The 144,179-nt window shown below is 39.6% G+C and overlaps 2 protein-coding genes across 2 annotated transcripts; both read right to left on the bottom strand.

Annotated features, from left to right (window-relative positions):
- Positions 1–66,925: 66,925 nt before the first annotated feature.
- GOLPH3 (golgi phosphoprotein 3) lies at positions 66,926–97,881 on the bottom strand. The gene is made up of 4 exons (XM_026715502.2): positions 97,377–97,881; positions 85,087–85,218; positions 78,824–78,938; positions 66,926–69,069 (listed from the first exon to the last, which is right to left on the bottom strand). The coding sequence occupies exons 1-4, from the start codon at positions 97,611–97,613 to the stop codon at positions 68,645–68,647; spliced, it is 909 nt and encodes a 302-aa protein (XP_026571287.1). The 5' UTR covers positions 97,614–97,881; the 3' UTR covers positions 66,926–68,644.
- Positions 97,882–105,951: 8,070 nt separating this feature from the next.
- MTMR12 (myotubularin related protein 12) lies at positions 105,952–139,940 on the bottom strand. The gene is made up of 16 exons (XM_026715494.2): positions 139,543–139,940; positions 132,336–132,390; positions 131,641–131,777; positions 131,067–131,139; positions 129,481–129,611; positions 128,009–128,102; positions 127,405–127,528; positions 126,389–126,464; positions 124,363–124,469; positions 122,373–122,497; positions 121,965–122,043; positions 121,437–121,507; positions 117,844–118,016; positions 112,591–112,758; positions 108,871–109,032; positions 105,952–108,560 (listed from the first exon to the last, which is right to left on the bottom strand). The coding sequence occupies exons 1-16, from the start codon at positions 139,873–139,875 to the stop codon at positions 107,988–107,990; spliced, it is 2,481 nt and encodes an 826-aa protein (XP_026571279.2). The 5' UTR covers positions 139,876–139,940; the 3' UTR covers positions 105,952–107,987.
- Between the last annotated feature and the right edge of the window lie 4,239 nt (positions 139,941–144,179).

Genomic DNA, 144,179 nt, shown 5'->3' with positions numbered 1-144,179 from the left:
TATGCAAAAGAGTGTGGAAGGCTCGTCGATTTGATTGACGCATGAGTGTCTCTGCTGAAGCAGGAAGACAGGGACTACGAAAAACGAAAGGAGAAAAAGCATATTCAAGAAACACAACTAAGTCGTGCCTTTGTGACTTGGAGCCCTTCAGTTCCGTTGGGACCACAACTCAGAATTCTCAACCAGCACAAGCTGGAAACAGACTCAACGACAGGTAGTCCTTGACTTACAGCGGTTTTTTTAGTGACTGTTCAAAGCAGTGGTGGGATTCAAAAAAAATTACTACCAGTTCTGTGGGCGTGGCTTGGTGGGCGTGGCAGGGGAAGGATACTGTAAAATCTCCGTTTCCTCCTCACTAACCTGCTTTCCAGCTCCATTCTCCTGTGTAGGGCAACAAAAGGAAGACCCAGCCAATCAGTTGGGACTCGGGAGGTGGAGAATAGATGGGGGTGGGGCCAGTCAGAGGTGGGATTTGCCGGTTCTCTGAACTACTCAAAATTTCCACTACTGGTACTCCAGAACTGGTCAGAACCTGCTGAATACCATCTCTACTTCAAAGTTACAACGGCAATATAAAAAGTGACTGTTTTACAACCATTGCAGGATACCCATGATTATATGATCAAAATTCAGACACTTGACAACTGACTCACATTTATAAACAGTTGCTGTTTTGCATGTGATCTCCTTTTGTGACCTTCTGAGAAGCAGAGTCAGTGGGGAAGCCAGATTCATTTATCTACTATGTTACTAACTTAACAACTGCAGTGATTCACTTAACAACTGTCAAGAAAGATCATAATATGGGGCAAAAATCATTTAACAAATGTTTCACTTAGCAACAAAAATATTGGCCTCAATTGTGGTCGTACGTCAAGGACTACATATAATGGGCGCCACATTACCGAAGCAGCAGCAACAGAAAGTTGTGCGGAAAGTCAGTGTGACTTTCAAACTCTCATTCCTAAACACATTAAATACATCGCAACAGGCATGGCATAATTTCAATATACCTCCTGGATGGGTTGATGATGAGCGATGGAGAAAGGCAACTATATCTGTAACAAAGGTAGCTTATTTAATTGAAACACGAAATTATTAAGCTTCTTATGTGACATTAATCATGTACGTTGCCAAAAGAGAATGTCTGGCTAAGGCGGTCACAGCCGAGCTTGACAGCACAACACTTCAGGGGAGGAGGAAAGGAACCGACATGAAACAAACAGCAAAGTTCACCTGTAATTACCAGGTTCACTTTTCCAGCGGGGGGAAAAAAAAGATGTAATTCTTCAAACTAACGCCTGAACTTCATTAATAAGTTCAGCTTGACTGCACTCATATTTACTGGGTGGAGATGGAAAGAGAAGGAGAGAGAGAGAGACGGAGGGAGACGGAGACGGAGAGAGAAGTAACAGTGAGTCCATTGAAATCAAGATGCTCTTTGAAACAGGTTTGAATGAATGAATATCTAACTATATAAACTAGGTCCATAGCCACAGATGACCCCAAATCCTCATTCATGCCTTCAGATACTTCTCTAACCAGGATGTAAAATTGACCTTGTTCCTTGGAAACCTTGCCTCATAAAGGAGCCGTGTCCAGAAGGCTGAAACAGCCGTGAGACCAATGTGCAGACAAGCACTCTCGGAAACAGGGTGGAAATTTAGCAACCGGTTCGCCGAGGGTCAAGTCGGCTGTCGCAGGGGACTTGTCCCGCATGTGCAGTAGAGGACGGGGATGGGCCTATCCCTCCCATGACAGCCAACCTGACCTTTGCACCAGCCGCTCCGTTGCCCGTTTCTCCGTTGCAGATCAGCACAGCACCCAGGATCCACTTTGATAGCAGAGAGGGGTAATTTAACAACCGGTTCACCCAAACCAGGGTGAACTGGCTGAATCCCACCACTGGTCACATGACCACATTCTGCGCTCTTGGCAACTGGCCCACAATCCTGGGATCGCAATTTATATAATGTTTTTGCTGAATTAAACTGGTGTTTAGTTCTGGTTTTCGGCAAAAACTCCCTGCAACAAAACTACCACAGCATTCACTTAACAACCACATTCACTTAATGACCGTGGTGATTTGCTCAGCAACCATCACAAAAAAAGTAGTAAAATTTAAAATGGACAAGCAAGGATTATCTATATTCCATTATAGAAAGTTCACAGAGACTATATTTGTATGAAGAGTGTGTCTCTCGCCAGATGAATCCCTCAAAGATAAAAGACCCACCTGCTGTTAAACAATGAGGCACTATATAAAAATACAGTCTTTTCAAGAGAAAAAGCAATAGGGAAGCCAGATTCACTTAACAACTGTGTTACTAACTTATCAACTGCAGCGATTCATTTAACAACTGTGGCAAAAAGGTCGTAATATGGGGCAAAACTCAACAAATGTCTCACTTAACAACAGAAATTTTGGGCTCAGTCGTGGTTGTAAATCAAAGGCTACCTGTACTTAGCTTGGCAATAATACTTGTGAAAAGTTTCTGAGCTTCCTTGTAGACCACAAATAAAACATGAGCCAGCAGTGTAGTGCAGCTGCCAAAGAAAGCTAATGCCATGTTGTGTTGCATCAATTATCACAAAAGGTTATAGTAATACTGTAAATTGTATTGGTTCATCTGAGGCTGTTCTGAGAGTACAGAGGAGAGTAACCAAGATACTAAAGCTTATGAAGAAGAGAGTATGTGTTCTGACCCAAACCTTGTTCCAAGGAAACAGACACAAAACAGAGGTAACAGCAAAACTTTTAATGATTCTTTATGAATTCCGTTCCTTCACAGTTAAAAGGCTGTTTCAAATTAATTATCTCTGATAAGAACGAGCCTTGCCAAGCTTGTGCAAGGCTGCCAAGAACAGTAGATAAAGTGATTAAGAAATATTTCAAACACAAAGAGTCTCCAAACACCAACCAAGATATTCCAAACGTCCACAAGGCTTGAGTGCAAAAACTTCTTTGCTTCCTGCAAAGAATTCCAGTTTCTCAGCTGGCTTTTATCTTCCCAGGGAGGGCCTTACTCCCGAGTCGCCCATGCTGCTGCAGCTGCTCTTTCCTTTGAGCAGCCCTGCATGCATGCGCACTGGGCACAGGCTCCTCGGGGACCTCTTCATCACTGCTGCCAGCCTCCACAATCTCCGAAGGCAGCATTCCACTCTCTGATGGTCCTGGCCCCATCTCTGCATCACACGTAGGCTCCTCATCTGAGTCCTCGCTCTCTGAGACCTTAGCCATCCCCACCTGCGGCCGGCGAACCACTACAGTATGTCTTGGCTAAAAAAGGGAAGTCTGGGGGAGACGTGATGGCACTCTTCTAATACTTGAAAGTCTGTCACAGGGAAAAGGTGGAGAATCTCTTCTCCATAGAGGTAGCCCTCGACAGTTTTAGTGACAGCAGTTACAACAGCACTGAAAACAGTGACTTATGGCTGTCACAGCATCCCCATGATCTTGTGATCAAAATTTAGATGCTTGGCAATTGACTCATACTTATGACGGTTGCGCTGTCCTGGGGTCACATGATCACCTTTTGTGACCTTCTGACAAGCAAAGTCAGTGGGGAAGTTAGATTCCTTTAACAGCCGTGTTACTAATTTAACAGCTGCAGTGATTTACTTAGCGACTGTGACAAAAAAGTTGTAAAATGGGGCAAAACCCACTTAGCAAATGTCTCCAAGGTGCTTTTCCAAGGGCAACTGGACTTTCTTGTTTTACTTTGAAGACATTTCGCTTCTCTTCCAAGAAGCTTCTTCAGCTCTGACTGGATGGTGAATGGAAGGATTTACACTCGTTGAAGACAACTGGTCCTTTGCATTCTTTTAGAGAGACGTTGAGGCCACTTGGAGGTTTATCTGTGTCCTCAGATATAAATCTTTCCATTCCCCACCAATCAGAGCTGAAGAAGCTTTTTGGACAAGAAGCAAAACATCTTCAAAGAAAACCAGAAAGTCCAGTTGCCTCTTGTAAAAAGCACCTTTGGGACAATTATCACCTGGATGACTGAGAATCTCCACAGTCACTTAACAAATGTTTTGCTTAGCAACAGAAATTTTGGGCTCAGTTGTGGTTATAAGTGGAGGACCACCTATAGGACCTGAAGATAGGAAAGAATCATTGGATTCAAATGAGAAATAAGGAGGAATTTCCTGACCATGAGATTACTAAATATCGTAACTGTCTGCCTCCCACCATCTGTGCTATCATGGAAAGATTTTCAAGCGAAGATTGAACAGCCATTTGTCTAGGATATTATGAGGATTTTCCCCCAGGGCAGGAGACTGCATTAGAAGACCTCCAAAATCCTTTCCAACCTTCTAATTCTAGAAATCTATAAAACAAATAGTTTAAACTTTTGCATTTAGCCCTATTGTACTTTCCTACAGTTACTTTACATAAAATGAGGTTAGTTTGTTTGCAGGAATTTTTAATAGGATATTAGACTAATTTAAGAATATCTTTGGCACAAGAAACGCCAGCTGACCTACACAAAGAGCCGTTCTGTTCAGCAGGCAAACATAAATATGCTTAATCCTTTAATCCACATTACAAAAGCCCACAACTGAGCCACACACACAAAAAATGCTTTAAAACTATTGATCAAAATGATGGGCAACACAGGAAAATTAATTTTGTGGGTACGCATGGATTTCTAATTCTTTAAAGACAGAATTGTCGGTCACCTGATAGTTCTGAAAGCAAGATCAAGATTTAACCACTGAACTTCTTAATGTAATGTATACAGTAGTCTTTATATACAGCAGCACAAGCTTTATCCAAAAAGAAGGCACAAAAATTTCATTGGGGAATTTGTTATTTGGGCTAATCCTTATCTTACGACCACGATTGCAACTGGAATTTCTAGGGTAAGTCCTTGCGGTCATAAGTCAGCAGACCCCTATTTTACAACCATTTTTACAGCAGTCATTAAGCAAATCCAGCTTTCCTAGTGGGCATTTTTTAGCTAGAAATTGACACAAAAAAAGATCTCAAATCACCATCATGACTGCAGGACACTGCAACCAGTTGTAAATGCAAACCTGGTTGCCTAGCACCCAAACTGCAATCACATAACAGTGAGGGTGATGCAACAATTGTAAGTGCAAGTACAGGTTATAAATCACTTTTTCCAAGGCCTTTGTAACTTTGAACTGTCATTAAACAAATGGTCATAAGTCAAGGATTGCCTGTAACCAGCAAGATCACAGCAGCTGTGGTCTAGAAACATTACAAATCTGGAATATTAGAAATATCCCAATTTTGTAATGTATAAAGATGAAAATAAGTCCTCTTTCTCCTAGCTGTTTTTTTTTTAAGCAGACTGCTGCCAATGTCTAACTGAAAAGCAGGTCCATCCATAAATGGTCACTGCAATAGACAACCTAGTTCAGAACTTTCTTGGATGAGAAATGAAACATCTTCAAGCAAAAACAAGGAAAGTCCAGTTGCCTTTTGAAAAAGCACCTTTGAGATTGCTTCTGTCTTGCCTATTCCGCCCCTCCTTCTTGTAAATAATTAGATAATCTTTAAAGAAAATGGAAGGGAAAATCTTTTGAGGAAAGGAGAACACCACATTTTGCCTTTTGAATGGAGGGTCAAAAGCCTTCCTCCTGAGCCGAAACAAAAGCTAAGTTTCTTTTAATTTAAATCAGAATGTAATTAAAGTATTGATATCTAAGAAAATATCCAAACTCATTTGACCTACATATAGGGAGGAAGTAATCAGCAAAATTAAAGTCAAGATCACAAAGACAACAAAAATCATTAATCTGTGTGGCAGAGTTAATCCACTGAAAACATTTTTTAAGATTCCATTTTAACCATTTTTACAGAAAGAAAAAAGAAAAAAAGGTAAATTCCTTCTCTGGAAGAAATTGTATGAGGTTATATGAAGCTGATGTCTCGGAACTGAGGGAACATCACATAATTAATAAAATTATTCTCCATCATTTTAATTATCTTCCCCTTCTGTCACATTAAAATTCTCAGCTTGATAACAATTATGGAAAGGCTTTTCAGAGTTGTATCCAAGATAACAATAATACTTAGACTTATATACTGTTTTACAGTGCTTTACAGCCCTCTCTAAGCGGTTTACAGAGTCAGCCTATTGCCCCCAACAATCTGGGTCCTCATTTTACCCACCTCAGAAGGATGGAAGGCTGAGCCAACCTTGAGCCTGGTGAGATTCCAACTGCCAAATTGCAGGCAGTCAGCAGAAGTAGCCTGCAGCACTGCACTCTACCCTCTGCGCCACCGTGGCTCAAGATTCTGAGTTTCCATACACAACCTTAGAGGATGAGGTCTTACAGATAGACCTTGCCTTACAGCATTTCATTTAGTGACCAATCAAAGTTACAATGGCACTGGAAAAAAAGTGACTTACAACTGGTCTTCATACTTAGGGCCACCGCAGCATCCCCACAGTCATATGATCCAAGTTTGGGTGCCTGGTAACCAGCATGTATGCGCAATACTGCAGCATCCTGGCGTCACGGGGTCGCCATTTGTGCTGTTCCTAGCCAGCCTTATAAAAGCAAAGTCGACGGAGGGGGTGTGACTTGGATTTAATTAACAATCACATAATTCACTTAACTGCAGTGAGTCACTCAACAACCATGGCAAAATAGATTGTTAATGTTGGAAGGTCATGATTTGCAATTGCAATGGCACACATTCCTATCGTATAAGGAAAGTAAAACACATGGGTATTTTAGAAGGCACTATATTCAAGATGCATTATTGCTAAGAAAATAAGAAAATAAGAAAATATTATATAAAAATACCAGTTTGATTATCAACTATAGAGGCATTTGCATATTCAATTGTTTTCAAAATGGAACACATAGTTAGAGACAGTGAAATATTAAATGAAAAGGGTGAACTCAAAACAAAACAAGAACTAGATGAACAAGAGATAAAGATGAATTGGTATTCATATGTACAAATACATTCTAGATATGACAAAGATAGAAAGACAGAAGGGTTTTACAATGAACTTACCGAATTAGATAAAATCTTAACTGATGAGAGAATGATTAAAAAATTATATGGTTATTTATTTGGAGTGAAATTAGAAGAACAAATTAAAGAAACAATTATTGCTTGGGGAAAATTTTTGGATATGGGATAGATTTAGAAAAATGGCAGAAACTATGGTCTCAAAACTATAAATTAACAATGTTGACAGCATATAAAGAGAATTTGTATAAGATGTTTTACAGGTGGCACCTACCCCCAGCAAGAATAGCAAGGATGTTCAAGGATAAATCAACGAAATGTTGGAAATGTCATCAGATACCTGAATCATACTACCATATGTGATGGATGTGTGTGGAAGCCAAACATACTGGACTAAAATCCATATATGGCTAGAAAAAATGACAAAAGAACATAGAGACTTGAAACCAGAGATATTTTTATTGGGTATCTTACCTGAAAGATACAACAGAGAATTGACATATTTGATTATTAACATGTTAACTGCAGCTAGGATTGTATTTGCCCAAAACTGGAAAAATGAAAAAATTCTGATAGAGGAGGAGTGATAAAAGAAAATAATGGAATGTGCTGAGATAAATCGTAAGGATACAAGCAACAAAGTTACAGTCCTACAATCACAAGTGGGAGGGGATGGGTGATAAGGAGTGATGAGAAAATTAACAGTAATAGTAGTGTACACTTTGTTAATAGTTGAACAGTGTTGAGGGAATTATTTGTTTAGCAGAGTGGTGGCGTTTGGGGAAAAACTGTCCTTGTGTCTAGTTGTTCTGATGTGCAGTGCTCTATAGCGTCATTTTGAGGGTAGGAGTTAAAACAGTTTATGTCCAGGATGTGAGGGATCTGTAAATATTTTCACAGCCCTTTTGTTGACTCGTGCTGTATACAGGTCCTCGATTGAAGGCAGTTTGGTAGTAATGGTTTTTTCTGCAGTCCTAATTATCCTCTGAAGTCTGTGTGTGTCTTGTTGGGTTGCAGAACAAACCAGATAGTTATAGAGGTGCAGATGATAGACTCAATAATTCCTCTGTAGAACTGGATCAGCAGCTCCTTGGGCAGATTGAGCTTTCTGAGTTGGCGCAGAAAGAACATTCTTTGTTGTGCTTTTTTGATGATGTTTTTGATGTTAGGTGTCCATTTATATTGACTGTTTCCTAGTATGATTTGATTGCTGATTGTACCCTATGACTATCATTAAGTGTTGTACGTTATGATTCTTGATTCTTAACAAATGTACCTTTTCTTTATGTATACTGAGAGTATTTACACCAAGAAAAATTCCTTGTGTGTCCAATCACACTTGACCAATAAAGTATTCTATTCTATCTATTCTATTGATCAGAGAGCAAGAAGAAAAATAATATTATAAAATATGGGATTTATTTTATCAAGATAGATAGAAAAATAGGAAAATGAAATATAGTACACTAAATATAATACAATAGTAAATATAAAATAATGGTAATAATATGTTTTAATTGATTATTATTAATGAAGGAAGTATAATACAAGTTAGGATTTGTAAAAAGTTGAGATTTGCTCGAAAAGGATAATGTGAATATGTAACTAAAGTCTAATGATGATGTAATAATAACATAACATGACATGGAAAGTTGATTAATATAATATGATTATAAATTTAAATCTAAGAGGGAAGATGATAGACATTGTGCACAAGAAATATGTACCAACCGACACACTGTAGAACTGAAAGAAGGTTTTATTTGTTGCTTTGTGTTTATGTTTGTTTATGTTTGTTGTCAAAAAATAAAAAAAACCTTTTTAAATAAAAAAAACAACCATGACAAAAATGGTCCAAAAATCAAGTACAACTCAATTGTGGTCATGAGCCAAGGAGTGCCAATATATCTTTGCTCCAAAGTGCAAGGAAAACTACTGACCCTAGGTTGTTTTATTGCCACAGTAATAATGTAGCTACCTCTTTAGAATTGTTTTATTATGAGGTATGGTCTCACTTTTAATCTCATTTAAATGTCTTATTTCTTAATCCAACATTTTGAGCCATGAACCACTTCCAAATGTCTGCATTCACATACAATGAATCTAACACAAAACCAAACAAATCTCATTATATCTCAATAAGAGATATGAACCAAATCCTACATCTGGTTACTTAGGCAAAGAGCTTTGTTTTTCCTTTCTTACTTACATAGTTCAAACATACCTCACCTCCTAAACAACAGAAGTACCTCTGGATATAAAACACTAAGTCTTAACACAAAAAGACTTGCCAGGCAGAAATGATTTAATGATTATAATCACCAAGGCGGCCTCGATGGTAATGAAAATGAATACCAACCCTTCCAGGGAAAGGAAAACCTGCCCTTTCCAATAAGACTGAGATTTATTTGGGGTAGGCAGGCATGTCAATGGAGAAGTAAAGGAACATTTAAGAAACAGACAATGGTGAGTGAATTTAAAAGCCTTATTAATTTGATGGATCACTAAAGGCTCTTACGGCACACAATTGTTGGGCATCATTTTTTTACCCAGTCTACTAGCTTCGAATGCCAAGGTGATTGCAAAGGGAGACAGTGCTCAGTCCAAAAATAATTTGGAAGAAATACTTTGGACCTCATGCAAGGAAAGCAACTCCCTACAAGTCACTAAAGCAGACTGTTTTTTTTTTAAAGCATCCGCCACATAACTGAAAAACACGGAATCTGGTTTAACCGTGGGTGCTTGAAATCAGGAACTTTTTTTCAGGTTTTTGCAAAACTCAGGCACTTTCCATTCACAATAGACACCAAACTAATTTTTTCTATTGTGTCTGAAGCCTATTTCACGCGATTGCCTAATTTGCTAAGCTACTCATGTTTGCTCAATCGAATTTGGGAGGTTTGCAGCAGTGGTGGGATTCAAAATTCTTTACTTCCAGCTCTGTGGGCATGGCTAGGTGGGTGTGGCTTTTTGGCAGCACCACCGCCCACCCCACCCCGGTTTTTTGGGCCTTCCTGGCCTCAAGGAAGCCTCCGGGGGGGCACTTTGGCTCCCAGAAGGCTCTCCTGGGGCTCCGGAAGAAAAAAAAGGAGCATAGGAGGGCCACATGGCACCCTTCCACAATCCATTTTGAGGCCTTCCTGGCCTCAGAGGAGCCTCTAAGGGGGGGCGTTTTGGCTCCCAGGAAGCTTCCCTGAGGCCCAGGAAGGCAAAAAATGGAGCGGGGCTGCACCCCCTCCCTCCATGTTTTGCCCTCCTGGGCCTCAGAGAAGTCTCCTGGGCGAAGTAGTGAGAAGCAAAGGGTTAGGGTTAGTGTTAGTCAAAAAGAGGGCTGTGAAAATATTTACAGACCCCTCACATCCCACACATAAACTGTTTCAACTCCTTCCCTCAAAACGACGCAATAGAGCACTGCACACCAGAACAACTAGACACAAGGGCAGTTTTTCCCCGAATGCCATCACTCTGCTAAACAAATAATTCCCTCAACATTGTCCAACTATTTACAAAGTCTGCACTACTATTGTTGAGGTAATTCCCCGTTAGGAGAATGAGCGCATACAGGGAGACGTATTTGAGAGTAGTGTTTGAATAATACACAAATAGCACACAGATACACTGTACATTAAATGTAGGTTTTTACTTCCAGAAAGGTTTAAAACAAAGTTCAAAAACAAGCACTCCAAAAGTCATTCACAGGTAAATCAGTCAGGTTTCAATCCAGAGGTAATCCAGTAACAAAGTCCAGTGTCAAAAACAGTTCAGTATCAGACTTACATCAAATCCATGAATATCAGTCAATTATGAGGAATGGCAATATTATCCAACAGAAGGAAACAGACTCACTCACACTCTCTTCTGAGACTAAGACAGAGACAAACCAGTTTTCTGGCTCCATCTTATGGTTGTTTGAGAAACCACACCTAATTACAGTTTTGCATTTTCTTAAAGATACAGTTTTAAAATGTTTGTCCTGGTTTATATATTGTCCAACCCAAATAACTGTTAGGTGACTTATATTCCTAACAACTATTACTATTGATCTTCTCATCACTCCTTATCACCCCTCCCCTCCCATTTATGACTGTATGACTGTAACTTTGTCACTTGTATCCTTACAATTTATATGGACTGTTTCCTAGTATGATTCGATTGCTTATGGTACCCTATGACTATCATTAAGTGTTGTACCTTATGATTCCTGACTCTTAACGAATGTATCTTTTCTTTTATGTACACTGAGAGCACCAAGACAAATTCCTTGTGTGTCCAATCACACTTGGCCAATAAAGGATTCTATTCTATTCTCTTTAATGACCTTCTTATGCATGAAGGCTGGGAAATTTATCTCCCTATTCCAAGATTCTGTATTGCCTACCGGCCCAGCAATAAATATGGTATCTGTACAGAGGTAGTCCTAAATTATAACCACAGTTGAATCCAAAATTTATGTAGCTAAGTGAGAAATTTGTTGAGTGAGCTGTGCCCCATTTCATGACTTTTCTCGCCAGATTTGTTAAGTGAATCCCGGTAGCTCTTAAATTAGTAAGACGGTAGTTAAGTGAATCTGGTTTCCGCATTAGATTTGCTTGTCATGGGGTCACAAAAGGAGACCACATCACTTTGGGACACTGCAACCGTCAGAAATGTGAGTCAGTTGTCAAGCATCCAAATGTAAATCATGTGTGACCACGGGAGGCTGCAACGGTCATAAGTGTGAAAAGCAGTTGTAAGTCACTTTCTTCGATGCCGTTGTAACTTTGAACGGTCACTAAATGAACTCTTGTAATTTGAGGACTGTCTGAAGTTCTTGCTTCCTTGATCTTGGCTAGCTGTGTGGGGCTTGTCAGGTATCTAGTTGGCAAAGTCTCCTTCAAGGAGGGCTCAACATTTGCGGTACACAGGCAATTTATTAACACAATGTTGTCTGTCACCAGAGGTGGTATTCAGACGGTTCTGATCAGTTCCGGGGAAACCAGTAGCGGTAATTTTGAGTAGTTCAGAGAACCAGCCAATCCCACCCCTGACTGGCCCCGCCCCCATCTATTCTCTGCCTCCTGAGTCCCAGCTGATCAGCTGGGTCTTTTGTTGCCCTGCACAGGAGAACAGAGCTGGAAAGCAGGTTAGTGGGGTGGAGAGGGAATGGAGATTTTGCAGTATCCTTCCCCTCCCACGCCCACCAAGCCATACCCCACCCACCATGCCACGCTCACCAAGCCACACCCACAGAACTGGTATTAAAAAAATTTGAATCCCACCACTGTCTGTCTGTCACTGCCCTCTCCCAGGGTGCCAGTCTACCCTGCTGCATTGCATCCCAACACTAGCCGGCTGATCTTACTTTGTTTAGCTTTTAGAGATTAAGGAAGCTCAGTCTGAAGTTGCATCCAGCTGGGACCCCAAATCATAATGTGGTACCAGTAGATTCAAATAGCATATTCTACTCCTTAGAAATGGAATGAAGGAGAAACTTCCTAACAGTGAGAACAATTAACCAATGGAACAGCTTTGCCTTCAGAGGTTGTGGGTGCTTCATCACCGGAGGTTTTTAAAAGACGGGACAACCACCTATCTGAAATGGTATAGTGTCTCCTGGTTAAGCAGGGGCTAGACAAGAAGACCTCCAAGGTGTCTTCCAGCTGATTGATTGAAGTCAACATTAAAGTGACATAAGAGAAATGATTCCAGCTATTCCATTGTCAACGGAGTAAATATTATTACTAATACTAATCTTGATTTTATGTGGATTATATGGATGTGTTTAGCATTTACTGCTAATCAAGAGTGAGAGGTTTTCTCATCAAACATGCCCCAGACAGCAATCACGGCCATTTGTGCCTCCAATTTGTCTCTAACTGGTCTTCTAACCATCTTGGCAAATGGTTATCCAATCATCATTTTCCACTTATATTTTCCAATAAAGTACAAATAGGTTGTGTGAACCGTGAACAGTGTATGGTGCCAACAACACTCCTTTCTCGTAACTTGAATACTTTATAGATAGAAGAAGGCTGACATATAAAAGTCCTATCTATTGCTCTTTCCTCAATTGCACGTAGTCCTTGATTTATAATAATTCATTTAGTGACCGTTCAGTTACAATAGTACTGAAAGAAGTGACTTAAGACCTTTTTTCACACTGTTGTAACAACCCCATGGTCATGTGATCAAAATTAAGATGCTTAGCAACATGTCAAGTGAAGTTAATGGGAAAGACAGATTCATTTAATGACTACATGATTTAACAACTGCAGTGAGTCGTATAAACTTGGCAAAAAAAGGTGATAAAGTAAGGCCAAACTCATTTAACATCTGTCTTGCTTAGCAACAGAAATTTTGGATTAAGTTGTGATCGTAAGTTGAGACCTACCTATCTTCTTTTCTGTATTTTTCCTTAAATAGTAGTACTTTCTATAAGTAGTGTCTTATAAAATTCATTTAAATTCTTATAAAAGATTTAGTGACCCCCCCCCCCTTTTTATTTCTAGTACAAATGTACGTATCAACATAATTTCCTGTATAAAATTTCTTTAGGTCGTTTGAAAAACCTTTCACAAACTTCATTAAGAAGATATAAGACAAAAATGGGAAAGCTTCAACATTAATAAAATGTTGAAAGGGTTAGAAGTGACTCACCGCCCCCCCTTTTCTGTACTTCCATTACCTGATGTTTATTTTAATAATTTATATAAATTCATACCTTTCACTCCCTGCCAAGTCTTTCCTCCAGAATTCAAGAATCTCCATTGCAGAGCAAATGCCTAGTAGCCCATGGAAACTTTTTCCTTATTAAAACTTTTAGAACTTTGGACGGATGAGGTTCTTTCAGAAATCAAAGCATGGAAGGAAGGAGGCATTAACCTATTTTAAATGAAGATCACTCCAGAGCTTTCTGTACCAGTGTTTCAGTGCTAATCAAAAAGGAGCCCAGACAGGGGTGCCCTTGCTTTTATTTTTATTGCGAATTAAAAAATGACATAAGAATGATTTATTTGTATATAATTCAAATACACAAAAGCAGAGGAAGTTTACAGAATGAAAAAAAAAAAGAGAGGATTGCTTCCAGGAGGGGAAAAAAACACCTCAGAAAATTAATTTCAACATGATGTCACCACTGCCATTATAAAACCACAAGAAGTTCAGACTGCAGGAAATATGCGGTGCAATGCTAGCCATATTTACTCAGATGTTCCACTAAATTCAAGTAAACTCACTCCTGAATCCATGAAATGTATTTCTGTTCTCGTGGATGGAAGCTCTATAGCACGAATGTCAAACTCACCGCATTACGTTGCTGTCACGTGACATTTTGCAACGTTTTTCCATTCGTGGAGCTGGGGTGGACGTGGCCTGCATGTGACGCATCTGGTCCGTGGATGCGAGTTTGACAGCCCTGGGCTCTATAGGTTCTCCTTGACTTATGACCAGATTTGGGACCAAAATTTCAGTTGCTAAGCAAGGTGGTGGTTAAGGGAATTGCAGTCAATTTTTTTAACTTGCTTTGCCGCCGTCTTTAAGTGAATCACTGCAATTATTAAGCAAACCATGGTTCTTAAGTGAGTTTGGCTTCTCTCTTTTTTTGGTGGAAGCCAAATAGGAAGGTTACGAATGGTGATCACATGACCCCAGGATGCTGCAACTGTTGTGTTGGTTGCCAAATTCTGATCATGTGACCCTGGGGGTACTGCGACAGTCATCAATGTGAGAACCGATAAGTCAACACCATATTATTCTCCGAAGGCAGCATTCCACTCCCTGATGGTCCTGGCCCCATCTCTGCATCACACGCAGCCTCCTCATCTGAGTCCTCGCTCTCTGAGACTTCAGCCATCCGCACCTGCTCCCGGCGAACCACAACAGTATGTCTTGGCTAAAAAGAGGGAAGGCTGGGGGAGACGTGATGGCACTCTTCTAATACTTGAAAGTCTGTCACAGGGAAAAGGTGGAGAAAGGTGGCCCAATCGCAGAGCAGAGCAGAGAACTGGTTTGGTCTCCGCTGCTCATCGTTCCTACTGGCTCTCCAGAACTGGGCCGAACCGGTCGAATACCACCACTGATCCTAGTTATAGAATAAACTAGCCAGGCTAGCGCATGCTATATGTCACAATGTACTTTCAATGATGTTTATGCAAAAGCTCACACTATGAGGGCAAGTTTACACATTTCCTTTGCTTGTACAAATAGGAAGGGAGGAACAGGCACATGCTGGAAAATAAGAATCCATGAAGGCATAAGTAACAAAAGCATTTCAACACTGAATGAAAAGAATCCTGAAACGATAAGGAGTGAAATAAGAAAATTGTAGAATTTTTCTTCCTTGGTCCGTCTTTCCTTAGGAAGGCAGATGAAACAAAAACTGTCAGGTTCAACCAGGAAGCCAAGTAGCCTGTGGACCATTCCTCAAAGATCCTGTCACGTTCCAAACTACGTTACTTTCCAAATTGCAGCTCTACTTCTGCCCTAACAATCCATGCGACGTGATTAGTCAGCAAGATTCTAGCTCCACACACCGTCCTCTCCAGCATAATGTCAACATGACTTATTCACCAATTTGAAGTTATTAATTATTTTGGACAGGTTCCTAAAGTGCTGAAGTGGTTATTTTGTCCTGCTGTGGACTTGAGCATCCCACCAGCCTTCATGCCGAGAAAGCTAAAAGTTAGCCTACCAACGTTTAACATAATTGTTCACGGGTATAATATTACACCTTTGAAGTAGACTGTAAAACAAGCTTTCTGGGATTTGATCCCATTTGTCCATGCAAAAGCCTGCTGGAGAGGCCGTAGATCAAAAAAGTCAGGATAGTTGCCACAACCACAGGATTGATACTCCACCCCTTCATGGGCAGTATGTCAGGATTCCGGCAGTTACCCCCATTTAAATCATGAGTCTTGAGCAAACTTCCAAAACTTCAAAAGGATTTATTGGGAGTTAATATGTCCGGCACTGCCTGGGTGCAGCCAACTCTGAGACACATAATTCATTGTCACCCTTGGTTTCCCCCCCGCCCCCTGGGTGTATCGTAATTCATATTCTCCAATGGGACACATCCTTAACCAAGAGTCATCAATCATACTCTCCAGTTAAAATTTTGCACGACAGAAACTTCCATCATCTAGTTACTATCTTTGAAAACATTTACGGAATGCACTTTCGGTTTGCAAGCCACCGCACTGCTCCCCCCCTCCATTTCTGTTGGTAACTCTAAAAAGACCATAGAAATATTTTATGAATTGACACGGTGAAATCCCACACATCTGGAGGATTCTTCTGAACTCTGCAGGTCCAGATTGGCAGTCTCTAGTTTCCTCATTTCCTCCACCAAAAACCCCAGGGAATTTTACTAGAATTTGCATTCAAATGAATACAGGTAATCCGCAACTTACAACAGTTCATTTAGTGACCATTCAAAGTTACAATGGCACTGAAAAAAAGTGACTTAGGACCATTTTTCACACTTATGACAATTGCAGCATCCACATGATCATGGGATTTACTTTTGAATGATTGATAACTGGTTCATCTTTATGATGGTCGCAGTGTCCTAGGATTATGTGATCCCTTTTTGTGACCTTCTGACAAGCAAAGTCAATGGGGAAGCCAGATTCACTTAACGACTGTGTTAGTAAATTAACCACTGCAGTGATTCACTTAACAAATGTTGTGGGGGGAGGAGTTGTAAAACCGGGGCAAAACTCACTTAGCAAACTTCTCAGTTAGCAACATAAATTTGGGGCACAATTGTTGTGGTTGGAATACCTCTATGTTTACAGGATCATAATGGCAGGAATTTAGACTTTCTATGCAGTGGTGGGATTCATTTTTTTTTTTTAGTACTGGTTCTGTGGGCGTGGCTTGGTGGGCGTGGCTTGGTGGGCGTGGCAGGATAAGGATACTGAAAAATCTCCAGTCAGAGGCGGTATTTGCCAATTCTCCGAACTACTCAAAATTTCCACTACCAGTTCTCCAGAACTGGTCAGAACCTACTGAATACCACCTCTGTTTCTATGGTTTATGCACTTAAAGAAAGGCAGGAAACCTTTGACATAAATGTCACGTTATAAAGTTAGGTTACAGGGCAAAAAAGGAGAAGGAGGAAGCCCGTGAAGAAGCCAAATATAACAAAAGAAAAATCTATGGAGGTTCTCACCATGATCAAATACAAGCAGACCGTCTCCTTTATGGGAAGTCTCCCAGAAAGAAATAATACCACGATACAAAGCCTTCAGAGAAGATAGCTGGATTACTGTGAGATGCAACAGATGCCCTGAGGAACCAAAGAGAGCCTGGAAAAATTCACCTTTGATTCCAAGTCATTTATCCTGACTAAGACCACTTGTCTTATTCATCCACATTCCAACACAGGAAGATCATCACCTGAAACAACAGTCCTAGGGGGGAAAAAAATCCATCCCATGAATTGGGCTAGAAATATCCAAACTGGATTGCTTTCAAGTTAACCATTTCCAAAGCGGATCTGCTTAGTATTTGCATATTAAGAGACCCAGGCATAAACTCATGCATATGTTTTTCTGCTTAAAAATTCCTGATGTGAGGATTGCTATCTTTTTAAAAAAGAAGACTTTCCAGAATCTATTTTAATGTTTAATATATGCAAGTAATTTCCACAAAGCAAGCAATAGATTAAAGATTATTCCCGGTGTGGAGAAGCTTTAATGTAAGTTGGCATTTTAAACAAGGGCACATCCACACAAACACTCATTCTCCGGCCTTCAGAGCAGTGGTGGGATTCAAGAATTTTTACTACCGGTTCTGTGGACGTGGCTTGGTGGACGTGGCAGAGGAAGGATATCGTAAAATCTCCAGTCAGAGGTGATATTTGCCGGTTCTCCGAACTACTCAAAATTTCCGCTACCGGTTCTCTAGAACTGGTTAGAACCTGCTGAATATCACCTGTGCTTCAGAGGCTCTGAAGAACACTCTGATGTGGCACAATCAACTTTCTAAATTATGGAAACCACAGAGTCAAAGAGTTGTCATCGGTTCAGAGAATAAAGCCAATCTGGCAAGACAAACCTTTCTTTTCCCCCTTCAATTTTGCTATTCTTTCTAGCCACAAAAATAGATTATGTCTCAGTATGAAATAAAAGCCAAGGGTCTTAGGCAGATACAAAGAGCTAACCTTTTCTTTAGTTGTGTTTAACAAATATCTCTGAATCATCCATGATAGAAAGGAACTCAGAACCTTGCATTCTTCTCACATGGATAGGAATGTTTTATTTTTAAGGAGCAATTTAAATGTCAAGAAATTAACAGACATCTCTGAGGGGACTATGACAATTTGCCATGACCAACTTGCTTCAGGACAAAAGTTACACTAATATTTAAAGAAACAGTGGAATAGAATCATTAAAGAAAGGATGCAAAAGGAGGGACAGAATGAAATGCCAATGGCAAAAATTAAAATATTTTTTAAATTTACTTTAAATATTTAAATAGAATTGTTAAATTGTTCCGCAATGCATTGTCCCATGATGAGTTGGCCATGGCAAGTTGCCCTGCAGCAAGTTGCCCTTGGTGAGTTGCCCTTGGTGAGTTGGCCATGGAGAGTTGGCCATAATGAGTTGCCCATGGCGGATTGGCCAATGAGTTGCCCATGGCTAGTTGGCCATGGTAAGTTGGTCATGGTGAGATGGCCATAGTGAGTTACCCATGGTGAGTTGGCCATGGTAAATTGGTCATGGTGAGATGGCCATAGTGAGTTACCCATGGTGAGTTGGCCATAGTAAGTTGGTCATGGTGAGATGGCCACAGTGAGTTGCCCATGGCAAGTTGGTTATGGTGAGTTGCCCATGGCAAGTTGGCCCATTCCATCTCTGGAGGCCTAGCTAATTCAGTTTTACTCTATCGATTGGTCAAACCATACTAAGATCATGTGTGTGGGTATTTTTGCAGACACATTTGCTGTTTTTGCAAACCCCGTCAACCCTGATTTTGCTGTTTGTGAGTTGTGCTCTGGTTTTTAAAGCAGTCTTTTTCAAACTTGACAACTTTAAGGTGTGTGGACTTCAACACCCAGAATTCCCCAGCCAATCGAAAGCTGCATATCTTAAAGTTGTCAAGTTTGAAAAACACTGGTGTAAAAAGATGTGTGAATTCTGTAAATGTGACATACCCAGATTTACAAATCGTGTTTTATAATAGGCCCTGAACCAGATCATTGCCTTTCAGAGCCTTAATATAACCTCTTCTTTCCATGGATTTCATTTAATGCATTTCAAGTTCAGAAGGCCTTATTTTGGTTTTAAATAGCAAGATGTTTTTGGTGGTGTGCTGGCAACTCATTCTTTTCCCATTCTTCTTAGGCTTACAGCCTTGTATGTCAAACGTTATAAAAGTGGGTATATTTAATAATACATTGAACAATATTTCTCCCATGAAAAAGCTGCCAGATGTTTCATGCTGTCTGATTTTATTAGCCGGCTACAGAAAGAAGTATATACGTTGTCCCTTTAAAAAAAAAGAGTTCATTTTCTCTCTGGTCACATCTCCCCAGCCTTCTCCAAGTAGAGTTGATAGTCCTGGTAGTAATTTTAAAAATTACCACCACCATTAAAAGCCAGAAAAAATTTCAAACCTGGAAAGTTTAACTTTGTCTTGGCTTGGAGAGCAGAGTCAAGCTTTAAATTGTCACCAGTCTGATCAACCGGAAAAGGAGTTCCATAACAACATCAGAGATCTATGATGAGAATATGAATGGAGAACTTGGGAAATATATGGAAACCAAGTCCTACAAGGAACGGTTAAAAGACCTAGATATATTTTAGTCTGTTGAAGAAAAGTTGAGAAAGGACATGGTAGCTGTTTTCAGATATCTGAAAGGGTAACATGGTACAGAAGGCTCAGATTTATTTAGATTTGCTCCAGAAAGTACAGGTAATCCTCGACTTCAAGATCACAACTGGGGCCAGAACTTCCATTGCTAAGAAGGCAGTTATGAAGTGCTGAATTTTACAGCCTTTTTGCCACAGTGAAGTGAATTCTTTCAGTTGCTAAGTCAGCAGTGGGATCCTACCTGTTCCACTACAGGTGATTGCACGCCCGCGCACCTAACGCCCGCATGCAGCTTTCCCCACACCAGCTGAGGCCTGCAGCACCAATCAGCTGAGAGGATAAAGAAGAGAAAAGCGCAGGGGTGGGCGAGAAGGCCAATCCTGTGCTTTCCTCTTCTTTCTCCTCTCAGCTGATCGTTGGAGGCTTTTTTTAAACTACTGGTTTAGGTGAACCGATCTGAGCCAGGAGCATACCATCACTGTGCTAAGAGAATCATGCAGTTAAGCAAATTTACTTTCCTCTGTTGCCTCTCTTGTTGGAAGTTGGCTGGGAAAGTCTCAAATAATGATCACCTCATTGTAAATACATGTTGGTTGCCAAGCACCCAAATTTTGATCATGTGATTGCGGGGATGCTGCAACAGTCATAGATGCAAAGATCAGTAGTGAGTCACTTTTTTCAAGGGATAACTTTAAATGGTCACTAAATGAATAGTGGTAGATCAAGGACTATATCTAAAACTAGCACTAATGGAGTGAGACTTCAAGGATAAAGGTAGAGATTAGACCTTAGGAAGAACCTCTTGACATCAAGAGCTGCCAATCAATGGTTACTACATGGAATGGTTCCTTCCTGTTCACTGGAAATTTTCAAACAATGGTTGGCTGAAGAATTCTGAGAGTTAAAGTCCACAAGTCTTAAAGTGGCCAAGTTTGGAAACCTGTGGTAAGTGAATCTTGCAGAGTGCTGTGAATTGGACATGATGACCCAAACTCAGGTTCCTTCTAAATCTATGGTTCGTTTGGAGTTAATTAAAGGATTGGGGAACCTATCATCCTAGTCAGTTGGATCTTTAGATTGGGCTTATGGGAGTTGGTTTTCCTCAATAGATAGAATAAAATAGAAGTTTTTATTGGCCAAGTGTGATTGGATAAACAAGGAATTTGTCTTCTGTGCATAAGTTCTCAGTATAAATAAAAGCTATAAGTGATAAATCATGATCATAGTCATCATAAAAATACATTCATCATAAATCATAAAATACAACAATGATAGGATACCAAATAAGCATTCAGCATAAATTATGCTTGAAAACTAAATAAAACAATATAAATCGTAAAGATTCAAGCAACAAAGTTATAGTCATAAGTAGAAAAGGAGATAGGTAATAGGAAAGATGAGAAGAAGAATAGTAATATAGCCTTACTAAATAGTTTGACAGTGTTGTGGTAATTAGTTGTTTAGCAGAGTGATGGCATGGGGGGGGAACTGTCCTTGTGCCTAGTTGTTCTGGTGTGCAGTGCTCTATAGTGTCATTTTGTGGGTAGAAGTTGAAGCAATTTATGTCCAGGATGTGAGGGGTCTGTAGATATTTTCACAGCCCTCTTTTTGACTCATGCAGTACAGGTGCTCAGGACCATTAATGAAGTATCATTAAACTCCCTGTGCAGAGGGAATGTAACACAGATTCACAAAAATTTCCAATCCCAATTTTTTTTTTTTTTTAAAAAGAGATATGCAAGCTTTTGGCCTCAGTGGACCAAATGAGTTAAGTTCTGAATACTGGCCTCATTAACTGAGCACATTCACAAAACCTGCTAGACTACACTCACAATCAGGTAGATTTCCAAAAACCTGGTACTGATTTCAGTTCCAGACTCTGTGCTTGAAGCTAAATTTTCCCCAGCGTCCTTATTTTTTCAAAGAACTCCTTTGCAAGCCCACCAGCCTACAATCAAGCAGAGGCTGCAAATCAGCAACATTTTGCAATTACATCTGTAGCCAACCTCATTTTCTTGAAAAACTAATAGTCGTTGCACATAAACTAGCCATTCATTAATCAGACAAAAACACGGAACCACAGTTGGACTCTGGCTTATGCCAAAGGCCTCTGAGCCACGTTCAGTCAAGACGATAAAAGTAGCAACCAAAATGGTCGGGGAGTTATGAAAGTTGCTGTTATCCAGTGTGGTTGCTGTTATCATAATTCCCAATCATGGCCTCTTAACCCTACTTCAGAATTCATGATAACTCCTCATGTGGCATGTATTTGCCACTGTGTTGCAGAAATGTCTGATATAAATAACTGCATAACTCCAAATATAAACCTGTGTGGAGCTGCACTTGTTTGGAAGAAACCTTCCTCTTAAACACAGGGGAACGAGTCAAGTCAAATGCACAATTAAAAAAGGTGGGGAAAAAAACCTTCCTGGTTTTAACTTTTCTAGGTCTTATCCTGGAGCAAGTAGTAAACAAGTTGAAAGGTATTTATTTATTTATTTGCTTCAATATTTATAAACGGAGAAAGAAGAAAAATGCATTTGGAGTCCTGCTCTAAATAAAAGCGACATTTCAGAACATCAATATAGCAAGCAATAATTACAGCCGCAGCTTAACTGATCACAGAAATGAATAGTCTACAAATGCTATCCTTGCAGCTACTGGGTATTTCAAATGAAATCGAAAAATGCTACTATCCTTCCTTTTTCCCTAGTTCTTACAGTCTCAGATCTTCAACTCACTTTGTTGTTCCATGTGTGTACACTGAGAGCTTATGCACCGGAGACAAATTCCTTGTATGTCTAACCACACTTGGCCAATAAATAATTCTGTTCTGTTCTGTTCTACTCTATTCTATTACATTCCACTCCACTCCACTCTATTAAAATTGTGAGCAAGGAAAGCAAACTATGACCACTTGCAAATTAATATATCTTGACTCTAAAAAAGTATGCATTAGTATAATGTAGGTTGTTTAAAAAAAAAGATGAAATTGTAAATTAGATGTCTCTGGCTTAAGATGGCACTAATACCATAATCCTTGATGTTGTTACCTGAAAATCCCACAGAACACATTAGTTACATTCATGCCAGTGGGGTTAGTCACTGGTTAAATGAATAAAGAGTTTACTGAATGAATCCATTTGCTTTCATATGCACCACAGAGGAAACTATACCCTATTATGATTTATACAAGCTAGTCCTAAATTCACTCTGTATTTTATTGAATCGTTAAACTGTTCACCTCTAGCAGTTGTAGTGACAGCAGCTAGTCTGGATGGTTTTTAAAAGGGCTATGCTGGATCGTGCAGAATTAGTCTATTAATGTAGACAAATAGGAATGGCTGGAATCATAAGCAGCGAGCCTTAAATAAGAAGTAAAAAATTGAAAGAGACGAGTAGGTGTCTTGCCTTGCAATAGAGCAATATTTCTCAATCGTGGAAGGTTTAAGATATGTGGACTTGCTGGTTGGGGAATTCTGGAAGCTGAAGTCCACGTGCCTTAAAGTTCCCAAGGTTGAGGAGAACTACAAAAGAGGCTTGGAAGCTTTCCATATTCAGGAAGCCTTGGGTCATTTCCCCATTAACTTCTGGCAGACTTTTCTACTTCAGTCCTTTTTATTCCAAAATAAAGACAGGATATGTATCACCTCAGCGATAGTTGGATGATACTGTGAAGATGAAATATAGAATGACAGACAGGGAAAATGACTTCATTCATAATGCTCATTCATAACGTACTCAAACAATGCAAACATTTTTAGTAGGTCAGATCGAAAAACTGTTCTGCCCTTCCTATTCCTCTGAACTCACCCAGTCAGGCAGACAGCGGAGGTTCCTGCTTCATGTTAAGCTATGGTTTGCTTTACTGTGATTTTTAAAAAAATCACAATTGGCAAGGTTTGCAGAAGAGATTAAGCTACAAACAAACAACCCTGTGAAGTTAGAACACAGCATGAACCAGGTTGTGCTGACTTATCTCTGCAGTATACACCACAGAGACATACTAGGTAGTCCTTGACTTTTGACAGGTTACTAAGCAACCATTCAAAGTTATGGCAAAAAAAAAAAACAAACCCAAGACAGCATCTTCTGACCCAGTTTTTGGTTCTAAGGTTGTTGCCCCCACCACCACAAAGCACCTGAGGGCAAGACAAGAAGTAATGGATGGAAGTTCAATAAAGAGAGATTCAACCTACAATTAAGGAGAAGTTTTCTGTGAAATTATCAGCGGATTGCCTTGCCTCCTTTGTGAGTGGCTCCATCACTGGATTTTTTTAAAGAAAAGATTTGACAGCAATTTGTTTGGAATGGAAAAAGGGTTTCCTGCTTGAGCAGGGGGTTGGACTATAAGACCTCCAAGGTCCCTTCCAACTCTGTTATTCTATATTATGTACTTTTTGAGAATCACAAATCATCACAGTCAAATTGGAGGCACTTGGCAACCAGTCTGCATTTACAGCCATTCGCAACTGCTCCCCAAGTCACATCACTGCAATTTTCAATACACCTACATTTATTTGGGTCCATAAAATTGGGTCCAGTTATGTAGTGACCTGTTTTATGACCATCACAACTGACTGCCATAATTGCCAGGCTCAATTACAGATATAACTCAAGGGCTATCTGTATAGAGTTGGAAGGAGCATTTAGGTGCGACAAGTCTATCTCCCTGTTTACTATGAAAATCCAAATTAAATCTCTTGCAGATGGCCAACAGCCTCTACCTGAACACATTTCGTGAAGCCCATTCTCTTTCTCTGGGTAACTAGTTTTATCATGAAACTCATTTACTATGTACAAAGTTTTTCTAAGTATTCATTCAGAATTTAACTTAAGTTTGTCATATTCTCTGTCTTGCATTCTGGGAGAATGTATTTTGACTTTCTGGTAAAAGTGGTTGATTGATTAATCTTTAAAATGGGGCAAAACTAATGACTGTTTCTATGGACTTGAGGGTAATACTGTAAAAGCAAGGTCAAAAGTACATCAAATGTAAAAGATATAAGTTATCCAGAGACCGGAAAATGAAATTATGTACAAGATAAGAACATCCTTGTAACTGGCGATAACAATCATTAATACTTTGCTATGCTAATCTGGCAGTTTTGATGGGAGAGCAGTTCCTTTCTGATAAAAGAAACAAGTCGGTTGATAACAATTTGTTTCAGCAAGTTTGCTACTGGCTGTCCCTCTGGGACTCTTTGCTAAAGAATCAGGTCAGGCACAGAGTGTTTGGACCTTTGAAGTATTTTCCAGACATCACATCAATAGACTGATGTCAGATTTATGTTCACCTCCTATTATTATTATTTTGCATGAAGTCTTGAGCTGTAATTTTCTCTCTTGTGCTTCTCCATTTAAGAGAGAAACACATCTGGACAGTGTTGTAACTCACCCCATTCTGTGTTGGGAAGCCTGATTAATCTGACATCAATTCCCAACTGAAGTTTTATAGTCTAGGAAGGTGAAATCACAGCATCTTTAAATATAACTGGTGCTGAACTCCTGTGAATGACCCAGTCTCAGTGGTTTTAACAGCAATTTTGATCTTTTCAAGAAGTACCAGCAGTTCTCAAGTTACAACCAGGGGTGGAATTCTACCGGTTCGGCCCGGTTCTGCCGGAGATCCGCTGAAACTCTGAAGATCATCTGTGAGCGAACCGGTTCGCTCCAACGATCAGCTGTTGGGCCCGTCTGCCCAGGCTCTATTCTGACCTTTATTCCCTGATTTTCAAGCTCAGCTGCTTTGTGTGGCAGAGCGGATTGCTGCGCGTCAGCTGTTTAACACCCAGGGAGAGTGCAGGTCAGTAGGAAAGCCTCTGTGCACATGCAAAGCATGCCCACTAAGCCACACCCACCAAACCAGTGGTAAAACAATTTGAATCCCACCACTACTTACAACAGTTCATTTAGTGATCATTCAGAGTTACACCAACATGGAAGAAAGTGAGTTATGATCCTATTTCACAGTTTCAACCTCTGCAGCATCCCCATGGTCACGTGATCAAAATTCAGGTGCTTATGATTGCTACTGTGTCCTGGGGTCATGTGTCTCCTTTTGTGACTTTTTGACAAACAAAGTCCATGACAAGCCAAATTCACTTAACAGCTAGGCTACTAACTTAACAGCTGCAGTGATTCACTTAACAGCTGTGGCTAGAAATGTCATAAAATGGGGAAAAACTCACTTAACACGTGCCTGACTTAACAACAGAAACTTGGGGCTCCATTGTGGTCATAAGTCGAGGACTACCTGCACAAAATGGGGCATACAGGGAGGGCTGCAGTATAAATTCATGCAGTGGGAACCCCATACGAAGAACATATATCTACAGGTAAATCGAAAAAGCAGTTTGGCAGTTATTATTTAGCATATGATGAGAACATGAGAGAACAGAAGCAAACATATACACACGCAATCTATGTAATTTATATACAAAACTTCTACAGGGCTATGGCAGTGGCTTCATCACCGGATGTCCCATTTGGCTTATCCAGGTGATCGTCTCCTTGTGCAGCCCTTGTAGGGCAGGGGTGTCAAACTTGATTTCACTGAGGGCCAAATCAGGGCTGTGTTTGACCTCTGGGGGGGGGGCAAGGTCAACTTGATGTCACTTGTGTCAGGGGCGCCTGTGGTGGCCCGAGCACTCTGCCAGCAAAAACAGGTTCGCAAGCTCCGTTTTTGGTTCCGACAACCTCCTGCAACCCTTTGCCAGTGAAAATGGAGCTCGGGAGGGCTGCATGTGTCCCTCATGAGCTCCATTTTCACTGGGCAGAAGCACTGTGGGCTGGTCCACTGTTTCCAGGTCGGCCCCATGAGCCAGGTCTAAGCGCCCTGCGGGCTGGATGCAGCGCGCAAGCCTGGAGTTTGACATCCCTGTTCTAAGGAACCAGAAATTGCACATTGTGGGAAATTTTGCACAATGTGTTTAATAATATGCATATCAGCACCACAACTGCAACAAGATGAGTCTTTCCATCCCTACTGAGACAGGGAAGTAAGCATGCTGTCAAGACTCCAACAAACCCACCCCCATTCAAATCATAAGCCTCTAGCTGGAGTTCTGGTTTGCAAGGCTTCGGCGGCGGCAGGAATCCACGATCGTGCACGGTTCCTGCTGCGCTCGCCACTGGAGTGCCCCCGATCCAGCCGGATTTGGGGGTTAATAGTCACCCCGTAGAGGTGACTGAAGATAGGGGTGATCCAGCAGGGGTCCAGGGAAATCGCAACCCCCCTTCTCAGCTGGCTTTATTCCCTTTTCCAAAAGCAGTGGAGCGGCGGTCAGCAATGGCCACCACAAAGAAGCTTTCATCCAGGCAAGAATGAGCAGGAGGAAGCTGAGAAAGTGAATGTTTTTGGCTGAACCGGGAAAACAAATAACATCTAAACACCCTGGAAACTGGACTTCATTAAAGATACATTGTTCCCAAAGAAGATCATAAAAAGCGGCAGAAGAAAGTTAAAAGGGAAAGTTTTTTTTTTCTCACTCTCCTTCCCTACGGAAATAGCAGATGGAAATCGGAAAAACCCGTTTTGGCATCAAGGTAATTAAATTTGAAAATTAAAGCCAAGGGGGCATTAAAGATTTCTGAACATTGGAATTAAAAAAAAATTATTATTTTTTTGCTATAAGTGGGAAGGGAGAGGCACAGAATTAATATTAAGACTTTGCTGGAGGAGGCTGCTTGGAGCTTATAAGATCAGAGTTGAACTGTAATAAGACCTCTAAAAGATATACTTTGGAACTTTACAATTGAACTGTACCCCAGGAAGAGAAAGTTTAAAAAGAAGAAAGTGCTAAATGAAACAGTTTGTGTCTATTTGGATTGCTTGATGACTTTGGGACTTTTGGAAATTATTATTTGAAAGACTAAAAACTTTTGGGTTGTTTAAAAATTTTTCACAATGGCATTATCTGTTGAAGAATTGAAAATGGAATTTAAAAAGCTAAAAGAAGAGGAACAAGAAGGGAAGGGCTCTTCTGGAACTGTTTTTCATTTTTTAGAAATGGCGATTTCTACCTATCAGAAATTACAAGAACAAGAAGGCTGGGATGAAGAAGAAGAAACCATCTTTAATGAACAAACAACTTTAGCTGGGGAAGAAAAGGGAAAGAGGGGAAAGAGAACGAAGTATTTAAGACTTAAAAAAACAACCAAAAAAGGGAAAAATAAGGTGAAAAATTGATACAATGTCAGGAAGCAACAGAAAAGAGAAATACAGAAGAGAGTAGAGATTAAGAGGGTGGAGATCAAGAGACGGGGTGGTGGTGGTAAAAAGGCTAGATCGGAGAAGAGAGGTAGGGAAAAAGGGAAGAGAAGTTATAAAAGTTTGAAACAAGGTGTAAAGATACAGGATTTTTTCAGAGATAATGGGTAAAAACATAATTAAAAAAGAGATTCTGCAAAAGTACATAAGATTGTATTGTTCTATTTGTATTTGAAACAATGTTAGAAAACTGGAACACTATAAAATATTAAAGGGAATGTGTAAAATGCTTAAGACTTAATGATAGAGTTTAATCTGCTATGGATTATTGTTTTAATTATATTGTAAACTTATCATCTTTTTATTTTAAAATGTAGTATGTAGCTTTAGAGTGTGCTAAGCAGAATCAGAATGAAAATTATATATTATTTTAAGAGTTAAATTTAGGGGAAAGATATAAAGGTGTCATACTTCAATCAGTGATTACAGGAGAAATATTGTGTTAATGAGAAAAGTAAAATAGATAATTGAAACAGAACGGACAAAAATATAAGTATAATGATTTAAATTGAGATGAAATAAATAAAATAGAATTAAGAGAGTGAAAAGAGGGGAGAAGCCATATAGAAAATATAGAATGGTAAATAAGATATGAAATGGTATATAAAGTGAGCATGAACTTGATTTATGTCTGTACCAAAAGATGTAACCCGGGACTAAGCTGCTTTCCAAAAAGAAGTTTATGTTTTCATGTTTTCTGTTTTGTTTGTGTATGTTTGTTTATTGAAAATTAATAAAATTTCTTTTTTAAAAAATCGTAAGTCTCTAGCTGCATCTCTCAGAGGAAAGAAAATTGATTTATTAGAAGTGGCCATGTTGGCATTGGCTGGATGCAACTGATATTAAAATACATCATTCATTTCCCCCTTGACCCTGGTCTTTCCCTCAACCCATGGATGTATATTCTCCAATGGGACACATCCTTAGCCAAGAGTCATCAATCATGCTCTCCAGTAATAGTCTTGCACTCCGACAGTTTTGGGCTGTCAGAGCAATTATCTAGGCACTTGAGAAATGCACTGTTTTCCACCACTCCTTTTCTGCTGGCAGTTGAAAAGACCAAAGGAGTATCTTTTTAGTTACTTTTGGCATTTTAAGCTGTAGTTTAAGGTTGCTGTTCCATACCTTGTGCTACTTCTCCACATATCCCTCCATTAAAATATGAATGCCTGAACACAAATAATTAATCAGTCAATCAAGATACATCAAGGAAACACTGTTTATGTTTGGTAACACCACTGACCAAGTCCCGTGCTCTTCTGGGCATGGCACAACTTTGTGCCTCAGCAACAAACACAAGACAACTCAGCAATCACTGCTGAAGCAGTCATATTCCACGTGCCCAGAGTCCCACCAAAGAGCTTTCCCAATCCCAGCCTTTCTCTTCTCTCTAACCAGGACAGCCACAACCAAAGTCGTTGGAAGTCGGGTGGCATTGCAAATTTGATTCATAAATAGATTTTCACACACACACACAACCCCCCCCCCCAAAAAAAGTTCCATACTGAAGCAACCAGGATCATTATCATCACCAGGGGGAAATTACAGGTTGTATTTTTGTACAGAGCCAGTTTGGTCTAGTAGTTAAGATACCCCACTAGAATGTGGGAGAGGCAGCTGCCAGAATAGACTTTGTGCAGGTATGGAAAACACCAAATACCCCTAATGAAGAACTAATAATACACAAAGTAACAGGAAGTGCTGAGATGAATATGCTAACAATGAAATTGAAAGAAAAAGACGACTCTGAATTCTTTACAATTTGGAACAATTGGTATAAATGGCTAACAAACAGAACCAAGAAGTGAGACAAAAATGTTAATTGAAACAACCCTTAAGAAAGTAAAATAAAATTTTATAAACTATATAAAGATATAAGAACAGTAACAATAGCTAAAGATATTATTTAATAGTAGATAAACGCAATATAATGCAACGTGATATTTAAATCAAAATCTTGTATGGATGCCAAGAATGTTGTTGATACCGTGATGTTTTACGATGTAAAAAAAAAAAGAAAATTAATAAAAAAAAAAAATTAAAGTGGGAGAGACAAATTTAGCCCTTCTTCTTAGCTATGAAAGCCGGTTGGGGGGACCTTCGGCCAGTCATTCTTTCTCAGCCCAATGCATCTTGCAGGGTTGTTGTTGTTGTTGGGCAGGGGTCAAACTGGATTTCTTCGAGGGCCAAATCAGCATTGGGCCATGGGCCAGCCTGGTGGGGGGGGGGGGAAGAGACAGGATGGGATGGAGCTCTCTGCCAGCCAAAACAGGGCACGGGAAGCCTCGCGTGGCCCCCTGTGCCATGTTTGCTGCCTGGATGGCCTTCTGCAACACCCTGCCAGCCAAAATGGGGTACAGGAGGCTCACATGACCCCCCTCCCATGCCCCATTTTGGTTGGCAGAGTGCTCCATCCCGTCCTGGCACCGCTTTTGCTATTTCCAGGCTGGCCCCATGAGCCAGAGTTAAGCACCCCTGTTGTAGGAAAAGCAGGGGGAGGAGGATGCATTAAATATGTTTGCCACCTTGAGTCATTTGTAAAGGCGGGATACAAATAACATAAATAAATACAATTTGTAGGATTGGCTGCCTGGCTTAGAGTGTTTGTATAATCTACTACACCACCACTTGCACCTTATGTACTCCTTAAAAGTTCACCTTAGAAGGTAGGCCAGACAGGAGACAAGAGCAGATCCGCTAATTCTACTTTATTGTAAAGTTACATTAACAGAATTTTGCAAGACCGAAGCACTTCTCTCTCTTCCCTTCTTCTTTGCAGCCCCAAAGCTAGGAGGGTCTCCTCTGAACCTCTCTCCTTACCTACATTCCTACTGCATCTGCCTTTGTTCTGATTGTTTCCTTGGTTGCATCTCCTTGCCCTGTTTCCCAAGGTCATTCTCACATACCATTGCATTAAATATGTAGTAATAACAGGGCCAATTTCAGTAGGCTGAACCTGCTTCATCGGCAGCTTGCATATAATGTGGCTTATGCTGATTCATCTGCAGCTCAGAAATAAACACATAAATGCAAAGCAACCCCCCACCACCTTGAGTGGAGGGGCGTTTCAACGTCATTGCACAACTTCCTGGGAGGCCCAGCAGGAAGGGAGCACCTCTGTTTCACAGATAATGCAATCCCTGGTTCCTGCCCCCTCCCCCCACCTCCGTTCGCTCAACAAGGACCCTGCAACTTTCTAGCTAGAAGAATAGAATAGAATAGAATTCTTTATTGGCCAAGTGTGATTGGACACACAAGGGATTTGTCTTGGTGCAAATGCTCTCAGTGTACATACAATAAAAGATACCTTCATCAAGAATCAGAAGGTACAACACTTAATGACAGTCATAGGGTACAATAAGCAAAAGAATCATACTAGGAAACAGTCAACAAAAATCCTAAGGATACAAGCAACCAGGTTACAGTCATACAGTCGGAAGTGGGGCGGGGATGGGTGATAAGGGGTGATGAGAAGGTTAATAATAATAGTAGTGCAACTTTGTAAATAGTTGTGTTGAAGGAATTATTTGTTTAGCAGAGTGATGGCGTTCGGGGAAAAACTGTCCTTGTGTCTAGTTGTTCTGGTGTGCAGTGCTCTATAGTGTTGTTTTGAGGGAAGGAGTTGAAACAGTTTATGTCTAGGATGTGAGGGGTCTTTAAATATTTTCACAGCCCTCTTTTTGACTCGTGCAGTACACAGTATACAGTATCTATATTGTAATGCAATGACAGAAAGCCAGTTTGGTCTAGTCTAGTGGTTGGAGCCATCCGGCTAAAAACAAGGAGACTGTGGGTTCTAGTCCCACCTTAGGCATGAAAGCAGGTTGGGCCAATCCTGTTCTTTCAGCCCAGGAGATTTAGCTGGATGAAAAGCTAGTTGGTCAATTCCTGTGGCATCCAATGGATCAACTCTGGGTTGATCCCCTCCCAAAAAAGCAGACCCTAAACTTGCAGAAAACATTAGGAAATGGGAGGGGAAATGTAGTTGGATGGTACTTGAGTCTCTCCTCATTTGGCCGCCCAAGTAATACCTGGTGAAGTCCTAAAACTGGACCATTTCCTGAACAGCTATGAAAGGAAAGGGGTAAACCCCCAACTGGGTTCAGAGAAGGCACATTTCGGATCATGGAGATTGAGCCTCCTACAAGAACAGCTGGACTCAAGATTTATTCAGTGCTTTTAATGAGCAGATGGGATTGTCCCCGTCTGGAATTCCAGTCCTGGCATCCCAGGGATCTTAAAAGAAGTCCCTTAAAGGGAGTGTGAGTAAAGGAGCATATTTGTAGCTCGGGGTTGAAATGAGGGGTCGTTGATGCTTACGTGTCATAAGCACTAGACACAATTAAGAATAGACTAGACTAGACTAGGAATAGACTGGACTGGACTGGACTAGAATAGAATAGAATAGAATAGAATAGAATAGAATAGAATAGAATAGAATAGAATAGAATAGAATAGAATAGAATAGCAGACTTGGGTCATCTAGTCCAACCCCCTGCTCTCTGAGCTTGGTCATTTCTTGCAAATGTTCCATTATTACCCAACTGAGTAGCATCATCAGTGCTAGAATTTAATAGAATAGAATAGAATAGAATTCTTTATTGCCCAAGTGTGATCGGACACACAAGGAATTTGTCTCAGTGCATATGCTCTCAGTGTACATAAAAGAAAAGATACATTGACAGGCATTGAAACGACTGCCAGAAAACTGCAGACTACAGGAACCATCAGCACTACTCAGGTAACCCTGAAGACACAGAAAAACCTCCAAGGGCTTCAACAACCCTCTAAAAGGATGCAAATGATCAGCTGTCTGCAAGGAATATAAATCTTTCCCTTCTCCACTATCCTGTCAGAGCTGAAGAAGCTTCTTGAATGAGAAGCGAAACGTCTTCAAAAGAAGAAGAAAAAACCCCAAGAAAGTCCAGTTGCCTCCTGAAAAAAGCATCCTTGGGACAACCAACAACCTAGGAGATGACTGAGAACCTCCACCAACTCCTGTCTGCTAGATAGAAAACAACCAAGCTCGGGGAGTGAGAGTTGCATTGGCTCAGCCCACAATCTGCTTAGAGAAGAGCAGGTTCAAATCCCCCCGTCCCGTCCCCCCCCGCCCCCGTCCCCATTAAACCGCTGCCCACCGTTCTTCCTGACGGAGCCGCCCAGCCGAAGGGCAAGCCCCCTTCCCCGCTTAACGAGGCAACCCAGTTTTTTTCCCTGGCAGCTGGCAGCCGGGTGGGCAAAGGAGGGCAAAGAGCCGCTGGCAGCTGCCGCTCTGCTGAAGGGGGTGGGAGGGAGCCAAGGCTTCGCTTCGGATCCTGACAAGCTGCAGCAGCTGCTCCTCCTTCTCCTCTCGGCCAGCACAGCCCTCGGCCTGGATGGGAGCCGAAGGGGGCGGCGGTGGGCAGCGGGCTGCCCCTTGTTTCCCCACAACTCCACGTGGCCCCTTAGATGCCCGGACTGCAATGCCCATCACTCGCAGCCGGCAGAAGTACGCCCTTTTTTCTTTTTTTAAAAATCACTTCGGCGACGCAAGCCTTGCTCCAGGCTGGGAAAGCTCTTCTGGATCAGCGCAAGCCTCTTCCCCCCATCGCCGCTGGGTCGGACCTCATCTCTCATCATCCCCAGCCAGGGCAGCCATGGGCGACGGGTTTCTGACCCCGAAAAGTTGAACGCAACCCACCCACCCCCAAACTCGGCCGGAGAAGGTGAAGGGGAGCCGCGGTTTTCTTTGAGGCAGGGATGATCCCTTTGCCCGGGATGGGACGTGAGGGGCGGGGGGGTGCGGGACTTCTCCTTTCCAACCCATCCCGGGGAAGCGGCTGCCGGGGGCCCAGAAGCGGCTGGGTCTTTTTTGGCGCGCAACTCAAAACTACTTTGAAAGAATCAAAAAAGGCAACGGCGCCGTCCCAGCCTGCCCAGCCCTCGCCGGGGCTTCACCCGCTCCCGAAATGACAGCCGGGGCAGATTCCAAGCGAGGGCGCGGAGGGGGCCCGGCCAGGACCTCCTTCCCTTCGACACCCGGGGGCGCGGGGGGCTCCAGTAATGCCAGTCCCAGCCAGGCGGTGGGAGGCGAACGACTCGGGGCCGGCCGACCAGCCAGCCAAACCGACCCGTCGCAGCCGCTTCTTCCCAACCCGAGTAGGTCCCCAGGCTTACCGGCGTCCTTGCCTCCCGTCCCGGACTCCTTCGCCGAGACCCGGCGGCCTCGCTCTCTTTCTCTCTCGCTCGCTCTCTCTCTCTCACACCTGCTCCTCACGGCCGGGTGCAGGGGGGGGAAGGAGGGGCGGGTGGAACCCGGAGATTGGCGCCTTCCGAGCCCGGGATAAGCCGCGAGACCCTCCGTCAGTTTGGCCGCCTGGCGCGCGCGTGCCCCCCCTCCCCCGGGGGAGTGAGCAGCTCTGTGTGGCGGCCGCCCAGCCTTCCCCCTCAGTCCTCCTCCTCCTCCTCCTCCTCGCAAGCGAAAGGTGGGCGAGGTGAAGGGGCAGCCCCGCTTGGGAGCGCCGGGTTCCTCCGCCTCCCGCTTCCCTCCCGCCCCCTCGCACTTCGCTTCTCTTCCCCTCGGCGTTCATTCAAGGCGAGAGCGGCCCGCCCGCCCCAGCGAAGAGGGGCGGGGCTGTCGCCGGGCGCTTACCGAGGCGGGGGGGGGGGCGGTTGAGAGAAGAGCCCTCATTGGTGGGGCGGAGAAACCTTCTTTGAGTGATAGGGCGGAGCGAGGCTTCTCCCACCGCCCGCCCGCCCGCGCGCGCCGGACACCCACTCGGGTTCCATCTCTGGAGCGGCCGAGGGATGGGCGGCTGCGGCCGGCGCTTCAGTCCAAGGCTCGCAACGCCGAACGCAGGGTTATCAGATTCGGAAGGGACCTCGGAGGTCATCTAGTCCGAGCCCCTGCTCGAGCAGGAGACCCCTCCCCACCCCTCCCATTGCAGACAAACGGCCGTGCAGTCTCTTCTGAATAAGGCTCCCCGTCGCTGGAGGTTTTAAAGACAGTCGCTTGTCTTGAGATGGTAGAGGGTCTCCTGCTTGAGCAGTGGGGCTGGACTAGAAGACCTCCAAGGTCCCTTCCGGCTCTAGTCTATATTCTAAATAAGCCTCCAGCGATGGCATTGCGCCCGCCACTTCTGAAGGCAAGGGAGGAAAAAAGTTTGGCTGCGAAAACGAGCGATCGCCGCAAGCGTAAAAGATGGCAGGGGGAGCACGCTGGGGATCTCCTCTCCCCCTTCCACCCACCCCCCAAGCAAACCCTTCTTTTAGGGGTAACAGATAACAGGTAATCAGAGTTGGAAGGGACCTTGCAGGTCATCTAGTCCAACCCCCCGCCCAAGCAGGAGACCCTACACCATTTCTGACAAATGGCAGCCCAATCTCTTCTTGAAGGTCTCAAGTGATGGCGCTCCCACAACTTCCGAGGACAAACTGTTCCATGGGTTGATTGTTCTCACTGTCAGAAAGTTTCTCCTTATTTCCAGGTTAAATCTCTCCTTGTTCAATTTCAGCCATTGTCCACAACCCCCCCAAACCCCAAATTTGCCTACTGTATTAAGCCTCCCAGACCCGTTTGATGGTGAGATATGCAAACCCCAAATTTGCCTACTGTATTAAGCCTCCCAGAGCCATTTGATGGTGACATATGCAACATATAAATTTAATAAGAAAATAAATAAACAAGGATAGACTTGTATTTCTCAAGCTTAGCAACTTTTAAGACAGGTGGACTTCAACTTCAGTATGCTGGCTGGGAATTCTGGGAGTTGAAGTCCACAGATCTTAAACTTGCCAAGGTTAGAAAATCCTGGGTCAGACTCACGTAATCAGAGGTCTGCACTAGGAATATAATTCTATATAAAGGCAGAGACCATGTCCTCAGATAACTTTGTGAAGTTTCTCTCCATCCTTGATTCTCATTTTCTAGTTTTCCAGTCCCAACAGAGATTCAGCTAATGAGGTTTTTCCCACCTGTAAAATTTATAAATTGCTGTTGTTACTGTCAGTTTGTTTTTATTTTGTCCACAGCAAGCAAGAGATCCTTGGTGGGTTACAATCATAACAATGAAATAGAATCCAATTTCATAAAGTAAACAATATCCATGGCTAAGGCTTTAAAAGTAAGGATGGCAGCCATGATGGTACAATCTTGACTTTTTGTTTACATACTTTCTGGACACCCCTTTGTATTCCTCCCAAAATTAAGCCGTGGATAAAACAAAAATTTTAAAAACCAGATTTTTTTTAATTTTAGGATTTTGTTTTGTTTTTTCATCCAGCCATCCTTTTGACTTAAGATAAGAAAATGTATGGTCTGAAAATAAGTATTTGACTTGATTATTTTATGCTATAGTAACCATACTGAGCCATGATGGAATATTTATTTGGCTTTGACTTTGCAAGCCACTCATTTATGGTTTGTAAATCATGCGCTACAGTATAGCACGAAGATGGGCAATTCTCACCCCTTCAGGGAACACTTTATTTCTTTTTAATAATAGTGGTAGTTGTAATAGTACCACGGGAGCATGGCAGTGGTGGTGATGTGGCAATGTCACTGCAAAGGAGAAGACCAAACGTTAAGCCAATTTTTTGAGGGAGTTGGGAAGGAAATGTTACCTCCAAATCCAGCACTAATATTTGGGATATTTATGGATAAAATACCCACAAATGGAGGGTATAACTAGAACTAAAGAGAGACGTGAGCAGTTATTACAGGTATTACATTTAACTTAAAAGCATTCATTTAGTGACTGTTCAACGTTACAACAGAACTGAAAAAGGTGACTTATGACCTTTTTTCACATGTATGACAGTTGCACTGTCTCTGGGGTCATGTGATCGCCTTTTGTGACCTTCTGATAAGCAAAGTCAAATGGGGAAGCCAGATTCGCTTTACAACCATCAGACTGCAGTGATTCACTTAACAGCTGTGGCAACAAAGGTCGTAAAATGGGGTAAAATCCACTTAACAACTGTCTTTCTCAGTGTTGGGCCCCATTGTGGTAAAAAGATGAGGATTACTTGTAATGCAATTTGCAAAATTGTCAAATCAGTGCCACCCAGTCAATGAACTTTTGAACATACAAAGGGGACTGGAGGCCCCAGGCCACCTAGGGATGGATGCTTCACCCCTTAAAAACATTTTGCAATTATTTGATCACCATAGTTAAGCAAATGACAGCTGAATGTGACAGGCGAGTCCTTTCGTTGTGGCACATTCAGGAGACTTTCTGTGGGATGGTTTGAGGGACATCTTCTTGACATATTCAGCAGAAATCAAGTAGAAAAACCTGTCCTAGTTTGGGCCCCTCCAAATGACAGGAAGCATTATACATATTCCATTGTTTTTTTTATAAAATAAAAACTCCCTGCACATTAAAAAAAAAACAGTATGTCTAAAAAGCTGTTGGGCCGGCTTTTTCTGCCTGGCACACCATTTCACTGGAGGCAAGGTGGAGAACATTAGAAAAGGTCTACATTCTCGACAGCAACCAGGAGAAAATGGCAAAAGAACGTTTGATTCCTTGGATACACGAACTTCAACTTGAGTCTACTGTGTTTTGCTTTGTTTGCTTCCAGGTGGCGAACCGTGATATTACCTGTCCTTCACAGCCCAGGACTTCTTTCTGTCCATCAAGGGAAGGGCTATAAACCACGGCTACCTTCTTAAGACGAAATGAGACGACTTGCTGCAGCCAACTCATCTTGGCCAGCTCACCACAGCCAACTCACCATGGTAAATTCACTGCGTGAAAATTCACTGCAGCACAATTCAGCATTGTTTTTCAATTGTTTACAATGATTTTAAAAATGATTTTTAATTTTTGTCATTCACATTTCATTCTATCCCTTCTTTTACATCCTTTACTTCATGCAAGGGTCTTCAAACTTGATAGTTTTAAGACTTGTGGACTTCAATTCCCAGAATTCCTCCTCCAGTTCAGTCATGTTAGCTCAGGAATTCTGGGAGTTGAAGTCCACAAGTCTGAAACTTTCCAAGTTTGAAGAGCCTTGATTTAATGATTCTACTTCACAATTTCTTCGATATTATGTCACGTTTGTTCCCTGGCAAGTGGCCCCACGGTGAGTTGGCCCTGGCGAATTATCCCGTATCGAGTTGGCGGTGGAGAGCTGGCTGAGATGAGTTGGCTGTGGCAAGTTATCTTATAGTCTTCTTAAGAGGTTATATTGATGTCCGTCCCAGACATTGCACAGCTTCCAGAGATTGTACAGCTCCCATCCAGAAGATGTTCAGAAAGCAACTCAAAATATGACTTTTCTTCCAGGCTTTGGAGTAGAGAAGTGATAGAGCTTCTATAGCAGGGGTCCCCAAACTTGGCAACTTTAAGACTTGTGGACTTCAACACCCAGAATTCTGTGAGTTGAAGTCCACAAGTCTTACCACGTTTGGGAATCCCTGCTCTATAGGATTGAGTTATTTTGTTGTTATATAGGTAGCCTTCGTCCCACAACCGTTCTTTTAGTGACCGTTTAAAGTTACAGCGGCGCTGAGAAAAGGGACTTGCAACCATTTTTCACAGCTACAACCTTTGCAGCATCCCTATGCTCATGTGATCAAATTTCAGATGCTTGGGAATTGGTTCCAAATTAATGAGTGTTGCTGTGTACGTGGTCACCTTTTGCAACCTTCTGACAAGCAAAGTCAATGGGGAAGCTAGAATGACAACAACCAGGTTACTAACTTATCAACTGCAGAGATGCACTTAACCACTGAGGCAAAAACGGTTGTAAAATGGGGCAAAACTCACTTAACAAATGTTTAACTTAGCAACAGAAATTTTGGGCTCAATTGCTATCGTAACCCGAGGGTTACCTATATGGAGTTTGCCTTTTGGCTGTTTATGATCTCTTTCAGTTTATTTTTATTACCTAAATTAATGTATGCCACCCAAAGTCATCTTGAGTCAAAGTCTCAAAGTATTTAAATAAAAAGTGGGTTAACATGTTATGCAAGTTATAAAACACATGTTAAATTCCACATCAATATTACAAACAGGCCTTCTTATATTTATTTAGTTACACCAATGAGTTTGTGTCAACTTAGTAACAAATTACACTTAAAATAATTGCAGTGGGAAGAATCATTTGGTGTTTAATAACTGCTCTCCAAGAAAAGACTAAGAAAGCTAAAATGTTGGGTGTATCAGTTACCACCAATGGCTTGGACTTAATTGCGGGCGGGGGGAATCAATAAGTTTATATATATATATATATATATATATATATATATATATATATATATATATATATATATATATATATATATATTTTTCTGAGGTTCTCATGGGTATTTGTATGTGGATCTTTGGTTGTTCGGGTTTTTCCGCGTAAGATTCAAAGTGTCTAGGCAACGTTTCGATGAAGTCTCATTCATCATCATCAGGCCTCTGTCTTTGGCTCTTGCTTTTCAGAGTGATGTGAGGTTGCAGCTGCTTTTTTTTCTTTCTAACTGTCAGTGGGGGTGGGATTTGAATGGGTGGGGGCTTGGCTGTGTTCTGATTGGGTGGGGGTGTCTTCTCATTGGTGGGGGGCCTGGCTGTGTTTTGATTGGTTGGGGGGTTGGCCGTGTTCTGATTGGCTGGATTTCTTGCTGCCCGGCTTCGAGTTCGAGGTCGCGCTGCATCTCCATAGTTGGTGTCGGCTTGCTTCATGTATGGCTCGGAGGGGTTTGGAGTGGGCAGTGGTGAGGTTGCAGGTATTCGTCTGTTCATGAGGGCGGGTTTCCACCTGTCATCGCAAACCTCTACATGGAACACTTTGAAACACAAGCTCTAGAAAAATACGACCACAAACCCAAACTCTGGCTCAGATACGTAGATGACACCTTCATAATCTGGCCACATGGGAAAGAAAAACTAAACAAGTTCCTCACACACCTCAACAGCCTACACCCCAAGATACAATTCACCATGGAAACAGAAACCAACAATCAACTTCCCTTCCTAGATGTCTTGGTATACAAAAGATCCAATGGCTCCCTAGGACACACCATCTACCAAAAGAAAACACATACAAACCGCTATCTACATGCACTCTCACACCACCACCCAGCACAGATCAATTCCGTAGCCAAAACACTCATCTCCAGAACAAAATGCTTAGCCGATGAACAACACCAAAAAGCCGAACTACACACCCTCACCAACGTACTTACAGCCAATGGATTCCAAAAACACAAGATTACCCACCTAATCCAAAAAGAAACCCCAACCAAAATCCAAGACAGAGAACAAGAAAACGGCAAAGCCCTCCTCCCATATATAAAAGGCACTACAGACAGAATCAGCAAGATCCTCCAAAAACACAATATTAAAACAACATTCTGCACAAACAGAAAAATATCCACCATCCTAAGAAACCCCAAAGACAGAGTCGAATTAGAAAACCAAGGAGTATACGAAATCCCCTGCACTGCCTGCCCTGCCACATACATTGGACAGACTAACAGAAGAATTAGTGCACGCATTGAAGAACATAAGAACTCAATCAAAAAAGAAGAAACGACCTCTTCCCTGGTCCAACACCTCAAAGCCACAGGACATAAAATTAACTTTAAAAATACCAGAACTATTGCCAAAACCGAACACTTCAACAGCAGAATAATCAGAGAAGCCATAGAAATAGAAAAACGCCCACACAGCATGAACAAACGAGATGACACCTCCCGCCTCCCAGCCATTTGGAAACCCGCCCTCATGAACAGACGAATACCTGCAACCTCACCACTGCCCACTCCAAACCCCTCCGAGCCATACATGAAGCAAGCCGACACCAACTATGGAGATGCAGCGCGACCTCGAACTCGAAGCCGGGCAGCAAGAAATCCAGCCAATCAGAACACGGCCAACCCCCAACCAATCAAAACACAGCCAGGCCCCCCACCAATGAGAAGACACCCCCACCCAATCAGAACACAGCCAAGCCCCCACCCATTCAAATCCCACCCCACTGACAGTTAGAAAGAAAAAAGCAGCTGCAACCTCACATCACTCTGAAAAGCAAGAGCCAAAGACAGAGGCCTGATGATGATGAATGAGACTTCATCGAAACGTTGCCTAGACACTTTGAATCTTACGCGGGAAAAAACCCGAACAACCAAAGATCCACATACAAATACCCGCGAGAACCTCAGAAAACAAATATTACACCTCTACGGGGAGGAAACCCACCATCTGATCAGGACTTATGAAAAACTTGAAGTCCAAAGAGCTTCCATTTTATGTGACCTTGCATTCCTATGCAACTGCCGAGATCAAAATTTAATTCCCACAAGCTTCCAACTGAAATTCCACACCAACACAGCAGCCACCAAACGCATCCTAAAAAGAACAGAATTGGCCCTAATCAGAAATGAACTTCACACAAAAAGGTTTCTCCTAGACCAAATCAACAAAGATCTCCTCACACTCCACCTGAAACTCAGCAACAAGATTCACCCCCTACTTTGGGACAAATCCAAACAACTTGCTGTCTGGAGAGCCGAAACACAGACCTCCCTCAAGACAAACACACACACCAACAAACTCAAGAAACTACAACAACGCCAGAAACCAACTCCTCCCCCCACAGCCACACATGAAACAAACAGTGCACAACATCTCAGACAAGATCCTCACTGAAGCTGAAACCAAGGTCCTTTCAAAAGGATTCAACTTTGCTGTCGCCCCCAAACACATCCCCACAGAAACCATCATATGTGGAGTTGAAACCAGCCTGACCAAAACCAACCCTGATGATGCTAACAAAATCAGACTTGAAATCACCAACATCCTCTGCACTAGCAAACCACCCAAAAGCAACTTATCCAAAGAAGAACAAACTGCACTACTTAACCTGAAAGAAGACACCAGCATAATAATCCTACCAGCAGACAAAGGCAACGCGACAGTGGTTATGAACACATCTGACTACCAAACCAAGTTAACCAACCTACTCCAAGACCCCGCATACAAACCCCTAAAGACAGACCCCACCACCTACCTAGAAAAAACTACCAAATCCAAAATAAAAACCTCCCCATCAGTGAAGAAATCCAGCAAAGAATCATACCCAGAGAAAAATCATCCAGATGCCCCAAGCTTTATGGTCTCCCCAAGATACACAAAGAAGGAACCCCACTCAGACCAATAGTCAGCTCCATAGGCTCACCTCTACAAAACCTGGCCAAATTTCTCGCCAAACAACTACAACCCTATGCAGAATCCATCAACTCACATGTAAGAAACTCATTCCAGTTCATCGAAATCATAAAGAAACAAAACTTACAACCCAGCGACCTACTAGTAAGCTTCGATGTCATATCCCTCTTCACCCAAATACCAATAAAAGAAGCCTTGACAGCCATCCAAAACAAATACAACCCCCAAGCACATCCTAGATCTGACCAACCACTGCCTATCCAATACATACTTCACCTACAATGGACAAAAATACAAACAAATAGAAGGAGCACCCATGGGATCACCCTCTCACCTGTCATCGCAAACCTCTACATGGAACACTTTGAAACACAAGCTCTAGAAAAATACGACCACAAACCCAAACTCTGGCTCAGATACGTAGATGACACCTTCATAATCTGGCCACATGGGAAAGAAAAACTAAACAAGTTCCTCACACACCTCAACAGCCTACACCCCAAGATACAATTCACCATGGAAACAGAAACCAACAATCAACTTCCCTTCCTAGATGTCTTGGTATACAAAAGATCCAATGGCTCCCTAGGACACACCATCTACCAAAAGAAAACACATACAAACCGCTATCTACATGCACTCTCACACCACCACCCAGCACAGATCAATTCCGTAGCCAAAACACTCATCTCCAGAACAAAATGCTTAGCCGATGAACAACACCAAAAAGCCGAACTACACACCCTCACCAACGTACTTACAGCCAATGGATTCCAAAAACACAAGATTACCCACCTAATCCAAAAAGAAACCCCAACCAAAATCCAAGACAGAGAACAAGAAAACGGCAAAGCCCTCCTCCCATATATAAAAGGCACTACAGACAGAATCAGCAAGATCCTCCAAAAACACAATATTAAAACAACATTCTGCACAAACAGAAAAATATCCACCATCCTAAGAAACCCCAAAGACAGAGTCGAATTAGAAAACCAAGGAGTATACGAAATCCCTGCACTGCCTGCCCTGCCACATACATTGGACAGACTAACAGAAGAATTAGTGCACGCATTGAAGAACATAAGAACTCAATCAAAAAGAAGAAACGACCTCTTCCCTGGTCCAACACCTCAAAGCCACAGGACATAAAATTAACTTTAAAAATACCAGAACTATTGCCAAAACCGAACACTTCAACAGCAGAATAATCAGAGAAGCCATAGAAATAGAAAAACGCCCACACAGCATGAACAAACGAGATGACACCTCCCGCCTCCCAGCCATTTGGAAACCCGCCTCATGAACAGACGAATACCTGCAACCTCACCACTGCCCACTCCAAACCCTCCGAGCCATACATGAAGCAAGCCGACACCAACTATGGAGATGCAGCGCGACCTCGAACTCAAGCCGGGCAGCAAGAAATCCAGCCAATCAGAACACGGCCAACCCCCAACCAATCAAAACACAGCCAGGCCCCCACCAATGAGAAGACACCCCCACCCAATCAGAACACAGCCAAGCCCCCACCCATTCAAATCCCACCCCCACTGACAGTTAGAAAGAAAAAAAGCTGCAACCTCACATCACTCTGAAAAGCAAGAGCCAAAGACAGAGGCCTGATGATGATGAATGAGACTTCATCGAACGCGTTGCCTAGACACTTTGAATCTTACGCGGAAAAAACCCGAACAACCAAAGATCCATATATATATATATATATATATATATATATATATATATATATATATATATATATATATATATATATATATATATATATTGTTTTCTGAGGTTCTCAGGGTATTTGTATGTGGATCTTTGGTTGTTCGGGTTTTCTCCGCGTAAGATTCGAAGTATCTAGGCAACGTTTCGATGAAGTCTCATTCATCATCTTCAGGCTTCTGTCTCCGGCTCTGTGCTTCTCAGAGTAATGTGAGATTGCAGCTGCTTCCTCCTTTTAACTGCCAGTGGGGTGGGACTTGATTGGGTGGGGGCTTGGCTGTGTTCTGATTGGGTGGGGGTGTGTCTCATTGGTAGGGGGTTTGGCTGTGTTCTGATTGGTTGGGGGTTAGCCGTGTTCTGATTGGTTGGAGGCGTGTTCTGTTCAGGTGGGGGCTTGGTTGTGCTCAGGTTAGTCTTAGTTGCTGGGGGATTTGAGCTGGTGAGTTGTGATCTTGCTGTTTGGCTTCTAGTACGTGGTCCTGCTGCATCTTCATAGTGGGTGTCGGTTTGCTTCATGTATGGCTCAGAGGGGTTTGAAGTGGGTAGTGATGCAGCTGCAGTGCAGCTTCTGGTCCATGGTCGTGTCTCATTCATCATCACTCTCATCACTCTCACACCACCACCCAGCACAGATCAATTCCGTAGCCAAGACACTCATCTCCAGAACAAAATGCTTAGCCGATGAACAACACCAAAAAACCGAACTACACACTCTCACCAACGTACTTACAGCCAATGGATTCCAAAGAAAGAAGATTACCCACCTAATCCAAAAAGAAACCCCAACCAAAATCCAAGACAGAGAACAAGAAAACGGCAAAGCCCTCCTCCCATATATAAAAGGCACTACAGACAAAATTAGCAAGATCCTCCAAAAACACAACATCAAAACAGCATTCTGCACAAACAGAAAAATATCCACCATCCTAAGAAACCCCAAAGACAAAATCGAATTAGAAAACCAAGGAGTATACGAAATCCCCTGCACTGCCTGCCCTACCACATACATTGGACAAACTAACAGAAGAATAAGTGCACGCATTGAAGAACATAAGAACTCAATCAAAAAGAAGAAACGACCTCTTCCCTGGTCCAACACCTCAAAGCCACAGGACATGAAATTGATTTTAAAAATACCAGAACTATCGCCAAAACCGAACACTTCAACAGCAGAATAATCAGAGAAGCCATAGAGATAGAAAAACGCCCACACAGCATGAACAAACGAGATGACACCTCCCGCCTTCCAGCCATTTGGAAACCCGCCTCATGAACAGACGAGTACCTAACATGAAGAAGGACACCAGACCCACACCCATGAGAGCCACACAAGATACCACCACCACACTTCCATATAGAAAACAGACTCCCACCCATTCAGAAAATGAGACACGACCATGGACCAGAAGCTGCACTGCAGCTGCATCACTACCCACTTCAAACCCCTCTGAGCCATACATGAAGCAAACCGACACCCACTATGAAGATGCAGCAGGACCACGTACTAGAAGCCAAACAGCAAGATCACAACTCACCAGCTCAAATCCCCCAGCAACTAAGACTAACCTGAGCACAACCAAGCCCCCACCTGAACAGAACACGCCTCCAACCAATCAGAACACGGCTAACCCCCCAACCAATCAGAACACAGCCAAACCCCCTACCAATGAGAACACCCCCCCACCCAATCAGAACACAGCCAAGCCCCCACCCAATCAAGTCCCACCCCACTGGCAGTTAAAAGGAGGAAGCAGCTGCAATCTCACATTACTCTGAGAAGCACAGAGCCGGAGACAGAAGCCTGAAGATGATGAATGAGACTTCATCGAAACGTTGCCTAGATACTTCGAATCTTACGCGGGAGAAAACCCGAACAACCAAAGATCCATATATATATATATATATATATATATGCACAATTAACAAGTTTAAAAAAACAAACTTAAAATAAATAGAAGAGACAACTCCAAACAAATTAAAAGTATAAATTAAGAGAAGGAAAAAAATCTATTTTTTTAATCAAGTGTCACTAGTTTACTAATAAATACAGTGCTATTATTGTAAAATATCACAAAATCTCCACCGCAGTAACCCATATTGCTGGATCCTTTGATTAGTAGAAAATATTGCCTTTTCCAAAACAGATAAATTACACATTTCTGACAATCGTTCCTTAATACCTGGAACAAGATCACATTTCCAATTTCTCATTAGGATTCTTTTAAAAGCTAAAGGTTTCCCTCACACATATGTGCTACTCGTTTCTGGCTCTAGGGGGCAGTGCTCATCTCTGTTTCAAAGCTGAAGAGCCAGCGCTGTGCAAAGATGTCTCTGTGATCATGTGGCTGGCATGACCGAAAGCCAAAGGCGCACAGAACGCTGCTACCTTCCCACCAAAGTGGTCCCTATTTTTCTACTTGCATTTTTTGTGTGCTTTTGAACTGCAAGGTTGGCAGAAGCTGGGACAAGTAACGGGAACTCACTCCGTTACGCGGCACTATGGATTCAAACCGCCAAACTGCCGACCTTTCTGATTGACAAGCTCAGCGTCTTAGCCACTGAGCCACCGCATCCCTATATTATATAAAGGATTATATTATTATATTATTATATATTATTATATTATATCAAGGATTCCCTTAGCTATCCTCTTATGCTTAACTTGACCATAATTCCTGATAAACAGTCAGAGATGAAACTTGTTGCTTCCTGATAGGAATGGAATAGGAATGATTAGAATGATGAAAGAACTTGATTTGCTTGCTATGTTTATTTTTCTTTGGAAAATAAAAGGGTAGAAACAGCCCTGCTGCAGAGAAGTAAAACTCATGTGAGTGAGAAAGCAGGTTTTTACAAGATCCTAACACTTTTTAATCAATTTATCTTTCTGGAGAAGTGCAGAGGCAGGAGACGGTTTTTCATTTTCAGATCTTCCTTCAGATCAGAGCAAAACCTCCTAAAAATCCTCATATAAACTTGATGGGTCAATCACCAATTACAACATCCCTCCCAGGCCCACCTGCTCCTTCGAGGATGCATAGAAGCCAGGATCCTGACATTTCCAGAATACTTGATGTGCTGATTGGGATTGTGTCTTTATCTTTTATTTAGGACATTTGTTTATTGCGTATTTGGAGTTGTATGCCAGGAAAAAGCATATAACACAATGCAAATGTTCAGCTGCGAGAATAGTTCCAGGAAAAGGGCAAGGAAGATCAGGAATTAGTCAACAACAGGTGAAGATGAACTGCCTGGTGTTTGATTGAAACATGTGGCTTGGTCTACTCATTGCCAAGCAGTTTAACCATGTACTTACAAGGAAGTGAAATTGAAGATTGGTTAACATCTGGCAAAACCGGCATGCTAATGAGAGAGCCAACAAAAGAGCAGTACCAGGCAGCTACAAGCCAATTACCCGCTTACCAACAATTTTTAAATTGCTAATTAGAAGGGTAGTTGAAAACAAGTTCTTTCCATCTGAGCAGAAAGGAAATCACCCAAACATCAGAGACAAAAGATCAGTTCTTCATTGACAAGTCAATTCTGGAAAACTGTTAAGAGATGGAAGGCCCACCTGAATGTAGTTTGGATTGATTACAAGAAGGCATTTGACTTCCTGCCCCATGATTTAGATAATCAAGCGCTTAGAAATAATAGGAGTCACTAGAAACATTAGCCACTTTGTGCAGGACTCTACTCTCTTGGCCTTCTGTGAAGCTTTGAAGACCTGGCTGTTCCCCTAAGCACTGGGTTAAATAATTGTGGATAATTGCACATTAGAAGGTTGGGTTGGCGCTTTGTTGTTTTAATGTTTTAATCTGTTTTGGTTTTATAGTTTTAATATGTTTTTATAAGTTGTTTTAATTATTGATTGGGAGCTGCCTAGAGTTGCTTAGAAGATGGGCATCTATATAAATGTTTTAAATAAATAAATACAATAAGTTGCTGGTCGATGGTGATAGAATGGGAAAGGTTAAGAGAGGAATCTTTCAAGGAGACTTACTATCACTGCTACCGATTGTCATTCCACCGCTCTTCTGTCAGCAATACTCAGCAAGCCAGGCCATGGCTATCAAACATCAAGAACATCTGCCAGATGAACCTACTTCCTTTACATGGACAATCTGAAGCTATATGAGAAAACGCCGCCTGAAATAGAGTACCTGCTCAACAGTGTAGATATATGTATCCAAGATATTGCAGTGGCATTTTTACTAAACAAATGTGCCACCCTCACCATCAACAGGGGGAAAACAGTGAAAACTGAAAGAATCAAGTCGATGCCCTATGGAAAGAACATGAAGAGTCTGGATGAAGATCATCACTTGAGCATCTTCAGGGACACAAGAAGAAGGTTAGTAGTGAATACATCCTAAGATTGAAGAACTTAAAGTCCAAACTCAGTAGCAGCAGGCAATTAATACTGAGCAATTCTAGTCATTAAATATATAGCTGAAATAGTAGACTGGACTCAAGCCCTGGATAGGAAAACCAGAAAAATGATGACAATGAATCATGGCCTTTATCCAACCAGTGACATTTGCAGACCTGTGAAATTGACAGACTTGGAATGTTGCAAATATACCAGAGAATTGAACAAGACACAAGAATATTAGAAGGATATCTGAAGGACAGTGAAGAATAAATGCACTGAATTTAGTATCCCATGAAGGCTTTCTGAATACCAAACACCAAACTGGCCTATAAAAAAGACCAAATGAAGAAAGGAAAAGAAACATGGCAAGGCAAAATATCCCATGGCCAGTACACAAAAACATTAGTAGGCAAAGCAGAGAGCAACAAGATCTGGCCATGGCTAAGAGCAGGAAAGTTGAAGAAAGATCCATAGGGGCTAATTCTGGCTGCACAAGATTAAGCCTTAAGAATAAATGCATACAAAGCCAGAATTGAAAAGATAGCAAAAGAAAAGCAAAGGTCATCCCTGCAAAGAAGTTGAAGAAACAGTTGGCCACCTAATCTTGCAAGAAGATCAAACAGACTGATTACAAAAAGCAGAATGACAAAGCCACAACAATGATGCAAAAATACCATTTGCTCCCAATCAAGAACTGGTGGGACCACAATACAGAAAAAGTTAATAGAAAATTGAAGAGGCTGAACTGTTTTGTGGCTTTAGAATTCAAACAGACAAGCTCCTGCCACATGACCCACCAGACTTAAACATTGTTGATAAGAAAGACCAAAAAAAAATCTGCCGAATAGACATTGCACTACCTGGAAACAGCAGAACAGAAGAGAAAGAACTGAAGAAAATTTACAACTTATAAAGAGATGCCAATAAAAGTAGAACGACTGTGGCAAAAGAAAGCAAAGTTAATACCAATAGCAATAGGAGCCTTCCAAAACACCTGGAGCTCCACTTTAATGCCATCAGCATTGACAAAATACCATCAGTCAGTTGCAAAAAATTAACTTTATTTGCACTAGTTTACGTCCTGTGATGACACCCTTTAACATTATCTAACATTTACCTATCCTGGGTTCTTTGGAAGGACTGGATAGGTGGAAAAAATGCCAAATCCAGTCTAAACATCTGACTGACAGTGTAACCAACCATAATGCTGACTCTGCAACTATGGGCAGTTCTAGTGTTCTGTGGAGAGCTGGGTCTTCCTATAATGTGTCTGAAGTAGGATAGTTTGAGTCTGGTTATTTGTGCCTTGAAGGAGAACATTGGGTTGATTTGTTCAATGACCCATTTATTGTTTTCTTGGCTGTCCACTGTATTATCAGGAGTCTTCTCCAACATCAAAGTTCAAAGGAATGAATATTCTTCTTATCCTGCTTGAAGAGTCCAACTTTCACTTCCCTTTCACTTACAGTAAACACCATGGCTTGCGTGATTCTGATTTGTGTAGGTACAGACACGTTGTTAAGAATATGAGTCACCTAACAGCTATTTGGGCTAGAAATATATAAACCAGGATAAACATTTTAAAACTGTATCTTTAAGAAAATGCAAAACTGTAATTAGGTGTGGTTTCTCAAATGGCCATAAGATGGAGCCAGAAACCTGGGTTGTTTAGTCTGAGTCTCAGAAGAGAGTGTGAGTGTATCTCTGTTTCCTTCTGTTGGAAAGTATTGCTGTTCCTCCATTTTTTCTAATTGACTGCTATTCATGGATTTAATGTAAGTTTTTTACTGAACTTTTTTGACACTGGAATTTGTTGTTGGATTATCCCTGGATTGAAAACTGACTGATCTTACCTGTGAATGACTTTGGACTGCCTATTTTGAACTTTCCTTAAATCTTTCTGGAAGTAAAAACCTACATTTACTGTACAGTGTATCTGTGTTCTGTGTGTGTATTATTCAAACACTATTCTCTATACGTCTCCCTGTATGCGCTCATTCTCCTAACGGGGAATTACCTCAACACACATTATGGCTTTTGAATATCTTTGTCAACTGTCCAACTAATGCACCCAAAACAAGCAAACGCTCTTGGGACTTTTAAATTCCCAAAAGTAAAACTTGATTGGATACACCATTTTGGTAGTGAAGAATCAAAATCAGTTCTGGTTTTCCCATGCAAATGCTTGTCTAGTTAAACAATACCTTCTCTTTCTCCCCACCCCTGGGTGATCACATTGCCCAATTATGAGACGTCCTTTTGTTATGGGAACAGTCCACCTCCTTCCTGAGCACCTACAGTTGTGACCTGGATGGTTTCCAGGCTCTCAAGGTCCGTGCACAAATTCTCAGCACTCCATTCCACCCTTCCTTCCTTCTAGTTCATTGGCAAGTTGAATAGTGATAAGGTTTGAAAGAAGCAAAGAGGTTCAATCTTGACAATCTTTTTCAAGGCCTTCATGTCTATTCTACCAAGTGGTTAAAGGATCTTTCACAGGACTTTTTTTTAATCTCTGAAGAATACTTTCATTTTGTCTGATCCATGGTAGAATAGAACAGTATCTGCTGACTCTTATAGCCTGGGTAAACAATTTGTTGTATTCCTGGTATTATTATTTTTTTACAATTCCAGCTGGCTGGGACTTTTGGAGTAGATGGGACCTCCCAAAACACATGAATGATACTTTCTTGTGAAACATTGACAGGTCTATCAGACAGGGGCTGCAAAAATCCAGATGACCACTAACTGGCATCAAATAAAGCTTTCTATACCTCACTGCCATCTATTACCATGTTTAGTGCCATGGAATTTGTAGGGGGGGGAATACTGTCCTTTATTCTTCATCTCTTGAAAGAACCTCAGATGAGCTTCTGACAAGCAATTTAAAAATTATTGCTCCAACGTAGCAACGAGGAATTCTTGGACTCTATAACGTTGGCTGGATTTTTAATTCTTGGCTTTGGCCTGGTATGTGGTCTTTGCTGATGAAATCTATAGTCTAGTAACTTTCAGAGAAGCCATCTCTTTAAAAAAATGGCATTTAACCATAGACTTATTTCATATCTTAGTAAGATTTACTATTCCCTTGACATCAGGAGATGTAAGGTGGAACACCATTAGGATTCACTTAGTCTAAATAAACATGAATTACGGAAGACTGGTTTATTATCTGGTGGAAATACAGTCAACTCTCTGATGCTGCCATATTCAAGATCTGAAAAGCTTTGACTGAAAAGATATATGGTTCTTTGTTGGCTTCAAAACAGCTGATCAATTATTAATTTGCTTCCAATTCAAAATTGCATACTAAATTTATCCCCTATGGCTTCATTTCAGGCAGTAAACTTTGGATAAATTTATATTTAACTTTCTGGAATGAAAAATAACAGCATAACTGAGATCATGCTACGAAACAAAAATGTAGGAAATTAGGAATTCTTTCATCCAACAAACGGGAGCAATTGATTTTCATTTCTTAGGTGCAAAAGAACTGTTGATCCCTGGATTAATTGCTAAATGGCAGTTCCCAATTCAGTCAATAACAAGGAATACTATGAATAGTAAGTAATATTATACTGACTACTAGTAACTGAACATATGAAGGCCGCTACTTCCACATTCCTGTCTAGGCCTTTCCTTTGGCCTAACCATGGCACAATTGTACCTGTGAACTTTTCCTGGGTGGGGCAGCAGAAGTCAGAAGAGATGGATTTCTACCTGCCAGGAGCCCAGTCCTATGACTTTGGTGTAAAGGTTCAGCCAGTATCTCCAATTCTGAAGCAGAGAAAAGAACCATCCAAAGTCTAAAATGAAGGAAAAATAATTAATTCCAAAGCTTAAATTCTAAATAATTTAAATTCTAAAATAGATAGGTAGAGATAGGAATATGTGGCTTGATTATTTTTTCTTTAATAGAATCTCCTGGGTATTATTATTTTCTGTTCATAACAATGTGAATAGCTAGTTCTTTAGCTATTAATAACGAGTCCTTTAGCTGGTGTTCCTCCTCCTCCTCCTCTTTCTTCCCTGCCTTCTTCCCCCCTTCACCCCCTCCTCCTCCTTCTTTCCTTCTTTTCTCCTCTTCCTTGTCCTTCTTCCTCCTTCTTCCATTTTCCTTCTTCCTCCTATTTTCCCCACAACCACCCTGTTGGGCTAAAAGAGAGTGACAGGCCCAAAGTCACCCAGCCAGCTTTCATGCCTCTGACTTCTTTTTCTGCCATAAAGCAACTTATCTGGCTTTGCTACACATCCTTGAAATTTCTGCTGTAGGCAAGTTTCTAAATATTGAGTCCAGTATTTGGGGTGTCAAAAGTTATTGCCATACCTGGGGTAAGAGGTGGAGCAATTTCTACCACCCCCCTAGCCATGGGACTGCAAAGTCAAGCAGGGGAATTGTTGGCCTCTTGGTATCTGCCTAAAACCAAAAACAATTCCTTTTTCCAAGATAACTCTTACATATCCCTTTTTGGCAAGATTTTAAAGAATGGTTGCAAGTATAAGAATTCCAGCAGCTAAAGTGAATTTCCTATCTGCATCAACATTTACACAACATACATTACAGGTTGTTCTCAATTTAAAACAATTCACTTAGCAACTGTTCGAAGTAACAACACTGGAAAAAAAAAGACTTACGACTGGTCTTCGCAATTAAAAGTGACACAGCATCCCCACAAGTCACATGATCAAAATTTGGGGACTTGGAAATTTTTCTGTTATTCATGACAGCTGCACGCTCCTGGAGTCATGTGACTGCCATGTGTGACCTTCCCAACTGGCCTCCACCAAGCCAAGTCAATGGGGAAAGCTGGATTTATTTAATGACAGTGTGGTTCACTTAGCAACTGCAGGGATTTACTTAATCACCATGGCAAAAAAAAATGTTGTAAAATTGGATGCAAGTCACTTAACAACTGTCTTGCTTAGTAACATCTGGCCTTAATTGTGGTTGTCCACCAAGAACTACCTGTACAGCAAAACCTTTCTTGTTTTGTTTCTTTAATGTCCCTCTATAAACCAGCAGTCATTACAAAACCATCCCCGTGGCCTTCATCAGCTTGAGAACTGAGCATTACAAAATCCCTTTTATTTCACAAAGCAGCCTCTGCTACTCCATTCATCAACTGCCTTGGTACCAGGTTTTGACACATGGTTAAGCCCGCCTGCTCTCTATTAAAATATGCTTCCTTTCCCAAGGTTAGCCTATGGGATAGAATAGAATAGAATAGAATAGAATAGAATAGAATAGAATAGAATAGAATAGAATAGAATAGAATTCTTTATTGGCTTACTGTGATTGGACACACAAGGAATTTGTCTTGGTGCAAATGCTCTCAGTGTACATAAAAAGAAAAGATACATCCGTCAAGAGTCAAGAATCATAAGGTACAACACTTAATAATAGTCATAGGGTACAATAAGCAATCAAATCATACTAGGAAACAGTCAGTATAAATCATAAGGATACAAGCCACAAAGTTACAGTCATACAGTCATAAGTGGGAGGAGATGGGTGAAAGGAAGGATGGGAGGATTAACAGTAATAGTAGTGTACACTTTGTAAATAGTTGGACAGTGTTGAGGGAATTAGTTGTTTAGCAGAGTGATGGCATTTGTGGAAAAAATTGTCCTTGTGTCTAGTTGTTCTGGTGTGCAGTGCTCTATAGCGTCGTTTTGAGGGTAGGAGTTGAAACAGTTTATGTCCAGGATGTGAGGGATCTGTATATATTTTCACAGCCCTCTTTTTGACTTGTGCAATATACAGGACCTCGATGGAAGGGGAAGTTGGTAGTAATTGTTTTTTCTGCAGTCCTAATTACTCTCTGAAGTCTGTGTCTATCCTGTTGGGTTGCAGAACCAAACCAGACAGTTATAGAGGTGCAGATGATAGACTCAATAATTCCTCTGCAGAACTGAATCAGCAGCTCCTTGGGCAGTTTGAGCTTTCTGAGTTGTTGCAGAAAGAACATTTCTTCATTGTGCTTTTTTGATAATGTTTTTGATGTTAGGTGTCCATTTTAGATCTTGTGAAACAGGCAAAAAAGGGAATACTGTAGTTCTAATAGAAGAGAATATCTATAGCTCAGACTGAACTATGGAGTCCTTGGTGCTTTCTGAGTGGGGTTGTTTGCTTGCAGACATTTCATTACCATCTAAGCAAGCAAACAACTAAGTTCAGAGATCACCAAGGACTCCAAGGGGAATAATTGTCTGTTTTACATGATCCTTAAAAGTAGAAAGCCCCTCATTGATCTGGAGATAGCATTAAAATCTACTTTAATTATTCCTCCGTTGGGAAAAGGAGAATCACTCTGTTGGTTTTTATTAAGAAAGAGGGACTAAAGCACACTGATCCAATCCATAGAAATCAATAGTACATGCTTCTAAATAAAATCCCTTAACTGAAAGTATAAAGTAAAAGATTTGTCCTCATCAAATTTGAGGACTAAAAGTGTCATATATCTCAATCACAGAATCCCAAATTATAGGTCTGTGGTTCTTTAATCAACTGCCAAAACAAGCAGTTCCAATATTCTCAGATACATTCTCATTTTCACTTGTCAAATATATATATATATATATTCTCAAGTTTTCACCGGTACTTACATGTATGGCCAGCCAATCAAGATAGAAAAAGAGCCACAAAACAGACAGAAGATATTAGAAACACCAATCAAGCAGAACACAGCAAACTCCAAGACAATAACACAGACCAAGACTTCCAACCAATCAGGATGAAGAAAAACCATTCTGGCACAGCAAGGCTGCCCCAAATTTAAATCTGAAACCACTGTAAAGTCTGACTCACGGATGAACACTATACAGAAGCCTGATGATGGCAGATGTAGCAACATTTCGGCAGAATCTCATCTGCCATCATCAGGCTTCTGTATTGTGTTCGTCTGTGAGTCAGACTTTTACAGTTGTTTCAGTTTTAAATTTGGGGCTAGCCTACTGCTGTGCCAGAATGTTTTTTTCTTCATCCTGATTGGTTGGGAGTCTTGGTCTGTGTTTATTGGTCTTGGAGTTTGCTGTGTTCTGCTTGATTGGTGTTTCTAATATCTTCTGTCTGTTTTGTGGCTTTTTTTGTCTTGGCTGGCAACATTGTGTTCCTGTATTGGAGGCTTTTAGTGCAGCTTGGCTCTGAGTAAATGGACGGCTATCATTTATTAGGAAGCTAGGTTTCATCTGGGTGCCTGGTTGGGGTGGGTTTGAGCTGGAGGTATCAGGGGGGATCTGTTTGTGCCCAGGTGTTTGCCTGGCTTGTGGTGTGGAGATTTTTTTGTTTGTGAGTGCAGGCTTCTAAATAATTGACAGTCTGGTGGAATCATCTCTTCTATTCATGCTTTCAGGTCTTTTTTCAATCTCTATGGCTTCTCTGATAATTCTGTGGCTGTGGTTTTCTATAGTGGCTAGGGTTTTGGTGCCATTGAAATTGATGCTATGACCTGTGGCTTTCATGTGTTGGACTAGTGAGGAAGTGTGTTCCAGATTTTTTACTGCATTTTTGTGTTCATCCAGGCGGGTAATTCTTTTTCTATTGGTCTGTCCAATGTATGTGGCAGGGCATGATGCACAGGGGACTTCATATATGGCTTGGTTTTCCAGGTCAATTTTATCTTTGGGGTTTCTAAGGATGGCTGCTATTTTTCTGTCTGTTTTGAAGGCAGTCTTGATGTGATGCCTGTGTAGTATCTTACTGATTTTGTCTGTAGTACTTCTTATGTAGGGCAGGACAGCTGTTCCATAGGTCTGTTCATCTTCTGGGTCTCCATTATGTCTCAGTGTGTTTTTGTGGATCAAGCTGGTGATTTTGCTTTTGTGGAAGCCATTGGCTGTCAGTACTTTAGTCAGGGTGCATAGTTCAGTCTTTATGTGTGTCTTGTCTGCCAGGCATTTGGTTCTGACGATTAGTGTTGTGGCCACGGAGTTTATCTGTGCTGGGTGGTGGTGGGATTGGGCGTTGAGGTAACGGTTGGTGTGTGTTTTCTTCTGGTATATGGTGTGTCCTAGTGTGCCATCTGTTTTTTTGTAGATTAGTACATCTAGGAATGGTAGTTGTATGTTTCCGTTTCCATGGTGAACTTGATTTTGGGGTGTGTGCTGTTTAGGTGTGTTAGGAAATTGTTTAGGTTTTCTTTTCCATGGGGCCAAATCACAAATGTGTCATCCATGTATCTTAACCATAGTTTGGGTTTGTGGGTGGCATTAGCCAGGGCTCTGGATTCGAATTCTTCCATGAACAGGTTCGCAATGACGGGTGACAGTGGTGATCCCATAGGGGCTCCTTCAATTTGTTTGTATCTTTGTCCTTTGTATATGAAATATGTGTTGGTTAAGCAGTGTTCTGTTAGTTCCATGAGGTGTTTAGCTGGTTGGTATTTATTTTTGATGATTTCAAGGGTCTCTTTTATCGGGACTTGAGTGAATAGTGAAACCACGTCAAAACTTACAAACAGATCTTCTTGTTCCACGTGTAGATCTTTGATCATTTCCAAGAAGTGATATGAGTTTTGTACATGTGAAGCTGCTGTTTCAGTATGGGGCTGTAGCTGTTTTTCTAAGTGTTTATCTAGGTTTTGTAGTGGTGCTCCTCTGGAGCTGACTATGGGTCTGAGAGGTATGCCTTCTTTGTGTATTTTTGGGAGGCCGTATAGTTTGGGGCATCTGGAAGATTTTTCTCTTGGGATGATTGTCTGTTGGATCTCTTTGCTCATGTGGCTGGTTATAATTATATATAACGAAACGTTGCTACAACTTTAAAAGCACAACTATAATGAAGTGAGAAAATACCCGAACAAAGCTGAATACAATACATACATACATACATACATACATACATACATACATGTTTATACTCTGAGAAGCACAAAGCCGAAGACACAAGCCTGAAGATGATGAATGTGATTTCGTCGAAACGTTGCCAGGATACTTCCAATTTTACGCGGGAGAAAACCCGAATAACCAAAGATCCCTCCCTATCTATCTATCTATCTATCTATCTATCTATCTATCTATCTATATAAATGAGCACTGTTGTAAATGTAACCGATCTAATTTCCTTCTCCAGGATACGAGGAAACAAATTTTGAGAATGACCTGCGTGGAAAACTCTCTACCAGGAGAACTCTACCTGGCATTCAAAGCAACCGGAACCTATGGAAATGAAGGTGTCGCATGTCATTTAATACCAGTTTAATTTCGTTCAGTGCAACCACATTTAAGATTGCATGCATTCTTTATAAGAAATACCATGCAAAGCACATACTGAGCTTTTAAGTCTATTCCTTCTCCAGTTAATGGACAAGATCTCTAATATATAGGCAGACAAGAGATCGTCAGCACATTGCATGAATAATGCATTCAATTTATGGGCTCCGACCGGGGACTTCAGTAAGCATCCAGGTGCTTATTCACAGATATCAAAGTTTTTGAGAAGTCAACATTCTTAGCTGTTTGCAATCAATACACAATGCCATCCCCATGCTATGATTAGGGTCACAGAAGGACTGAAGAGCATTAGCACAATCGACTAATGTCAGCCATGACGTTATGCTCGCTCACCTACACTAAACCCCATTCTTTGTTGAATAATTGGCCGGGTCCTTGCACCACATGAAGCCATAAAGTAAGAAATAGCCATGCTTCTGTACTTAATGTTCAGGGACAGGATCGGGCAGGGGTTAGGAGTCAGTATTGGAGGTGTTTTTTCTCTCCTTTTTAGGAGACTTATTACTTTAAACTGTGGGTGGTGCAGTGGCCCAGAGGTGGAGCTCTCGCCTCACAATTAGGAGGCTGTGAATTTGATCCTAGGTAGAGGTAGATGCTTCTCTCTCTGGGCACACTGTGAATATATCTGCTGAACAAAACTCTGCATTGGTGACAGGAAGGGCATCTGGCCAGTAAACACTCAGCTCCATTCAGTTGCCCAGAGTCCACCCCACAAGAGATTATGGGGTTGTTAAAGGATGATGATGATGATGATATTACTTCAAAATGTATTACACATATTTTGGGGTTTCCCATTTCAAAATAGAACACTTTTGGGCCAGAAAGTAACATAAATGATTTACATTGATTTTGACCAATTTTAAGATAGAACAGCGGCTTCATGAGCCATGACAATGGGGGCTTCAAGGACTCCATACATTCATCCATCCCACTAAACCATAACCAAATTATTAGGCTCACATATCGCATTCAGTCATGATATGGTTTGGTTTTGATTTAGCGGGATGTGTGAATTCTATTATGTTTTATTAAACACGCTGGAGTGATGTATTAATCAAAGGCATTGAAGTATTAATCATAGGCATTGAATATTACAATTAGTTATACCTTTGGGATGGTGTGTCTTATAACAAGCCCTCTGTATGGGCCTTCTTTTTCTCGGTTTCATAGACATCATCATACATCTGTCTCCTCTAATTATCCAACACCATCCAAATTTGTTGGGTCGCAGTCTTTCAAACTTTTTAATAAAATAAATATTATTAACCAATACCAACACTTCAACCCCAAGATTACACAAGACTCTTTTGCCCTTTCTAAGAGATATGAATTCAGAACTCTCCCACACCTTTTAAAATAGAAGCATAAAGTGTAAATATGTATGGGCAAACAACGCTTGGTGTGGAATGGAGTTATGGTTTGAAAATGTGAAGATTAAAAAGAAAAAAGAAGGCTGTTACTTCTGCTTGAGGGAAGGCAAGGACTCGTATAGAAAGCATTAAAAATTCAAAGGGCTGACAAATCACATGAATCAGTGAAGTCTTGTGGGTGCAAAAGAAAAGCACATTTGACCGCCCAAATACAGCAATACCATTTAGACTTATAATACCGCTTCATAGTGCTTTACAGCCTTCTCTAAGCAGTTTACAGAGTCAGCCTATTGCCCCCAACAATCTGGCTCTTCATTTTACTGACCTTGGAAGGATGGAAGGCTGAGCCAACCTTGAGCCTGGTGAAATTCAAACTGCCAAATTGCTGGCAATCGGCAGTCAGCAGAAGTAGCCTGCAGTACGGCACTGCGCCACCAAGGCTCATATAAACTATTATCTACTTTTAAATCCTAAATTTCTCTATTCCAAATCAAACCTGTTAAGAGTGTGGTGCCTATCCTATTACAACAGGGGTGTCAAAGAAAGGCCCAGAGGCCAGATCTGGCCCACGGGGTACTTAGATGTGGCCCGCGGGGCTGCTCTAGTAACAGCAAATGACCGCCCTGTGGTGCCTCTGCCAGCCAGCCTCCATTTTCAGTCATGACGGCCTCCTGCCGCCCTCTGCCAGCAAAAATGGAGTTTGGAGGGGCTGCGTGCGGCCCCCTGAACTCCATTTTCACTGTCAAGAGGGTGGCAGAAGGCCGTTGCTGATTCAAACGGAGCTCGGGAGCCTGTTTTCACTGGCAGAGCACTTGGACCACAAGACACCCCAGACACAAATGAGGTTAAGCTGGCCACGCCCATCCCAGCCATGCCCACCCCAGCCCCTGAGGTCAAACACAACCCCGATGCAGCCCTCAATGAAATCGAGTTTGACACCCGATTTACAATATGAAGACAACCTGTACAAAATTCCATTACGCCCGAATAAAAATAAATCCCTGTTGGCAAACCTGATGTCACGCTGCATTAAAATCAATTAGCCTCTATTTGTATTATCTTTATAATTCTTCATTAGTCGAACACCCTTTTATGTCCTCCAGGTAGATTTTTTTTATCAACATCTTTTCTTTGTTAACAATGCTCCCTTTGTGCAAGTATCAGGTAATCCAAGGATTTTTGCAATGAACCAGAACTATTTAGATGAGGTAATACAGTGTCTTGCAACAACTTTAAAAGATTTGAGAAAAGAACAGAAGTCTTTCTTCAAGTATAAAGCTTGGTCACAATAGTTGCTAAACTACTAATTATAGGAGTTGCCATTCTGAAGTTGTAATTAACAAGGCAAGGGCAGATGTAGAATTCCTAAGAAATACTCTACTGATTTAACATCCATCTCTAATTTTGATATCTGAGTTATGTGAAGAGTAATAAACAAGATTTTAAAAATCATGGTTCAACCGCATTATCTATCTTAGGGCAATGGGCAACATCAAGACATAAAGTCTGCTGAATGGGCGTCATACATTTTGTGCTGCAGAATTTAATCTTTTGTGCAAAAGATGTTTTTTTCAATCACATTGCCACAGTCACGTACCCAATTCTTAAAATGACCACTTCAGAAGTTTAAAGCCAGCCTGCCCGAAAATATGGGAACAAATGGGAGCAAACAGCAGTCATACTCATATATGCAACTGTCACTGCTGGCTTCAATCAAGGGTACATTTTCTAGATAGTGGTGGAATTCAAAATATTTTACTACCGGTTCTGTGGGTGTGTGCTTCGCTATCAGCTGATCTATAAACAAAGGAAATATAGGACAGGAAAGGGTGGGTGTGGGTGGGAAGGGGCAACTGCTGACCAGCGCTACCGGATCGCTAGAACCGGTGCGAACCAGCAGCATACCACCACTGTGTCCGGAACACGGGTCCTCACACTTCAACTGGGAGTTGAAGTCCACCAGTCTTAAAGTTGCTAAGTTTGAAGACCTCTGGTCTAGAGTTTGGAGCCCCTTTGAAAAGACAATAAGGATGGAGCTATTCTAATCTGTCAAGGGAAGACCTTTCTGAGAAGTAGGCTCAAACTGATCAAGGAGAGATTCAACCTAGAAATAAGGAGAAATTTTCTGACAGAGAGCGCCAATCAACCAATGGAACAGAAGTTGCCTTTGGACGTTGTGGGAGCCTCATTGTGGGAGGCTGCCATTTGTCAGAAATGGTGTAGGGTCTCCTGCTTGGGTGGGGGCTTGGACTAGATGGCCTACAAGGTCCCTTCCAAATCTATTGAACTGGAAATCCTTTTCTTCTTCTAGGCTTCCAAATAGGATAGAATTTAGAAGGCTTCTCTTGCTCATCAGACTAGCCAGAAGGAAATAAGAAATGAACAATCTTAATAAACACTCAAGCTTTAAATAATGATTACATCAATTCCATTTAGATTGTAGGTTGCAATGAAAGATGAGAAAGCTTAACTAGCACTGTAGGTCCAAAAGCAACATTGGTAACTGAACCCAAGCTGAACATAAGCCAGGTGTTGGATACAGCTTCTGAAAGATGAAGACGTTCTGAGCTATATTAGCAGAAGCATTGTGTCAAACCCCACCCACCCCACAGAGAATCTAAAATTTCATTTTAGTTTCCTGTTGACAGGTTGTGGCTGAGTTGTTGGTTTTAAATGTTGAAAGATGGCTAAAACAAGACCTTTGTTCCAGGAAGTGGCCAGGATAGTGTGTGGGATGGAGGCATAAATCTACATTATGTAATAAACATTAGAAACGGCTGGATGTGTTTCATCTGGAAGATAAAAGGAGATAATAATAATACTACTCTTAAACTAGCTGAAGGGCTCTTACCCAGATAATTAAAACAGGTTATGTTCCTTTAGTGGCCCAAGAACTGGAACTAAGCAGAACCCATTTGGAGAAACTTAAGAATCCAAGTTGCTGAACCATGAAACAAACATACTTTTTTTCTGGAATTAAGTCAAATATGTTTCCCTGGGTGTGTATGGTCTTGAAATCCTGGAGTTTGAGTAAGAAACAGCCTGGAAAAGTAGCTTTGCATCCAGTGTTGAAAATTATCCATTGAACAGGAAGCTGGAAGATGAAGCATCCAAGATTACAATTATATATTTTTTTCAACTACTTTATAGTTCAGGAAGTAGATTCAGGATAAGATTTATGATTCAGGTAGTCCTTGACTTACTATCATTTGTTTATAGATCATTGAAGTTACAACAGCCCTGTAAAAAATGACTTAGGACAGGTCATCACACTTATGTCATAGCTTCTCCAGTCTCACCTGATCAAAAGTCCAGGCGCTTGGAAACTGGCGTGTATTTATGGCAGCTGCAGCATCCTGGGGTTATGGGATGGCCAGTTCCAACCTTCCCAGCGAGTTTCCAACAAACAAATTGAATTGGAGAAGTTGGATTTCCTTAAGAACAGAACAGAACAGAACAGAACAGAACAGAATAGAATAGAATAGAACAGGAAAGAGCAGAACAGAGCAGAGCAGAACAGAATAGAAATCCTTTATTGGCCAAGTGGGTTCACTTAACAACTTCACTTGATTTGCTTAACAAGCATGGCAAAAAAAGGTCAGATAATCGACCCTGCTTAGCAACAGACATTTTGATCCCAACTGTGGTCTTAAGTCAAGGTCTACCTGTAATCAGGAAATTTGTTTTCATGCCACTTTCAATAGAGAAAGTCTCCAGGGCTTCCTCACTGTTTACTATGCTACTTCACTTAACCAGGGGCAAATTATGACCCATCCGATGAATATCAAAGTGCTATAAATCCTAAGTATTTCGTTCCACCCTTGTTTATTTGGAAAGGAGCCTTTCCATATCAAGTGTTGCCAATGTTTTAGTTTTGTAAAGCTTTCTTTCGTTTCAGCCGGGGGTTTGGCACTTTCTTTTCTCTCCTTCTGGGAAACATGGGATTTCCACAAAATGTAAAATTTCTTATTCGATTTTAAATTGAACAGAGAACACATACAGCCAGGGTCATCTGCAGAGGAATCAAAACAGGCAATATGGGAATCTATGTGTCACAATTAAAATTCTGCTCCTTCATATGCAAATATAATGCTATGCGACATAGAAAAAGGAGAAAACTTTTGATTGGTATGTTGCTTGTTTTGATGTCCCTTCGCAACTGCTGCTTGAAGGCGATCAGTCATTCAACAGGAACAGCAACCAACATTGCAGATTGTTCCAATGGGCCTCACCCGAGCCTGACACTAAATTTGGGGGAAATATTCAAACTCCTTGCTTAAAAAAAATTGGCCCTTCTCAATCATGGAAGGTGGAGTGACAGGAAAGGGGTTAACTTCACTCTCTTTTTTTTGTTAGAAAGGACATATTTTCTTCCATTCCCATGGGGAAAAAACCCTTTCTTTCCGTTTTTACTTCCGCCTTCCGGAAGCTGCAGAGACTCTTCTTTTTGATTCCATTGTTGGGCCAAAACCCCAACAAGATAGCAAAGATGAAGGCTTAGAATGAGGACGCCACATCAGTTTTGCTCAACAAGCCTCTCAAACACCTTTGCGGGCTGCCCCTATCGCAGGATCTCCAAGAGTCCAGGTTAAGAGTGGAGGCCTAATCTTGAGTGGCAACCACTCTTTCTCTCTCAATTTCTACGAATATGTTGGAGCTGCTCTCCCCATCAGTAGCTACTTAACAGATAACAGATAATCAGAGTTGGAAGGGACCTTATGTCATCTAGTCCAACCCCCCACCCAAGCGGGAGACCCTACACCATTTCTGACAAATGGCAGTCCAATCTCTTCTTGAAGGTCTCAAGTGATGGCGCTCCCACAACTTCCGAGGACAAACTGTTCCATGAGTTGATTGTTCTCACTACCATAAAGTTTCTCCTTATTTCCAGGTTAAATCTTTCCTTGTTCACTTTCCATCCATTATTCCTTGTCTGGCCTTTGGGTGCTTTGGAAAATAGTTTGACCCCTTCCTCTCTGTGGCAGCCCCTCAAATATTGGAAGACCGCTATCATGTCTCCCCTGGTCCTTCTCTTCACTAGACTAGCCAAGCCCAGTTCCTGCAACGGTTCTTCATTTTATGTTTTAGCCTCCAGTCCCCTAATCATCCTGGTTGCTCTTCTCTGTACTTTTTCTACAGTCTCAACATCTTTTTTATAATGTGGTGAACAAAACTGGATGCAGTACTCTAGGCGACGACTTACTAAGGCTTTATAGAGTGGCATTAGTACCTCACTTGATCTCGATTGTATCACTCTGTTAATACAATTTAGGATTGCATTAGCTTTTTTGGCTGCTGCTACACACTGCTGGCTCATATTTAGCTGGTTGTCCAAGACCCTTCTCGCAGTTACTGCTATTGAGCCTGGTTTCATCCAGTCTATATGTGTACTTTGGGTTTTTCTTGCCTAAGTGTAGGACTTTACTTTTCTCTACACTGAATTTCATTTTGTTAGAAATGGCCCAGTGTTCTTGTCTGTCAAGATCCATCTGGATCACTTCTAACTGGATCTCTGGATTGATCTATTTCCACTATCCTCTTCATGTAAACTAGTCTTGTGAGAGTCCGCCATCACTTGAAACTTTCAAGAAGAGATTGGACTACCATCTGTCAGAAATGAGGTAGGATCTCTTGCTTGAGCAGGGGGTTGGACTAGATGACCTGAAAGGTCCCTTCCAACTCTGATTATCTGTTATTTCTGCCCCAGGCTTTACTCTGTTTTTTCTTCTTCAGTACTTGCCCCTTCCTTGCTGCCTCAATGCTCCCTGAACAGGGGAAATACATAACAATTGCTCAGTTTATGGTGGATAGCTCTCTATTTGAAGGCATCCCTTCTAGTTAAAGGATTGTCCTGTCCAAATTCAGTGTAATGTTAATGGTCTTTTTCACTATGATCTATTAGCTTTTTGCATCCTAATCTGTAAAGCTTGAAGAAACCTGGTTGAGGAAGGTTAGTTTAAATTTTAAGTAATTATTTTAATTCACATTTATAAATTACAAAACATGTTTAACGTAAATATGCATCTTTCCTTGCTGATGGTTAAGGATCCAGATTTCATTCGTTCAGATTTGTGCTACAATGTAGAATAGCAGAAAAGCAAATGGTTTGTGCACAAGGAATTCCAAACTCCTCTGTGATTTATCTGACTTATTACCAAAGACAAATTGAAGAACTAGGACCAGGAAAAATGCTTCACTTGAGCAAATGGAAAGCAACACGCTTTAGAAGATCCATCAAACTTCTGCTTTACCCAAGATTTGTTTTTTCCTTATTACAAAAGCCATAACAAGAAAACTAACACAAAGGGACACGCTTTCAACTCACTTGTGGAAAATAGGACATTACTGCATCTACGTTCAGTTTAGTTCTTAATCTCCTGGAAAATATGATGCATAGTATTATTCAATGATGTACATTATGGTGGGTATCCAAGTCTTAAATCTATTCACTGAGTAAATAGGGGGTATGTGAAATCCTGAATATTCACCAGTAAATATATCGGGCTTAGCACAAGAGACCATTTCTCTATCTCAGCAACTGTCATGAACTCTCTAAGATTAGATCATTATTAGTGACACTCACAAGGTCATTCACACAGCCCACTCACCTGTTAAAATACATGTCTGAGCAGGCATTTCAACTTGCAGACAGTTCTCAAAAGTCTAGCAACCAGCCACCAATTAACAACATCTCAGCTTATCGCAAATGGGCTAAGATTTATTCAGCTGGCTTATTTCCAATGTTTAAAAATATTTTGACATGATTAAAGTATCACTAATTAACTAGAGCGTTTAGTTTTTTTAAAAAAAAACCCTGTGAAATACCTTCAAGTATTCAACAAGGGAACTGTATGAATCCTAATAATGCTGTAAATATGATTGTATGCAGGTGAGAAATCTTCTTTGCACTTACTCTATGGTGGTCATAGACATAACCTTTGCTTTAGGACTAGTTAGAGCTGCACAAAGCCAACCCTTAGAGCTGTTTTGGATAATAAAAAGATTTTCTATAGGAAAGCAAAGGATGGTGTATTTCCCGAAAGCTTATTGAAATCATTTATGCTCCCACTAAAATTTTCAGTTTGTATAATTGGATACAATAGACAAGTTTAGATACTCAGAATTACACATCCTTTGCGCACCAAAAATGCTTTTCTAGGAGAGCATGTAATTCCTCTTGGCTTCAGGAAAGCAAAAAGTATTCTGTGAATCTGAACTAGCCATTCTCGAATCCTTCCTATTGGAAATGGTTTCTTATTCTAGATGACTTTAGCAAAAAATGTTTTATTTAATCCAGTCCAACACCAATTTAACCTATATGACATTCATTGGAATTGATGATGAGGATTGTAATCCCAATTTTTATGCAATTTATCCATCGTTGTGACATCAACAATGTCATAGTTGTGACACTGGGCTTAGTCAAGTTACTCTTGTCCTTCTTGGACCAACTTCCCCGAAAAGTGACGCTGAAAATGTTCTGAACCACTTCTGTAACTTCATTATCAGCTAGAAAACATTTGGCAAAGCTGAGTAATTATTAAATGTACATATTATTCAGTTTACATGACTATGGATATGCAAAAAACCTCAAAACTGTGACATATGTAATTATGTCTCAAAACCGTAGAACAAATGAAAACATTTCACAGCATTGGATTCTAATCCCTTTTTTTTTAGATACTAGGAATTCAGTCCTATAGCACAGTCCATAACTGTCAGCTTCTTGTGCCATAATATTTTCTGAAGGAAGAGATACCATCTTCTGGTTCAATTAAAGAATCACTCCAGAAAACTTAAGATATTACTTCTTATTGTTAAGTACTGTGATAGAAAAGTTCAGATCAAAAAAAGGTTTCTATTTATCATCAAGCTGGATAGTTAGAAGAAACTGATCTAATCAGAGACAAGTTTCATCCTTGCAAGATGAAAAGCTGATGCATCCATTCTTTGTTTGCAAGAAATCCCCAGACCCTAAAGGATTACAGTAGTTTCCAATTCTACATAGGAGAAATAACTGAAAAATCAGAATTAAGAACACAAAATACAAAATTATATGCTTGCTCTGTTTCAGGCACTTTCAAGATCATAGGTTTATTTACCATAGGTAAAAAGCTAGTATACAGATTGGGAATTCCCTTTACTTTCAACTACAGTTATATCATTTAGTATTCTCCGTTTTCAGTGTTAAAGAAAAATCTCTAGATACCAGTCCCACTATTAATGTGTTCTGTTATTTGAACCAAAAAGGGGGGGAAAGCCAGTTTTTAATTTGTTCAACGCATAATATTTACAGTGTGAAGCAAGGACAAGCAACAGTAAAGAGGTAATAAACTTTAAAAAGCCAGTTTATATATTTTACAATAATGTGCTAATCAGCATAATTGTATATAAAAATTAAACATAGTAGAGTGTCCTACTACAGAACTCTTCATTGGTTTAACTGTAGTATTCACCTGCTAACAATTTACATGCAATACTTGCTAAGATTGAAAGCTGATTTTTTGAAGTGTTAAGTAGATTAATGACATGAGACATAGTACAGTTAATTAGGTTGTGAATAAACTAAAGCCGAAAACTGCACAAAGAATTTTACTGGTCACAAAGCCTCTTCTGAAAATAAGATTTAAAAAAAACCGTAATAACGTAGTTTTATCATACTACAAATACTATCAAGGCAATGCATAGGCAGATTGTACCTGGATGGCACAAAGCCCAGGCAGGTTCAAAGAATCACACATGTCCACTCACTCACTTATAGCAGGCCCAGCTTCCCAGAACAGGGCAGGGGGGAGAAGGGAAGGCAGCAGCGGAAAAAAGCAAATAAATGGAATGCCAGGCATGTCCCATCCATCGACATTTAGAATTTTACTAAAATCATTTCATGTGCTCGTGGGTTCATATACAGTTCTTACTATGTACAGGCAACATTGGAATGTATCCCATCATAAAAGCTTCTTGTGAAACAACTGGGCCTTTCTGCACTAATCTGAGATTTCAGAGTGTTGTTTTGCAGGGGAAAATTAAAAAACCCTCCAAAAGCATAAAGTTAATATAGTTTTTCATGGGCAGCAATATGCAAACGTTACTGAGCCCATCTTGGGATATTCAAGGTTTCAGAATTATTTGAACACATCCAAACTTCAATAAAGAAAGAAAAGATATTTCACCAAGTATTGCTTTGATGCTTATCTCAGATTCATTCAGCTAAGTAGGTTCTATACGAGTGTCTCACACAAGTAAGTGTCTTAACGGTGCCTGTAAAACCACTTTCTCCAGATTTCAATGTAGCTAAACTTTGGGATGTCAAAATCCTTTTATGGTTTTTAAGTCCATAATGCTCTGCTGCTGAGGCATATTATAGAGCTAAATCCGCTGGAAACTGGGTTCTTGCTTCTCTCCTGGGAAGTGGTTTCTCTTTGTACAACAGCATTCCAGAGGAAGAAAAGGAAGTACAAATAGAAATCCTAAGGTAACTTAAATTGGATATAAAACAGAATGACAATATGACAGCCCACCAGTTTAACAACAGGAAGTAGCTTTCTTGCACCAGCAGAATCCTGTAGTAGACACACATGGGGGAGCAGCAGGGGGGGCGATGTATGGGGACCCAGAACACATTACCTACCATTCTTATGAACAGGAGCCGATTTTCATCACAAAAGGGGAGGTACAGATGACAGAAAATATGAATCATCAAGAGAAGATTAACCAATTTACATGAAATGAAAGGAGGTGCGGGGGGGAAGTGTTTGAGCAGTCCGATTGTACTTATTTTGTGAAGGCTGCTACAACAGCCCAGAGAACCTCATTTGTGTTGGCCTTCGTACATTCGACTTCAGGGTCTAAATCCAGGAGCTGCCGCACCCTCTTTGTGGCAAGGTCATACTGCTCATCCAGAAGGGGGGCAAAAGCGTTCTCCAGGACGTCTGATGCGTGGGCTAAGTAAATGAGAGCCAGCAAGCGCTTGTCCATGCGGTGGGGGTCATTCACCCATCGGTCAAGCACAGCTTCTTGAACTTTCTTGATGAGGCGCTGCTTAATGTTGTTGTTGGTGAGGGGGTGCGTGGTCATGTCAAAGAGGAGAAAGTTCTGTTTCTCCGTAGTCAAAACCCCCTTTTCAACTAGGTTTTTGGCTAACCGTTCGCGGACGTTTCTTAACTGGTAATGCAATTTTAATGGATTCCATGTCTCACCTGGAGGGAAAAACAAACAGAAAAAAAAGGCTCCTAAACATTTAGCAGATATTTTGGTAACATCATCACCCCCAAAATATAACCGTGTTTTTCCCCCCTCTGATAAGAAGACTTAATGATCCACTTGATAATGATGTACTCAGCACCTCTAGATCACACAAACACCCTCTAGAACACGAGTGTCAAACTCAAGACCTGGGGGCTGGATCTGGCCTGTGGAGTGCTTAGATCTGGGCCATGGGGTGGCACTGGAAACAGCGAAGGATTGGCCCATGGTGCCTCTGCCAGTGGAAACGCAGCCCTCCCGAGCTCTGTTCTCGCTGGCAGAGGGTTGTAGGAGGCTGTCACAGCCAAAAACGGAGCTCGGGAGCCTGTTTTTGCTGGCAGAGCACTTGGGCCCCCATAGGTGCTCCCGACATGAGTGATGCTGAGCTGGCCACTCCCACCCTGGCCAGTCCCCCCCCACACAAGGTCAAACACAACCCTGATGCAGTCTTCCTGCTCTAGAAGCACAATCACACTCTCTGAACCTCTTTACAAGTGAACCTCAAAAATACTCTATGAGGCCACGTGCATTCTTTTGGGAAGGGAGGTATAAAAATACAAAACTTTCTACAAGAAGATAAACCAAATAACTGAGCAAGCCTTGTAACAAATGTTGAATAGTTAACCCTTACGCTAAAGAAAATACAGGTAGTCCTCAACTTACCACCACAATTAAGCCCAACATTTTTGTTGCTAAGTGAAACATTTGTTGTGGATTTTGTCCCATTTTACAACCTTCCTTGCCACAGTTGTTGAGTGAATCACTGCAGGTGTTAGGTTAGTAACACTGTTGTTAAGTGAGCCTGGCTTCCCCATAGACTTTGCTAGTCAGGAATGCAGGCCCAGGAATGCTGAAACGGTCATAAATAAGAGTCAGTTGCCAAGCATCTGAATTTTGGTCATGTAACCATGGAGATGCTGCAACAATCGTAAGCGTGAAAAAAGGTCATATGTCACTTTTTTCAGTGCCATTATAACTCTGAATGATCACTAAATGAACTGTTGTAAGTCAAGGACTACCTGTAAAGGCAATTGACATTTAGAATTGAGTAGGAAAAAAAGAGAAAGCCATGCCCTTCTCTTTTCAAGTATTTTGCAGATTTACTAGATTCATTTACTAGATTCTTTTTAAAAGGTTGGTTCTTGAATAACTTAAATTTTAGTTATATATTGATGCCCTTGTCTGGTTCATTACTGTTCTCAGGTATTGCCTGTATCTGCTTAAAAGTCTACTGTAGGCAAAGTCTACTGCTTGTCTTATTAATGAAATATTTACAGAACCTTCAACATATGCTGAAAACACATAGATTTCACTCTGAAGGTCTTATCAAACAAATATGAAAGCAAAAAACCCCACAACTGCTCTTCTTTTGTGGGACCATTTAATTCTATTATTTTTCTTGGTATACTGGTGACACCTTGTGACCAAACCCTCAAATTACAAGGAATTCTGAAGAAGTTAAGTTTCTTCTAAGTTGACAATTATATTGCCATGTGTTCATATATCCGAACTCTTTGCGGAGTTATGAATATTTTGCAACTTTCCTTATGAATGAGTTCACAATGCAATCAAAATAATCTGAAGTTCTGTTGTATCTTAGAATGAGGAGGATATTTTAATGCATATTTCTTTTTAAAACTATAAATGAGATGTAGTACTTCAGATTAGAAGCAGGGTCTCTTCACATGACTGAACACACAGAATACAATAATTTAAAACAAATTATTGCCCCAAACTAAAAGATTCAAGGAGGAAGCTAGGCTAAAACTCATTCAAAGGTGATACACAGAGATGTAAATCTATCACTTTGGAGGAAGTAGTATTGCATTCTATCCAAAGAATGTACTTTACATGTTATGGCTGGAAGTTTATTATATACAAAGAAATACAAATACAGTTAAGGACATCTTGTTCAGTGCCATTCAAAGTTACAGTGGCACCATATGAAAAGACTTACAGTATATCCTTGACACTGTGGCTCTTGCAGCGTCCTATGATCACTTAATCATCATATATGACTTTCATTGTCAGTTTCTGACAAGCAAAATCAATGGAGGAGCTAGAAGAAAGTTGCAAGTTGCACTTAATGACATGATGTTGCACAGATTTTGCTTAACACTATAACCAGAAATGCCACAATTGCTGATGTAAGTTGGCACACTGGTTATAGTGTTAAGCAAAATTTGTGCAACATCATGTCATTAAGTCAAACTTCATGGCTGCGTCACTTAGTAGCAGAGTTGCCAGTTCCAATTACGCTGTTAAGCGAAGGCTACCTGTAAGTTACAGGTCTATTTTGGGCATACTTGTGGAAGTGTTATACATTATACATTGTGAAACTTTGGAAGTGCAGTTTTTAAACAATGTACTTATATAAAATAGTCTCCCCCAATCTGTATCCCTCCATTTATGCTGCAAACCATGCTGACTTGGGAATTCTGGGAGTAGCCAGCAGACTAGTAGAAACCCTCTGTGTTAGAAACTATCACAACTATATATGATGCCAACAGTCATAGCTGGAGCCTTACAATCTAAGGCAATTTCCTGCTTCTTTTCCAAATTGGTTTTCTTGGCCAACAACCACCACACAAATAATAGTAATATGTTATTTTTCTACTTTCATTTACTTAATCAAAATTACATCTATATGCATATAAATAGCATTTTAATATGCTTTCTCTTAAGCATTTAATATACCTGATGAACATTAACAATCAATATTAGCCAGGTAATTCAGTCAGAAGCAGTCTTCTAATGCTTATTTTGCTTTCTAGATCCCTATGCAAAACATTTTTCTGGAAACTGAAAACATTACTATACTAGCAAGAAAAGCTCTGCATTTGCCTCATGTTCAATACTGTTTTTTTCTTCCTGTTAGCCACAGCAAGGATAAAGGAAATAATGCAGACACATGTCATTAAGATTTAAGTCTGCTACTTACAAGGGATTAACTCCCCTGGATTTCACTGGAACTATGAATAAACATTGTGAAAGATACTTAAGGTGGAGAAAGTTAATAATCAGACTGAAAGAAAAACAAAATTGGAAGCCATGTTGCATTGAACTATGAAGCAGAAGTAGATTAAAATATTCTATTATAGTGTATGACTAAACGACACATTTGGAACTCCTATAAAAAATTTTTTCAGAAATAGCAACATATTATTACTTCATAGAGAAAATACATATTAGCGCCAAGCATAATAAAGTTTTCGTTTTCAAGACGCAAAGAAAAGTATAATTTAAAACTTATAATTCAATAATGAAAATCCTTTCTTTTTATTAGAAATATACATTATCAAGAATCCTGTGTGAATGCAACAGCCTGAACAAGTTTTAGATTAAAAGAGGAAGAAATTAAGAAGAAAGAGAATCTGACCTGTATAATGACCGGTGCAGTTCTACTTTGGATTTCTTTTTTTTTTTTAAATAAACTTTATTAATTTTACTTTTTTAAAAAAAAGACAACAACACAGCTATAAATTATATACAACAAAGAGATGCACCAGTCTTGGCGTAAGCCAAGAGGGAAAGAAAGGAAAGTTTGAGAGAGGAAAGAGGGAAAGGGAAGAGAAGGGGGAAAAGTGGGGAAAACAAAGGTAGGAAAGACAATTATAATAAAACCATATTTTGTGACTGTCAGTAAGGTCTTTTCTTCTTCAAAGCTATCATGGCCTTAGTCTTCTTAGCGGTGAACTATCTTTGATTAAGCCAAATATACAAAGGATTCCAATTGCTAGAATAAATTGAAGATTCTTTATTTTTTAATGCTTGGGTTAGATTGTCCATTTCTGCACATTGTAAAATTTTCTGAATGACCATAAGTTCAGTGGGGATGGAAGGTAGTTTCCAGCACTGGGCAAATGCCAGTCTGGTCATGTTAAGATATGGATTGTAATATACTTTGATTTTTGGATATTCGTTTATCAAAAATTCCTAGAAGGAAGGACTCCGGTTTGTACTCAATCTGTTCCATGGTTATTTCCTCTAGCCAGTGCCTAATTTTTTTGCCAATACTTCTGGGTTTCCTTGCATGACCACCACATGTGGAAGAAGGTACCTTCTGTGTTTTGACATTTCCAACACTTGGGGCTTGTGTTGGGGTGCATCTTGGCCAATCTCGAAGGAGGCAGGAGCCATCTATAAAACATTTTATATAAGTTTTCTTTATAAGCTGCTGATTTTGTGATCTTAATGTTCCTGTTCCAGACCTTTTCCCATTCTGCTAGGGTAATGCTCCGACCCACATTTCTGCTCCACGCAATCATATTTCCTTGACAATTTCTTGTTCCAGTTCTGTTTCTAATAAATATTTGTAAAATTTAGATATATTTTTTTACTTGGTCCTAATAGAATTTTGTCTAGAGTCTGTAATTTATTGTAGATTCCAAATTCTTTTAATGTCTTGTTTGTATTTACTATGAATTTGAAGGTACACCCACTGATCAATTATAAATCCTCGTTCTTGTAATTCTTGTCGTGTTTTTAAGTTTCCTTGTAGGTCTAATAAATTTTCATACTTAATCATTTTGGTTATATCCAAATTATTAGGGTGTACTATCGCCCATTGGAGACAGCCAAATCGGTATTTTTAGATAAAGTTTTTACGCACTTTTTTCCAATTAGTTAATAAAGCGTCCCTAATAAGATGCCTATGGAAATATGATTGCCTGGGTTTCCTGATTCCCAGAAAGGCATGCCATCCTTTCTGCATATCGTGGCCTTCTAATACTAGTGTTCTTTTTGTTGGTTAGGTTTACCCAATCCTTTATCCATAGTAAGGTGGCTGCCGTATGGTATATTTCCAGTTTGGCAAGGCTAACCCTCCTCTGCTTTTCAAATCTTGTAGGGCTTTTACGTTAATCCTAGCTTTTTCCCTGCCAAATGAAATTCAATGTTATCTTGTTTAGTTCCATAAAAAAATTTTTATTTAGTTTGATTGGAATTGTCTGGAATAAATATAGAAATTTTGGCAGAATATTCATCTTAATCAAAGCAATCCTGCCCAATAAGGAAAGTTGTAACTTGCTCCAGAAATCCAAGTCTTTCTTAGATTGTTGAAGAAGTTTGTCATAATTATTTTCTTTTAACGATTTACTTTGTGGAGTTAGCCAAATTCCTAAGTATTTAATTTTTTTGTCACCTGTATTCCCATTGTTGTCTCTAGCTTTTTATTCTGGTCTCCTGTTAAATTTTAGTCATTAATTTTGTTTTTCCCTGTTTATTTTAAATCCCGCGACTTCTCCAAATCGCTCTAGTTCTTCTAATAAGTTGTGTCCTTTTTCTATAGGCTCCTCCAGAAAAAAACCAAATCATCAGCGAAAGCCTGTAGTTTATATTCTTCTGATTTGATCCTCAGACCTCTAATTCTCAAATTTTGCCTAATGTACGCTCAGAAGAGATTCTAGGGCTAATATGAAAAGCAGAGGGGAGAGAGGGCAACCCTGTCTTACCCCCTTTTCTATTTTTATCGGGCCAGTTTGTTCCCCCATTTATTAGAATGTTTGCCTGTTGAGTGTGGTAAATTGTTGTGATGACATTTTCAAATCTGGTGCCAAGATTCATATTATATATTTTTTGAATTAAGAAATGCCAATTTAAATTGTCGAATGCTTTTTCAGCATCCAAGAACATAAATGCAAATTGTTTTTCCGGTGGGCTTCATAGTATTCTGAAATGTCTATCACTGTTCTTAAATTATTCTTAATTTGTCGAAATGGGAGAAATCCATTTTGATCTTCATGGATATAAGTGTTTAAAACCTGTTTTAATCTATTAGCTATTATAGAAGAGAATAATTTGTAATCTGCATTCAGGAGCGAAATTGGTCTATAATTATTAATAAGTCTGTGGTCTAGGTCCTCCTTCGGGATCAGCCAAATTAAGGCTCCCCTCCACGAGTCCGGCATCTTGGCTGCTAAGAGTACCTCATTAAAAACATCCAGCATCAGTGGTCCAATTTGTTCTATGATAATTTTGTAAAGTTCTACCGGTATCCCATCCGGTCCAGGTGCTTTATTGTTACTTTGCTTCTCTATTGCTGACTTCAGTTCGGACCATGTTATTTTTTGATTTAATAATTCTATCTCTTCCTCTCCAATTGCTTTATCATTCGCTTCTCCAGGTATTTCATTATTTTATCCTCAGAGACTTCTTCTTTTTTGTATAATTTCTTGAAGTAATTAAAAGTAATCTCTTTTTTCTTCTCTATCTCCTCCTGCATATTGCCCCCTCATCCATTAATTGGTGTATCAATCTTTTTTCTTTCGTTTTCTTAAGTTTGTGGGCTAACCATCTCCCTGGTTTGTTTGCATGCTCAAATCTACTTTGGATTTCTAACCTGGTTTCTCTCACTTACTAGGAATTAATCGAGCATACATCAATATAACTGGAATATAGCGTGTCCCAGGGTTAAGTATGCCCTGGTTTAAGGATGACCCATAGTTAAGAACGTGGCCTTCGGGAAAGGGAAGGCGGTTGCAGCGGTGGTCAGAAATGGCCACCTCAAAGAAGAACTCTACCGGAAAAGAATGTGCAGGAGAAAGATAAGAAGAGAAAGTTTTGGCTGACAGAGTCAAACTGAAAAAGCAACAATATAAGGTACCCTGGAATTTGAATTATAAAGAACAACATTGCTCCCAAAGAAGACTTTGAAGCTGCGAATGAGAGAGGGAAGGGAAAGGATTTGGGTTTTTTCCTTTTCTTCCCTATATTGACAACTAAGAGATCTAAGCAAGAAACCGGCAAAAATCCACTTTGACATTAACAGGTATTTAAGCTGAAAATAAAATGTCAAAGGGATAATAAAGATTTCTGGATTCTCAAAAACTTTTAAAAAACAAAAGGGTGGAATCTGGAAAAATGGAGACCACCTGGAAGTGAAAGGAACTAACAGTGAAACTTTAACAAGATTCCTAAAAGATACATTTTAATTGAAACTTTGTAACAAGATAATAGAACCACCAGGAAGAGAAAGTGGAAAAAAGAAGCAAGAAGAAACAGCTTTGGATTATTTGGATTACTTGGTGATTTTTGGATTTTTGGCTAGAGGACTAAAGGACTAAAATTAATCAGGTGGTTGTTTAAAAGTTTTTTAAATGGTATCACTCTTGGAAGAATTGAGAATGGAACTTAAAAAACAGAAAGAAGATGCACAAGAAGGAAAAAGTTCTTTTGGCTTCATATTTCAATTTTTAGAAATGGAGATCCTGAACTATGAGAAACAACATGAAATGCCTGTAGGACAAGAAGGGCGGGACAAAGAAGAAGCCATCTTCAATGACCAAGTATTTCTATGCGGGGAAAAGAAAGGAAAGGGGGGAAAAAGAGTTAAAAATTTAAGATTTGAAAAAACAACCCCAAAAAGAATAGTTTGAAAAGTAATTATAATACTAGAAAGAAACAGAAGAGAGGATTACAGAAGAGAGAACCAGAATTAGAAAGAGAAGGGGTCAAAAAGGGAAGGGAGAAGAAGAGGGGGAAGAGGGAAAGGAAAATAAATCATAAAGGACAGAAACAGGACTTAGAGAAACAGGGAAAACATACAAGCATTAAGGGTATAAGCCTATTTAGAAGACACAGAAATAATGGGTGAAAACTCAATTGAAAAGGGGATTCTGCAAGGGTACATAAGATAGTATTGTTATATTAGAAATAGAAATGAACTTTGAAAATATGAAACAAGTGTGATTAAAATGATAGATAAAATACTCATTGTAATATAATGGAACGTTTAATAAAATAAATGAAATAAAGAGAATGGGAGAATGAAACTAGGAAAGGAGGAGAACATTTTAATTATTATTAATGTGTTATAAAATTTAAGTGAAGGGGAATATGAAAGAAATCTGAAAAAATTATGGAAATATTATAAGTGTTCCTAGAAGTGTGATATTCTATTGAAAAGAAATGTTAAAGATGTTAAAGATTATAACTAATATTAATGATAGAGCTGAATTGGAATAGAATAAGTCTTTTATTTCTTATTGTTTTATATATATACTTTCTTTTTAAGAACTTAGTGCGTATTTTAAGAATGTACCAAGCAGAATTCGACTGGAAGTTATGTGTTATATTAAATGTTATAATTGTAAAGGCATAAATTGAAGTTTAAATAAGAGTTGAATGGATAAAAAATAAAAGATGCAAAGGTGTCATACTCCAATCAGTAACTACAGGGGAAAATTTTGTTTAATGAGAAAAGAAAATATGAAATTGAAACAGGACAGACAAAAGTATAAATATAATGATTAGAAAGATATTGAAACTTAAGAAAAAGATCTATATAATTGAATTTAGAAAGGAATGAGATAATTAAAAGTAAGACTGAGAAACTTAAGGGAAGGGAAAAATTATTGAGAAAATGTTAAAATAGTAATAAGATATGGAATAGAACACAAAGATGAATATGAAATTGAATTTGTGTCTGTATGGAGAAGTGATAACCCGGGACCATGCTATTCTCAAAAAAGAAATTTTACTTGTATTATGTTTTGTGAAAACCCAAATAAAATTTATATATAAATTTATATATATATATATATATATATATATATATATATATATATATATATATATATATATATATATATATATATATATATATATATATATATATATATATATATATAATAAAGAACATGGCCTATCACAGCAAATTTCAAGTTAAATACACAATGGTTCAGGTTCATTACACAATTCTATTTATATAGTATTTTACAATAGTATTATTCCAGCTTATATACAGATTCGACTCAAGAGGACAACCTTGGGAATAGAACTTGTTCTTAAACTGGGGACTACTTTTGTACATTTTTATTTCTATTTATTCTTTTTTCTTAGTAATAAATTTATCTTTTTAAATATTTAATTTTTGTTATGTTCTCTGAACCAGGGTAGACAAAGTTAAAATATTTTTTTTCATTTTTTAACTAAAGGACAAAAACAGAAGCAGGAATCCCTCATTTCTATAATGAGTTATAGGAACTATAGGAACTGGTTCTTTCACTCCATGAAAACAGCTTGTAGTAGTAATGGGATCTTTTCTTCAAATGAACTATTAATTATTTTTCTTTACCTTGCTTTTGGGAAAATAATAATAATGAATATTGTATGTGAGCTGTATGAACAATTGTTATCAAATTCCATGATGACATTCTCAAATCTGAACTGGATTCTTATAATTCCTTTCTGAATTCTATCTCTGTACACAAAACTAAAAAAATATCAGATTCAAAAATGACCATCCTAATAGCTAGTTTCTAGGCGTTAAAAAGTGGCAATATCTCAAGGTACACAATCAAAATTGTGGAAAACAAAAAAGGAAATATAATAAGAGCATCTCCAGATTCAAATAGTTTGAAAGCCAAAAAGCGATTAACCATGTATCCAAACTGCTACAATATTAGGAACACAGAACTACGTGCATAATAGAACTCCCAGTTCCACCAAAGCAATGCATAATTTTTACTGGATTATAGTGTTGTTGGGAATTTTAAATTATTACACCCCCCACCCACCAAATCTCAGAAGATTAACACTAATGCTTTAACACTGAAAATCAGTTATAACATTGTATGGCCAGACGACTGAAATATACCAACATCACAACTTAAAAACTTGTTCTTTAAACGCTAGTATGTAATGAATGGTAGCCCCAAGAAATTTAAAAGTACTACGAAAGGTTAATTTTTCACAGAAATGTCTTACCACTAAGCAGTTCTATCCAGTTTTGCACAGTTTCTGGAGGCTGAGTCTCTTTAATGTGCTTCAAAGCTTCATCAAGTAGAACATCTCCTGTAGGAGCATCTGATTTGCAGATCACCTGATTGGAAATACAACAGATAAAATGAGCACCTCAAATTTTAATTTTTTAACATCAAGCACAGAGAACATGGCTAAACACCGTACGACATTTTACAATTAAAGGGTTAAACACAGCGGACTGGGACAAGTGTTTTTTTCACTTTTCACAATCAAAGCTCAGTATCTTCTGTGGGCTATGAAAATCATGACAAAATTCTATAGATCACTGAAGAATTTAAATGAAGAATAATTATTCCAGATTACTAGCATGTGGCATTAACAATCACAGAGAAACAGAAATCCATGTCAATGCAGAGACACCGAAAAGAATGGCTAGGATAATTAAATTCAGTATGATTTTTCCAGATGTATCTCTGTATAGATCAAATAAAAAAGGAGTCAGAAAGCAAAGCAATTAAAGCCACTGCTATTTAAAAAAAGCAGAGAAGATTAGCAATAAATGCAAAGAAACAACTGTATGGATCTTAAAGGGAATGTGTGAGTAATTGGAAAGAGAATGAAAAGTAAGTATGGATAATGGCTCTTCCTTAATCTGTTCAATGCCAAATCCACTCTCCTTTTGATATTAGACCAGTGTCAGCCCTTCGAAATAGTCCATAAAAGAAATACCAACCATGATTACCAACACCACCTTTATTAGATTACAGTAGCAGAATCTTGCAAGCCCCAAAGCCCTTCTCACCTCTTTTACTTTTAATTTCAAAATAATTGGGGGTGCGTCTCTTCTAAGATGCTTCCCCGCTTCCCGCCCCTTCTATAGAGTGAAATACCTTTGCATAATGATTGTCTTATCCATTCTACACTTTTCCTCCTGTTTCCTAAGGTCATTTTCATTCTTATAATTCTCATTCTCATACTATTACACCAAATATGGAGGATGTACAGTTCCAACAGGGTGAATAGGATCCAAGAAATACCAATAGAGCTCATAAACATTCTTGCTGGGGCCAATCTTTCTTCCTAAATAAAGAAAATATCTTGTATCTGATTAGTTGCTGATTTCACATTCTATAATCACATTTAAAAGTCCTTGTAAAAGTCCAGCTAAACTTCTAAAAACCTGAAAGTGTTGTAGGCAGAGAGAATTTCTCAGGATGGCAGATACCGGAGAAGGAAGAACTTATCTTCCCCCTCAGCACAAGAAAGTGTACCCTCACTACAAACAGAGGGGGGGTTTTTTTTGGATACAAACAAAAATGGATACAAGCAGAGAAATTTAAAAAGCAAACCGCAACATCAGCTGGAGCTATTGAGGGATTATTAAACTGAGGGCACGAATGGAATGCATGGATATATGAGAAAGTACACACCAAACAAAACATGTTGTTTCAAACCAAAGCAATAATATCTGAAGATTTTTGAGACTGAATTCCAGCTAAATAAAATTCACAATATTTTAAGTATTCCAGCTATAGGAAAAAACCAGAGAATTCAAAACATGTATTTTGTCCTTTATTCCAGAACCACCAAGGTAGGTGAGCTCACAATCTGTGTTGCTATTTAGCAGGCACTAAACTTGCTCCAAATTAAATGAGGGGATTGTTTTAGAATACATTAAACATGCATCAGGATTAGAGCAGACACTGAAGTTTGATTAGAATCCCTCCCCTGCTACATTTTTAGATTAATAGTGGTTTTTTTTTTTTAAAAAAAGCTTCAACACAAAAGTTTAATTGCAATCCTCAAGATGAAACACTTGAAATGATCAAACTTTGTTCTGAGGTTGGAACAAAACAGAATTACTACATCTGAAACCTGCTTCAAGGCTGGTATATTTCACACACCTTTAGAGACTACAGTTCTATGAAAATGCATGGAATTTAGTTTAATTAAAAATATTGCTGACTACTGAGGTCTCTCAACAATTTATAATTAAACAATAATTGTCCACTGCATAGTCGCTTTTCCTCCTGGGCTTACCAGAGCAGATTCAGGCCATACTAAATGAACCCAAATATGAATAGAATATTGTAAACGCTTACAAGGAAAGTGGAAATATAGATGTGAGATTCAATATAAAAGGTATAAGTTAAAGCAGTTAGAACAATTAATCAGTGAAATAACTTGCCTCCAGAAGTTGTAAATGCTCCAACACTAAAAGTTTTAAAGAACTGATTGGATAACCATTTGTCTGAAATGGTATAGGGCTGTGATGGCGAACCTATGGCATGCATGCCAGAAGTGGCACGCAGAGCCATCTCTCCGGGCATGCGGAGTTATCGCCTGTTGCTCTTCTGGATTCTAGTGCATGCATGCGCAGCAGTCACCTGGTTTTCAGGTTTCTGACAAACATGCACATGCGAAGACCAGTTGGCTGGTGCACATGTGCATGCCAGAACCCGGAAGAGCAACAGGTGATGGCTCCGCATGCCCAAAGACATGGAGAGGGGATCCCGGCGGTCGCTTCCTCGGGGAGCAAAGCTGTCAGCCAGGATGGGTGTGCAGGGGCTTCCCTCCGTCCCTGCCCAAGTGGGCTTGTGTGGCCCCAGCCTTCCAGCCCACAACACCGACGCGCATGCATGGTCCAGAGTGCCTGGCCGGCTTGGGTGCCACAGAAGAGCAGCGGCAGCAGCAAGGGACACAAGTGACCGGCCAGCCCCTGCAGTCACACCCCACCGGTGAGCTGGGCTCTCGGCGACATCTCCATGTGTGAGGAGCTGTGGTCTCCTTCGGCCTTCCTGGGGCAGCTCGCCTCCCCGATGGTGGCTCGGCCACTTCCTCCTGCAGCATCCCAGATGGAAGTGGCAGTGTGAGGGGCTGGAAGCGGTTCTCGCGGTGCCACTTCTGGCCGGGATGCTGGAGGAGCCACTGTCAGGAAGGTGAGCTGCCCTAGGAGGACCGGAGAGCACAGCTTCTCACGCATGGATACGCCACTGAGGGCCCGGCTTGCTGCCATGGGAGAGGCTGTGGGGCCGTCCAATCGCTCCTGCCCATCACCCTGTGGCTGCTGCTCTTTTGGGGTGGTGGGCCTGCGCAGGAACTGAGTCTGTGCGGGAGGAACGGTTATCCGGCGCTGGGGTAAGAGGGGGTGGGGTGGGGGGCTTCCCTGGCCGGCCACGGGATTGGAATCAGCTGGATGCAGGAACCAACACCGTCCATGGCCCTGGTGCGCTGCTCGCTTACATGAGCCACCCTTACTGTTTGGAGTCTGAATGGAGCGGGGAAGCACTGCGGGGCCAGGCCATTCACACCCGTGTCCAGCCAGCCAGAGTTCACTGCGCCGGGGCAGGAATGATACCCTGTCCCATGGAGCCTGCTCCCACTTGGATGGGGAGGACAAGAAGGAGGAGAACAGTGACGGTTTTCGCCGGCTGGCCAGGCAGGGTGCAAGTCAGGCAGTGCTGGCTGGCTGGTTGGAGAGAGGGCAATCATTAGGTGGCTGCCGCTGCTTCAGTGGGGAAGATGAGGAGAAAACGGCTCCTGCCCCCTTCCCCCGCTGCCATCGCCAGTAGCTTAAATCTCCAGCTAAAGCAGGGATTGCATGCTCTCTCTCTCATACAAACACACACACACACAAACACACACACACAGAGTTTGGAATGCCCCCCCTCTGCTGCAGCAGTTGCCCGCTTCAGTGCCTGGCTGGAAGGGCACTCAAGATAACCAGTGACGGGATGGAGGGGGTGACTCCACACCTCCCTGCCTTGCTTCATACTCCACCCGCCACCGCCTCAGTGCACAGGGAGCTCCTGCTGCCTGTGCTGCTTCCAGAAACTTGGCTGAAGATCGCTGTCTCTCACATACAAACACAGAGTTTGGAGAACCCCCCTCCTCTCTCTGTCTCACCCCATCTGCATGCAAGCTCCGTGGGACAACAAGGTCTCATTAAGTAGTTATGTAGAAAGTAGATTTTTTGGGGGGAAGCAGGAGACCGCCAAACACTTTTCGCAACAAGAATGAAAGTTTCTGGTGGATTTTTCAGTGGCCATCAAGATGGTACCGCTATCTACTGAGAGGAGTTGTGAGAGAACAGTGGGAGGGCGGCAGCGATGCCAAAATGAAAGGCAGAAGCTGGCAGGCCAGGCTCTTCCAAGCATGGGGAATGCGACCGATTCCTGTGCCAACAGTGGAAGAGGAGAAAGAAGAGGCGGCGCTGTTGGCTCCAGCCATAAAAGCCGAGGCGGCAGATTCACCTTGGCAAAGGTGGCAGGATGAGGGGGTGCTTCATTAACACTTCTGTGCTTTCCGGCTCATGCACGCGCACTGGCCAGCTGGTCTGCGCATGTGCGCCAGAACACGGAAGACCAAGTGGCCAGCACACATGCATGCACTGAAAACCAGCTACTCTTCTGGTTTCTGGCACGCGGGCTTGTGCGCATGTGCACACCTCCCATTTCAGCATTCGGTGCCAAAAAGGTTTGCCAACACTAGCCTAAGCAGGGGGTTAGACTAGAAGACCTCCAAGGTCCCTTCCAACTCTATTATTCTATTCTAAGCCAGAAAGAAACATTACAACCAAAGGAAGTCTAGATGAACAGATGAATGATTACAGATGTAAACGATAACCAAGTAGGAGGCAGATCCACTGAGGATCCCAGAACAACAGGTTGCGGTGGAATAACTGTTTCAGATGGAACTTTGAGTTACTAGACCAAATTTATTCAATACTGCAGGCACTTCAAACAGCCCTGGGTGTTAAAAAAGAATGAATGAATGAAGACAGTAACTGAATTTGAACATTCTTATCAGCTCAACATCAAAGCTGGGTGCCCATTTTAAAGGTAACGTATAGATAATACAAAGCCCCTGTAATATAGCTGTTCATTGTTTTGATTATAATGTGTATACCTCCTCTTCATACTTCGTTATATGTAAACCTGATCCCCAAGGCAATGGTTAATTGAAATCATGATTAAAACAAATCGTTTTTAACAGTGAGCAACTGGCAGTTCAAAAATATCCTCTGAATGTTGGTATCAGGCACAAATATTCGTTTAATTTAAAACATGTATATAGCTGCTCATCCTACAACCAACTTTGGCTACTGGAAAAATTAGAATTATGAATTATTTCATGGGTACAATTAATACACCTTTTAGAATAGTTCTTTAAAAGATCCACAAAGTGAACAAAAATGAAGAAAATATTAAAATTACATTTTTGCCCAACCTTTTCAACCAAGAACTTATTTTTGAAAGTCTGGCTTCTACCCCACTTCCCTCAACTTGCTCATTCCTAGTTTAATATAATATTAAGAGCTACCAGATTAGTAAGCACTTTGCAACTTTCAGGAAATGGTTAATTTTAAATAATCTCTAACTACAATTAAAAATTCATATAACAAACACTAGATTGAGCCCATTAATATTTAATTACTGCAAAGACCTAATCTTTTAGAAACCAAAATATTGTTAAAGTACAACTATCAATAGGCCCAACTAGCACAACCAATAATTAGGCATCTATAGAAGTTTAATTTAAAAGTATTTGAAAGCCACAAGTTTCTATTCTGCTATCTCTGAACCAAGTTATTTGCTCGTATTGTCTAAACATCAAATCTTCCTTGGATGTAATATCAAAATAAAAAAAGATAAGGACATCTAAGTTATTACTCTATAGATGTTGAATTTCAAGGAACATTCCTACATTTTTGGCCAATCTATAAATTTTCTGTGTTCTGCGAAAGAAAAAGGAAATCCATTTAAAATTAATCACAGCTAAGCACAGCTGTACATAAGTAATATATCTTTGCTGTGCAAAGCTTAATTCTGAACAGTGGAACAGTGTGGAAATTTTTCAAATTTGCTTTTTACACAGGCGAGTCAAATGTTGTATTGACAGAAAGTTTGCCCATGCAACCAGATTTGTGGTAGAGAATGAAGCGCGTGTTATTCACAAAATCTCTCCAGGAAGAAGAGGAGAGAACTACCTTTATATAATGCCAATAAAATCAAACTGAAAGAGTGATTCATTCCCAAAGTAAGCCTTGGATTTAACAAATTTCATATGCTAAGTACTTTTACAAGATTGCCCAAATTTTTGAGCTATCCAGATTAAAGTATTGAACTTGCTGATTAATATTAGCCTTCTTGCAGAGTCTTTAGAAATGCTGACATAAATACGTAGTTTTATAAATATTACCCTATGTAAAAATGTAAGGGAAAAAAATGTTAGAAAAGTACAGAGGTTTTCTTTACTGCACTTACCTTTCTAGTTAGCAAACTTTTACGTCTCATTCCAAATGCTTCAAGCTGAAGACGCCCCCTCAGTGCCAATTCAATTAACATGCAACCACGGAGCCCGGATGAAATGCAATCATTCCAAAATGATGTATAACCCTAAAGGGGGGGAAATGTATAACTGATTTTTTTTGTAAATGCATTACAAGAATAAGTACTCATATACAACCTGAGACAAAAAATTATGTTGCTTTCTGATACAACAAAACAGTTGCAACAAAAATAAATACTAATGAAGAAGTATTTTCTTCCATTTTTCTTTCCATTTCTGTTTTTGGGGGGATTTGGAGAGTTGAGAAGTTTACAGGAATGTTCTTAAGTTGGTCTGTGATACATAAAGTACAGTCTTGCTACAATTACATATTGAGGTTTCCACGCATGTATGTGTACCCATAAATTAACTAAACAGATTATTAAACAGTAAAAAGGCTAATCTCATCAATAATTTTTATATAATTTTCTTACTCCCTTCTTATATAAGAATTTTTTCCTAGCTTGCTCTATATTATCTTTATATTAGGAGAATACTGCTGAAAAAGCTTTTTCTTTTCTCTAAATTGGAAATACCATTTTGATATCTCCATGCATAGTAATTCATTATATAACTATTTTAAAAACTTTATACATATTTGTATAACACATATGTCTATTCATATTTAGCCTCTAACTGCTAAAAGAAGAGACAAGATAACTGTCATAGATTCACCTGTACCAATTTCTCTGCTTCTGAAAAGTTACTCCAACTTATAGTGAACATAACAAAATCACAGGCTCTTCCACAAGTGGAGGAAGCCGTTTCTTCTACATAAGGGCACACCCAGACAAATGGAATTTAAAAAATAAAATTAGGACACCAATCTTGACTCACCAAATAAAATTATCATTAGTTTTAATTAAGAACATTCAAAGCTGTTTTTGTTCTGAAGCATTAAAAAGAAATGGAATGGAAAATATTAAATGCAGTATAGTCTTTCTTTGAGCATTATTGAATAACTCTGGAAAACTATGAACTTTATTACTTGCTCATAAATTTTCAAAAGAATGCTTCAATAATAAACGTATGTACGCATCATCTATTAACTGAATTATATTGCATATCACATTTAGAAATTACCCATGTCCCTCATAGAATGACTCTGGGTAGTGTACAAGTAAGAGATAAAAACCTAAAAGTTATATATAAATTTTATATTAGTAGGCAATTAAAACAAAAATAGAATAATGAAAATTAAACATTAAAAAGGCAGGGGAGAGCCTTCAAGGCCTAACCAGCCCCATGACTGCATGCTTCTCTGTGGGCCCCAAGCAAGTCAAAATAGCAAGGTATTCAGACACTTCCAAGGTCAAGAAATTGGGGACTTGCCTCACTTCTGGGGGTATGCTGCCCTGCTCCCCCCATGTCCATGTATGGCAAGAGTTCCACAGGTCCCCCAAACAGGTCCTCAGAAAACATCCCTGTTGCGCTGGTCCAGATTCCGAGCTCAGTACAGCAAGAGTCACTGGGTAATTGAGTCCAAGCAAAACAGGCCAGAATACACAGCATGAACACACAAGGCACAGAACTGGGCAGGTTGCTCCAGCAACACTCGAGTTGTCATACCCCTGGTGGAGACTGACTCTGAGAGGAGGAACAGCCAACAGGGAGTGGAAGTGTGGCTCCAGAGGTGGTGGAGGAGGCTGGGGAAGGGCAGAGGCTGGCTGAGCCGTCAGAGGAGGACCCAGGCCCATCCCCTATCCATCCTAGGGCACGCAGGGAGGAGAGGATAAAGGAAAGATATGGTCTACTTGGGAGGAGAGAGCCATGATCCTCTTTATGGGTTGCAGGTGTGAGAACTGCGTAAGAGTTCAGACCTGCATGCTAGCAAATGCTGGAGACAAATGAGTGTTTTTCCTGGATGAGGTTTATCTTGGTTAGCATTCTTCCAACAGACTGTACCTGGTTATCTTCCTGAAGTTTGTAATTATTTATCCTGGTCTGTCGTGGAACTTTCTTCAGTGCGGTTTGTTTTTGGTTTTTGCTTCGTTATCTGCTCTTTGAATTTGAACTGTATTTCTTTCATTTGGAATGTTATTTTGAAAAGAGTTTAATCTTCAACTGTGAACAATTAAACAGTGAAGCCAAGTTGAAGGCGTTAAAGGACCTTTATTTACCTTTTGGTTTTTGTTATATTTTTTATATACTCCGGGTCATCACAACAGTCTTCAGGGCAGAGTTAAACAGGCAATGCCAGTACAAAGCTCTTCGTGAGAGGTGAGGTGGCCTCCCTGCGAGTAGTCTAGCTGACCGGCATTGTGCCTGCCTCCTCTACGTGTCCTTGGATCAGGAAGAGGTGGTGTGGACTCAACCTCCTCATTGCTAACCGGTGGTTCCCAGTCCTTGTCTGGAGATTCCTGGCCAACTTGCTGGAGCTGTGGCTCACCTCACTCAGCTGTCACTCCTCCAATTGACCCAGTTGAGGCTGCTTCATCAGGCCAGCATTCTTTGAGCCCCAATCCTGACCAATACTCAGCTCCAAACTTCAAAACTGCAAACCTCTGCAGACTCAACCTCCTCCTCTGAACTTGCATATGGAAGGGGCCAAGAGGCGGATCCATGATGTGGTGAGTAATGTTCCAAAGAGTGGGGCCATCGGTAGAGAATGCACCTTTCTAGACCCCACCAGTCAAAAATTTTAAGGGGGGGGGGGTGCTGCAATATGTAATGGGCCAATGTAAGTGGGCCAAAAATAGCAGGGCTTTAAAAGTCATAGCCAACATCTTGAATTGGGGCCAGAAGCAAATGCAGCTCTTGCAGCAGAGTGTTACATGCCCAAGATTGCTTGTGTGGCCGCATTCTGTACCAGCTGAAGATACTTTTCAAGGGTAGCCCCATGAAGAGCGCATTACAATAGTCTAGATCAGGGGTATCAAACTCACTTCATCACGGCGTCATCATGCGATGTATTGTAACTTTTTCCCACCTTCGCTAAACTGGACGTGGATGTGGCCAGTGTGTGATGCATCCGGCCCGCGGGCTGCGAGTTTGACAGCCCTGGTCTAGACGGAAGATGACTAGGGAGTGAGTAAGTAAGCAAAGAGTTATTCCGAAAAGGGCATAGGTGGCAAGCAACATAAAGTTGCTCACAGGTCCAAATACAATTTAAATGAAGTTATAAATCACCTAATTTGCTTACAAATCACAATAAAATTGTAATACAATACAGAAATGTATAAAAAAACCCTAAATGTCTAAAAAATATAAAGCTAGAAGAAAGGTGATTTGCTGTTAAATGTTTCATACTACATTTTAAAATCTAATATTTGAACATAAAGTAGGGAAAACTGAGAGGGAGATATATATTCTGAAGAGAAATAACGAGACCCAGGAATTCCACTTAATTTGTCTCTCCCTGTGGTCAGTGATTTACAGTGCTCTCTTGTACATGTACTATGGAAATAAGTCCAATCAGATAGGTTGCTGTCAGATAATTGGACAAAGAATTAACACAGCAAGGGATAAACTGGTTCATAAAACAAATGTACCTATTAATTCATATAATTCATACAGAAATGAAAGAAACCTAAGTCTTTAATATTTATTAAGCATGTTTACACTGGAGAACAATAGCCATCTGGATTGATGACTGGATTTTTTTTTCTCAGAAAAAACAAAGCCATCAGAAGAAAAAAAAGGACCTGACTCAATAATACCACAAGTATTTTTATAAGTTCTAAGAGTAATTTTACGCAAACTTAGAATTCCAGAACACTCAGGAAATACATGACAGATTAATTGCATAATCAAGGGTTTTTTTTAACCATGCTTTTGAAAGCAAACACACTACAGGCAATCCTTGAGTTAAAATCACTTGTTCATAGTTAGAACAGCACTAAACAAGTAGCACTTATGACCGGTCCTCAAATTTCCATCTGTTGCATTGCCCCATGGCCATGTGCTCATGATTTGATCCCCATTTTTGACAGATTTCAGTATCCCTTGGTCTCCGGATCACAATTTGCAACTTTCCCTGCTAGTTTTCAATGCGGAAGCCAGCAGGGAAGGTTGCAAGTTGCTCTCGCCACTTTTTCTCCTGAGGAGACCGATTACAATAGGCAAGATCCCAGAGACCTTGTGCTCTGTAACGATTTCTAATTGGCATTTGATAGTGGTCATCTGCACTCCTTAGTGTCCCCTGCCCATGCTGCTTAGCACTCACCTGAAGCCCTACCCAGTCCACCTGTTCCTCCTAGCACCTGCGCACAGCATCCCTTGACAGCCATAATGTCTGCCTGCAAGACCCTCCTGCAGCACCCACATTTACCTCACTTCTTCCCTGGGAGTCCTGCACAATTCGAGGATTACAATGGCAGCCAGGAGTGCAAGGATTGCTCTTGATAAGCACTGTGGTAACCTGAGAGCCACCTGTACTTATTAATATGTTCCAAAGTTTCATCTTCTAATTTTAGTCCTACTTCCTACTGCAAACTGACAAGACATTAGAAGCTTCATTTTAATGTTACTTATACATACGAATATTAAGTCCTGAATTTGAGAACAAGCATTTCAACTTTTTACATACTGACATGACAGCAACAGCCAACAATATAAAACTATCTTAAATATAACAGAGATCGTTTATATTTTGAACTCAAAACAGTGCTTTAATGCACGAAAGACAGGATTTGTTTGTAATAGAAGCAAATTGCACATTACTACTGAAATAATATTAATAAACTGAATTATGTATCTGAAGATATCTCAGATATCTAAAAGCAAGTTTTAATCTGAGGTTAAAAAGCAAGAAAGATGATTTTATTTTAAGTAAATGTAATCATAACCTATGGGGAAAGGTGAAAAAACTCCTTTATATAAATCATTGTTTATCTCTAAAGTATTTTTACTCTTTCATTTTTCTCCACAAATGTTATAATATAAAGCTACAACACGAGAAACAGTTTCTTGCATATATAAAAAAGAAACAAGCCAAAATAATAAAGTGCAACAGATGTTATTGCAGAATTTTATATCTATATCCCACCTGAATGATTTTGTCTGGGTCTTGAGAGCTAAAGAGGTTGTTAGTACCTCTATGGGAGACCACTGGGGAATAGCAAAGCTGCACACTTAACTTGACTGTCAAAAGATGTACTAGAAGGCAGCCATAATTAATTTTTGTATTGTTTCCATGAAACCTACATGGATGGGTGAGTGTGAAGGAGATTTCCTTTTCTACTGAAAATCCATCTTACAACTTTGCAAAACAAACTTTTAAAACTTTCTCCTCTGACGTAAATATAGAGAGAGCACAGCACATAACATTGTATGTGATACTGTATTACGGCCAAAAAAAGAGTTGAACTGGTATATCCTGCATAGAAAATATGAAAATTCAGCAATTATATATTGTTACAAAAACATTACAGCACCATAAACTTATTTATTAATAGTCAGTCTAATTTTCAAAATACTCTACTTCAGATGACACAATCTATGAAATTAGTGCAGAACCTGATTGACCTGCAAGGTCAGGCTTGATTAAGATTTGGCTGGAAAACACCAGAGAATTCCAGGGCTTTAGACTAAACTAGGAAACTGAAGAAATATCCAGTAAAAAGCAATGAAAAACCATGAATGTACGATACTGTGACCGGGAAAATTTCATGGATGCATCCATGTAGTGTAGTCACTAGACTCCAAAGGACATCCTTAGAGTATTGCCTTTGAAAATGAATTTCAAGCTACAATTTGCTCAAAATATAGTAACCCAGCTATTAACACAGGGGGATAGATTTAATAGAATTGCAAGTGTTCTTCAGTCACTGCATATTTGCTAACTGGCATCCCGCTTTAAAATTGCTAGCAATCATTGATAACACTCTCTCTGGCTTTGTTTACTTATTTGACAGACTTTCTCTCACCCATCTTTTAGTCTGGTTTGGACATGCATTCCAAAAGTTCATCAAAGGTTTTTTAAAAGATCAACTATGTATTATTTATGGGTTCATCCTAGTCTACACACTCATTGACTCCCTCAAAAAAACGTTAAAATTAGTGAAACAAGGCTTACTTTTTAAAAAATGTTGATTCTCTTTCAGTAAGACTTTTCCCTTTGTATGTTTTGACTATATCCCCTTTCATAATACTTTCTACTATCTAAAATGATGTTAAACTAACTGAACTATAATTTCCCATTGCCTTCCTTGATTTTTAAACCAAAGTCGTATCAGCTTTTCACTTCTTAGGAACAAATTGAGATCTTAAAAGACAAGTTGAATATTTCCAATTTTACATTTTAATTCTTTTAAGAATCCATGGATAGATATTTTATAGGCCTGGAGAATGACTTGTTTTTCATTGTATAACTTATTTTTTTTTCTTACCATTTGACCCAGTTGATTTGACTCCCTTGCTTGGAAATCCAACTGTCCACACTATCACTGAGCCTTTAGCCAATACATTGGCAAGGAGAGCTTACATCCCTATAGCTGTTCACTAATTTTTGTTTCATACTTAGATTTTCCCCCAAGTAAAGCTTCATACTACTTTTCCATTGTTCATATCCTGGGAAATTTTTAGATTCTATAAATGAGGAAGGAAGCAGAATGTCTGAAATTCTAGGGTTAGACATCTCAAATTTCCTCTCCCAGAAGCCCTCTGGGTTCTGAACCCCACTTAGGTTATAAGAAATGGGTATATTAAACTATTGCATCCTCATACTGATAATGTATGTGTTAGGAAGCAGATCATATAATACTGAGCTAGAATAAATAATTAGAACCTAAATTTTATCAGCAAGTACAAAAGTCACTGTGCTACTTAATGTTAACAAACTAACATAATATCAACAGAAAGTATCAACATAAAGCAAATAGGCAGAGAAGTTGTTGAATTTATTCCAGGCTTTTATCTTCCTAAGATACAGATTCACAAGGCACCTTCAATTTGGGAAATTCTTCTATGTGGGGGAAAGGCTATGACAGATCTAGACAAAATATCTAGTGCAGAGAAATAACATTAACAGAGGTGTGTATTGATAGCTTTTTAGTAATGACGGAGAAAACTGAGAATATTTCATACTTCAAGAAGAATAATTCAATTTTATATGAAATACCAGTATAACAAAAGCCTAGTCCACAATTTGTTGTGATTGACAGAATCAAAACCCTACGTATAATTAATGAAAGATTAGCATTCTATGCTATCCTTTTTTGTAACTGTCATATACATCTATCACATGCTCGAAAACGTCAAGTACCACTTCAGTTGCATCATACTGTAAGATCTTAAACAAATATACTGATATTTCATCAATTCTTGTTTTGATGCTACCGTGTTTCTCACAAAATAAGGCCGGGCCTTATTTTTTTTTGGACCCCCGAAAAAACGGCTAGGCTGTCTTTTCAGGGGTGACTTAATTTCCTCCCCCACCTAGAGTGGCCCATACGCACGTACCTCGCTGCGAGGCCGCTTCAATCAGCCGACGAAAGTTCCCTGAAGGCAGAGTCCCCAGCCGCTTTGGGGCATGGCATGGCTGCCCATGTCCCCTCACCTTTAGGCAGTCTCTTTTGGGTGATGGAAGCTCCCTGAGTGCAGTCAACAGCCACTTCGATTGGCTGATAGAAGCGGCCTCGCGGTGAGGGGAGTGTGCATGTGTGCTTGCCCCAAGGCCGCTTCTACCAGCCGATCGAAGTGGCTGGTGACTGCACTTGGGGAGCTTCCATCGCCTGAAAGAGACTGCCTAAAGGCAAGGGGACACAGGCAGCCATGCCACGCCCTGAAGCAGCTGGGGAATCTGCCTTCGGGGAGCTTCTATCAGCTATCGGGGTATTCTAGCCTCGGCTACCTGCAGGGCACTCCTAAAGGCAAGTTTTCTCCCCATCCCCCCCCCCCATTTCTCTTCACTTCGTGTAGTTCTAACGAACGATGTGAGAAATGGCGGGGAAATGCATGGTTTAAATAGGCCTAAATTTTGGGGGCGGGGCTTAATTTCACCTCATGCCTAGAAATCATGCTGGGCCTTCCTATTGGTGGAGGCCTTATTGTTGGAGAAACATGGTAGTAATATTTTCTAATTACAATCAATGTCTAGTTTTATAATCAGTGTATAAAACTTTATATTTATTAATTCTCCCATATATTAATATCTATTATATCATTTCCAGATTTTTGCTTTCTTTCATTTCTGTAGTCTTTTTAAGAAGTTCTTGTTCTTCCACTTTGATTGCTAGTTTTATTACTGTACATTGCATATATAAATGTAACATCTTCTCGTGTTGTTTTTCTTTGAAGCTCAGTTGTTACACAAATGTTATTCTGTCTCTTTTGCAGCAATTTCAATACCCCACCAGATAGCAATTTCCATTCTTTCCCCCTCCCATTGGGATATTTTTGTTTGCTTCATTTTTAATTATGCTTTAAACTGAAGTCGAGTTGTTCGAGTACCTAATGTGTCATATCTAATCCATTAAATCTATCTTTTGATAATTTGCTGAAGTTGTATCTTCTTAGTCTTTATTTTTTTAGCTGTAATATTGTAAGAGGGATTTCATAATCCGTGCAATAGTCTTTCTGCTCACTAAATAGAGCCTCTTTATCTTTGCTTGCAAAGTAAATAGTCAATCTGACTTCAGTATTGTCCATCTGGTGAACTATATGTGTAGTGTCATAGCAGAGTTTTCTGGAAAAAAGCATTTGCTTTAACACTGATTTTTTTTTTTTTGGCAGATTCTATTGGTTTTATACAGAGGGTAAATGTTCCTGTCGATCCAGATGCTATTCTACTTACACTGTAGAATTTCCATCTTACATAACAGTCTTTTTTGACTGTTGTGCTAGCAAAATGTTTCAAGTCATCTTAGAGCTATTCGGTTTCTAATTTTCCAGCATCTGTGATTTAAGTATCAGTGTAATACTGATTGGTTTGCCTTAGATGCAAGTTAAGACTATTCTATTGTTTTCTGGGTTATATTCAACACTGACTTTAAAATATTTTATTACTTCACACATCTATTAACAGGCAATGATTTTGAGGGTGTATAGCTGACTTGCCATAGCCTGAAATTGGACATTCTTCAGTTGCAGCATGATCTTCAGGTTAGAAATAAGTCTATAAACTAAATGATACCTATTGTTCATTACAGTAGTCCTTAATTTATGATCAGCTGTTCAGTAAATGTTCAAAGTTACAATGGATTGATTCCTCAGGGTTACTTAAAGACCTGGATTCTAAGTTCTGACAATTGCTCCCCCACTGCCAGCCCCAGGACATATGACTGCATTTTGGGTGCTCAGCAACCAACCCACATTTATGACTATTTGTAAGTGTCCTGCCTTCACATGACCAGCATTTACTTCCAGTTTGCTGCAAAAAAATGCATATTGCAGACAATGGATCTGCAGACATGTTACTGGCTTAATTGCACCATTTGCTTAACAACTCCTGCAAAGTTATAAAAGTGGATATAGTCACATGGTGACTTAACTAGAACAACACACAACTATAATTTTGGGGTCAATTACAGTCGTGAGTCAAAGACTACTTGCATTACTATTAGCCATTTCAGGATTACTCTAAATCATGGAAGTTAGAATTTCTATAGCAACTTCAAACAATGGAATTTCTCACTAAGAGAGCTTAGTGAGACTAGCTGTATTTAAAAATATATCTATTGAAAAATTTTACAAAATGCTTTTAAAATGCTGAACTCAGAATAATTAACTGTGCTTTATAAGTACTATTTACTGTGAGAAAAGTGACAGAGAAGAAGCCTTTACATTTAAATATTAAATGTAATTCAATATTAAATGCCTGCAAAGCAATTCATTTTGAGGCAAAAATGTACTAACAACTTTATATATATATGATGCAGAATGTTAAACACTACCCTACCTGCACAAAAGTTGCAAAAGAACAAAAATTGTTCTCAATTCCACAAGATGCATATCTAAAATCTTGCATGACTACATCAATATTATATACTATATCAAAAGTTTTAATCAAATAGCATCACATTCTGATTCCATATCCAGAATTACTGCTAAACTCATTATAGATATGAAAGGCTAACACCAGGAATCCTTCTATTACACCTGGATGAAAATTCTGCAGCCAAAACTGCCTTTGTGAATCTTTGTTATTAATGGTACTGCAGCTAGTCCTGCAAATCAACAGATCAGAAATAAAATTAAATACTCATACGAGAACTGTAAAGAGTACAGCTTCATTGTAAATTAATTTGATTAAATTCTGATGAGTATCAATGGTTTATAGTTACCTATCTTTTGAGAATCTCTGTAAGAAACAACAATTATTGAGTCAGTCATCTTTTAAGCAATACAGTAACAGCTGCTTAAACAGTAACAGCTCTTTGAAGGTAATACTTTTTGTATTTACTTCCACTTGTACCTTATCTAACAAACATGAATGCCTCTTTCCAGCAAGACTATCATTTGGCAGCTACAGAACAATTAATCCATTGTTAAAGATGTAACTCAGAGGAGACAATTAAGTTTTCTAACTTAGATTTGGAAATCTTTAAGTCAAGGTGACATGGCAAGACAAACTGTTTGCCTTTATTTAAGTGTAACTGAATTTCCTAAAAACAAATGATATCACAGCATAAGACTGCAGCCTACACCCTACCTCATCACAAGAAGTTGATTCTTATCCATGAAGCTTATACCATTAAAAATGTATTATAAATATACCACAAGACATTATTATTAAGTTGGGCTTAATACAACAGGTTCCAGACTTGCTTTTTCAAAGATAACTTAATAATTTGTAAACATACTTAATAAACCTTTCTTTTCAAGGAAAACCAATGTTTTTATATGAGGTTTGTGGCATTTCTACATATCTAAATAGCCATGTATTTAAAAGTTTAATGGATAAGTTTGTTCATGTAATTTCCAACTGTTGTTTTTCTTAGGCACACTAATTACATTAGTGTAACAAATAAAGTGCCAACTTCTATCCCACAATTCTAAGGGAGCTATACAAGTAAACGAGAGGGAGTAGGAAAGGAATATACAAATAGTGAATTTTTGGTCTCAGTGTTAGGGTTTGCTAGCATGTCAAAGCAAAAACTGGTATGTTAATTTTGTATAGTATAAGGCAACTAAAATAAGAAACAGTATAAAGTAATTCTCTCTCCCTCTTCCCCTCTCTCACATACACAAGCAAACACTTTTCTGAGGAAATTTAAGGCTAAATAACTTTCTAATTAGAGGCCTTGTTGAATTTTCCTGTTATATATTTCCAAAGCTTAGAGCTGAGATCTCCTTCCCCAATGTAATGGTAAACACATATTTATTCCCATTGTAAATATTTTTCTAAATTGTTGGCTTTCTCAATTCTAGCCAATTATAGCTGCTTGAAGAAAAACTTGAACAAGAATGTGCATTTTCCTGCTAGCTCATCTTCAAAGGATATCAAGTCCTTCATTCTTTTTATCATACCATTTCCTTAACTTCATATTTTTCTATTTCTATATACATACATCTATAGCTACACTCATAGACCTACACACAGACATACACACATTCATTATAATTATTCTTTTCTTTAAAACTGTGAGCTGATTGATTTTGCTATGACAAGCAATAAAGGGGGGAGGACTTGGCAAGGAGAATGGCACTCAAGTCAGCTTGGCTCCTACAGGCCAGTGGCTAAAATATGGCCAGTTTGTGAACTCCCCCAATCTATGGCCCAATGAAGCGTAAAAAAGGAAAGAAACAACTTGGTCTGTTCAATGAACTGTCTTGTGCAAACTGAAACAACCTGAACCCATGGACTTCTACATCTTAAGCCTTTACCCTGAAAAATCAAGAGGAAAGGTAGCACCCTTTCAAAAAAATAATAAAAGAGAGCTACTTTTGTGGGTTGACTTAAGACCATCTGAGGTAGGCAGCTGCAGCTCCCCCCAGTCACAAATCTGGAAAGGTGCTACCAGATTCCAGATGATTTGCTAGGGCAGACTAACCCAGCAGTCTTCCTATAATTGTTTCTCTTCACTACCCCAATAACTCTGGGTGAGGATTCCTCTTCCTTCTGCAATATCAATCTCTTGCCTCTTTAATGGTTCTCTCAAGACCGCCCCCCCAATTTATGGCTCCAGGAGACTCCAAAACCCACCCTTCCCAACTAGGCTGGCTGGGGAGGCCAGGCTTTAGTCCCAACAGATGGGGCCGGCGCTAGGCCGGGAATGTCCACCCCACGGCCTATGTCCACCCTCACCGCCCCTTGTTCCCTCATAATCCGCTCGCCGTCCCTCACCTCCCGGTCCTTGAGGCCCAGCAGCAACACCTCCTCCATGAGCGTGAGCCGCGTTTCCTTGGAGTCCCCCTTCTCCTCTTCCCCCTGCTCGTCTCGCCGGCCTTCCTCCTCTGGCCCACCGCCGCCGCCTCCCCCGCCGCTGCCGCCGCCGGCCCCCCGGTCTTTGTCGGCCGCGCTGCGCGAAGCCTCCGTGCGGCGTTGCACCAGGCCCGAGCTGCGCTGGGTCAGCGAAGTCATGGCGCGGCGGCGGCGGCGGCAAGAGAACGTAGCCTGCGACCCCGGAGGGCCCCGCTCGGCGGGAGGAAAGCGGCAGGAGCCCCGGGAGGCCGCGGCCTTTTCCTTCCGTTCCCACAGGCAGGGCGCAGGCCCGCCGTCGCCGGCAGGCCAGGGACGGGATGGGCGGGCCGGTTCCGCCTGTTGCGGAACTCAAAGCGGCCGGGGCGGCGGGGGCGACTTCGGCGGCGTCTCCTCCAATATGGCGGCGCGGACTCCCTCGGCTGACGCCAGCAGCGACAGCGGCGGAGGCGGAGGATGTGGCAGAAGAGGCGGGGGGAGAAGGCAAGGGAGGCAGACCGGCTTCTCAGAGCCCGCCCGTCCGCACTGGCCGACGTGGCTGGGTCGCTCCGCCCTTCCTCGGCGGGAGCGGAGGTGCCGAGGAGCTGTGGAAAGCGAGGGGCTCCCCGGGGATCTTGTTGATCGGGGTCCCCGTTTTCCTCAGGGAGAGGACATGCTACGAAGCGCAGGAAAGCAGCCCGGGCCGAATGAGGAAAAAAAAAAGCCGAACAAGGGAAAAGGATGTCAGTGAATCTGGGGGGGCGAAATGCAAAATACTGGCCGGCGATCATTCTTGGAGGTTCCTTTTTTAGTACATGTAGTCCTCGTTTAGTGACGGTTGGACGTTGCAACGGCACTGAAAGCAGTGACTTTTGGACCACTTTTCACACTTTGGACCGTTGCAGCATCTCCATGGCCAGGTGATTTGCATCTGGATGCTACACAACAGACTGGTATCTGATAGTGGCAGTGTCCCCCATCCCCTTTTGCAAATTTCTGACAAAGTCAATGGGGAAACCCGATTCACCTAACAACCATCTTACTAATTTAAGTGCTTCACTTAACAACTGTGGCAAGAAAAGTGGTAAAATGGGGCAGAACTCAGCTAGCACATTTCTCACTTAGCATCACACATTCTGGGTTCAATTGTGGTCATCAGTTGAGGACTACCTGTAATCTTGTTTAGGGTATCAGCAAAAGGTAAAGAGGTCTTCGTCATCCAATTCAGATCCTTCTGACCTTGTTATTTTTACCAACCCGAAACTAACTTCAAGGAAAAGATCTTGAGGCTGTCCCTAGTTTGGCTTCTTTTGGCATCTGCCTGGGTGCAGATTTTCTGCCTGGGTGAAATTTTATGGAGCATCCACATGAAGCCACAGTACAAAACAGAATTTTCTGTACGGTTTGGTCTAGTCTAGTGGTTAAGGCAGCAGGGTAGAAAGCAGAAAACTGAATTCTAGTCGTGCCTTAGCTATGAAAGCTGGCTGCATGACCTTGGGCCAATCACTAACTCCCAGGCCAAACCACCTCACAGGGTTGTTGTTGGGGGGGGGGAGAGCAGGGAGGAGTGTGTTTGCTACCTTGAGTTACCTATCAAGTAATTAAGGAGGGAAGATAAGGGAAGCAAAGGAAAGGATAGGTAAGGTCAGGTAAAGTAAGATTAAGATTCTGTCAGACTGAAGCCAAGGAACAAACAAATAGAACAATTACCAATTGTTTGACTTCTTTATTTCTTCAATTCTGTACTTCTGTTCTAGAAGAACTTTACAACTAGCAATTGGTGTCACAACTGATTTTTCTCTGTTGCTGAACAGAGAAATCGATTATTATTATTTTTTTATCTTTGCAAGCCCTTTTCTTATAAAAAGTTTGTGGTTCATTTTGAATACTTCTATATATATGTAAAATAGAGGCGTGCAATGGCTCAGCAGTTAAAGGCACTGAGTTTGTCTGCTGGAAAGCTGACAGTGAGAGACCCCAATGCTGCGTGATGGGCTGAGCTCCCGTTCTGGCCCCAGTTCCTGCCCACTTAGCAGTTAATGAAAATGTGAATAAAAAGCACGTATAATCATGCTGGCCACATGACCATGGAAGCATCTTCAGACAATGCTTCCTCCCTCCGCTAAGAAACTGAGACGAGCACTATCCCTTAGAATCGGACATGACTGGACAGGAGAAACCTTTCCTTTTACCTACATGAGTAAAATAATGTCACCTAGCCACTAAGTCATTCAGTGTATAAACAAAAATATAACCCTTCCTGCATATGTGCATACATGTATACGTTTATATTCTCAAGAATACACAGGCATTCATGGAACGAAAGTTGATTTGTACATAAGCAGCACCATTGTGGGTTCCAATGGTAGAAATAGGTGGCAGGTTGTCTCTCAAGAGCAGACTGACTTGAGTGAAGATTATGTATAAAGATACTGTCCAAAAGATGCAAACAAAAATTTCAGAGCCCTTGTTATAAAAAATAGCATAAATGCTTCTGAGTTTACCATGATGTTTTCTGGAAAGAGGATAAAGCAATTCCAGTTAATTACAGTCTAAAGATGAGTTCATTGCAGACATTTGATTGGATTCATCTCATGCTGCATTTAGTTCCATCTATGACCTTTGTCCCAGCAGCTTTGAATAATATAGTAGTTAGCACACTTTTGAAAAGATGTTCAGTTGAATTATTATCTCTAGTAATAGGATAGTAATTACTATCCTAATCCAAAATTAGGATTGATGTAGATTTTCTAGTAGTTGGGAAATAGGAAAAATTGAATTTAGGCGCTACGAAAGGTGCTTAAAATAAAGAGCAACATGTACTTATTGATAAACCCACCTGAAACCTCTGAGGATTGTCTTTGGCCATGCAGAAGCTTTGCATTTGGGTATATTTTTATTTAGGCATTATTTATTTAGGTTATTAATTAGATTGATTTATTTGATTTATATCCTACATTTCATGCAGATGTTGATGCACTTGGAATATAATAATTGGTAATATACCATTGGCATTGACTAAAATCACCATCAATCAATTGCAAAAAGCAGCTTTACTTGGAACAGTTTACATCCTGTGACACTATCTTTAACACCACCAAACAGCAACTGTCTATCCCACATCATTGAAAAGGATTCTATAAGTGGATAAAAATACCAAATACAATCTAAACATCTGGCTAAGTGATTAACCATAATAATAATTATGATTGCATTGTATATTATATATAAAGTACTATTTATGAGCACTGTGAAAACGTTGAACCTTATGGGAACATCCTGATGAAAGAGGGGTTAAATAGCTGAGAAGTGCTGTGTTAGCATTTCTTCCAAATGATTTCTGAAGCATGCATTACTCTACTGTCTACATCTGCACACCTACAGTACATAAATGATTGTAAGGTCAGTGTCAAGAATGTGGAATAATGTTACTGCAGCTCCGTCAAACAAGTAATCTTTATTAGCCACTGATGGTTTCTCTCTCAGAAACAGTGACTGTCCCAACCTTTCAATATGTTTATATAATGTAAGCTTCACTGCTGGTCTGAGAACTGCGTTTAAAATAATCTTTCTAGAAGTTTGTTGCAGCAAAAACACAAGATGGTTCTTCTGGTATTTAACACATTGTGATATATAGTCTAGCTTCAATATATCAGAAGCGAAGCCTATTCCAAAATATTCCAAGAAATTGTAAGGTTACTTAATGAGATTTATGGCTGTGGAATGAAACATCCTTACAATTTATTAGCTTGCTGAAGGATTTTATCATCAAGATATATTCTTATTGCCTTATTTGACACCACAGTTATAAAAGCTAAAATGCTTAGTGTCAGCACTTTTAGGGGAAAAAATGAACATATTATCAGTATATTCCTTTCCTCTGTCAGAAGCAAGAAGATATGTTATATTTAGTTAATCAGGAATGATTCCAAATCTGGAATATATACTTGTGCAAGTTTTAATCTCTGTTTCAGCCAGAAATGATCAGTTTCAACTAGCAATTATATTTACCAGTGCAATTTCTGGTAATGAAACCTTTCTAAAAGTAGATTGTTTTCTTAGCAGACATTGGTCTAAAAGGGGGAAATAGTTTCTTTTTCAACAAGGGATATTTCTAATACATCAGGACAATATACTCACAATATAACCAATATTCTTCACTGATTTTCTCTGGCGGGAAAAAAATCTAAAGTCATTGTGATAACAGCTAGAAAATTTACAAAGAGCCCTGAGGACTCTCCCTTTTAGGACTCTCAGAGTTGAAATAAAAATGAAGTATTTTATCATTTCTTCCCTTATCCTTGTTTTCTCACCATAATTGGCAATTTGCTAAAAGAGCAAACATTTCACATTTTCTCTTGTCCTACATAGTTTCATTCAGATTCTTTGTAAAAGTATTGCTTCTTTTGTAAGCATGAAAAATCCTTACACATATGCAAAATTAGGGTGTTCCCAGGTAAGGAATTGCTCCTTTCCTGAACAGTGTCAACACTGCCATGGTTATCTCATCTTGCCTGTCTACACTTATACAGCCATCTGATCAGGAGAGAGATAAATATAAATTGTACAATGCTTTTCCTTTGTAATTCCAGGTCTTTGTGAAAGGGAGACTGCATTGCTTTCCTCACCAGGAAAATTAAGTCTGCTGCAAATGAGTGAGGGAGTTCCTCCTGCAGCAGATGTTTTTTTTTTAAATGTTTGCCATCTTCTCACAAATCAAAAATGCTTGCACCGATATACCTTCCAGTAGCAGTATTTTAGCAGTGTGCACACACATGCAGGAGTTCATTGCTTGTCTGACTCTGCCTATAAAACTAGCTACTTTGTACCAAAACGAAGTACTTCGAACCAAAGAGGAAGCCTACAGAAAAGGCGATAGAACGCTGTACAATCAGGCCAGAACATTAACAAGCAAAAAGAAGCTACTCTGAAAAGCTAACAAATTAGTTGTCAACAAATGAACCAGCAAACATGTGGAAAACTCTTAAAAATATCATTAGTTACAGCAAACCTTCCTGTGATGACCCAGGATGGGATACAAAACACAGTCATAGAAAACAGGTGAAGTCCTTTTTATTCCTTCACTTTGCTTCAGAGCTCTGAAAATCTTTGACAGAAGACAAAAAAACCTCCCACACAAACAGTTACATGAAGAAGGAAAAAAGCAACACAGACCAGGTAAGAAGGGCTGGAGGATGTCCACAGATAACATACACTGAGAAGGATGCCAAACTCAGAGAGAAACTATAAACTAGATATATTTACACACTTTGTTTCCAGCGTTCACCAGTATGCAAGGCCATACTCTTATAGAGTTGTCACAGCTGCAGCCCATGAAGAGGATCAAGGCCCTTTCCTCCCAAGTAGACCACGGCTCTCCCTTATCCTCTCCACTCTGCGTGCCCTAGGATGGATAGGGGATGGGCCTGGGTCCTCCTCTGACTGCTCAGCCGGCCTCTGCCCTTCCCCAGCCTCCTCCATAACTTCCAGAGCCACACTTCCTGTTGGCTGTTCCTCCTCTCCCTCCGAGTCAGTCTCCACCAGGGGCATGACACTTCCTATGCTGAAGGAAATCAACAACTGGCAGATAACGTGAATGTGTTGGTTTGAGAGAAAACTAGTGCCATCCATCTCCACAATCCCCATCTCAGACACACCAACAACACCAAGCTTCCTACAACTCACCCCATCCCATTGGGCCCACCATCTCTGGTGATTACAGAGAATGAGGTCTTATTTCACAGACAAAAGCCTAAAATAATTTATTATGTCTGATTCATGAGAAAGTCAGGCCTGAGTAGAGTAGCCCAGGGGTTGAGGATTCTGGAAATAATGTTAATGCTTGGTATCAAGAAAAATGAATTATTTTTCAGCAGTCATACCACCTGGAGTTGGCAGGGAGAATGTAATAATAGGAGCCTTTCCAGTCAATAATTCCAAATCCCTACCCCCCCAGTTGTTCCCCTCTTCCTTAGTACCCCCAAGAAAGGTAACTATTTGGGGCAAGGGACCCCTATCTTTGCATGTCTTGTCTATCCACTTTCTTGCAATGCATCACCCTTGGAAAGGGGAGACCCAGAGACGAAAGTTCAAATTATACCCTGTAGCCGATATGTGTACTTCTGCCTTGTGTTGATGGGTGCTTATTAGTGAATAAGCAAAAGCAAGACAGGTGAGCCAAATGCCAATGAAGCATTGGGCAGAAATCAGTGCCACCCGTAGTACCTTTACCCCATCCTAATCTAAAGCAGAAAATAAGAACTACTTGATTGAATTGCAAGAGGACACACAAGCATCCACACAACAGGCCAAGTAATATTGTCCAACAGCTCACTGATGGTGGTCCTTAAATTCATTGTTAATGGCAATTATAGCTCTGGGATAAAAACTATTCAGAAAACGTGTGGTCTGAGTTTTAATTGTTCTGTATCTTCTGCCAGAAGACAACAGTTCATAAAGATTGTAAGCAGGATGGGAAGAGTCTCTGAGAATGTTGTGCAACTTCCTCAAACAGTGAGATGCGAAGATGTCATGCAGGGCTGGTAGCTGGAGCCCAATGATATTCTGGGCAGTTTTAATGATTCTCTGTAGAGCTTTTTTGTGCACTACAGAGCTGCTCCCAGACCGTACAAGAATGCAGTATGTCAATACACTCTCAATGGTGCTGCGGTAGTAGGACAGAAGTAGATACTGAGATAGATTTGTCTTCCTGAACATTCTCAGGAAGTAGAGCCTCTTCTGTGCCTTCTTTACAAGCATGTTAGCATTCATAGTCCATGAGAGGTCCTCTGAGATATAAGCGCCCCAAAATTTAAAACTACCAACCTTCTTGTTATTGACGAGTTCAAATATTCCAATATGTAAATCAATCTGGACAAATTCATGGATTATCATTTAAATAGCTTTCCATCACCCAAAACATTCACTTTGAAAAACTAATCTGAGTAGAGCCAATTTCTAGTGTTGCTTCATGTCAATGTAATTATCAGCAGTTCCTGAACAAATAGAATGCACATACTGTACATTGTAGGCCCTTACTTATCTACATACCGCATACTTGAACAAAAGTTAAATGAGCCAGTGAACAATACAAAGTATAGATGGATATAACTAACTGAAGTAACTACGAGCCTGTTCCTGTTTGGCATTTAATGTTAAGCAGGATTGGGCTTAACTCCTGATTAGACTGGGAGGGGAAAAATCCCCAAAGACAATATAAAACTATTTCCCTTTTGTTGCATGGATGTGTTCTTGTCATTCCCAAAAATGGAATTTGACTCAAGGAAGCCGGTGCCCTTCATTTATTTATTTGCATGTTGCTTGTTTTCTCCTTTATTGCATCAGCACCATAGCACATTTGAAGAGCATGCTTCAACTCTCACATCCAGAAAGAAAAAACATGTTATATTTATATTGATCACATACTTTCTCCAACCAGGAGAACTTCTAATTACTTCATTCTCGGTGTGATTTCTGATAACCTGCAGTGACATAGTGAAAATATGTTGACACTAAGCTGAGGAAGTATGTCTGAAAATCACTGCAAATTCTAAGCCAACTGTATTCAAGTAGAATACATCTTTTTCCTCCTGTTCCTTTGACTTAGTGGTCATTCCTGGTGGCTGCCTAGACAAGTTTCCTGCTGTTTTCTTGGCAAGATTTTATAAGTGGCTAACCATTGCCCACATTCTAGGGCTGAGGAAGGGACTGGCTTCAAGTCACCCAGCTGGCTTCTTGCCTAAGGCAGGAGTAACTCTACTTAAAATACCATCTGCTTTATTTAAAGAACAACTCTCTGCAGATGTAACACAGCGTCCCAGACATTTTAAGAAATCAAGTTTTAATGTACTGCCTAACAAAAGCTGAAAATACACTAGTTGTTTGAAAGTGTAGTCATGGCAACTGGGCTGCTCTTGTTGGATCAACACCCACCCACCCACAGCATACCTGTCTTCCAGGTGTTTTCTCCTGCACTAGGCCATCCTCTTGTGTAAAGACTGCTTGGTTTTCCAATATAGAGTTTTGAACACTTCTCAAGGCCACTGAGTTGCATACACATTTCTCTTGTTTTTGGTATCTGATCTTTAGGATGGACAAGCCTCTGTCTCAATGTGTTGGTGGGTTTCAAGAAAACAGGCAATCTGGTGTTTTCCAAATATTTTGAAAAATGTGGACAATAACGTTCACATTTTCTACAGGGAAGATAAATGGTTTGAAAGAAGAGTGCCAATTTGCAAACCCTTTCCCTCAGTAGAGATGAATGCCTCAGACACAATAGCACTTAAGACATATATCACTCCATGCTTTATAGCATTATTTAAGGGTTTTCAAATTCAGGCATATTTGCCCCCAACAACGTGGGGCCTGATTTACCTCATAGCAAAATGTAAAGTGAATTTGGAATTCTCTGTAGAAAGTAGCTATGTATGCCCTATAGGCCCATTATTCATATTGCATTCATACAAAAGTAACTCAAAACAGACACCATGTGAGAACAAAGAACACAACTATGATTCAAACATTTTTTAAAAATTATTAGTAAAAGTACATTTTATTAACAAATACAGGTATCCAAACAGACTACAGTGAATTACAGGAAGATTTTTCCTTAAGTACTGTTAAAGCTAAGCTTGTATTCAGTGTAAAAAACTGAGAGGTAATAACACAATACCTGAAAAAAATACATTTAAATAATTTTCATTCATACAGTGCTGTGTTCTGATCAAGACTAGAATGGAGAAATTCCATAAACTATTATAAAAATTATTCTATATATTTTTCTATAAACATTTGACAGCTTAAATATAAATACATTTCCACGATCAATATATTACAATCGTACTGTCAAAAATATTTAAGCTTAATGTTAGTGTTTTTAAAAAAGTATTCAAATTACAATTCAACCAGCTATAAATCTGAGTATCTCTAGGAATTGCAGCAAATATTGCAGACATTACAAGAAAAAATATGAAATGTTAGCTTTTGGAAGGCTCACAGACAAATAAGGTTTTATTGTGTTTCAAAATTCTGAAAACAAGGAGTTCATAATAACAAGATGCTTAAGGCAACATGGACTTTAGCACTTTGGCTTTTATCCTCACCAATGTATACACATATTCCAACAAAACACTCGTTATCTTGCTTCCAACAAAACTAAAAGAACAGACTCTGTTACAGTGAACATAATCCAAAGCAAAAAATGCACTTAGGAAGAACTAATTCAGAATTCAGACATTATCATGTTTTTTTTCTCTCATTCTACAGCTGACTATATTAGGTAACTGTTTTAACCAGCATAATCAAGAAGTGGAAGTGTTGGTGAAAGTTGTACTATCGGTATCTTTATCAATTTATCCCTTTATGAATCAGTTCTATCCTGTGCATTAGGTCTAATTTTGAATTATGTTTGTTTTTTATGACACTTAGATGTTGAAGTTCATTTGACAAGTCTATCTCTTTAAAATAAGCAGATCAGGATTAATGAGTATTTTTGTATGGCTTTTGTTAACTGCAGTATTATTGTAGCAACATTCTATAATCAGATTCCAACGTGCAGACTCTACATTCATTATTACCTTTAATGCCATGCTTTAAGAAAGCACAAATACTGGATGACAAGTCCAGTTTCATTTCTTTGAATGCCTTCCTAACAGAAGGATTAAAGGTTCAGTGCAAGCTTCTACTAGCACTGGTGAGGAAGATCAACATAAGAATGCTACAAAAAAATTGACAAACACGATTTTAGTTTATTGATATCTTATAAATTCCTTTGCTTCTTGTACTGGGCAATAAATTACCTGAAGTCACCACTGATCAGAAAATGCACAACAAGCAGAGACCATCTACGTAGTAAGGCTGAGATGAACTCAAGACCATTTGTTTTATGAAAATGTTAGAATCCTAAAGAGGATGATCAGAACAAAAAGGATTTGTCTTTACTCTTTATTTCTCAAGCTCAAATTTTAAACAACCAACAATTTCAAACTACTTTAAAAAAATAAGATTCTCATTATAAAGATCAGTTTTATCAAGGATAAAATAGATGACTTCCCAGACTAGGCTGTTTCCATTCGCGTATGAACATTTGATGCCACCACTTATTAAAATTGAAGTAGGCAGGCTCCAATAGATCTTTCTTGATATTTTCAACATCTGAATTTTTCCCATGATGCTCAACTATCACTTTTTGGGAGTAGAGAGATAAAACTCTCATTTATTTGGGGTTGGGGGGGGTAAGAAATAGAACAGATTCTTGCTAGAGAAAAAAAATCATTTTTGTTTAATCCTGCTGCTGTAGGTTCTTACTGATAATAAAAAAGTGATCTTCCTTCCTGTGGCAGAAGAACCTAATTAAGAATAAGGCTATTGTAACCCTCCCCCTCCCCAATGTCTATGGAAAATACATCCAAGTGGAGACCATTCTGTATTAAAACTTCACTAATTATCTTTAAGCCAGAATACAACCCAAAGGACATTATGTGCCTCCCTGAAACCAATTTTATTCCCGTAATTGAACAGAAATATGGTTCAATTCTGTAATTGAAAAGAAGTGTTACATTAATCACCACCTAGATCAACATACTCATCATCTCTCCTGGCCAAATCCTCTTCACCTTCCAAGTCTTTCCAAATGCTGGTAGGCAAAACTGGTTTAAGGGAATGTCTCTGAAGCAAAGCAAAGGGAAATAACGAAGACAAACGAGCAGGATTTCTCATAAAGGGAGAAGCTTCAGTATCATCACGAGACTCAGCCTGACGATGCCTCTCATCTATTTTCTTCTGCAAACCCTGTACATCTTCCATTAGATTTAAGACATTTGTGGCAGTGGCAACTGTGCCTCCACCAGGGAGCTGAGCTTCAGGAATCCATCGTAAATACCTCTGTGCCCATACTTTGATTTCTGGTCCTTCTAGACATGGCAGGAGGAGTCCATGAAGGTCAACAGGTTTACTGTGCCACCTGTCATAGAATTCTCTGGAACTATTCTGAAGTTCATCAGAAGAAGTTATCAACCTGCTGATTCTTTTGCCCAAGATGTTTTTAATTAACTGATCTGTTTCTTCCTTAAAAAATCCCCTTCTTGGAGGAGGTTTTGCTTGTGTCAGGGGCAAAGAGAGTTGCCGCTGATGCTGTAAAAGAAATTTAGAAGACAAAATCAGAATTACCTGAACTCAATTCCAGCTTAGCTTCTGGGCAAAGTAGGCAATAGTATTAAATGCAAACTATAAAGACATCCAAGTTAAAACAAAATGCAAAAAAGTTTGAATCATTCTTTTTTACTTTTTGTAGGAGTTCTCATGAAGATGTTTACTCAAAATTCACTATAGTTATTTTAATGCACATATTCCAGCCTAATTGAACAATGTTATTATATTGAATTAGTATCCCAATCTCTATCATTCCTCCAGTTATTATGGTGGAAATATTCCAATATCTTACCTTGAATCGTGAAGCTTTTTTCTGACTTTTTTCTAGTTTTGGCTTTTCTGCATAAAGAGGGTTGTTAAGCAAAGCTTGAGCCTCGTGTTCAAACTGAACAGACCAATCCCAAACCGAAAGAAAATTAAGTTTGCTGCCTTCTGTATCAAGACTTCCTCCATACTGTTTAAAAAAAAAAGTCTGGAATTAATTTAGAAATGAATTTTGTCCAGTCAGCAGTGCTTCAATCTGCAATACTTCCATTTTAACTCTAACCCTAACCTAATCCATTAAACGAAGTAAACGTTAGCCATCAAACAGCCGGTTTGGTATAGTAGTTAAGATGCTGGCCTACATAACAAGAAATGGTGACTTCTAGTCCTGCCTTTGGCATGAAAGTGATCTGGGTGATGCTGGGTCAGTTTCCATGACCCTGGGATGCTACAACTGGAGCATAAGTGAGAGCTGGCTGCCAAGCACCCAAATTTTGATCATGTCACCGTAGTAGACATTGCAATGGCCAGAACTTTGAGGACCTTCATTCAGCACCATGCTCACATTGACTAGTTGCTGAACAAATGGTGGCTGTACAATGGTTATAACTCAACAATTACCTGGCATTTGTAGATTTTAAAATTTCCCCATTTTTCAGTAAACATCTAGATTGTTTACCATAAGTGTTCCTTATACATTTGTATGTCAGACTATGAAATGATTAAGGGGACAACAACAAGCTATTGTTAGCTCTCCTCATGCTCTACTACCATCAAATATTGTTCTTAATGCTTGCAGCAACCATCCTTTAATTCCAGATTCCTGTAAAACACTTCATAGTTCAAGCTTATTCATTTTACCATAAACTATCCCCAAATCAGCAGATGTATAATGAAATGTCTCACATTTATACACTGGGGTGACTGCTGAAAAATAAAAATCTGGTTTGTTATATCTTCTGCCCTAAATTTTGCTAAGGTCAAATTTGCTTTTGTTCCCTTTGAATCAGAGTTCCTTCAACGCCTTTCCTAAGAAGCTCAGTCCCCAAAGTTGTTCACTCTCACTATTTTTCCATTTATAGAAATAGAGCTGTGTTGGCACAATGGTTAGAATGCAGTACTGCAAGCTAACTCAATCCTCACTTCAGGAATTTGATCTACCAACCTTCCAAGGTCAGTAAAATGAGGACCCAGATGTTGGGGGCAATATGCTGACACCCTAAACCACTTAGAGAGGGATGTCAAACAATATGAAGCGGTATATAAGTCTAAGTGCTATTGCTACACACTGAAACAATAACAGTGTTCTTCCAATTCCATAAATGCAGTCTTCACATACATCTTAACAAAACTGCAAAGGTAAATCCATAAATCATAGCATATTTTTAAAACATTCCTCCGGTTAAATCATTTACATTTGAAGCATTATACTATTTTTAAAAACATTCTTGCAATATTTTTGACTCCCTTTTCATCTACCGTATTTTTCTGTGCATAAAACGCACCCCCCCCCCCCAAAAAAAAAGTGGCTGGAAATATCTGTGTGTCTTATACAGTGAACGTTGCCGAAGCCCCCTCCACCCTCCCACCTCTCAGGAGGCCTCTGTCTCCCAGCAATTTGCCTCCTTGCAGCAAACAGAAACAGGTATTTGTTCTTGGAATAGTTATAGTAGTCACTATTAAATTGGGTATAATGGTGCCTTCATTCAAACTTTGGATCCTCTGAGAAAGTACAGCATACTGTTTAAAGGATTTCTTCTTGAGCCCTGATGTGGCTCTGTGATCAGGGGCTGGGCTTCCCAGGATTGAGGCTCCAGCTCAGGATAGATATTTTAGCTAGAATTTACATTGCCAGCATGTCATTTCCATATTACCTAACATCACCAGTGCAGGAAATAGGGGAAGTGAGGGTGAAGGAGGTATGTGAGTGATTCTTAATTTGTATGTGAAGGCTAAAGCTTGGCAAACAATAATACCTACTTCTACTAAGGCTTAATTTAGCCATTTGGGGGTTATTATTATTACCTTGAAGGGCCAATTATATACCACAGTGGTAGTTAAGAATCACTGATATATTATACTAATACAGTATTGTCTGAGTTTCTTTACTTCTAGCGTTAGAAAAGATGAAGAATGTTGTCAGACAACACCCAGAGGATAAGGAGTTTCTGAATTAGCTGAATCAAAATGTAAGAATTCATTGCCTCAAGTTGCAGAGGTCCTCCTTTGCAAAATATTCTTTTGCACATTCTTAAAATGTGGGTGGGCAGTTTCCATTATATTCCATTATATTGTCTCATAAACAATTTTAGAGGCAGACTTAATAAAGTCACAAAGTTAGAACAAGCTATTATAAAGTAGGTGGCACAAGTAAAATTGAATCTGCTGAGCATATTTTTCATTTTATTCTGATTCAATACAAATACTATTACTGCCTTTATTTAAGAACTTCCATGGGCATTCAGATAATGATAACAATTTATTAAAATTGTTATCTGTAAGCTGCCAGATTGTCAGTCACTCAGGATGACAACTTGCAACAAAGAAAGAAATTACAATAAAACAAAAAGAAAAGATGGCAAGTGCAATGAAGTGAGGGGTCCCCCTCTCCTTCACCAATGCCCTGAGGGAAGAGTCAGGTATTCAAGGTTCTCCTGAAAAAGAGTAGAGCAGGGGCCACCCAGATCTTTTTGGGGGGGCGGGGGTGGGGGGGGGGAAGAATCTCACTTCAAAGGACAGGTACGGCTACCGCGTGCTTCTGCACGTATAGGTGCTTCTGAGGTCCTGAAAGATGACATGGTTTAATCAAAGGAACCCTAGAGCATGTCAACCCTGCAGATCAAATCAGCCAGGCAAATATTATGAGAAACAGGAACTCCCTCAAGTAACCAGGCCCTAAAGCAGATGGCTTGAAACAGGTAAAAGAGTTTGCTACTCGTCTGATAGCAAAAATTTGGTCAGTGTTTGGAAGGATGTTGCCTGCTAAGATCACCACCAAGAGACAGAGCTAATTAATGTTAATACAGTATACACAAATTATATCGTAAGGATATTTATCACTGGACATATTGATACTTTATTTAATTTTGGCCGAAGCCCATACAGAGAGTCCTCTACTTACAACCATTCATTTAGAAACGACACTGAAAAAAGTGACTTATGACCATTTTTCACACTTACAACTGTTGCAGCATCCTCATGGATCATGTGATCAAAATTCAGGTGCTTGGCAACGGACTCATATTTATGATGGTTGCAGTGTCCCGGGGTCACGGGGATCACCTTCTGAGGAGCAAAATCAACGGGGAAGCCAGATTCACCTAACAACCATGTTACTAACAACTGCAATGATTCACTTAACAACTATGGCAAGAAAGGTCATAAAATGGGGCAAAATTCATTTAACAAAGAATGTCTCACTTAGAAATAGAAATGTTGGGTTCAATTGTGGTCATAAGTTGGGTATTTTCTCTACTTGGTTGTAACATTTACGCAATTACATTCATTAATAGGTTATTGACCTGTTAATATAATATTCCCATTCAAATCTTGGGACATAATCCTTCTACCATTCTTTCATTTCAGTTTCACCCCAGATCATTGAATCATTTTTATTTTTAATTCAATTCCTTCGACTAGGCAGTCCTCATTTAAGCCCTTTATTACCCACTTCCAAAACAATTCATTTCCATGAAAATACTGTTTCCATTTGCTGCATTTTGGGTAATCAAGATTATTTCCCTCTTACCGTAGTGGTGTCTCTCTGGTGTTGAGAATTGAAGAAGAAGGTGCTAAATATGGGGATGTAAAGGCTGTCAGACAGAACAGTAAGGTATGTTTCTGTAAATTCAAATGCTGGTTGATACTGCTGAACTAGTTGCCAAATACAGTCCAGGAACAGCAAGAAAACTGGAGCCTAAAAAAAATGAGGAAACTACAACAGTACAAGATACAGTAAATGGATCACCTTCATTGAAGTGCTGCATTCAACAAGACTTGACTTAATAAGGCTTCTATCGAGTCAGGATATATCCCTCCATAAGAACTACTAAGATCATTACTAAAAATGGGGAGTGGGGGGGAAATCTCTTTCCACCAAATGAATTTCATTCCTCTCCTCTTCATTTCATATAACCCTATAAAACAGTATTTAAAATAATTTTTAACTGCATGCCAAGATAACAAATCTGACATATTATTTTATTTTGATAAATATTTGCTTTTATGCCATTTTAAGTATCTCACAGAAAAAAATGCTCATAAAAGTTATGACTGCTCCACGGTTGCTTTAATAAGTTTTAGTAAGTTGCATTTACTACATGGCACTCGCAAGTCCTGCAACCATCCTTATTTTTTTCTATTATCATTTCTTTCCACTGAAGTCATTAAGGAGTTGCAGTTCTTGTCGGAGGCATAAGTTATAGAAAGGGTTTTAAATATTTTAAGGCCTATAGGCATAGCTGGAACCTCAGAATGAAAATGTTATGAACAGCCAATTAAACCAACCAATCCAATCCAGTCCCTTGGTCAGTATTATGAATGGAAATTAAAATTCTCCAACGGACAGCTCCCTGGTCTTCATTTTAACACCTCTTGAATTGGTGGAAGAGTTTTTAAAAAAAAAAACAGTTTCTCTAATGTTTAATAAGAATTTTCCTTTCTGTAATTTACATTCCATTTATGTGACATCATTTAAGGTATATGAAAAACACTATCATATATCCCTCTGGCAGAATATATTCTAAAGTCTCAGGAGGGAGTCAGCAGTGCTTGGAATCTCTGGTCGGCATGAAAAGGACTGGAATGGCCCCTCCCTAGCACTTCAGAATATTTCTACAGTTATGCTGTAATTGCCTTAGTCTGGCAAGATTCTGTAAACAGGTGAACAACAATAAAGAAACTACAGGTAGTCCTCTACTTGCAACCATTTGTTTAGTGGCCATATTTACAATGGCACTGAAAAAAGTGACTTACAAATGGTTTTCATATTTATAACCGTTGCAGCATCCCCAGGGTCACATGATCAGAATTTGGGAGCTTGGCAACTGGCGTGTATTTATGATAATTGCACTGTCCCAGGGTCATGTGATCACTATTTGCAATCTTTCCAACCAGTGTCCGACAAGCAAAGTCAATAAGGCTGGATTCGCTTAACAACCCCCATGATTCACATCAGAACTGCAGTGATTTGCTTAACAACTGGGGCAAAAAAAGATTTGCAAAATGGGGCAAAACTTATTTAGCAACAGCCTTGCTTAGCAAAGGAAATTTCGGGCTCATTTGTAGTTGTAAGTCAAGGATTATCTCTTCTTAGAAGTGACAATCATTCTAGAAGATATAGCATTTAGAAGTCCTTTACTTTCTTAATTTCTACTTTCCTGATCATTCTTACTGATTTTCCGTATCTGTTAATTACTATGAATCTTTTATGTGTAACACTGTAAACCAGACACACCAGTCAAGATCATGTCTGATCACTGACAGAAAGTAGAACTATTATTCCCCATTATTTGGAAACTACAATTCCAGTGATATAAGATAAGTGATATAATCAATGATATAAGATAAAAACCACATTTTTTGCAACACATTGACTATATTTAACTTCTAATCAAGAACTATTCCAATATTTCTTTTCACAAAGATTATTGGCAAGGAACCTGATTCTTTACTTCAACATCTGATTTGTTATCTAAAAGAACTCTCTATGTGTTTGTGTTAAATTTAACTCCATTTCTTTCCAACATATTTTTCTAAACAACTACATTTTAAATGGTATTTCTAACTTCTAGGATATTAGCTGTCCCATCCAATTCTAAATCATTTGCCAATCTGACGAGTTATTTTTACCTCTTCATCCAAATTATCATAAAAACATTTCAAAGTACAACATCCTGGCCTGGATGTTGTGGGATTCTACTCAATAACTCTATTTTAATGGAAAACTATACATGAGCATATGGCTAAACTGTCATGCCATTCAGTCTACGCTTAATTAGCTTGTCAATCAAAATGTCATGGATATTTTGCTAAAATCAAGATATATTTCATCCACAGCAAACCCACGTTCTGATAAAGAAATTCCTGAATCAAAACTGGCAGAAGGCAGTCTAGCTAAACTTGTTATTGATAAATTCAAACTGACTTCTGATAATTAATTCTGGACAGAGATAGCAGTGAGCCATTGCAGGAAAGGGCAGATTAGAAATCTGCTCCTAGTTTCTACTTCAGGTTCCCTTATCCATAACTCATTAGCCAATCTTCTGCATTTGTTCAGCCAGATTTTGCGTACTGCACTAGTTTCAAACCCAGGAAAACCAGGGGCTTGACCCAGGTTCTCTCTGGCCCCACCCCTCAACCAACCACCTATTAAACCTAGCCTGAGACCTGTTATGGTTCTGGGGGCCTAATTTATCAGTGGTTTGTAATTGGTGAATCACTCCCTTGTGACAACAGAGGTACAACCCTCAATGGGAAAGTAGAGTTGATTAGATGGCCTAAGAATCTGGTACAAAAAATATCCAGATTTTTCTTAAGATCTAAAGGCTAGTTTTACTGCATTTTTTTGTTAAGATTCTGGAAAACAGACAAAGCCAAGCACTGCAGAAGTTTGCTGCTGAGTGGCTGCTCCCTGCCTATTAATCCTACTTAGTTCTATGAATTGTTTTAGGACAGGGGTTGCCAACCTTCTGGACCTCAGGGACCACCAAACTCCTAATTTTAAATCCTATGGACCACTAATATGATTCCAACATGCCACTCGCCGAAGCGCCTGGATTCCCACTGAGGGGATGGGGTTCCTTTTTCCCTCTCTCTCTCTCTCTCTCTCATCTCTCTCTTTCCCCCCGCCCCTCTGAACTGGTGCTGGATGGTGGGAATCTGATGTTAAGAGTCCGATGAGCCACATGCTGAAGATCAGATGGCTGGTGGGGAGGTGGAGCAACAGGGGTGATACCTGCAGCGGAGGGACTGATGCGCATGGGAGATTGTGGCATCAAAGCCCTTCCTGGATGTTCTCTGGCCTGCGAGGGGGTGGGGGAAAGGAACCTCTGATCTGGTGTCACCTCCTGCCTCTGCGCATCGAGGCTGAGCAGCTGCCAGTGATGCCCTCAGGGGAAGATGTTGCAAGGGGGAGGCTCGACCCCTCCCCTCAGGAACCACAAAGAGCTCACAATCCTTCTGGCACCCACCAAGCCTCGTCCTTCCCACATGGGCGTGTGAGCACTTCTGCCAAGGAAGAAGAGAAGCATGGTGGGAGGAAGGAGGCTGGGTGGCTGTCAGAGGGATGGAGAGCACTTTGCGGTTCCTGAGGGGAGGGGTCGAGCCTCGGCCTCACAACATCTTCACCTGAGAGCATCACTGGCAATCGCTTGCTGCAGCTCAGGAGGTCCACGCTCTCCCCAGCCCCCTCGATGTGTGGAGGCAGGAGGCAGCAGCCACGACACCGATTTGCTAGGGAGACTGCAGGATTGCCTCACCTCCCTGTCAGTCATCTGGTCTTCAACACGTGGCTTGTCGGTCTCTGGACATCAGATTCCCACCACCCAGGACCAGCTCAGAGGTTCCTTTTCCCCCACCCCCACGCGGTCCAGGAAACACCAGGGAAGGGCTCCGACGTTGCAATCTCCTGCGCGCTACCCTCCCTCCCTGCGCGCATCAGTCCATCCACTGCCGGTATCACTTCTGTTGCAGACACAGGCGGGCTGCAGACCACCAAAATTTTCTCACGGACCACCAGTGGTCTGTGGCCCACTGGTTGGTGACCACTGTTCTAGGAAATAAAGAAGACATGCCTGAAGCAATACTAGCAGAGAAGAAGTAGGTGTGATCAGTTTGGGGTATAAGCTTGAAACTATGGCAATAATTATGGCAAAGCAGAATTATTTCACACAGCACCTGCAAAATGTCACTCAGCTACACTGTTTAGATGTCCTAGAGCCATGATGGCAAACCTCCGAATCCTCTCTGTGGGCATGCAAGCCACTGTCTTCGGGTCTCTGCCACACATGCGCAGGGTGCATGCAAGGACGCGCATACATGCATGCTGGGGCGGGGTGCATGCGTGCGGATGCGCACTCATGCACAGGAGATGCACGCACATTGCATTTTGGGGGGTTGCGCGCACATGTGCATGCTTGGGACACTTGGTGCCAAAAAGGTTAGCCATCACTGTCCTAGAGCCTTTTAGGGAAGGAGGGAAAGAAGAATCAATCAGAGTACATAGTGATTGCCTGGCCAAATATTTGCAGCTCATCCCTCAAATTCTCTAAACTTGAAGATAGAGAAATCTGATGAGGTGATATATTGTGATGTACCTGGGAGGTTTCTGAGCCTCTGGATCTTGAGGAAGTAGACAGAGTCCTCTGTGATCTAGCTCTGGCATTAAGATCTTGCTGAATCTGGCTGGTTAAAGCAACCAGAGAAAGAAATGGGAGTTGGAGCCACAGACAGAATAGTTAACACTTCTTGGAAGGAAAGGGAGATTCCAGCAATACAGAAAGAAGCACCAGTTTATTCACCTGTCACAGAGACCGCCTTAAATCCAGTAGTGTTAGACAACTATTTCCATAACTTGTTATTAAAAACAATTCTGAGTAGTGTGCCTGACATCTGATTTTATAGTTATTATATTTAAAGCCAAACCTGTGGGCCTATTCATAGCTTTTGAAGTTTTTTTTAATTGAAATGTTACACAAATGTTATATGAATAGATTAATTCATATCAATTGCATGTAGGGCTTGGCTACTTGTGTTATCTATCTGTTGGGCTCTGAAGGCCAAAAGCTTAGTGTGATCAAAGCTGACAAAGTCTTGCCTGCCTTTCTTGTTTCCTCATAAAATATTTTTGCTCCTGAACAAGAGCTCAACTGAACCCCTGAGATATTTTTGGACAAGCTATGTATTGAGACAGAGGCTCCACCATTTCCAGTTTCATGATTCTCAGCTTCCCTTCCTACACATATTTTTGCTAAAAACATCTTTGTAGAACTTTGAGTTATACCTCTTCCTTATCACTTTGCCGCAGATGGTTACAGCGATCCAAGAAAGCATGTCCTCCCATGATCCATTCTTTCTGAATAAGGCTCTGAAATCCCAGCTTTGTTCTACAGTATGAATCCATCATAATTTGAACCAGACAGGAGATCACACAACAGAGGTCAGAAGCATTTTCCTCTAAAAACAAAGAGACAAATAGAACTGTTTCAGATGAGAGAAAAGTGTTTGTGGCTACTTTAAAAGAAGGACATGTTTGTATTATTACAGTCCCTTTCAGGCAAACATTAATGTCTATTGAGTGGGACGTTAGCACTGTTAATGCGTTTGCTGAACACCCTGAATCTGTATTACTCTATTAAAATCAAATAAAGACCAAAATTAGTACAGAGCAGCAAATGATTTAGATAATATAGTATTACTTTCTCAGAAACAAAACATTTATCAATTTATTTAATACTGTACGTCATTCAACATTTCTCTGTCGATTATGATCATATAAACCAAAGGAATATATTCCAAAAGCAACATGCATTGAAGCAATATTTCACAGTGGTAAAGCAAAGATTACTGGGCATTATATCAGAATGAGACAGCATGAACATGGTGGAAGAACCTATACAACAGATTAGTTAAGCATATGGTACGAAATACAATACAGGACCAAGTTTCAGGACTTCAGGCAAAACAAGATAATATATTGTGCAAAAGCACGCCTTGGTAAGTATCAAAGCCAGTAACCGGGTTCATCCATCACACTAGAGATGATTCACTTAATGATGACCTACACAGAAGCCAAGCCAACAGAGTTCACAGAGTAAACCAGGATTAAACAAATCAAATTTCGTAACTGCATTATGAATGAGCTTAGCAAGTTTGTTGTACCAGTTCTGATCGTGCTGAGTAACAAGACTGGAGATTAACAGACATGCTAAACACCAAGCCATCTAAAATAGCCCTCTGCAGGCTAGCCAACTGTACTACTCACAGGTGGAGAAAAATGGGACAGCAGAAGACAGGGTCTTCACTGAAAGGAAAACAAGGAGATAAGACAGAGGACAGATGCAGGTGTTAAACCAGAATCCAAGAAACATGCTAGAAGGCCATGCTTTAAAATATAAGACAACTCCTTGGTGTATCTTAGTTAGAAATGAATAGCCATGTACACATGTATACAGACCTGAATACCTCAAGAGTGACCAAATGCATTTCTTTTCTACCTATTCTATTCTGATTACATTTAAGGGAAAAAGATGAATTAAACAAATAGGGTCAATCCTCTTTTAGAAATGGGATAAAACATGACATGATACATTTATTTTCAATGTTTGAATATAAATTTTCCTAAAAGAAATAGGACAGTTGCAAAAAAATTGACATTTAAGATTATATAATCTTAAAATTTCTTTAGAATAACAGCAACAAAAGTACTCTTTGAGGCCATGCCAATCAACTTTTCAAAGTGGTTTTTAATATTCAAACAGTGATGCTGTTCTTAAGGCAAGCGACTGACAGAAAGGTGGTACATGATGTTGGCAGAAATGTAGACCTTGATGTAGAGACCTGTGCATTTTATGTAACTGTAAATGAATTCTGAAACTGAGGGATAAAGAAAGGAGTCTTGTTAGGACTCCTGCATGCTAGTGCTTGACATGCTCTGTAAAAATGAATGAAAATTCTCTAATCCTCATTTATAATATATAGCTTAATAGAAAAAGTTATGAGTTAATCAGAATCAATAAGAGTAATAATGGTTCATGGTTTGAACTTGCTTGCAAGTAGTCATAATTCCATTTGAAAAAACCTTCAAAGCAGTTAAAACAAATAATTGTAATTTACTGCCCATTTTTATTTGGTAAGCTGATCAAGAGAGCAAAGGGTGGACAGATGGTATTTGGGTACTCTTTGATTAAACAAGTTAAACAGATCTGTTTTATCAGGATTCAGGCATATTTTTGGAATGGATTACACCAATCAGCCTATGGCTTTATAACCAGAATGTATGTAATTAAGAAGAGATTCTTCTAAAGGTTGTGCTGGGTATAAGAATTAGGTTAGTAGACATAATACCTCTATTTGGAAGATCTTTCCAGAAAGCGATATTGAATAGCTCAACTCCATTGCAATTGTATATTGGTCAAGCATTTATGCTACTCCCAAAGGTGCTTTTTCAAGAGGCAACTGGACTTTCTAGTTTTTTTCTTTGAAGGCGTTTCTCTTCTCATCCAGGAAGCTTCTTCAGCTCTCCTCCAGTTCTTCATTTTCAGCTTGTTGGATAAGAAGTGGAACATCTTCAAAGAAAAAACCAGAAAGTCCAGTTGCCTCTTGAAAAAGCACCTTTGGGACAACCATGACCTGGATGACTTGAGAATCTCCATAGACATTTATGTTACTGTAAAATGTAGCTGCCATGAAATCTCTCCAGAGGTTTGATCTACACTGACATTAGAATTTTAAGAAGCTGAATACTGAAAAGGCAATTTTCCCTTGCAGCTATAGGTAGTCCTTGATTATGAACATTCACTTAATTGTTCAAACTTGTGATGGCGCTGAACATGTGGTACATCCTCTGGTGCCCAGCTGGCAACTACATCAAAGTTTCTCATAGTCATCATTTGTGGCCTTCTTTGCCAGCTTCTGGTAACCAAAGGCAGTGGGGAAGCTAGTAAGGAGGTTGCAAATGGTGACCATGAGATGTCCCTGCTTAATGACCACAGTGATTTGCTTAATGATGGCAACTGGTAGTGCCAGAACTGCCATTAAGTGGCATGTTCCTATGTTATCATGCTTTATAATCAAACCACTTAGCTATGGTAATTCCAATTCCAATTGTTGTCATTAACTGAGGGCAACCTGTATTTTATTTTTACTTATTTTAATAGCAATAGCACTTAAGACTTATATACCACTTCACAGTGCTTTACAGCCCTTTCTAAGTGGTTTACAGAGTCAGCCTATTGCCCCCAACAATCTGGCTCCTCATTTTACCAACCTCGGAAGGATGAAAGACTGAGTCAACCTTGAGCCTGGTGAGATCTGAACTGCCAAATTGCAGGCAGCCAGCAGAAGTAGCTTACAGTACTGCATTCTAACCACTGCACCATCAAGGCTCTTATACTTTGGATTCAGTAATGAACTGGTAGAAAATGAGATGCAACACAGACAACACGGGTATCAGTTTGGATGAATTGATTCAGATGGAGTAACAGCTTGAATTTTACTCTACCTTTCTATAATGCTTACGCATTATACAAATTAGTTTGTATTTGGAGCTAATTTTAAAGCACATATTATTGTGTATTGTTTTTAAAATGTCTGTCTGTCTGTCCGTCCATCCATCCATTTCTGCAGGAAAAATAGTTATATTATCCAATGAAACACAAAAGATATGGGAGGATGTAGTTAATAATTTACAAGACAAGTAGTGACCCAGTCTGAGGTTATATGCATCCAAGGTCAGAAAACTGTCGAGTTTAAGTTGTTCTAAACATATTTACATGGCAAGCAATTCATGAATAAAAGATTAAGGAACTATATTTTATTTTATTTCATCTACTTATAATTGACTGGAAAAGGGGAAGTATGTTTTCTTGAACTTACCTTGAAGAAGAACATTTGTGCTCTGTACTTCAAGTAATTCAATAATATCTATTGTTTTTCTCAGACATCGCCTGGAAGAACATGGACAATTAGAGCTTTAATATATCCCTGGAAAGTTGAAGTGGAAAGGCATAATTCTGTTTTGGAATCAAGTGGGATCATGATAGCAATAACACTTAGACTTATATACCACTTCAGTGCTTTACAGTCCTCTCTAAGCAGTTTACAAAGTCAGCATATTGCCCCCAACAATCTGGGTCCACATTTTACCTAGCTTGGAAGGATGGAAGGCTGAGTCAACCTTGAGCCGGTGAGATTCTAGCTGCCAAACTGCCGACGGCCAGCAGAAGTAGCCTGCTGTTATAGCTCAAGAATCTTGGATAAATGTCAGTATCTCAAAATGAAATTTGTTGAAGTTCTTACTAAAATCTGAGGATACATCATCTCCCGTATTATATTAAAGGCTAGATGGTTTACTTAAGTTTTCCTAAGTATGTCTCGATCACACAACTTAGAAAGTTAACCTACCTTATGATTTCTAGCCAATTTGTACTTTCTAACAGTGAAAACCATTTTACATCAGTATCCCAGAATTCTGCACTGTTATCTGGAAAAAAAACCCAAGATAATAATTTTAGCTATTTACAAATGAAATATAGAATGTATGTCAATGAAGCTCAAAGTTTCAGAGAAATTAATGATTGTGTTATATTCTCAAATATATTTTTGCATCAGCACAACCCAAGTAGTCAGTGTACATGATTTATTGTTTTACTGTGCATTTAAATGTTTCAACAATATAATTCAAAAGAATGGTCAGCTATAGAAAGACATACAATAATTGAACATTTATACCTATCAGTAAACTAAGGAAACCTTCTGTTTCAAAGTTGAAATAGAGTTGCAACATGTAATTTTCCTTAGTTTTCTACATACCTATTAAAAACAGCTGTTTAAATTTAGTGTATGCAACTTGGATTTCTTGCAAAGATGGAAGGCTGCTTGAAAGGTCTTCAGTTTTCAATGCTTCATATGGAGGCTTATCAATTGTTCTATACATTCTAAATAGAACAGATTAACAACATTCAGAACATAATAGAATGCATTAAGTGGATACTTCATTATTTGGAATCAAAAGGGCAGAACTAGCAACTTTTGGGACAAGTGTAGCGAGATTGTCAAATTTAACTAATTTTATACAATCCTGGGATAGGGCAACAATATTTCTGTTTCTAGGATTCTTTAAATAGCATACAAGTTTACTGAAAATAACAAAGAATATATGGGTGCCAATCTTCCTGACCTCCTTCTCTGCATTGTTATAAGAGAAAAGTATATCTTATTGTGAAGAAACTTAAACCTTTCTGAAGTACTGTATTAAGCATGTATTAATAGTAGAGAATTTCTAATAAAAAATATTTGCTATATAAACTATTGTTACATTTCCAACATCTTTCTTGCAGTTGCCATTTATTGAACTGTGTTATTATATTTTGGAGTGTTTTATAAGTTTGATAAATGTATTAATAAAACTAAAGGACTGGTGTGCTAATGCATGGATTTTTATACCTTTTCTCACCTCAGCCCCAAAGCAACTTCAGCTGTGATTGTGATTCAGACTTCCTTTTCTTAGCCAGATGAGTGAACAAACTGTTCACTAATACCATGGTCTAAATCAGCGGTCACCAACTGGTGGGCTGCAGCCCACTGGTGGGCCGCGAGAAAATTTTGATGGACCGCAGATAAATCTCACCCTCAGAGCACCCCCCCAAAGCAATTAATCCAGGCTGTACAGAAACACAAGGCTGCTCAGCCCATATGGCCCTCGGGAACCCTCCCCACCCACTCACTCCTTACCCAGTAAACTTGTCTGCTAAGTTGCTATTTTTCCTTTTTCCGACTGTCATCTGTTCTGCTGTGCTGGGAGATTTAGATTAGCTAGGAAGCAGGAAATGGTTGGATTTCTTGCTTTCTAACTAAGCACAGCCGAACCTCCCTTAGGACTGAAGGTTTGCTTGCAAGCAAATTCAGTGCAGACTCAAGGCAAGCAAATTTGAGAGGCTGAGCTAGCCGATGACAGATAGATAGATCACTGAATGATTCTGTGAGCAACTCAATCTGCCTGCTTTGCCTGATTTTGGGTAAAAGTTGCTTTAAAAAAAATAAAAAATCAATATTTACATACATGGTATGTTGTGAGTTAATTTTGTGAGTTTGCTTGCAAGCAAATTTTGTTTGACAGACTGAGCTAGCCAATGGCAGATAGATTTCTGAATGAATCTGTGATTCTGTGAGCAACTCAATCTGCCTGCCTGCTTTGCCTGATTTTGGGTAAAAGTTACTCTATTTTTATAAAAAATTCAATATTTATATATTTATAATATTTACATACAATCCATGCCCAGCCAGTCACATGACCAAGCCACACCCACAAATTAGGCCATGCCCACAAAACCAGTTAGTGGTCCCTGGGATCTAAAATTATGAGTTTGGTGGTCCCTGAGGTCCAAAAGGTTGGCGACTCCTGGTCTAAATTATATTGATACTTACACATAAAATATTGCTGAATATTTCCCTACTGCCCAAGAATTTGTGATTTAAAGAAACGGGGAATTAAAGATATAGGTTTGTTCAAAATTTGCAGTTCCTGAAAAAGGAAATCCTAGAGAAATTTCTGTGACCAGATACATCCAGTTACTCCACAAAGAGTCATCTGTGGCATTCAGAACACTCCACACGGGTTATGTTAATATTTCTTTCAGAAAAGTGCCAGATCACCCAGAATAGTGATCCATAGAAGGGACAAATGTCTAGTATATTATCAATGGAAAAGAAAATGATAGCTTGCCATTAGGAATTAAGTATTCAAAGAGTGATTGCAACTGAAAATGCAAATATACTATGTTGAAACAGAACTATTATTTACCCATCCAAGAATAGTCTATGCAGCTGGGAAGTGTTGTCATCTTGTTCTTTGGCAAAAGTTGACATTTTGAGGAGAGCAGCACCATTATGGCAAGACCAACACCAAATCTGCAGTAGGTATTTACATGTGATTTGGTTAGTAGTAGATGTCATACAGCACACAAGAGTAATCCACTCACCATGCATGAAATTCAGTCCCTGAAGAGCACTTAATATGAAAGTGGATGAAACAGTTTGGATAATTCTTCAAGCAACAATTTGGATTATATTAATATGGTCCCATGTTCTTTCCCCATTAGATCTAACTACATTCCCCATCTGGATTTACTACTTGCATTAAGAGTCAATATATAACCGTGTAACAGCAGCTAAGTTTTCTGTTATCCTTTTTGTTTTGCAAAAAGGGAATTTTAAAAGCACCACTGAATAAGAAATTGCTGAACTAGCATAAATCAAAATGTTTCGGGAAATCTCAGTCAGTTTCAATAAACAAGAAGCTTTTAACATATTACTATTGTTAAATGGTAAGATTCTTGTAACCTGTCTCATATGTACCCTGCATTTGCATAATCAACCCATTTTCCCCTCCCTTTCCCCCTCATCTCACCCCAATTTAAATCTAGTATTCTATGTATCAGATGCAAGGAGCGCATTTCATAAAAATGTGTGCCTTTTAATAAACTGTGTTGGTTGGAGAAGGTGCTTCCAGATTCTTTCTGATTTTTGCCATCACAGACTAGCATGACTCTAGAGTCATTTACTAGAGACAAATGTTTATATAGCATATAAGCTTTTCTCTAGCAATTTGAACTTTTTTTCTAAAAAAAACCTGGTTTCTAAAAGAAGATATCACTCATTCAACACTTTCAGTTTTCTTCTAACACATGTAACATCACTAGAGTATCTAAGCGTGCCAACCCAGAAGAAAACCCATTTAGCTAACAACTGGAACAATGATTTTCTTAGCAATATCAGCTTGTAAAAAGAAATTCTTTGGAAATTTTGATTATCTCTTCCTTAATCTGTTCTAAAAAGAAATTAAAACATATATTCAAGAGTGATTTGAAGATGGCTGCCTGGGTTTTATACCTTTTGGAGAGGATTTCTTATCATTTGTAAATGAAATAATTATTACATTTAAACATTGGGGGGTTATTAGCAGGTTTTTATTTATGGTATCTTTTATATGATGCTGCTAGATACTATGGGATGGTTTCACTGGTTCATGGGAATGAGCGTGGGAGATAAATATGATCAATATAAATGAATGGGGTAGTGAGGAAAGCTAGTACTATGTAGCAGGTTAAGCCGTTAGGCTAGGGGCAGGAAAACCTTTCTAGTCCTCCTTAGGGACAGAAACCAGTTGGGTGACCTGGATCAGTCCCACTCTCTCAGTCCACATCAGTGCTAGGTTCTGCAACAAAGAGGCCTAACAATAACACTTCTTGTCACATCACACATTGGTAGCTTTGCTGCATGAACCATTGTGAGTTGTAATGCAAAATAAATCCTAGAGGTAAGCAACACTCACCCTAGGAAGAACAAAATGGGATAGAACTAGAAAAGCTGACTCTACATGTATCAGCAGAATACTAAAGCAGAGCTACAGTTTGCTAAATTGGAACTGGAAACTCAATTTGAATCAGGTTAGTGGTTCTGATCTGAAAAAGGGCTAATTTGCCTTAAAAGGGGGGGAGGGAGTACAAAGTTCATTTCCACTCATCCAAATCAAAGGACTGTTTGAACTGATCTATTAACTATATTTATTCATTAATCCTACTTCCCAGAAGCAAACAATACATTGAGCTACAGAAATATGAGACAAGCTGTAATATTCAGTTTTGCTTAGCTCTGACTGCATTATAAATTGCACTCATTTGATGTTATCCAATCATTTAGTAGTAATAAAGGAAGCCATCTCTGTGTGTGTGTGTGTATTTATATGCATATGTAATACGATGTAATATAATATACATATGTTTATCTTTACTAAAACCTTGTTCAAACTTGTCAACAAATATACTCACTGGAATTCCTCTTCCTTGATACTGCAAAATGCTCTCTTCAGAAATAGCCATTGGAACAACAAAATAAGCAGGCAACCTGAGAAATATTAATTTAACAAATTAAAATCTGCAAATTATTCAGGCTTATCTCTCAGTTGGAGCTTCTCAGTACAGCTCAGTTACTTCGGATTGTACAGAAGGACTGAAGTCATTTCAAACAACTGATTGTCTTGTGGCAATGAAGACTGCAGCCCAAATCTTATATTCTCTTGGGTTGAAACCTTCTATTAAATAGAAATCTAGTTTTATATTCCTCATTCTTGCTAGGGAGCTGGTGGCTATCATAACATACCTAACAAATTATCCTGTAATTATTATCCTAATGGATTTTCCTGTAACAGAAGTAACCTTTGAAAGTGGTGAAAAATGGGAGCAAAATTTATCATGAATCTTGAACTAAAGAAAATGTATTTTATTTCTGTACAAGAGTTTAGAATCCAGCATCTACCCATCACGGTTATTTCATGAACCTGTATCACTTGCTATATCTACTGGCTCATATTTCAATTTATAATACAGGTATTCCTTGAATTATGCCAGGTCTTCTTTCTGAGGATGCTTGTAATGCTTCTGAGGCCTTCTGAAATCCTGCAAGAAGGCTGTGCCAGCCATTTCTTATTCTTACAATGCTTTGGAAAGCTTCCAAGGCCTTCTGGAGCATCATGAGAACCCACCACGGAATTTAGGTAACAGTAGGCACAGCCTTCCTGTGTGGATTTAGAAGGCCTCAGAAACTTTCTAAAGCACTCTGAGAAAGGCAAATGGCCTTGGGAAGGAGTTATGGCACAGCCAGCTGCTGCCTAGCATAGAGCCAAGCTGGGCACGCTTCATCAGCAGTGAAAAGAAGATGGTGAGGGTTGGTAAGGCAAATGCTGAGCAGAGGGGCAGGCCGGACAAGAGATATAAAATGGAAACCAGTGTGAGTTATGGATTGTTCAGTCAACAATCTTAATTTTTAAAAAGTGATGAGTTCTTACTTTTTAGAGACTTTATAACCTTCATTGGCATTCATTGCTTTGAATTTTAGATTTCCTTTGGTCCGCTCCAATTCTTGACGCCAGTCTTTAATAGAATCAAACCATACCACTTGATTCTCGTTCTCTGTTAAAATATAAAAAATTTTTTAGACTGGACAATTTTGAACTTTTCAAATGGATTTTGCATCTTAACCAAAAAGCTGACAAGTTTGTGAAATATGCTTTTTAGTAGGACAAACACATTTGATTTTTTTTCAATTCTAATATAGGTTTTGATCTTAGAAGGAGCAATTACCATTCTGAAATGTTTCACAAAGCCAATTTTTCAGACTCATCATAATTAACAGGGGATGCATATATTTTCATTTTTAACAGAAATAGTAGTGCCCTTTTTACTCAAATTCCTGCATACAGAATATTGAGTCTTTTACAGGAATCTGTTGAAGCTCATCTCTTGATCATACATGAACAGCTATTATATAATCTATTTCTCATCAGTATTAGACAGGACAGGACAGGTAACCAATTCTGTTTTAAAGAAAGTTTGTCAAGACGATAATTACCTAGAATCAAAATAGTAAGCAGATATGTTGTGCATGCTTACCTAAATCATTTGGGGCAGCTGATGCATAAGAGAACAGAAACAAGCGTTTAAATAGTTTAGGGGTCTGTGTTTGATGAACTATGCCACTGACAATCTAAGAAAGGAACAAGAAATCATCATATTTATAAGCCATTCATGTTAGTTAGAAGAACCAAGTACCTTCCAACTTTTCTAGACTGAAGAATTTCCTAAAGTGACCCTATAAACCTCAAAAGGCTAAATATAAATTCCATTGAAATGCTGTATATGGACTTCCCAATAGCAATAGCATTTAGATTTATATACTACTTCATAGTGCCTTACAGCCCCCTCTAAGCCGTTTACAGAGTCAGCATATTGCTCCAACAATCTGGGTCCTCATTTCACCAACCTTGGAAGGATGGATGGCTGAGTCAACCTTTAGCCTGGTGAGATTCGAACTACCAAATTGCAGGCAGCCAACAGTCAGCAGAAGTCTGTCAGTACTGCATTCTAACCACTGTGCCACCATGGCTCATTAGCATTAAAATATCTGACTAGAAGATGCTGTCCAGGATACTGTAGTACAAAGGATACAAATCTCACAAGTGGCTTGCATAGTTATTTGTCAGTAGATAGAATTGTGTTTGATCTAACAATTAAATCAGGACATGGAAACATATGCAGAAAGTTCTAGAAGTCAGATTAAAGGAATGAATGAATGAGGAAGCTGAAGACTGAAGAATGAATGAGGAATGAGGAAGTTGAAGATTAGGACCCCAAGTTGATTTCCTCTGTAATGCTATCTCTAGTTATAAGGGTCATGATTTTTATGAAACGAAGATTTGGAGAAGATTGAGAATGTTCAAAACTCCATAATTTGACCATACATTTCCTGCATCTTAACCTACAAAACTGCAATACATTTCCAACACTCAGGTAAGAGTTCAAAGCAAATCAAACACAGAGACTCAAGACTTATTAACAGCCACAGGAGCTAAAGCACAACACATTATATACAGTTAAGATTCATCATCTAAAAACAAATTAAGGAATAGTCATGAAATCAGTGCCACACAGTACTGTATTTTTCTTCACTTTATGTTAAATCAAATGAGAAATATTCATATGGCACAATTAATTTGTAAATGGAATCCAGCAGTTAGGATATACTCTATTCCTTACTCTGAAATGTGTAATATTTTAGGAAAAAGTGGATTCACAAATGAAGGCAAAAAGTGGGTAATTTATAATGGGTTTTGTTTGCCATTCATTTAGAATGCAGGTTGAAAACAAATGGTTTATAGTTGAGTATTTTGTGATTAACTGAAAACATGCCTAAGCCACAGCTAGACAAAGATGCTTCAACAAGGCAGGACTTCTTTTCCTATTTAATTTTTGGACCTTCATAAAAAAATATAACTCAGTTGTAACATGAGTGCTCTTCATGGATGTTTAATCATATTCCAAAGATTTTTGTTTTAAAAAAAGGAAATAGGTAAGATCATAATTACCCTTTTAATTTCTTCTTCCTTGGTATACCTTAAACAGAAGTGAAACACTCTAAGATCTTTGCAGTAGATGATTATTGTATCTGGATATTTTCTCAGTTGACCACTTAAGGGTTTCTTTTTCTCATCATAAACTGTAAGAAAATATAGGTTAGTTTTAACATTTATTCAGGTAAGCAACTTACTATTTATCCAGCAAATCAGTAAACTTAAATCTTCTTGCACCCAAAATATTCCTAAGTTTATAGCCATCATACTGAGATGAGAATTTTTTTTTTCAACTTGCTTGAGAAACTAGAAAACCATTTCAAAATTTAAAATGCTGGTATATACAGTTTCATAATGAGTGAAATACACCTGAAAGAACACATTGCTTAACAGAACCAGCGTGCAGATCTGTAGCTTGGGCTGTTGCTAATGTTATCTCTGCAACCCTACTTTTGGCACTATTATCCTAATCGCCACTTGCAATTTACCTTCTTTACCTCCTGCAATTCTTGTTGAAAATACAAACAATACCCAAACTTTACCCCTCAAATATTTGTATGTCTGAAGATTTAAATAATACTGAATACATGCTTCATGACAATTTACTGCTCAATTTAATTTTAACTAGAACAGAAAGTCTTTGCTTGTGCTGACTCATGCATACAGTGATAACCTCAAGGCTGGGTTAGCACAGTATGGTCTTTGCAGAGAAGGCAATGACAATAATCTGAAAACCACCTGGTCAAAAATATATCAGGGCAGATAACAAGTTGTTCCTTTCTAAGTACAGGTAGTTTTTGACTTACCCAACGGAGCCCAAAATTTCCACTGCTAAGCAAGATAGTTAAGTGACTTGTGCCTAATTTTATGACATTTTTTTATTTTGCTATAGTTAAGCAAATCACTGCAGTTGTTAAGCAAATTGTGTGGTTGTTCAGTGAATCCAGCCCCCACCCCCTTGATTTTGTTTGTTGGAAGCTATCTGGGAAAGCTATAAATGGTGATCACATGAGTTGGGAACAATGCAACTGTCATAAACACATTCAAGCTGCCAAGTACTTGAATTTTAATCCCTTGATCATGGGCACTCTGCAACAATCTTAAGTGTGAAAAGTGGTCATCAGTTACTTTTTTCAATGCCATTATAACTTCAAATGGTATTGAATAAATGGTTTTAAGTTGAGGATTATCTGTACATCATAGTATATCACAGGTTGCTCTCCAAGGCAATTCAAGGATCTCACAATGCTGTTAAAACTCTGGGTGGTTTAGAACCAAATATCTCCAGGAATCTCATTTCCCATACAGTCCACAATGGAAGGGAGCAGGTTTTGTAAGAATGGAGACATAGTGAATGCAGTGCTGTACATCAGATTTAATTAGACATGCTTTTATATCCAACTGTGATTTTGCTTATTATTTCTTATTTTTCTTCTTTACTCTACATGTATTACTTATCACAAATATGCATCATTTTGTAATAAAAAACATAATTAAAATATTAACATTACATCTAAATCACCCACATTTGACTAAACTGAACATGTATTTCTGATAGCCATGTACTAATTAAGATAAAACAATTATTAATGCTAACCTACCTCCATAAAGTTGATCTACACATTGAAGGGTTACGTCATTTTCTTCCAAGATTTTATTTTTGAACTGCGGTTCCTAGAAGAAGAAAATGCCTTAACTTTTGCTTAACAGAACAGAACATAATTTAATAAGATTTCTCTTTTACTACCAATACAGTAGAATATATATACAAAAAGTTAATTAGCTCTTTTTATTTCTGGAATATTAAACCTCTAAGAATTATCATCAACATTATGAACTACAGCTGAATCTTAACCACAGTTTTTTTTTTCCTTTAAAGATTCTAATCCTTCTCAGAACTGTGCCAAAACCAACCCTGGTATTTTCCACAAATAATATTCTAATTTGTCAAGGATTTAATATTTTCATTTTCTGCCAAAAAACTTCTTAAAGTCTTTGGCTTACACACTCAAAATTATAGATGTAAAATTGTACTAAATTCATTATAGGGAGAGCAATAGCTTAGCTTTCCAATATTCTTTTATAAAACGTCATGCCTGATTCATTTCCGAGATAAAAAGTACATCATGTAACAGAATTTGCCTACACAAACAAAGACTAACTTTGATCACTTACTTCCTCTAAAGTGGATTCTTCTCCAAGGAATGAAATCTTGAAGTTTGTGCAAATAAGTTTTCCAAAAGTGCCACGATTTGATCCATCGTCTTGTACAAATTTCATAACCATGTTTGCTTCACAAAGCACCAGCTCACCTAACGGAAGTTAAATTTGCTTCTTAATATATTGCAGTGAACTACTTAGATTCTCAAATTCCAAGCTGCTCAAATGCTATCACTGTAGATGTAACTTGAGCTACTTAATTAAAGGGATTTTGCTACTGCTATTGCTCTAAACTGAAGAAATACTCGTTCAGTTTAAACTGTACTATCAGATCAGAGTTAAACACAGAGCAGTCAGCCTTAAACTGATATCAGAAACAACATTCTAAGAAAATTATGTAAAATACATCTAAATTAGGACTGTGTTATAAAAAGGAACCTCTCTTCTGCCCTGACATCCATTTAATCAGTAGTCTACTATTTTTATAAATAAGGCAAATAGGTTCATTTTCAAATAACACCATTTATCTTTCAAAGCAAGGAGTGTTAAGTTACAGAAATTGAAAACTACCCTAATAATAACAAATATTTGAATTTAGTTCCTCATTTGTTTACACACATTCCTTAGAATTCAAATCATCTACTTAATTGTAGCATGTAATGCACAACTACAGCATCCAATGTTGTGCAATATTATTTGTTTGGCATTACCTGGTAACAAGTGAGGTTCTACTTCTTTTTCTATAGGTTGCCTCACATATACTTCCTAAAAGAAAGGACATTGCATTAGTTCAGATGTTAAGCAAAAAGTTACATATTCAATAGACTGAAAACATATTTTGAAGGCAAATTACTTCTGCTGCGTTAGATTGGCATGTAGAAAACATTTACCAAAGTTATACAGTAACTGAAACCAACCTAACAAAAATGTGGAGAATTACAAGCATATAGCAACAGCGCAGATTATAAGAAAAGTACAATAATCTATTGCTGATGTGTATTAACCCCTGCTCTCTTTTTAGTATTAAACATTAAAAGAAGGAAAACAAAACTCACAATCCAAACAAGAACTCAACAAAACTGTTCAATAAAATTTAACTAGTGTTAAGAAAGCATTGGGAGGCATTATCATGCCCTAAATTACTCAAGAAAAGCATAGCACCTAGTATATGTTACATTTGTCAAAGCTAACAAACTAGCAAAACATAGTTTTGATAGTGAAAAGGAAGATTATAATTAAGTATTTGTAATGTCTGAAAATGTGTCTTATATGCTGAAGGCCCCAAGTTTTATTTTCTATTTTACCTGAAGCTTAACAATACTAGGAAAGACCTCTCCTTGCAGATTTGGGAGAAATCTTGGCAATCAAAATATTAAACTTCTATGCCACCAGACTGATAAATTATTGAGTTGACTCCCTACAAATTAAGTGGGAAACAAAATCACAGCTTCTAAAATTTTAGTTGATTCCAAGCAGTTCCACTTTGGTTCACACAATCAGGAGGGGGAAGACTCACAGAGCCACCAGTTCTGTGAGTCACCATTTCAAGCTACTGTTCCCCACCTCTGCCACAGAAATGTAGAAATGCAATAGGGGACTTTCTCTGCAAATCCCAGCTGGATCCAGCCCACTTTCAAATCAGGCACAAAGCACCTGGGCCAAGTCACCTGGATGATGTGGCTTACTTGGCACTTAAAGTGCGTTTTACTTCCACCAACATCCTTTGTAACAATCCCTATGGTTGCTTTGCAGAGCCCTAATATTCAAGTTTCAAACCTTCCATTCTCCAATCAAAATGATCTGAATCATTCCAATAGTTAGCTTGGTTCCTTGACTGTTCCTTTTTACCTCAGAGAAAGGAACTAATTTGTTTTAAAGATAGTTGCATTTTATATCAAAAATGTTTTGACAACTGTCAACAGGAAGCCAGCCAAATATAAACAGTTAACCATGAACGTTGCATACCAGCAAGTTTTGTACGGTGAAAAAAATAATGTTCTCAATATTTTTTCTACAGAAAAATACAAGCTTCCCAAAGCTTTTAAATTTTACCACTCTAGCATCCAAAATGAATGTGGAAAATACTTTAAAAAACTCAAAAAAGGCAAAATACTAATTCTTAATCAAAATGGAAACCAGTGTTTTCCTTTATATTACTACAGAGCTGGTTCATAAGCAAAAAATAAACACCACTTAGCCAGGGCTCTGAATCTACAGTTAAATTGTTTTTCCTCTAGTAAGAATAATCTTTTTTGCTATATCTCCTACTTCAAGTGACTACAATGGGAGAATTAAAAAAAAACACTCCATAAGGACTGACCAAATACTTATCAAAAATTGCAAACTGATAAAAGCTAAGTACTCATAACTTCATTTAGTCTTAGAAACTATACAAAGTTGTCCCGAAATCCTGAAAATCTGGTGTTATCATTCATTTTACATTAGTTAAAGCAGTGGTCCCCAACCTTTTTTGTGCCGCGGCCCGGTACCAGCATCACAAAATCATCCGCGGCCCGGTACCAGCATCAGCATGCATGGCAAGGCGAGCTGAGCGACCGGCCAGCCAGCTGTCCCCCGCTTCTCCCCGCCACCTTCAACTCCTTCTTTGTACCTGTGTCGATGGGCTTCGCGACGGCTTCAGGACGGTCACTCGGCTCGCCTTGCCATGCGTGCTGAAAGAATCCTCGCGCCTTAGTTTTGTTCGAAGCCGCCCCCGCCCCCGATGAAACTAAGGCACGAGGATTCTTTCAGCACCCAAACGCTGCTTTCTACCCGGAAAAGCTCACCAGAAGCACTTTTTCATCAAAACAAGATGGCGGTGCCCAGCAAACCGGCGGCCCGGTAGAAATTGTTCCACGGACTGGTACTGGTCCCCGGACCAGTGGTTGGGGACCCCTGAGTTAAAGGATTTGCACAAGGGATTACTTTTGGGACTTTAACCCTACAAAGCCTTAAACCACCCCCAGTTGTTTAACCCAGGGGTCTCCAACCTTTCTGGCTTTGTCAACCAGTTGGGGGGGGGGGTTCTGTGCAAGCAACCAGTGTGCATGCTTGTAGAGCTCCATTTACACAAGCGGTGGGTGCGCCCACCCACCACTTGTGCAAATGGAGCTTCCTGTGCGAGCTTCCATGGCCTGGTTCCAAATAGGCCGCGGACCCTTGGCATAACCTATTAAGGAACTCCAATACCAGTTCCCAAGAATTTTACCAATCAAACAAACAAACAAAAAACATGTCAGTTTAAATGTAGTTTCAGACTGCTTAACTGAAAGTTGAGCTAAATAATTATTGAGTACAATAATCCAAGTTATTTTGGGGGGGAAATTCCCCAAACATTTGAGTGTAATGTGATTTCTTTTCTGTTAAGCTGCGATACTTGCTAGGTGATCTTAAGTCAGTCCTTCTCGCATTCTGACCTTCTCATTAAACTGCTGTTTAAAAAACTGAGAAAAACTGCATAGACATTATATGAAGTTTCACGATTTCATAGTTTACTGGAACAAATATAACCCTCAATACAAGAGTTATTTCAACGTTCATACCCCAATTTTCTCTTCAAGCATTGTCTTTCTCACAGTAATGAACAATACTCAGAATTTATTCTACATAATAAAGCTATGTATCATTATTATCCAGGGATAATTCCTTAACTGAAATTTGTACAGCTAATATTATGCTTAGCATCAGAGAACTCCATCTAAATTTATTTTACCAGATACTCTTCCTTCCATAATGGATTATCATGAAGTTTTAAAGAAAGTCACATACTAAATGTTGATGCTGAGAATTTAGACAATTTGAATATTACATTATAATACTTTAAATATGAAATTCAGATTGTTCGACTTATGTTATATCTCTCTCTAGGAAGGCATGAATAATGAAACTAAAAAACAAGTATAACCAGTATGGAACTGGCCTGAAGGGCAAGTTCAAATATTTTTCTTTATTAAGAAACAGTTACAGTACTATACAGACAAGCAGAAGAATAGCAGAAACATTTTTGCATTTCTTTTTTTCTAATTTTAATTTTTTGGTAACTTGGCTTCTTTTTCTCTTTAATTTTCCACCCTTCCGAACCCCTCCATTTTTGTTATTTTGCATTTTATCTCTTTAAAATATGATGAAAACCCCTGAATTTCACAATAGACTAATTTAACCATAATATCAACTGGAAATCTGTGAGCATCTAAATCAGGGGTGTCAAACTCATGGCCTGCAGGCCGATGAGTCATGTGCTGGCCACGGCTACCTCTGATTGGGAAAAAAGTCCCAATATGTCATGTGATGATGTGACGACCTGAGTTGACACCTCTGATTTAGATCAAACCAAATCGAAAAAATGCTTGGGAAACCCTGGAAGCTCGGGACTCACAAATCAGCCATCAACAGGTACATAAATATTTTCATATCATTCAAAAGAGACAATTAAAAAAAAGCTAAAACAGAAACAAAAAAATCCAGAATACCTCCTGGTCAACAATTATACTCAAACAAGCAAAGATTCACACTTGGATTAATATAAGACAAACAAACAGTAAACAACCCAATCAAGCAACTACCAAGGAAAAACATCACCCCACCAACACTCACAGGGCTTACTATATACTGTATAAAAATAGAGAGCAAACCCCATTCTCTTTTAGAATTGAAGATGTTACCTAGCTGGATAATGTAACTGTACAAGAACCAAGCTCAGAGAGCACCAAGGACTCCTCAGTTTCATTAACAGTTGTTATAGCTAGGATTTAAGTTTTCCAGAATCAACTTAATTCCATTTCAACTGCCCACAACAGGATGCTTCCTGTATGTGGACAGACTCAGTTATCACTACTAAATTACTAACCAAACATCTTCCTAGCTACACCATTACCAAGTCAATCGCAACCATTTTCTTCAAGCATTAATCAAAAAGCTATAAAGGAAGAAACTCATTTTGGGCTCCATTAAATGCAGGGCTCTCTACTTTCAATGGCTTTTTTTAAATCAAATAATATAATATTCTAATTCTTTATGATCTTATTGGCAGATTATGTATCTTCACTGTGTATCACACTGAATTCCAGCTTCCTTCTTACTACAGCCAGCATCTTAAGCTAATGAGTTGCTCATGGTCAAAATCCAATCAAAGCAATTTTATCTGTTCTAATTGTTCCAACAAAAAATTAATTTGCTAGTGATTCAGCAATGACTTTATTTCTAACCAAAGGATAGAAACCTGTAAGAGTTCACAAAAATAGTGTTCGTATTATGATATATTGAGCATAAAATAGCCAACTTCATGTTGCCTAAAAGTATGGTTCTGTGAGTCACATAAATCCAAAAGAATGACTTGAGTAAACTATGGTACATTTAATTATGGGAGTGTCATGTGAGCACAACCAATATATATCCTGCATACAATGACATCATCCAAGTACACATTCACTATACGAGCCTTTGTTCATATTCTGGCCATATCCTGACAATCTGGCTCTGTGACAAATTACTACTTGTTTCACTATTCATTAGTAATATTGGAATGTATACTTTAAATATACTGTTTCCAACTCCCTTCATTTTTAGTACAACCAAGAATGAAAATAATTAGGTAAATATCATTTATAAATGGCAAGCCTCAAAAGTAAAAAGGTATATTTCTGCTAATTTCATTTTTAAAAATAAATGGCTGCCATTTTAACAAACATGCATGAAAGCAATAAGGTGGTCTCAAAGTTAACTACCTTTTTTTGATAAATGACAGTTCTTAGTTGTTCATGTGATCTGCTAATCTACATAATAAATGGATAGGATGCATGCAGACTTGAATGCTGGATCAAGCCATAGTTAAAATACAATTGATTATCTAGTTTTTTAAAGCCAAAGTTTAAAAAAGCTCCCTCTTTTATCCAGACAGAGTTCTACCACATAGATCAGTAAGCTACTTAAAGGTATCCATGAGGGAATGAGGTGTCAAAAAAGCAGGTGCAAGCATGCAAGTGATAGCCTTTTTAAAAACATATCACAAACATCACATGCATGTAAAAAGGAATTGTGCTTCAATTATATCCACCATCTTGATGTTTTGGACACCCCTCTCCCCAACAGGGGCTTGTGAAAGAAAGTACTCTTCTTACAATCTTTTCAGGTCCTCCATATGCTCACAAATACATTATAGTTCATACATAGGAAGTGAAACAGGGACATAATGGAACTGAAGAAAAGATGTTTCTTTTCATTTACTTATTTCTGGGGGATCCAAAATCTTAACTCCCAGGAAACAAACAGGAAGCACTGACCTGGTCAGTCACTGCAAAAATTAATCTGTTTCTCTTGAGCTTCAGATTAGCCCATTATGTCAACATGCCCAATGTCAATCAACAATTTCTTTTTTTTACAACGCCCACATTTTATTGACATACAATCAAATTTATTAAGCAATATGTAATCAATTTGCTTTTCAAAACATTGATGTTATTAATGGAAGTTGTCATGATGCAACCGTCTAAAAATGAAAATACTTTGGGACATATATCCCTTTTGCTCTTCATGTAAACTTAAGTTGAAGTGGAAAAAGGAGATTCTGCAAGTGGAGTAAACTAAGTCTTGCAGAGTCCAGTGGTACTTAGTTTACTTTAGATAAAATACCAGTGTCCTAAGATTGTCACCAGATAACCAGAAGAAAATGCTTAGGGTAGTATAGCTGTATTTACTTACTAAAATCTCAGTAAACTTATTGAAGCAGGCTTTGGAGAATGCAAGCACAGACCATAGCACAAGGTATCAAAGATACAATTTTTTAATAAATGTGGCACATTTACTTTGCAGCACTGAAGTTTCATTTTTAGTCTACCTACCTACAAGAGTCTTATAGCACCTTAAATATAAACTAAGACACCAGACTTACAATGGAAGCATTTAAAAATTCTTTTGGAAGGCCCTATTTTTTTTTGGGGGGGGGAAATCTAATGACCAGATAAAGAGCTTCACCCAAGCATTGCTTTATCAGTTCTGGACACAGCTTTCCACGATTTTATCCGTGAAAAAGCTGAAACTGAAACAGAGTTTAAACCTCAACTCACTTCTCTTCAAACTTACTCTTTCTTTCTTGCCATGCTGCATCCCTACCTTTAGCTTTTAAACATTAAACTTGAAACACGGCCTTGGCTGTAAGCCAATCCCACCATAATACACTGATTAAAGTATATAAAAACCGCATGCTTTTCCTGAGGAAGCAGGTGCTTCCAGAGAGCAATTTACGCACCCGGGAAAAGAGGGTGGGGGAAGCACACGGATACCGTTTCACACATAATAACAGAATAACTTTGTCACTTTGAACGTACACTAATCGGGGTATCTTAAAATGAAATTTCGTTGCATTCAGCTCTCAAAGGGTCAACTCTTCTCACGTTTTACCCTCCCAAGCCCCCGTTTCTTTTGCTCTCCTTACTAGCAAAAGGGAAAGACGGGAAAACGGCACCGTTTATCCTCTGTTTTGGCAGCGCCAGAAGTAGCAGCCACCCCACCCCACACCTTTTGGACATTTAAATCTGTCCCACTCCTCTGTCCTCCCGAGGGTTTCGTAAACGGAGAAGACGCCGGCTGCCAAGAGTAAAATGCTCCTTATGGGTCCTGACCCCACTTCCTCACAAGACACCACACAAAACCCCAAGGCTCCCTTGAATAAGGAAGAGGGATCCCATTTCCTAAGGGATGGGGAGGCGGGCAAGGGCTGAAAGGACGGCACCCCTCTCGCTTACAAAGCAGCCAAGTTTTTTTTTTTTGGTCTCCCCCCCCTCCTCACAGGACGACGAAGCCCCGGAAAAGCCGCCGCCGCCGCCGCCTGAGAGGAAACCCTGAGAACCGAGCCGCCTTCGCCCCCGCTCTCGCGGGAACTCTTCTGAGAGCGCGCGCTCCCCACCCCCCCATTCGCCTCACCTCAGGGCTGATGTAGGAGACGAAGGAGGGCTTAGCCGGCTTAGCCCCCGCGCCCACCCCGGCGCCCAGCATGGCTTGCCCCCACGAAGTCCCCGGCGGCCCTGCTGCTGCTGCTGCTGCAGCCGGTGCCGGCGGGCAGGGTCGTCGGCGGTGTCGGCAGCTCCTCCCAGGAGGACTCCACATCCTCCGCCAACGCCGCCCTGTTCCGTCTGAAGTAATTGATCCCTCCCATCGCCCCGACCGGCCTCTGCTTGCTCTCCCGCGCGCCTCGCGGCGGCCCCTCCCTAATCCTCCCCATTTCTGAAAGAAGGGCACGGGAGGCAGCGACGCCATTGGTCCGGCGCGGCTTCAATCAAGGCGGAGGGCCACCCAGGCAGCGAAGCAACGAAGGGTGGGGTGGGGGGTGCTTACGGTCTGATCCTGGAGGATTGGGAAGAGCGAGCAGAGGAGCCAATCACAGCTTCAAGAACGAACTCCGATTGATAGTCGCTTTGTCCAATCAGTGAAGCAAAAGCCTGATTAGCTCCTTCTCCCCCCCTTTTTTTTTTAAATTTCAGCTGGAAGTTCGGACTTTGAATTGATTGCCCGTGTATGCCGCTCATTGTTTATGTATGTATATTTTTCAGGGTAAAGTATACGCTCAAATGAGGTTCCTTTTTTCACGCACAATGCATTTTTAAAGTCAAACATACGATGAAAAAAGTTGCAGTACAATTACAAAAACTTTTTGCGTGAATTCTAAGACTTTAAAAATATTCTTAGGGGGTCCGATTATTATGTACAAATACGGTATTGTAGGTAACACGCATTTATTGTAAAAGAGATAACTGAAAGGCAGGTGGATGACTTTGGACCAGTGGGTCTCTCTCAGCCCAATATCTTACAGGGTTATTGCAGTGGGAAAATACAGGTAGTTCTCCAGTTACAACAGTTCATTCTACTGACAGCTCGAAGTTCTCCAGTTCTCCAGTTACAACAGTTCATTCTATAACAGCACTGAACAATGTGGCTTATGACCACTACAGCATCCCCGTGGTAATATGATCAAAATCCAGATGTTTGGCAACTGGTTCATATTTATGATGGTTGCAGTATCCCGAGGTCATGTGATCATCTTTTGCTACCTTCTGACAAGCAAAGTCAATGGGGAAGCCAGATTCATTTAACAACTGGGTTATTAACCTATCAATAGAATAGAATAGAATACCTTTATTGTCATTGCATTCCACAAATACAATGATTTTTGAAAGCTACTCCAGCACAGTGCCCCAAACACCACATCACAATCACACTACAGAGTATTTAAAAATTAAAATAATTAAATAATTAAAAACCTAGTCTAAAACCTATCTAAAACATTTAGTAAGTTAAATAGTTTAAAAATGCCACTATATACATAGGACTAAATCACATATGCATTGTTTGATTCAAGACAATTATTATCTTGGAAAAGAAACTGTTTTTCAGTCTATTAGTCCTCATTTTAAGACACCTATAGCATCTCCCTGATGGTAACAGTTCGAAATATGAATGTCCAGGATGAGAATGGTCTGTGGAGATTTTTAGTGCTCTAGAGAGGAGTCTAGTCTTTGCAATCTCTTCCAAAGAAGAAAGAGGGCAACCGATGAATCAACTGTTGATTCACTTAACAGATGTGGCAAGAAAAGTCATAAAGTGGGGCAAAATTGACTTAACAAAAGTTTCATTTAACAACATAAATTTTGGACTCAAATGAAATCAAGGACTACCTGAATAAGGCAGGAGCATTATGTATGTTCATTATCTAGCATAGATAGATAGATAGATAGATAGATAGATAGATAGATAGATAGATAGATAGATAGATAGATATAAACATAAAGACTAGATAAAATAATAGCACCATGGATGCAATTCCAAAATATCTGCAGTACCACTTGAACAATATGGACGTTGACCAAATCACCATCAGTCAATTGCAAAAGGCAGCTTTATTTGAAATAGCTTAAAATGGCTAATCTGCAGTAACAATGTTGTGTTTCTTTCTCCTTTAAGATTTCACTAGCATATTCATTCAACAATTAAATCTGATGCTTCAGTTGCAACTGTTCTGGATAGTGATAGACACACAGTCATCCAGACTGTGGTAACCTCTGTATTAAATTGCTATCATATCCTTTATCTGAGGTGGCATTTTCAAAAATGATAGTTACCTCCAAATACAAACATTGTACCCAGCCAATGTCAATGGTTCCTGCCTTACTTATATGGATAACAAACACCTGATTCATATATTGTACTAAGCCATAGTTTGCTTAAGACTGTTTAATCAATTATCTAGAATTAATTGGGATTGTACACCATAATTGGTTAGGCTGGTGCATCATACTAAGTCATAAATTTAGGATGCATGAACCACAGCAAAATACAATACACTAAGCAAAAAACAAAATGTTGTAGCTTAGAACTATGTGAGAGTTCAAATCAGACCTAATTAGGATTAACACTTTTGCTTAGCCTACAACCCTGAGAGAAAACTAGAAAAAGCACCATTTTGTTCCTTTTATACAAGTGAAGCATCTACAGTTCATTTGTGTTCACAAAATAGAAATGTAAAGGGCTAAAAACTGGACTATGTACTGGAAACTGGGTTCAAAGCATACTTGCTTCCAGAGTTAAACCAGTGGTGACCGTCTCATTTATTGCTGACACATGGAAACCGTTTTTATCTTTGGGATTGGACTACAATGATAATTATTTCACTAAAAACCAGCTCCAGGGAGACTTACTAGAACTACTACAGTAAAACTTACTATTTTTTAATTTCATTTTTGGGTGCTTTTTTGTGCTTTTGTGTCAGTGTTATAAGTTTCTTCAGAATCTGAATAACTATGGAGATTCTCAGCCATCTAGGTCATGGTTGTCTCGAAGGTGCTTTTCCAAAAGACAACTGGACTTTCTTTGTTTCCATTAAAACATTTCACTTCTCATCCAAGAAGCTTCTTCAGAATCTGAATGAAATTCCCATGGCCAATAAACACTCTGTACAGTCATTTTTTTTCATAGATATATATTCTGTATATTCATAGATATTCTGCATATCCATATATAGTTATATATTCTGTATATTTGTCTATACATATTAAATTTTATTGCTGTTTTGAACTTCTGGTTAGATGCTAACTGCATTTCGTTGCCTGTGTTCATGTGCAATGACAATAAACTTGAATAATCTAATCTAATGGCTATGCAAGGTTCCCAGTGAATTAATGTGCACATCCAGTCTTAACCATGGTTTAACAAATAACCCACAGTTGGCTGAATTTGTAGAAACACTATGGCACTTTGGCCTATGGTAGGATATGAATTCCACTACTTTTGCCTCTCTCCCTTTGCTTTCCCCCTCCCCCCCTTAGAAATGAAATCTTGCAGCAAATTTTAGCTTTCCTGACTATGGAGGAAATATCCTAACAATTCTGACAGCCTAGATGGAATGATTCAGAACAGCTTTTACCAGCAGCTTCTGCACGATTGCATAATAAGCTCTAGAGGGTTTGAAATAACTATGATTCCTTGGCAGTAGTAGTGCTTTTGAGTTCTGGTACAATTGATTTCCAAATAGCTCTGATGGTAATAGTAATTATAAAACTTAGTCTGAATAAGGGGTTATTGGGCTGACTGGTAAAATAGTTGAAGTCGTTCCTCAATGTATGTGCAAAAAGCTTTTCCTTTTTAAAAATTCAGGAGTTTGGGGACTTGGAAAATGGTTGCTTGAGGCTTCTAAACCCAGTAACGTATTTTCTGTCTCAACAGTAGCTTAATAGAAATGCAGTATTTCCTGGAAGAAAGCAGTAGGCATATCTCAATATGGCTTAAATATTAAATGACCCAGCAAGGCCAGTGAAACAGCTGCTTCTACCTAGATAGCAGCCAGTTCACACCATTGTTAGCAAAAGAAAATGTTTTCACTGATATGATTGTTAGATCCAAGTGAAAACTGTGTTCTAAATCCACTGGAATTTAGGAACAATGTCCTTAACGTTGAGTTATTGCTTGGTTAAACAAGCATGCCAACATTTTGTTTGTTCTGTAGTAGAAATAAACAGTTCCAGTACTGTTTGAATATTGCATAATGGATCATTGATGAAATCTGGTGCTTCCCAGATATTTTGGATTACAACCCACGTAATCACTGGCTATGCTGACTGGAATTTAAAAGAGATTTAAAGTTTTAAAAGATTTGAGATCTGATTCACATGATGCCCTAAGCCATACAGTGATTTATTTGCTTTTGATCTATAGCATCATATGTGAACTAATTTCTTCAGCAATTAAACTAATAAAAACAGTACAGATTTGTAAGGCTCCTATCTTGAATGTGTTGTATTTTCTTTTTAAAGCAGAAGACAAAAGTAATCAATAAAGTCAGTCCATATGTATTTAGTAAATATTTGCACCATTATTTCCCAAATACTAAAATGTTGATAATTCTGTATTTGAGTTCTTTGAAGAAAATGAAGTCTCATTCAAGTTTTAAAAATTTGCACAGTATATATAGTTGCAGCTTAATCTTATTTGTGTTTACTCAGAAGTCTCACTTCATTCAGGGGAACTTATTCCCAGTCAAAGGCTGTTTAGAACTGCAATCTAATTCTTAG

Source organism: Pseudonaja textilis, chromosome 2 (assembly GCF_049901715.1).
Source record: "Pseudonaja textilis isolate UNSWEBS1 chromosome 2, rPseTex1.2, whole genome shotgun sequence".
Classification (NCBI taxonomy): Eukaryota; Metazoa; Chordata; class Lepidosauria; order Squamata; family Elapidae; genus Pseudonaja; species Pseudonaja textilis.
This window is presented reverse-complemented; position numbering and strand designations above follow the sequence as displayed.

Bases quoted from the DNA above. Each gene is read 5' to 3' on its own strand.
- GOLPH3 (XM_026715502.2), bottom strand. From the start codon at position 97,613: ATGACTTCGCTGACCCAGCGCAGCTCGGGCCTGGTGCAACGCCGCACG. The intron at 78,939-85,086 runs GTAAGTGCAGTA...ATTTCCAATCAG, and splicing joins AAAGTTTGCTAACTAGAAAG to GTGATCTGCAAATCAGATGC. The intron at 69,070-78,823 runs GTAAGACATTTC...TTTTCCCTCCAG, and splicing joins CTGGATAGAACTGCTTAGTG to GTGAGACATGGAATCCATTA.
- MTMR12 (XM_026715494.2), bottom strand. From the start codon at position 139,875: ATGGCGTCGCTGCCTCCCGTGCCCTTCTTTCAGAAATGGGGAGGATTA. The intron at 128,103-129,480 runs GTAATTATGATC...TTCCTTTCTTAG, and splicing joins AGGAAGAAGAAATTAAAAGG to ATTGTCAGTGGCATAGTTCA. The intron at 108,561-108,870 runs GTAAGATATTGG...TTTCTTTTACAG, and splicing joins AAAAAGCTTCACGATTCAAG to CATCAGCGGCAACTCTCTTT.